The sequence below is a fragment of the Chanodichthys erythropterus genome, chromosome 18 (genome assembly GCF_024489055.1).
Source record: "Chanodichthys erythropterus isolate Z2021 chromosome 18, ASM2448905v1, whole genome shotgun sequence".
NCBI classification, from domain to species: domain Eukaryota; kingdom Metazoa; phylum Chordata; class Actinopteri; order Cypriniformes; family Xenocyprididae; genus Chanodichthys; species Chanodichthys erythropterus.
Window position 1 is genome coordinate 6,836,229 of NC_090238.1, and position 116,520 is coordinate 6,952,748.

Consider the following 116,520-nt stretch of genomic DNA (forward strand, 5'->3'; position numbering starts at 1 on the left):
TTTTGAGGGGAAAGCAAATTTACACTGTTATACAAGCTGTACATTCACTACTTTACATTGTAGCAAAGTGTCATTTCTTCAGTGTTGTCACATGAAAAGATATAATAAAATTTTTACAAAAATGTGACGGGTGTACTCACTTCTGTGAGATACTGTATCTATCTATCTACATATTTTTGCATATGATACATGTTTAAATGTTTTTATCAGCATGGAAATATTTGTTATATACAAATTTAATGTTTTTTGTAGTCTAGTAATCAGTTTTGTCTAGCTGAATGCTCTGGGCCCGGTTTTTCAAAAGTAATCCACTAGGATTTTGGATAACGGATTGGATCAAATCTTGAAAATGTGTTTTTCAAAAGAAAAAACGGATTACATAATCGGATTAGATCACGTAATCCAATCTTGGTTTTGATCCGGATCAAACCTTTAGTTTGGGTTTTTCAGAACTTTTTTGTAGGATTTGGATCACTTTGATCCAAAAAAACAGGATTATCCTGATCCCAACAGGGGGTAGGATTTCAAGGTGGATTCCAGGAGGAAAATGTAGTAAAACTTTAAAACTAGTCAAAAAATACAACATTTTTATCATGTAATATACATACACATTTTTATCTTGCTCTTGATTAGTTTAACTGTTAAAGTAATATATTAAATGCAGACATTAGTCTATATTTAGCCTTTCGGTAACCTACTCTAAAGTAAAAAGAAATTTTGGTGCCATAAAACAATCCCTAAACAGCGGTAAATATCCAACAAAAATATATTTAATTCAAAACCCATATTCTTTCTATCAACTTGTCCCTTTAGGGCCTCCGTAGAGCACTGGAAATCCAGATTTGGTGATCCTGAAAAGTTCCTATCCGGATCAGATTGATCCAATCCGATGTTGCTTTTAAAAAACTGGCTCCAAAAGTAAACTGGATTACGTGATTACGTGATCACGGATCGTAAAAAAAGGATTACTAAATCCGGATCAATTTTATCCGGATTAAACCTTTTGAAAAACCGGGCCCAGGTGTATCACAATAAGCTTTTTAGATACACATTTCAACAGCAGGTAAAAATTTACTAAGAAAAGTCAATACTGTTTATTACACAAAAGAAAATGAACATTTGTATTTATACAGCACATTTATTTTTGTAGAAATGTTAGTCAAAAATTCACAGTTGCTTGTTGATTAACACCACCACACATTGTAACAAATCTTCCTATAGCTCTTCCATGACAAGAAACTGTGAATTTTCAGTTTACATGTAATAAGTTTCTACAAAAATAAATGTACCGTAAAAATACATTTTTACTGCTGTAGCTGCTGCTGTTTAGGATTGTTCAAAAATGGTAATGACTGTGCTGTGGGCAAATTCCATATTGATTGATAAGATCAGTGTTGGGAGAAACACATTACTTGAAGTTACGAAATCAGATTACTTTTTTCAAACTAGTAAAGTAACACATTACTTTTAAATTTACAACAAAATATCTGAGTTACTTTTTCAATTAAGTAATGCAAGTTACTTTGTTTTCCCATTTATTGACTGACAGCTCTCTTGTCCCAATGTGGAGAGAAATCTGGAGTAAGTGCAAAGATGTTGTGTGCGCTGTGTAAGCATGATGATTACTCTAGACTAGTTCTAGACTCACGGTGCGATATATTGCCTTCCAAAGGGCATTTCGGAGTGAAAACAATAATGGCCGCCATATTGAAGGGTCGTTCCAAACCGAAGTGCTCAAAACTGGCCACTTCAAAGGGCCTTTCGGAATGAAGGATTTCTTGAAGGATGAAGGCCTCCATGATCCTTTGCACAGGGAAGTTGTTTGGCATCACAGAATGGGTACAGGTCTCGGAGTTTGATTTTATCTATAAATGTATGTAGAGTATTTTTCTATACTACTGTAATATGTATATGAGTTAGATTTGGTACATTACTATGATCAAAATGACACTGTACTTCAACAAAAAATACTTTACAGCTCCATTTATCAGTCCATTCAAATGTTTTAAATACATAGACACAATACACATTATATTTAACATTAAAGCCTGGCAGTAGCTTATAATGTTACTACAGTAAAAGAATGCATTTTAATACAAAGAGTACACCAGGGGAAAAAAGACGAAGGTGCCTCCTTGATTGTCTCATTAAGATGACGCAGAAGTGCATTCCAAAAAAAGTGTTTTTTGACCCCTATACCCTTCATCCCTTCAAAGCTCTCACTTTGGAGGGTAAACCCTTTGAAGGGATTAGGACATTTGATGAGCCCTTCCGAATGGAACGCAGGGTAATTCTTCAGTATTCCATAATGGCAGCACAGCTGAAAGGCCTGTTTGTTTGAGCTGCGCTCTCTACTGCACAGGTGTGAATTTGCATTTCCTTCAGCCTGAGGCTTATTCATTTCATTTTTGGTGTGAAAGGGCCTTAACATTTGCCAAAAATATAACTTTTTTTTTTTGTTATACAAACAAACAAACAGCCAAGCCCAGATGAGAAACAGTAACGCAAAAGTAACGTAACGCATTACTTTCCATAAAAAGTACACGCAATTAGTTACTTTTTTAGGGAGTAACATAATATTATAATGGATTACTTTTAAAAGTAACTTTCCCCAATACTGGATAAAATGGCAGGTCATTTGTCAATTTAGCAGACATTACAAACATTGCATGCCAGTCAGATATTTACGGAATATACATGTATGTCTGACAGATTGTGATAACTGAATGGATCATTTTGCTTGATGACTCTCATGTTCAAAGAATGTTTAGAAGTTTTGAAGAGTTTCACAATTGAGACCAGCTCATCAGTTTTGATAAAAAAGATTTTGAACAAAACTTTAGTAACTTGTGCAAATTGTAGACAATTGTACTTTTGCACATGTACCAAAACACATGCAATTTGCTTAGTTTTTCACAGTTGCTTTGGTATCTTTTTTGAATCATCATTAAAATTTGCAAACCTGTAAGTTAAAGTCAAAATAATTTGTGCAAACAGCACCACACAATGAATTACATGCAAAAGCCTGTAACTTGCTCAGAATCCTTAGTTCATCTCTCAAAAATATTTATATCAATGAACATATCAGTGTCATCTTGTTTGTGTCATTGTTCACAAACAAGATAGTCAAAATGTTTAACCACGCTGTCAATATAACAATGTACTCTGACAGTATTTTCAGATGTAAAATATGGCTACGATTTTGATGACTGAAAATGCACAAAACTGCACTTTATAAATTTTAACAGTACAATTTTATACTTGCAAGACACTGGACATCGTTCACAGTTAGGCTTTTACTGTTGGTCTGTCAACAAATTACAGTACAATGTCATTGCGACACCTTGAACATTTCATTCATTATTACAGTTTATTCACTATAAAAATGGTAATAAAATATGACAAGATCTCAGAGTTAAACTGTGTCAGAAAAAAATAATCTTAATAATTGATAACGCAGAGGTTGAAGGCAATTGATAATGTAGGAAACAGCAGTTACTGTACATATAATTAATTGAATGTACCAAAGCTTTTGCAGCTCTCATTAAAAGAATGAGAAATTGCTTTTATAATGTGAACAAACGACTAGATGATGTGGAGGTTGAACGAGTAGTTTTGAGAAATTTAGTTGTGATCTGAGAAATGTAACAAAGCGACTGAGAAAAACTGTAAATAAGTCAACGAATTCAAATCTCAGGTGAACAAGAAAGTAATTGTTCAGAGAACTAAAAAGATTTCTCATTCGAGAATTGAGCCAAAGTGATTGAGAAAAGCTGGAATGTATTTTCATTAAGCACTTTCAGTAATGTTTGTAGAGTAAAAAAGAAAATGTATTTCTTTGTATTACTTTTTTTTTGAGAATCACCCACAAGCATCTTTCCAAGTAGTTATTACTAACAATTTGATGTTGACAGTTCCATTAAACCAATTCATTTCCATTGCTTTTCCAAATGTTTCTGCTTATAAGGATTTTATGCAGATTGCACTCAGAGCTCAGAGCACAAATATTTACTGTAGAAATTTCCATTACTGGTAATCATCATTTTTCAGTGTTAGTATGAACCATGAATGTCCCACTAAACAAAAAATGTAGTTAGCAGCACATTCTGACAGAATGAATCCTAATGACCAGTAACCCGTCATGTCAATATTCTCTGTTTGTTGTCTATAGATCTTATGTGTATTCTTGTGGATTCAGCACAAAGGCCAAACAACAGGAGTGAAATGCAATCAGCTTCATTGACCGGCTCATTCGTCCCCAGCTAGACAGGAATGATGCTGGGCTGCAAACGCGGCAGAACCACATTTCATTATCCTGAGCCTCTCCCTGCAATGAAGGTTGTGAGAAACACATTTAAGGTTATTCCTTCTAGAGACTATCTACAGTATGTCATCATCTAATTTTGATTTTCTGTGGCATGCATCTTGTTGAGAATATCTGCAATGTCTGCTTTTATAAATGATGAAACTTTCAAATGAAAATTCACTGCTGTGCTTCAAAGGAAAGACCTGAGACATATTCAGACCAGAATATCAGACTTTTGAGGACTATTTTCTGGCCAGTAAGAAACCACCCAGCAGAACCAGAACCATGCTGGGTTAAAACAACCCAAGTTGGGTTGAAAATAGACAAACCCAGCGAATAGATTGTTTTAACCCAGCAATTGGGTTAAATGTTTGCTCAACCTGCTGGGTAGTTTTAATTAACTCAACTTTTGTTTAATATTTACTGTATTCCTTGCTTAAAATTAACTCAAATGTTGGAAATTAACATTTATTAATATGTTTATTAAATGAACATTTATTAATACGTTTAATGAATAATGATTAAACAATAAACAATTATTAAATTGCTTATTTATAAATGTTCACCTTTTGATTATTATTGTTGCCTCAAGGAATTATGTGTCTGATTTTTAATTTCCAACATATTTGGGGTTCATTTTAAGCCAGCCATTTAGTCATTTTTAAACAATAGTTGGGTTAAATAAAACTGCCCAACCACTGGGTTAAAGGGTTAGTTCACCCAAAAATGGAAATACTGTCATTAGCTACTCACCCTCATGTTGTTCCACACCCGTAAGATCTTTGCTCATCTTCAGAACACAAATTAAGATATTTTTGATAAAATCTGATGGCTCAGTGAGGCCTCCATTGCCAGTTAATTTACACTTTCAAATGCTCAGAAAGGTACTAAAGACATATTTAAAACAGTTAACCTTAATGTTAACCTAACTGCATCGAGAATACTTTTTGTGCGGCAAAAAAACAAAATAACGATTTTTTTCAACAATATCTAGAGATGGGCGATTTCAAAACACTGCTTCATGAAGCTTCAAAGCTCTTGTTTCGAATCAGTATTTTGGATCATGTATCAAACTGCCTAAGTCACGTAACGTAACAAAACCTCATTTACTCAAATCATGTGATTTTGGCACTCCGAACCACTGATTAGAAACAAAAGATTCGTAAAGCTTCATGAAGCAGTGTTTTGAAATCGTCCATAGATATTGTGGAATAAAGTCATTGTTTTGTTTTTTTGGCACTCAAAAAGTATTCTCGTCACTTTATAATATTAAGGTTGAACCACTGTAGTCACATACACTGTTTTAAATATGTCTTTAGTAGCTTTCTGGGCATCTGAAAGTGTTAATTATCTTGCTGGCAATGCAGGCCTCACTGAGCCATCGGATTTCATCAAAAATATCTTAATTTGTATTTGTAGATGAATGAAGGTCTTACGGGTGTGGAACGACATGAGGGTGAGTAATTAATGACAGAATTTTCCTTTTTGGGTGAACTAACCCTTTAAAATAACACAATCGCTGGGTTTGTCTATTTTCAAACCAACTTGGGCTGTTTTTAACCCAGCATTTTTTAGAGCGTAACATAGCAACACCCTGACAACCACACACAGCACATTTTCAAATGTGGAATGCAAAATTAATTTTTTTCTGTCATCTATTCATCACCTGTTTCTATTCGTCCACACTGCTCTTTAAAGCAGCTGCTGCATTCATCCATCATGTCTGTTATTGATTAAAAGTAAGTTGACCCCGGCTGAGTACCATCTTAAGTTATAATTAGACATTATGGCTTTATACTGAAAGCTTGATTCTCCCACTGGCTGCTGAAGGCAAGAATAGTGATGTCACCATGGCTATTTCCCACAAAGCACCATTCCTGTACATGACATCATTCAGCTCATTGCCATGGAAAGCAGCTACAGCAGAAATGGTCTTATTACTGGGAAATACAAGGGTCCATGGCTTTACCATTGGAAAAAGCGTAACGGCTTACTTGGATCACATATGCCTTTGATAACCAATCACATTACAGCCTTGGCATCCATGAATTTCATGCGACAGACAGTCAACCACTGTTTGCAGATACCATGAATGAGAAGTAAACTGAATGATACCACATCGAGCAATTGTCCATGACTTCTCTGATAAAACAGCAATTTTTTTGGTGTAAACTCTAAAAAAAATCAATTCAATTCAATTCAATTTAAAGGTGTCCTAGAATCAAAAATTGAATTTACCTCGGCATAGTTAAAGGTACAATATGTAAAATTTTTGCAGTAAAATATCCAAAAACCACTAAGCTAGTGTTATATATTTTGTCCAGCTGATTACTAACAATATCTTTAATGTTTTCAACTACTTGTAAATCATGAGAAAATCCCCATTCTAAACAGTGACACGGGGCAGTGCAGTCGCCTGTCAATGACGTCAGTTACCTTTGTTACCGCCTTTACTGACGTAGAAACCACATGACAACAGTGCCGTGGACAAATGCGGAAGTAGTGTCTAGCGTCCAGCAAACCACTAGCTTGCTTCAAGCAGTTCCTTATTTACTTCTTGCACGTTTTATGGTGGATTGTGTTACTTATTTATGGAACATAATTACTGTTTACCATCTGCCGCTGGTTCTGTCCACAAGGACAGCTCCCGTAAACTCATGACCGGAAAAGCGGAAGCGGAAGCGGCGCCGGCGACTGTGTCATAATAAAAGTCCCGCTGCTCGTGAGGCGTGTGTTGATCAATTGCTCCAGCTCCTTGTTCAGCTCCCGCAACACTCGGTCCTGCTCTGCTTCATACTACAGTAACGTTAATAATCGCATCCACGAACATTAGTTCTTCCAGACTCCAATCCCTATTCTTTTGCACCGTCCGTTGAGATGGAGACCACATGTCCCAAGTTTCCGCTCTAAAACTTGCCGTCATCAAACTACGCCTTTGTTTTGAATAGGCTTCTAGCGACCTGTAGTGGAAAAAAATATCACAAATTGTACCTTTAAATAATTAGAGTTCTGTACATGGAAATGACATACAGTGAGTCTTAAACTCCATTGTTTCCTCTTTCTTATGTAAATCTCATTTGTTTAAAAGACCTCCGAAGAACAGGCGAATCTCAACATAACACAGACTGTTACGTAACAGTCGGGATCATTAATATGTACGCCCCCAATATTTGCATATGCCAGCCCATGATCAAGCATTACACAAGGGCAGCCAGTATTAACGTCTGGATGTGCACAGCTGAATCATCAGACTAGGTAAGTGTAACGAAGGTTCTTTGTGTAATGGGAAGGAAGAGGACAGGAATCGGCTTTAGGGCTGCTGACAGTCTTTATTCTCACCAGAGAAAAATATCCAACACATAAACAAAAAGACGGTGCAACGCACACTCAATAATTCCACATCCAAGGACGGGCTTCACTCCACGACACGAGCACAGCTCACTTAGTCCGACTGTCAGCAGTCCCTCTCTCTCTCACACGCTCCTGCTTCTCCTGGCGTTTTATCCTGTCTCCACGCCAGTTACTGGAACGAGAAACAGGTGTTCGTGATTTACATTCAACCCGTTCAATCACCGCACATCCCCAGACACTCCCTCCTGCCGCAGACCCCGCTAAACCACGCCCCCCTCGCCACATACCCCCACCGCCCGACTCAGGCCGGGGAGCCGTCCGGCCTGCAGCCCCCCCCCCCCCCATTTCTGGAGAGGAAGTCGGCCACAGCCATCTGAACACCCGGCCTGTGGATCACTTTGAATTTAAAAGGCTGTAAAGCAAGATACCAACGAGTGATCCGCGCGTTGGTGTCCTTCATGCGGTGGAGCCACTGCAGAGGGGCATGGTCCGAACAGAGGGTGAATTCCCGCCCCAGGAGATAATAGCGGAGGGTGAGGACGGCCCACCTGATGGCTAAACACTCTTTCTCCACGGTGCTGTACTTAGCCTCTCTCTTAGAGAGCTTGCGGCTAATGTACAGCACCGGCCGCTCCTCACCCTCTATCTCCTGGGACAGGACCGCACCCAGCCCTCTGTCCGACGCGTCTGTCTGCAACAAAAAGGGGAGAGAGAAATCAGGGGAATGAAGTAACGGCCCGCCACATAAAGCAGCCTTCACCTGGGTGAAGGCCTGCTGGCACAGCTCCGTCCACTGGACCGTATCTGGTGCATCCTTTTTAGTCAGATCAGTCAACGGGCTGGTGAGGTCCGAATAATTAGGAACAAACCTTCTGTAATATCCCGCCAGCCCGAGGAACTGTCTTACCTCCTTTTTGGTCTTGGGACGCGGACAGGTTGCAACCGCTGCTGTCTTATCAATTTGGGGACGCACCTGTCCATATCCCAAGTGGAAGCCCAGATACCTTACTTCCACGCGCCCAATTGCGCACTTCTTCGGGTTGGCCGTGAGCCCAGCCCCTCTCAGCGATCTCAGGACAGCCCTCAAATGCTGCATATGCCGCTGCCAATCATTACTAAAAATAATAATGTCATCCAGATAGGCAGCCGCATGCGCAGCATGGGGCCGTAAGATCTTGTCCATGAGTCGCTGAAAGGTAGCCGGTGCCCCGAACAGCCCGAACGGAAGGGTCACGAATTGGTGTAATCCAAACGGCGTCGTGAAAGCGGTCTTTTCTTTGGATAATGGAGACAAGGGGATCTGCCAATACCCTTTTGTTAAGTCCAGTGTCGAATAAAAGCGAGCTGTACCGAGCCGGTCAAGCAATTCGTCCACACGCGGCATTGGATACGCGTCGAATTTCGACACTGCATTCACCTTGCGATAATCCACACAGAACCGTACTGAGCCGTCTGTTTTGGGGACCAAAACTATCGGGCTCGCCCAGTTACTGCTGGATTCCTCTATTACCCCCATTTCAAGCATTGCCTCTAATTCTGCCTGAACCACTTTTTTTTGTGTTCAGGTAACCTATACGGCCGGCTGCGAATCACCACGCCCGGCTCTGTCTCGATGTGGTGCTGAATGAGGTCAGTACGGCCCGGTAGGGGAGAGAACACGTCGGCAAATTCAGCCTGTAATTTGGAAACATCAGTGAGCTGTGAGGGCGAAAGGTGATCTCCCCGGGGCCAGAGCGAGGGATTGTTTTTTTACATTCGCCTCTGGCCCGAGATCATCCTCCCCGCTAATCACCGTCGCCAGCATCACTGATTCCGCCTCACTCCACTTTTTCAGGAGGTTGAGGTGATAAATTTGACGTGCCCCTCTCCTATCGGACCGTATTACTTCATAATCGAGATCACCAACTCGCCGTGTGACCTCAAATGGTCCTTGCCACTTCGCCAGTAATTTTGAGCTTGATGTGGGGAGTAATACGAGCACTTTCTCTCCCGGTGCAAATTTACGCAGATTAGTTCCCCTGTTATACAACCGGCACTGTCTGTCCTGGGCTTGTAACAAATTCTCCATAGATAGCCGCCCCAAAGTGTGGAGTTTTGTTCTCAAGTCCAGCACATACTGAATTTCATTTTTTGATTGAGACGGTCCGTCCTCCCAAGACTCTCTTAGGACATCCAACACCCCGCGGGGGTGGCGCCCAAAGAGAAGCTCGAAGGGGGAAAACCCCGTGGAGGCTTGCGGGACCTCTCGCACAGCGAACAACAGGGGTTCCAACCATTTATCCCAATTTTTGGCGTCTTCTTGAACGAACTTACGAATCATGGATTTAAGCGTGCGATTAAAACGTTCGACCAGCCCGTCCGTTTGTGGGTGAAAGACGCTGGTTCGAATCGATTTAATGGCCAACAATTCGTACAGTTCGCGTAGCGTACGTGACATAAACGCCGTGCCTTGATCAGTGAGGATTTCTTTCGGAATCCCCACTCGGGAGATTAAACTGAAGAGGGCGTCCGCAACACTCTTAGCGGAAATGTTGCGGAGAGCCACTGCTTCTGGATATCGTGTTGCATAATCCACAATGACCAATGCAAAACGATGCCCTCTCGCTGATCGCTCTAATGGCCCGATGAGGTCCATGCCAATTCGTTCGAAGGGGACCTGCATTAATGGAAGGGGGCGCAAAGGCGCTTTTGGAGTGGCCGGAGGATTTACCAGCTGACATTCACGACAAGACGCGCACCACCTGCGCACGTTCTCGTGAATGCCCGGCCAAAAGAATCGGGTCATGAGGCGATTTAGTGTCGCTGTTTGTCCTAAGTGTCCAGCCATTGGGTTGGAGTGAGCCGCATGGAAAAGCATTTCCCTGCGGCTCTTTGGTACTAACAACTGGGTTGTATCTTCCTTTGATTGAGTGTCTTGGGTCACTCGATACAACCTATCTTTAATAATCGCAAAATAGGGATAAGTTAGTGGTCGTCCAGGCTGGAGAGGCTGACCGTCAATCGTACTGACCCTCTCAAACGCATTTTTCAGCGTGTCATCGTGAGACTGCTCCAGGGGAAAATCATCACGGTCCGAGAGAATCAGTCTCCCGATCCCGCTCGGTTCCCCTGAGGCAGTCACCACTGGTCCCCGGTCAGTCTCCCCCGCCTGCACTCGCACTTCCCTTCCCCGCGTACACTTACTCCAAGAGGCACCCGAGCATAAATGCCCCAATAATTTATTAAATGCGGGCCAATTCGTCCCCAAAATTAACGGGTGCCGGAGGTGCGGATTAACTGCCACCTCCACACTATGCTTTTGACCCCTAAATAGAATCCCGACTGACACCAACGGATAACTCGCGATATCCCCGTGCACACACCGTACCTTAACCACGCGGCCTGTATCCAATGCCCCGGATGAAATCAGGCTTTGATGCACGGAGGTTTGGTTACAACCCGAGTCCACCAAAGCCTGATATGTACCCCCCTTGATACTCACTGGTATCTGGTACTGACCAGCCTGACCGGGGGCGACCTGCAGGTCGTCCGGGACCCGGATCAATGTCCCCACCCTCCATCACTGGACACCGGTCTATGAAGTGATCCGGGTCCCCGCAACGCCAACAGGCCGGCCCAGACCTGCCCGCCGCTCCAGTGGCGGAGAACGGGCCGAATGATTGGCGTGGAGAGAGGGGAGAAGCAGGCGCGGGGTCCAGCCCGGCGGTGGCCAGTCCCGCCCCCCTGGGCGGGGCTCTTGGCGCCACGAACTGCCGAGAATCCGTTCCACCCCGCCCTCGGGGGCGGAACGAGGCGGGCCGGGCGGACGGGACCTAGGTAGAGGGACGGGTTTAGAGAGAGAGGGGAAGAAGAGAGAGGAGAGAGAGAGACAGATGGCAGGGATTCGCCGACCCCTGGGCACGCCACCAAGTGGTCCTCCGCCAATTGGATGGCCGAATCCAGCGGCGTGGGCCGGTGGCACTGGACCCACTCGGCGGTCTTCTTTGGGAGCCGAGTGGTGAACTGTTCCAGCACCACGCGATCGATCATTTGCTCCGCGTCGCCTCCGTCGGCCATCAGCCATTTGCGGCACGAGTCCCGGAGCTGTTGGGCCAACACGAAGGGTCGGCCCGCCTCCCCCAGCTCCAGAGACCGGAAGCGCTGACGGTGCTGCTCGGGGGAGCGGCCGACCCGCTGCAGGATGGCCCTCTTGAGGTCGTTGAAGACCAGGAGGTTCTGGACGGGCAGCTGCTGTGCTGCCACCTGCGACTCGCCCGAGAGCAGCGGGACGAGCCGCATGGGCCACTGGTCCCGGGGCCAACCTGAGACCTCAGCAGCCTTTTCGAACAGGTCCAGGAAGGCCTCCGGGTCATCTTGCGGGCCCATCTTCTGCAGTGGCAGCTGGAAGGGGCCAGCAGCTGCCGCGCTGGTCGCCGTGGGAACCTCCCGGTCTATCCAGCTCCGGAACCTCTCGCGGTCCTCCTGCTGGCCCTGGATGATCGCCTCGAAGCGGCGTTCCTGGTCACTCCGAAGATCCATCAGGGCCCGATGTTGTTCTTGATGCAGGACCGCGAGGGATGCAATGATGTCCGCAAACGGCTTTCCAGCGGCGGGGGATGCCTGCATGGCGGCGGCTTCCGTCTTCCTTCCCGGGTTTCGGCACCAGTGTAACGAAGGTTCTTTGTGTAATGGGAAGGAAGAGGACAGGAATCGGCTTTAGGGCTGCTGACAGTCTTTATTCTCACCAGAGAAAAATATCCAACACATAAACAAAAAGACGGTGCAACGCACACTCAATAATTCCACATCCAAGGACGGGCTTCACTCCACGACACGAGCACAGCTCACTTAGTCCGACTGTCAGCAGTCCCTCTCTCTCTCACACGCTCCTGCTTCTCCTGGCGTTTTATCCTGTCTCCACGCCAGTTACTGGAACGAGAAACAGGTGTTCGTGATTTACATTCAACCCGTTCAATCACCGCACATCCCCAGACACTCCCTCCTGCCGCAGACCCCGCTAAACCACGCCCCCCTCGCCACAGTAAGCAAGCAAGAACAACAGCAAAAAATGGCAGATGGAGCAATAATAACTGACATGATCCATGATATTTTTAGTGATATTTATAAATTGTCTTTCTAAATGTTTCGTTAGCATGTTGCTAATGTACTGTTAAATGTGGTTAAAGTTACCATCGTTTCTTACTGTATTCACAGAGACAAGAGCCGTCGCTATTTTCATTTTTAAACACTTGCAGTCTATATAATTCATAAACACAACTTCATTCTTTAGAAATCTCCAACAGTGTGTAATGTTAGCTTTAGCCCATTAGCCATGGAGCATAGCCTCAAACTCATTCAGAATCAAATGTAAACATCCAAATAAATACTATACTTACATAATCGGTTATGCTGCATGATGAACATTTTGTAAAGATCTATTTTGAGGGTTATATTAAATGTGTGAACTTTGTTTATGCAATGTATCATAGAGTTGCAAGCTTGGGGGTGGGGAGCACAAGCATTTAAAGAGGAAGCACGCTGAATCTGCGCATTTATAACGATGCCCCAAAATAGGCAATTAAAAAACTGAATAAAAAAAAATCTATGGGGTATTTTAAGCTGAAACTTCACAGACACATTCAGGGGACACCTTAGACTTATATTACATCTTGTGAAAAAGCGTTCTATGGCACCTTTAAGCGCAAACATGTTGAATATTAGCCAGTGGGCTGTCGATTCATTAAATGATAAGTTGTTTTCTCGCGAAAGCAGTTTATTTAGCGTAGTTTAGCCTCTCCTCCATTGACATCCATTAAAAAAAAAGCCTTGGGTCTTGTTCCCTATGTACCGCAGCATTAGCAGGCGTTGTGCTTTTTTTTGCTAACCTTGCAGGCTTGCCTTCAAGTGGCTGTCTTTGCTCTACTACTGGTTGCATAATATAACATAGCCTTTTTGCCCAGGGTTCGAATCAAAAATCTTCCCATCAGGTACACTTTATTTCTCTCAAGTGTCAATGACACAATTAGTGAAGTGCTGCTTTCTCTCCTTAAAGTGATAGAATGAAATTGTTCCAGCATAAAACAAAAGAACATATTTTGAGAGAATATTGGGTCAAAACAACATTGGACCTCATTGACTTCCACTGTATGGCCAACAAACACTGAGGTGCTTATATTTACCTTTTGTGTTTCACAGAAGATAGAAAGTCATACAGGCATGAAACAACAATAGCATACATTAATGAGCGAATGTGTTCATTTGAATCTGGTACTTGACACACATGATACTTTATGGTGTTTCCAGTGTGATTCATCTGAAAAGCACTTTGGTTTCTCTTGACTTCACTGTTTTCTTCACCAAATTTGATTCCTCTTGACTTCACTAAATCCAGATGAGTCACTGGATCCCGGGGATTATTCAGCACAGCCGTCAGATTCAGTGAACCCCAGTGATTCACTCACGTCCTGTGGGTTTCACTCATGCAGACGCACCTGCAGCAGGCGCAGACCGGTCCCTTCAACCCACATCAGAGCAAGTAAGAAGAGAAGCCCTGCTTTATCTGTGATGAGAATAGAAGACGAAATGGACAGAATACAGGCCCTGAATGTTACATCAGAGGGGAAGCAGATTTTTCCTTTTTTTTTCTTCAAATTTTTACATCCTCAGAATGTCAGACCTCCACAGAGCAGGATCAGTCGACATGGTCAGTGGATGATGTTTTCTGGCTCATCAAGGATGATTTCACAAGCTGGGCTCAAATGAATGCGTTAGAAGCATGTAAGCTTTTAATGCATTAAAAAAAATTAACTTAATTAATGTAATGTTTGTCTCATGTGAATGATTCTGTTTTCTCATAGGAGTCTGATGCTTTGCATTTGAGGAGTGACTGAAACTGGGACCTGCCCTGCTGCCTCATTGAAAGATTAAAATAAACATTTTGTGTGTCATATTGCACATTTGTTTATTCAATCACTTCTATACAGGGTTCCTGAATGAATTATTCATTGCTGTTATACAATGTCATAAAAAAGGGTTAATGGTGATAGTAATAAGTGGTTTTAAACAAAAAGAAGCATTTATTCAGTGCTTAATTCACTTAATTCTTTTTATTTTAAAGCACATTTAAATACAGCACATGTTCCAAAGTAAATCAACAAATAAAACAAAGCATCAATCAAGATGCACAATGATTTTGTGTCTAATTAATCCACTAATGACCCAAAAATAGACATTTACACTCTCTGTGCAGGTGCCCAATGTGCAGTATATTAACATTAATAACATTAATTACCTTGATAATTGAAAACCGTCATAGATGCATTTGTAAACATTTGAGTCACCTAATATTACAGTTTTTCTCAATCGATTTGACATATTTCTCCAAAGAATTGTAGCTGTTCTCAAAACAGTTAACACAGCGATCTAAACACACTCTTAACTTTGCTAAACAGTTCAACTTTACTGCAAAATAAAGCACTGCATTTTTTTCTAGAAATGCATTTATTAAAAGTAAATACTAACATCAAAACTACCGGTGTATTGTCTATTGATTTTAGAACGCTTTCAGCTGTAGATGTATAAATACACTAACGAAAATACACATTTATTGTAATGTTCTTCCAACAGGTTTTGTTATATGGGTCATTGAGAAATAAAGCTTCAAAAAAGATATTTTTAAAAATTCTTTTCAAAACTGATGAAATGCATATTTTTGAGGCACAAATAATGTGTTTAAACAAGTTTCACCCAGACAGCAACATAGTGTGGCCCAGATCTGGTATACTGTATGTGGAATACACACAGACCAGATGCGGGCCGGCTCTGGGCCGACACTATATTGCTGTCAGGGTTGTCACATAACATTTCAAAGTGTTTGAATTAAATCTTTGACTTTTTTTTTTTTGCCAGATGGTACAACCAAATATGTGTAAATACATGGAAAATGTATCAACCTACCTATACTTGAAATTAGCAGTTTTTATCAGTATTTGAGAGATCTACTAACCTTTTCACTCTGCCACAATGATCTATTGATTTCCTCTGGATGTTGCATTAACAGGCTTAATGTTATTACCTTGTTAATTCACATACAACAGCCATATTTGCAGGTGTGCCACCCTGACAATTGAGAATATACAAATTGCTGTGCAAAAGTTTTCAATTATCTCAACTGCTTAAAAAAAATGATTCTCCTCTTCTCCTTTTTTACATCCTCCTCTCTCCCTCTCTCTGTTCCACTCTTCCTTTCCTTTTACTTTTGCTCTAAGTATACTGACCCTTTCATACTTTCCCTGTTACATTATGCAATTGTGATAAATGTGTAAACAGATTCATGTGTTGTGTGTATTATAAACCAAGCAGTTCTAACTTTGGGGCCAATTGAAAACATACCAAGTGCATCTGATAATATGACAAATTCCAGAGTAGAATTTGTGTTTAGACGAATGCTACATAAATGTTTGTGAATTGTATAAAGCCAATACAAAAAGCTGTGATTGTTTTTTCCTGATTTATTAAAGGTGCCCTAGATTCAAAAATTGAATTTACCTCGGCATAGTTGAATAACAAGAGTTCAGTACATGGAAAAGACATACAGTGAGTCTCAAACTCCATTGTTTTCTCCTTCTTATAAAAATCTCATTTGTTTAAAAGACCTCCGAAGAACAGGCGAATCTCAACATAACACCGACTGTTACGTAACAGTCGGGATCATTAATATGTACGCCCCAATATTTGCACATGTCAGCTCATGTTTCCAACATTATGAAAGGCATTAGACAAGGGCAGCCAGTATTAACGTCTGGATCTGTGCACAGCTGAATCAACAGACTAGGTAAGCAAGCAAGGACAATAGCGAAAAATGGCAGATGGAGCAATAATAACTGACATGATCCATGATTACAAGATATTTTTAGTGCTGTTTGTAAATTGTCTTTCTAAATGTTTCGTTAGCATGTTGCTAATGTACTGTTAAATGTGGTTAAAGTTACCATCGTTTCTTACTGTATTCACAGAGACAAGACTGTCGTTATTTTCAGTTTTTAAACTCTTGCAGTCTGTATAATTCATAAACACAACTTCATTCTTTATAAATCTCTCCAACAGTGTAGCATTAGCCGTTAGCCACGGAACATCACCAAACTCATTCAAAATCAAATGTAAACATCCAAATAAATACTATACTTATGCGATTAGACATGTTGCGTGATGAACACTTTGTAAAGATCCATTTTGAGGGTTATATTAGCTGTGTGAAATTTGTTTATGGTGTTTAAGGCAAGCACAAGCTCTTGGTGCGTGGAGCACGAGATTTAAAGGGGCCGCGTACCCTGAATCGGCCCATTTATAATGATACCCCAAAATAGGCAGTTAAAAAAATTAATAAAAAAAAACTATGGGGTATTTTGAGCTGAAACTTCACAGACACATTCAGGGGACACCTTAGACTTATATTACATCTTTTGAAAACATGTTCTTGGGCACCTTTAAAGTTTTGGTTGGATGTATTAACTATTATGAAAACATTTGAGAACTTTGTGCATAGTGTTTTAAGAAAATGATTCACATGATTTTCAATTTCTGTGAAACGAATGAAAACTGTTTAGGACAATAATAAAGTGTTCAGGTCACTGAGAACAGTTATCTGAGTTTGAAGAAGTGTTAAATTGATTGAGAAAACTGTATTACTTTGAAATGCATTAGTCATGTTTAAAGGATTAGTTCATTTCAGAATTGAATTTCCCTGATAATTTACTCACGCCCATGTCATCCAAGATGTTTATGTCTTTCTTCAGTCAAAAAGAAATTAAGGAAAACATTCCAGGATTTTTCTCCATATGGGGGTGGAAGAACCAAATTGCAGTTTCAGTGCAGCTTCAAAGGGTTTGTCCCAGATGAGGAATAAAGGTCTTGTCTAGTGAAACTGTTACGTCCCTCGTTAATTAGATGTAGTTTGTCTAGGAATATTATCAGACATAACAAAACAGTGGCAATGTGTGTATAATGGCAGTAACAGGATGGCAAAAAGAAAAGGGACAGACAAACCAGCAATTTCGTTGCTAAGGTTCAATTTCAGTAAATATAAGTGAAGTAATATAATAATAATAATAATAATAATAAAGTAGATATTTACAATATATACAACGTAACAAGAATAAACAAACAGCAAAAGATCTGGAGGAGAGGAAGGAGTGAGAGAGTGGAGCTTAAATCAAAGAACTAAGTATAACAAAACAAAACTAACTAAAGTTAAAGGGCTAAACTAACTAACAAAAGAAAATGCAGAAAGAAACATCTTCAACGTTCAAAACGCTATAACTAAACCACGCTGTCTAACCAAACAAAACATACAGAAATAGCACCACTCGTTAAGGCTAGTGTGTCTAATACATATTTCTTCTGCGTGTGTAAATGTAGGTCGCGACCTGCTTACCTGACTCGCAACCTCTCCAGCCAGGCTACATAGCTTTAAAACAGAATATGAGATGAAGGTTTCACGGGTCAGCTTTGAACCGGAACATGAGATGAAGGTTCCGCGAATACAGCGGTCATAAACAATCGGCATCCTAGATAAAGCATGTATCGAACACACGAGCACAAACGAACATAAGCACTCCCAACACAAGAGAAACTGACCCAACTGCAAGGTAATAACAGCAGTAAAGTCGCAAACACTGATCAGTCTCTCAAACTGGTCTCTCGAACGAGAAAACCATCCTCACAGAGAATGTCCTATCTCCCCAACCCAGAGTCTGTTTTCGAGCTGCCGCCATTGAAGTTTTAAGCTGCTCACAAGCCGCTCCGTAACCCACGATTGGTAGCGCGATCCCTGACGTCAGACCCTTACGCCAGCAGATTGACAGACGGATCGTCCAATCAGAAGTCACACCTGAAATGGAGTACAGACACGCACATATATGCAGCGACATGAAAAAAAACAATTACATAGCGCAGCGTACGTAACACTCTCCCCCTTAAAAACTTAACATAAAGCAGCTTCATACTCTAGATAAAGTATCAGCAATGATATTTTCTGAACCCTTTTATGCTTTATGATCAAGTTATAATTCTGCACAATCAACGACCAACGCATAAGACGTTGATTGTGATTGTACATTCTACACAAAAACACCAAGGGATTGTGATCCGTGTACACAATAACAGGCAGAACAGATGAACCAACGTAAACCTCAAAAAACTGTAAGGCCAGGATCAAACCTAAAGCTTCCTTCTCAATGGTAGAATAATTTCGCTGATGTCGGTTGAATTTTCGAGAGAAGTAACAAATTGGATGCTCAAAACCAACGTCATCTTCTTGGAGAAGAACAGCTCCCATGCCTACAGCACTAGCATCCACTTCCAATTTAAAAGTACGTGTAAAATCTGGGGCAGCGAGAACAGGTGCACTAGTCAGCAACAACTTTGCACTGTCAAAAGCATGCTGACACGCATCACTCCAAATAAAAGCATTTGATGGGCTTAGCAAACTGGTCAAAGGATGTACTACAGTTGAGAAATTTCGGCAGAAACTTCTGTAGTAACCAGCCATTCTAAAAACCGACGTAACTCTCGTCTTGTCGTTGGAACGGGAAAGTCAGCAATAGCAGATACTTTGGCACTAACAGGACGGACTTGACCTTGACCTACTTCTTTGCCCAAGTAAGTAATCGTTGCTTTACCAAATTCACACTTGGCCAAGTTAATTGTCAAGGAAGCGTCAGCTAACCTTTTAAAAACTGTCCGAAGAACAGTCAAATGCGCAGACCAATCAGACGAATAGATAACTAAATCATCTAAATATGCATTACAGTTCTGAATTCCTGACAGTACAATGTTTACGAGGCGCTGAAATGTGGCGGGAGCATTTCGCAGCCCGAACGCCATAACCCGGTACTGTAGGAAGTTATCCGGAGTAACGAAAGCTGAAATTTCCGCAGCTCGAGCGGTCAATGGCACTTGCCAATACCCTTTCAGCAAATCTAATTTCGTCACGAACTTAGCAGAACCCAAGTTATCTATACAGTCTTCCATCCTAGGAAGAGGATAGCTATCTGGTACAGTCACAGAATTTACTTTTCGATAATCTGTGCAAAACCGAAATGTGCCATCAGATTTCGGTACAAGAAGGCAAGGTGAACTCCACGGACTGTAGCTAGGTTCAGCCAAGTTGTTTTTTAACAAGTAATCCACCTCAGACTTCATCACAGAACGCTTGATATTGTTCACTCTATAAGCATGTTGTTTAATAGAAGAACTGCACGTCACTTGGATATCATGCTGTAACACATTAGTTCGAGTCGGAACATCACCAAACAGCATAGGAAAATCTCGAATTAGTCTCATAATATCCTGTTTCTGTGACCCAAGCAAATTATCAAGGTTTTCTGGCAAGCTTTTTAAAACTTCAGAATTTGAAAGTCTACCACACGTTGACAAATCATTACGAAGTGTAACACCATCGTCAGTATAACACTCACCAGGAGATGGCAGCAGAACCTCATCATTCACTGCAGTGGAGTCAGGCACAGCAATAGCAGCAACGGCTAAAACCTCCGTAGGAACAGCGACTGGCTTTTCTTGTTCCTCCAAAAATTTCTCAGGTACCTTACGAGAACAATATGATTTCAACATGTTAATATGACATGTTCGAAACTTTCGTTTGCGATCAGGCGTGTGTATCACAAAATCAGTCTCGCTCAATCTCTTAGATACCCTGTACGGACCAGAAAAACGGGCGGTCAAAACTGAACCAGGTACTGGTAACAGTACTAAAACTTCGTCACCGGGTTGAATCTCACGCACAACAGCTTTCTTATCGTACCGTTTCTTCATGCCCTCCTGAGCAATTGACAACGATTTTTGTGCAAATGAACACGCATTATGCAATCGTTCCCGAAATCGGCTGACATAATCCAGCACATTTTGTTCGGTTGGCTTTTTGTCATTTAACATCCTGTCCTTCACGACTTTTAGCGGACCTCGAACTGTGTGACCAAAAACTAAGTCTGCAGGACTAAATCCCAGAGATTCTTGAGTTGCCTCACGAACTGCAAATAGTACAAGTGGTACTCCCTCATCCCATTCTTTCCCAGAGCTTAGACAATACTTTCTCAACATCGACTTTAACGTCTGATGGAAACGTTCGATCGCACCCTGACTTTCAGGATGGTAGGCGCTCGAAGTCGGTGCGTGATGCCCAAGGTTTTCAACACTTGTCTAAAAACATTAGAAAGGAAATTCGTCCCCTGATCTGTCTGCACGACTTTTGGCAACCCAAAGGTGGAGAAGAATTTAAGCAAAGCTTTAATAACAACAGGTGCAGTTATTTTTCTCAATGGAACAGCTTCTGGAAAACGTGTCGCAGAACACATAATGGTTAACAAAAATTGATTTCCTGCCTTGGATTTCGGCAACGGACCAACACAATCCAAAATTATGTGTTCGAACGGTCCGCAAATGACAGGAATCGGAACTAACGGAGCTGGTGGAATCTTTTGATTCGGCTTACCCATCACCTGACATTCATGACAAGTACGGCAATGCTGAGATACATCTCTCTTCAAGCCAGGCCAAAAGAAATGTTGGAGGATGCGGTTATAGGTTTATTTCACGCCTAAATGACCTGCTAACTCGTGATCATGTGCCAAACTCAACACTTGTTTGCGGTAGGCAGTAGGCAAAACGATCTGGCACACAACCTCCCACTCATTCTCCCCATCTGAATTAGGACGCCATTTCCTTAACAGTAGCCCATTTTCAATCACGTATTTTACAAAACTGGTTTTATCAGAGTCTGTACTTTCAGCAGCAGAAAAACATTTAGTCAGTGACACGTCTTCTCGCTGTGCGATCTTAATCCGTTCATGAGAAAACGGTTCAACTAACAATTCAGACTCAGCGGAATATTTATCATGCTGAACATCATCCGCGCCCTTCTGATCTGACCCTGAACTTTCTTCAGTGAACACCGGTGACATAAAAGTGTCAGACAGAACAATGTCATCTCCAATTCTGCGTTTTTGCGCACGAGTAACCACGCTAGCAGCAAATACATCTGGAAAATGATCAGCGATGTCATCCGCATGGATAAAACAGTCAGGTTTATCAATAACTTCTGGCACAGGTGACACTTTACCTCCTGCCAAATCATTTCCAAGAATGAATGCCACACCTTTGACAGGAAAGGAAGAACGTATACCCACCCTAACGAAACCTGAAACCAAGTCACTCTGTAAGTGTATCTGATGCAATGGTACCCTAATTACGCCCATTTCAATCCCTTGCACTAGTACACTTGACCCACAAGATGTCTGTTCCGACAACGGAAGTACATCAGATATTACAAATGATTGAATTGCTCCCGTATCCCTCAAAATCTGTACCTCTTTCTGCTCCTCAGGTTTACCATTTACGGAGATTAACCCCTTCATCAAGAATGGCTTAAACCCTGCATCAATTTCATCCTTCTCTAGAACAGTTTCAGACCCAGCCTTCACAAAATTAACAGGTTTTACCTGTCCTTGCTGGTTTTTACGTTTAAGCATCAGGCAATCAGAAATAACATGCCCTACCTTGTGACAATAGAAACATTCTCGTGTTTCTTTATTCTGTGGGGAACTACTTTTACTACGGGTATTCGAATTTTTGAGTTGAAGCCGAATTCAGTGCTTTCTCTGGCCGACCTGAAACAAACACACTCTTATGCGTTAACACATACTCATCCGCAAGAATCGCGGCTTGTGACAATGACGTAACTTTTTGTTCATTCAGGTATGTGACTACTCGTTCCGACAAACAATTCTTAAAATCTTCTAAAAGCATTAGTTCTCTCAACGAACTTAAATCTTGCACATTGTTAGTAGACAACCATTTATCAAAAAGAACTCCCTTCTCCCGGGCGAATTCCACAAATGTTTGCTGAGCTACCTTCTTATGGTTCCTAAAGCGTTGCCGATACGCTTCAGGTACCAACTCATATGCACGAAGTACAGCATTTTTTTACGACATCATATCGCAAGCTTTCCTCTAAAGATAGCACAGAGCAAACTTCCTGTGCTTTTCCAACGAGTCGACACTGTAGTAACAGACACCAAACCTCTTTCGGCCAATGAAGTGCAGCAGCTACTCGCTCGAAAGCAGCAAAGTACGTGTCCACTTCGGATTCTCTAAAGTGAGGCACCAAAGCGATTTGCTTACTAATATCGAATGTAGTGGTCGAATCACTCACAGAATTTGCCGAATTTACTGACGCCCAACAACAGGGCTAACAGGATTAAGCCGCGCAGTTCGGTCAGAGACAGCCTTCGCTGATTCTAACTCGAGCTGTCGCAATTTCACCTGCGTCTCTGCCTCAATTTCCATTTTACGGATCTCTAAGCGTAACTTCATTTCAGCTTGGCGCGTCTCAGCTCGCTCCTGCACTTCCATCTGGAGTCGGGCTATGCGAACCTTAAGTCGCGCGTCACCCCCAGACTCTACGGAAGACGGAGACAGTGGGTAGAAGGGCGGTAAGACAGCCTTGGGCTCGGCCTCCGCCTCCACCTCAGCATTCTCACCTGTTGCCTCCTCCAAATTCCCCACGCTAGGCGTACGCTTTTCCACAGCCGAAGTGTCAGCTCGCTCACTTTCCGCATCTGGAAATAGAAACACTTTTAATTCGACCAAACGTTTCAAAATCTCATTCTTAATAATACGCTTTAGAGACTGCCTCACCACAGGAATGCGATAGTGGTCAGCTATCTGCAGCAACTCATCTTTTCTACATCGCTCAAACACTTGCAAAGTTGGATTAGCAACAAATGATTGCAAGTCAAAAGTACTCATTGTGTCCAATTATCACTATACCACTTCACAATGCACCAAACAATGCCCTTTTCATTGCCATTTCCTGCACCATACAAAAACACACACATACAACTATCCTCCGAGATATTGAAAACAATATAAAAACTTGAGATCCCTTCCCCAAAAAGAGAAAGGGATCCCGGACGAGCCCCAAATATGTTACGTCCCTCGTTAATTAGATGTAGTTTGTCTAGGAATATTATCAGACATAACAAAACAGTGGCAATGTGTGTATAATGGCAGTAACAGGATGGCAAAAAGAAAAGGGACAGACAAACCAGCAATTTCGTTGCTAAGGTTCAATTTCAGTAAATATAAGTGAAGTAATATAATAATAATAATAATAATAATAAAGTAGATATTTACAATATATACAACGTAACAAGAATAAACAAACAGCAAAAGATCTGGAGGAGAGGAAGGAGTGAGAGAGTGGAGCTTAAATCAAAGAACTAAGTATAACAAAACAAAACTAACTAAAGTTAAAGGGCTAAACTAACTAACAAAAGAAAATGCAGAAAGAAACATCTTCAACGTTCAAAACGCTATAACTAAACCACGCTGTCTAACCAAACAAAACATACAGAAATAGCACCACTCGTTAAGGCTAGTGTGTCTAATACATATTTCTTCTGCGTGTGTAAATGTAGGTCGCGACCTGCTTACCTGACTCGCAACCTCTCCAGCCAGGCTACATAGCTTTAAAACAGAATATGAGATGAAGGTTTCACGGGTCAGCTTTGAACCGGAACATGAGATGAAGGTTCCGCGAATACAGCGGTCATAAACAATCGGCATCCTAGATAAAGCATGTATCGAACACACGAGCACAAACGAACATAAGCACTCCCAACACAAGAGAAACTGACCCAACTGCAAGGTAATAACAGCAGTAAAGTCGCAAACACTGATCAGTCTCTCAAACTGGTCTCTCGAACGAGAAAACCATCCTCACAGAGAATGTCCTATCTCCCCAACCCAGAGTCTGTTTTCGAGCTGCCGCCATTGAAGTTTTAAGCTGCTCACAAGCCGCTCCGTAACCCACGATTGGTAGCGCGATCCCTGACGTCAGACCCTTACGCCAGCAGATTGACAGACGGATCGTCCAATCAGAAGTCACACCTGAAATGGAGTACAGACACGCACATATATGCAGCGACATGAAAAAAAACAATTACATAGCGCAGCGTACGTAACAGAAACGATCTGTCATTTTCTAAAAAGGGCAGAAGTACCGCAGTAGGAAGAAAAACTCATCTAATTTTCTCCTCCAACTTCAAAATCGTCCAACATCGTTGTTTTACCTTTTCTTTTGACTGTTATTGCATGTTTGTTTTGTAGACACTGGATCGTTACCGGTGCCTACATCACGTGACCATTCCAACATGATTGCGTCATGTGTGGTGGATCGCAGAGCAGTGCAAGACAAGCTTTTATGGTTAAAAAGTTTTGGACCTTCCACCCGTTGAACCCCAGTGAAGTTCACTATATATAGTGAAAAATCTTGGAATGTTTTCTTTTTGAAGAAAGAAAGAAAGAAAAAAAGACAAACATCTTGGATGACATTGGGATGAGTAAATAATCAGGAAATTTTAAAGGTACACTATGTAAATTTTTCTGTACTCCATCTCCGAAAAGCCAAAGCCAATCTAGATTCTCGTTTTATTTCAAGCTCTGTCATGTTCTGTTTTTGCAAGCAGAAACTCCCCTGTTCATCATTTTTTAACAGGTAATTCCCCGGAGGTTCCAGATTTAGCTGCTCCATGTCAATCTTTCTAACTCACTGTGACAACTAACCTATACCACTCCTACACCATACCTGAGCAGCTTTTCTCTATTTACAGATATGACGTCACGCACAGGCAAATAATGCATATCCCACGAAAACCATCACGACCGTCTAAAATCTAAAAACTTACACTGATGAGCCAAAACATTATGAACAGTCAGTGGTCAAGCAAATATCTTTGATCATCTCCTAACAAGGCCACATATTAAGGTCTGGGAAGATTTTAGATGGTCAATAAAGATCTGAGCGACTAGGCCAAACTGTTATAATTATCTTTAACGTGTTCGTTTGCCCATATAATCTTTAGGGTATTAGGTTAGCTAATTTGGCTTGCTGTCCACTGAGGAGGGGCTCGATGAAGCAGCTTCAACTCGAGCTCCGATATACCCCTCCAGTGAATAAATATAGGATATGATTACAAAGGGCAAGGTTCCTGAGATGAAAGTGGAGTTTGGGGAGGTGGAGGGATGCTGAAACAGCTGAGACTGAAGAGAGGTAAGCAGTTGCTTATATACTCTGGCTGTTGATTGGAAGATTAGATGGGCACGCTCCTCCCTAAATTACGTTGAGGAACTTCACATATTATTAAGTATCTGTTATAGAGTAAAACGTATGTGTTGCTCTCGGTCAGCAGTGGTGAAAATTTACTAACAGTGGTCTGAGGAGGGACAAACCACAAATCGGCATCAGGGTTTTGGGTGTCCAAGACTCATCGATGCACAAGGACAATGAAGGCTATCCTGTCTGGTCAGACCAACAGAAGGTCTACTGTGGCACAAGTCACACAAAATTTTAATAATGGTTATGGGAGGAATGTGTCACAACACACAGTGCATCGCAGTCTGCAGGGGCTGTGTAGCAGCAGACCAATCAGAGTGCTCCCTGTACACCGTCGAAAGCACCTAAAATGGACACGAAGGTATGATCACATTTAATAGGACAAGAGACTAATTGAACGGCGAGTTCATCCATTCAAAATGTATTAACCAACAGCAGCATGTAAACACGCGCCAGCCGGAGTCTTTAACCATTGCACAAGTGTGTCACGTCCTTTGCGAGATCTCGCGCATGACACGGCATTTGAATTTGGAAAAGAAACACAAAACTGACAGGAGCCGCTCCGGTGGAAAACAGTGACTGGATCTAAAACCTTCAGATGACACACAGCTCATATCTCTGTCGCTGTAAGTTACCGAAAGCGAAACCACAAACAAAACACCTTAGACTAATGTCAAACAGGTTTGGAATTACATGAAAGTGAGTAAATGATGACAGAATAAGTTGGATTATACACTGCCCTCCAAAAGTTTGGAAACACCCTTGGCAAAGTGTGGTTTTGGACGATATCAGCATAAATCCTTATAATTTTTTGGTGCAAATACATTAAAGTAACTTGACATTATAATTGAAGACCAGCAATAATAATTTTCATTTTGATTACATAATAATGGCAATATATACATGTCAAAGTCAGACATGCCCCTTTGCCAGCTGTGATGCCTGGTTACTGGTTTAAACTTGGCCCAGGTTTGTAAAAGATTTTTGGGTCAGCACACCTTAATAGCTTCAACAATTGTTTGCCAATTAAGTTTAGAATACAATGAACCAATCAGAACCCAGTTTAGGTCAGATAGCTGCTAATGGTGGATACTTTTTTATTAATTCAATAATTTAAGTGTTTTTCTATGTATAAACTGTTTATGTAATAAAATATGTTTTCGTAGTTTGTGTTGTCCCTTATCAGTGCAAAATTATCACAAATTAAAAAGGATTCATGCCAATATTGTCCAAAACCCCACTTTTCTAGGGTGTTTTGGAGGGTAGTGTACATCCTACTTTACCTGCATACATACAGTATACATATATAGTAATACATAGTACTATAAAGCAAATCTCAAATGCTTGATTGTTTATATCATCCTAAAATGTAACTATTATCACCCAGCTCTAATCTTCTAAATGCAACTATAATGAAGATATAAAACAGGGGTGCCTGTCCAATCCTGCTTATGGAGGGCCACTATCCTGCAGAGTTTAGCTCCAACACCAATTAAACAAACCTGAACCAGCTAATCAAGTTCTTACTAGGCATACAACCAACTTTGTGAACATTATCTCACCAAGTACAACATGTTCCTGGATCAACATCGTTGTTGATCCTGGAACAACATTCTAATCAACCAATCATATTTACAATGTAGTTTTATGTCAAGTTTAGGATTACAACCAGTTTGCTTCAACATCTGTGGCATTCACCTATAATTTCCCTCTGATTTTAGGAATAACTTATGGATGTGGTTAGGTTTGGGGGTAGGGATAGGGTTAGGACCAGGGGCGGACTGGCCATCTGTGTGATCTGGAGAATACCCGGTACTCCAGGACAGCCGGCGGGCCGGCCCACCACCCGCCACGCACGCAGTCATCACCTGTTTTTTCCCCCAATATTAGTCAACATCAGTGCTGTTGCTATAATTTGGATGGTATAGTATCATGAGCCACAATTACAGTCTTGTGACACTCATGCCAGGCGTTATTGTTGTTGTTGTCGAGTTTCCGCGTGCCGATTGCTTTGGGCCGGGCTTAGTCAAAGTCCAGGGCCGTTTTTTAGTCCCAGTCCATCCCTGGTTAGGACTATGGAATTTTGTTCCAGGATCAACAAAATATATGTTGATCTAGGAACGCCTAACTTGGCAAAATCACAGTGACTTAGAAACTTGTGTGTTGAGGCAAGTTGGAGCTAAAGTCTGCAGGACACTGGCTATCCAGAACAATGTTTGGACACCCCTGATATAAACAATATAAAACTTTAACATCATGAGCTTTGCACGTTTTTCAGTAAAGCTGCTTTGAAACAATGTGTAGTGAAAAGCGCTGCACTAATAAATTTGACTTTGTGAAAACAGAGGTATCACTTCCAAAGAAATGTACTTGAAATGTTGAGGCCAATTAAAATTTCAATTGGCCAAGACTAATGCCGCGTTCCAGGCAACCCGTAACCTGTGTTTTTCCAACCTTCTACCCGTGAAAGTGCACTGGAACTGCAGTCAAAGCCGTGACTTCCCACTCGTGAACTCGTACTAGATCGATGTACTCCCGGTTACGGGTTCTGACGTCACATAGCCCGCAAAACAACAATGGCAGCCCCTACGGATGCGGTGTTTATGCATAAATGCGGTAAAATAAAAGGTATAACAGCTTCTCCTGCCTTATGCGCCGTTTTCCTCCTGTTTCCTTCAAATAAGCAAGGAGTAAGCAGCTTTGGCGTTAGAAATAATTAATGAGCATAAGCCCCGTACGGTCCGCCATGTTGGTTTGTTTACACTTTTACGCAGTTTGGCGTGACTTTCCTGGAACGCTACAAAGTCGTGAGTCGTGATTTGAAATCGTGACTTACGGGCTCAAAAACCTGCCTGGAACGCAGCATAATGCAGGTTTTTGAGCCCGTACGTCACGACTTCAAATCACGACTCGCGACTTTGTAGCGTTCCAGGAAAGTCACGCGAAACTGCGTAAAAGTGTAAACAAACCAACATGGAGGACGGCACGGGGCTTATGCTCATTAACAAATATTCATATCGCCAAAGATGCTTACTCCTTGCTTATTTGTGGAAAACAATGGAGGAAAACGGCGCATAAGACAAGAGAAGCTGTTATACCTTTTATTTTACCGTGCGCTTGCATAAACACCGGGGCTGCCATTGTTGTTTCGCGGGCTATGTGACGTCAGAACCCATAACCGGGAGTACATCGATCTAGTACGAGTTCACGGGTGGGTAGTCACGGGTTTGACTGCTGTTCCAGTGCACTTTCACGGGTAGAGGTTGGAAAAACACAGGTTAGGGGTTGCCTGGAACGCGGCATTAAAAAGGTAACAGCCCATTTTTGCAAGTTATTATCTGACCTGATGTTTTTTCAAACCACACATGACATTTTAGGTTTACAGTTATGTTCTTTATTAGCCTACATAAAAACACTCTTTCTTATAGATTTATGTTTCAAACACCCTGTAAAATATTACATACTGTATATGTTTGATACTCCAGCTGTAAAACACACACACAAAAAAGCATTTACACATGCTGAGATTCTCTGATTGGACCTTAGGCACCTGCCAGCTGTTTCCTTTGACTTTTTTTTCACTGAATTTTCTACAGATTGAAACAATGCTATTGGATAAGTCACATTTCTGTAAGTGCACGCCTATGTAAAAAGAATCTACTATATCTCTTCTGGATTTTAACTAGGTCAGATGAGCATATTTAAAGAATATGGAAGTAAATGATAAGGTTGGTTTTAAAATAACTATTATTATTCCTCCAGACACTGCACTGGGGTCTCAGGGAGCCCAAACAAAAAGAATATACAGATCATGGAGGCTTTTGCAATAGCTAATAAAGACACTAGAGCAATAGATGCGCATGCATACAATGGTTAATAGAGTGTTTACTGACACGAGCCCCCTAAGAGCAGGGTTGCAAGCATACAATTTGCGCAAACGCACGCGAGGAGCAGCAGTAGAGTGGTGGTGATGCTCGCTGCATGCCGCATGTCTTGCGTCGCATAACGCACACACACAGACGGAAGCGGGCTCGTGTCAGCTGGAATCACCTTTACACATTATTTGGCGTCCAGTAAACGCGACGAATCTGAGGAATTTGGGTTCGACACACGCAAAAACCTGACGGGTTGCGAGCACCAGCACATTTCCATTAGCCTCTAACGCGTTACTTGAAGGTAAGAGGCGATACATGCGTGTATATGCAGCTGTGAGATATTTATGTGCGTCGCAGTCGTGTTTGGTTTATTTTCTGCTTTTGCCATTTAATGCTTCGAAACGATCTAACAGGCGCCAGGGGTGAATGAGTGAATGGATGAATGAATGACTGCATGTGTGACTGAATGAAAAGGTTTTCTCGCATGCATTACGTGGCCCGATTAGAACACTCTGCGCAGGTTAAGGGTGTATTATTAGGCTTTAATTCAAACTGTGGATTTGATGCATTTGGAGCCCTGACTGCCACTATCACAATTGCAACAAAAGCTTAGTGGTTACTTGTTACTCCCCATTTGTTCAGACACAAACCTCTGGTGTTGTGTAATGAATTTTAGAGAAGCACTGATGTTTCTCAGCCTCACTTGAGAGAATTTTGATGCGATTTGAGCGCAGTGCAAAAGGGACTGCGTCTTTTCTATGCGGGCTCTGTTCAAATTCACACTGGTGTTACATTAAAACGAATCTAAATGGTTCCAAATGGGATGCTATGTGTTAGTGGTTGGTTATATGTATATACAAATCATGTTCTACTCATATTCTGTCACATCAAAAGGCTCGGGCGGACGGGATGTATATAAATGGCTTCTAAACCAAACGCACAGATTGTGACACTGTGCTCTTCAACAGATCTTCATCATGAAGACCTTTAATTCCTCCGTTTAACATCGTGGATCATTATTCTGCATTGCTTCCCAGTGGTTTCCCTTCTCAAGGTCATTCGTTCAGCCATTGGTGCTTGAAAAAAACCCAGTACTATTACATAAGAATGACGATTGAGTCGTGGGTAATAATTCCTGACTCTCTTTAATTAAAACTGCATTCTTAGAAAATGTGTTCAAGGCTGCGCAGTTTTTCATGCTCAGTCGCTCGGCACATTTGATGCAGGAGAGGCTGCAAACACAGACGGACGATCCACATGGAAATAAAAAAGCTCCTCTCCAACCCCTCCCCGTTTGTAGCCTATTTTACCTGATGCCCATTTACACATAAACTCTTGTGACTTTGATCTATTTAGAGAAACACAACACAGACAGGCTGATTCTCATCACACCTGACATCATCGTGTTCATATTTTTATAACTTGTACATTGCGCACCATTATTTTGTGGAGCTAGTTGCAAGTTGCATTCATAATTTAAATCATTAACATTTAGGCCTACTATGGATGACATCATGTTGTTCCTTTCCTTCATGTAGGGCTATATTGAGGAATGGTCGACCAATATCTGTAACATTTTATAATGGTAATAACCATTTCTAGAGCAGGCCAATTTAATGCAGATGTGATCATAAAGTGAATAAATAAATAAACAGAAAATGTTTGCGTTTATTGTCATTTGGCCCAGTTATAGGCTGTTGCAATCATTTCAATTTCATATTTCAAAGTAACCAATTTTCGACCTGCAGCTGGTTGCAAGAAAACCAGTAATTATATATATATATATATTTACCAAGTAAAATATATTAAAAATGTCTGAATAATTTTTGGTTTGACTGTGTGTGTATATATATATATATATAAATAAAATGTCAAACCAAAAATTATTCAGACATTTTTTTGATATATTTTTACTAGTGTGTGCAGGACACAATAGTTAATAAGTGAGGATAGCAAAATAAAGTAGACTGTGACATATTGTACCCAAGAATTCTTCATACAGTGGACTACCAGTAAAACTGATAAAAATTTGGAACCAAAAATTATTCAGACACTTTGACCTGATCATGTTTTGCTTAAGTGTTATCTGACATAATTAAGATTCTTTTTTTTCTGACACAGTTTAACTCTTGAGATCTAAGATCTTGTCATATTTTATTACCATTTTTTTTTAAACTATAAAGAATAAACTGTTATAACGAATGAATTGTTCAAGGTGTCTGAATTAATTTTGTTTTTGGAATATATATATATATATATATATATATAATTTATTTTATTTTTTAGTATTTTTTGTTGTATTTGGGTCCTGGCCTTGGCTAATAAAAGTTTTCAAAATCTACACATTGTCGAGATTCAAGTGGTCATTTCCAAAACCTTTGGACAGCCTTGTCGATGCACACATTTTCTAATAATATAAATTATTTTTTAATAAAAATTGCATAAAATAAGTGCTAACTTTTTTTAAAAAAAATTGAATCTTTCTATTTCATGTTTAATCAAATGAAATGTGGAATAGAAAGACTTTTCTTCCAAAAAATCATTTTCTACAGTGTACATACATTACATTTAGAATGTATAAATAAATTTAGAAAGTATTATGGATATATGAATATGATTTTTTGGTGTTAGTGAGGCCAGCAGGGGGTGCTCACCCTGTGGTCTGTGTGGGTCCTAACACCCCAGTATAGTGATGGGAACACTATACTGTCAAAAAGCACCGTCCTTCGGATAAGACGTTAAACCCGAGGTCCTGACTCTTTGTGGTCATTCAAAAATCCCAGGATGTCCTTAGAAAAGATTAGGGGTGTAACCTTGACATCTTTGGCCAAAATTGCCCATTGGCCTCTGTCCATCATGGCCTCCTAATCATCCCCATAACACCAATTGGCTTCATCACTCTGTCTCCTCTCCACCAATGAGCTGGTGTGTGGTGGGCGTTCTGGCACAATATGGCTGCCGTCGGATCATCCAGGTGGATGCTGCACATTGGTGGTGGTTGAGGAAATTCCCCCTTCCATATGCAAAGTGCTTACCCAGAAAAGAGCTATATAAATGTAATGAATTAAAGGGTTTGTTCACCCAAAAATGAAAATTCTGTCATTTATTGCTCACCCTCATGCCGTTCCACACCCGTAAGACCTACGTTAATCTTCGGAACGCAAATTAAGATATTTTTGATTAAATCCGATGGCTCCGTGAGGCCTCCATAGGGAGCAATGACACTTCCTCTCTCAAGATCCAAGATCCATTAATGTACTAAAAACATATTTAAATCAGTTCATGTGAGTACAGTGGTTCAATATTAATATTATAAAGCGACGAGAATATTTTTGGTGCGCCAAAAAAAACAAAACAAAATAATGACTTATTTAGTTATGGCCGATTTCAAAACACTGCTTCAGGAAGTATCGGAGCACAAATTAATCAGTGTATCGAATCATGATTCAGATCATGTGTCAAACTGCCAAGGGCTGAAATCATGTGACTTTGGCGCTCGGAACAGCAGATTCGATACACTGATTCATTTATGCTCTGATGCTTCCTGAAGCAGTGTTTTGAAATCGGCCATCACTAAATAAGTCGTTATTTTGTTTTTTTTGGTGCTACAAAAATATTCTTGTCGCTTTATAATATTAATATTGAACCACTATACTCACATGAACTGATTTAAATATGTTTTTAGTACATTAATGGATCTTGAGAGAGGAAATGTCATTGCTCCCTATGCAGGCCTCACAGAGCCATCGGATTTCAACTAAAATATCTTCATTTGTGCTCCAAAGATTAACGAAGGTCTTACGGGTGTGGAATGGCATGAGGGTGAGTAATAAATGATTTTATTTTTGGGTCAACTAACCCTTTAATATCAACATCTATAGACAGCAATAGATTTACCAATACAGGTTTTTGATGGTCAAATGCTGATACCGATTATTGGCTCTGACCTTCAACATGTAAGTCTGACCGCAAAACAAAAAGGATTCTTTTGTTACAGTTTATGTTGTTGCTCCATTTTATGATCAGTGTCTATATAGATAGATTACAATTCAGACTCAGATTCACTATTGAGGAGCAGAGCAGCTGTCAGATGCTGTAATTGTATTACAATCTATGCCTGTATCTCTTATTAAAACACCAATATAGAACTTTGGAAAACTTTCTATCACCATATTATTTATTTCTCATGCAGTAATCATGGGAAAACAGAACAGCAAACTGACCCCTGAGGTGATGGAGGACCTTGTGAAGAACACCGAGTTTAATGAACATGAGCTCAAGCAATGGTACAAGGGCTTCCTGAAAGACTGTCCCAGTGGTCGACTAAATCTGGAGGAGTTTCAGCAGCTCTATGTTAAGGTGAGAGACTATTTGGCTTTTAGTCTAGCATTTTCCAAGTCAATCATCATGATTAGTTCTCATACATGGGACTTAAAAGGGTGACTGATTATGATTTCACTTTTTTAAACTTTAGTTAGTGTGTAATGTTGCTATTTGAGCATAAACAACATCAGCAAAGTTACGACGCTCAAAGTTCAGTGCAAAGGGAGATATTTTCTTTTACAGAAATCACTTTTTAAGGACTACAACACATGGCTGGTAGGGACTACAACAAGCTTTTTACCGAGTTGGTGACATCACTGACCCTAAAATTTACATAAACCCTGTCAATTCAATCAATTCAATTCAAGTCAATTCAATGCTGGATTTGCACAAAAGATGAACATGACGGCATATGCTAGTCGATGAGTTGAATCAACTCCACAGCAACTACATAAATTTATCCACTAACCATTCAGAAACGTCCAGATGCATCCTAAAAGTTGTAACTTCTTCCTGAGTCTCTCCATCAGTGTCCGACTCCGGTTTAAACAATGTAAGGCTGAACACCATTACTGACAATCCTCATTTTGGCTGCGTGAGATTCTCCAGCTTTGTTGTTTTTGAGCAACTAAAGCATGAGCTGTTAAAGCTCCGTCCTCTTCTGGAAAACGGCTGCATTTAAAGGGACACACTAAAATGGCGTGCTTTTACTCACACCCAAATAGGGCTAATTTGACAAGCTATAATAAATGATCTGTGGGGTATTTTGAGATGAAACTTCACAGACTCATTCTGGAGACACCAGAGACTTATCAAACCTTGTAAAAGGGGCTTTATAGGTCACCTTTAAAAAGGATAATTTACTCAAAAATTAAAATTGTTTCATTATTTACTCACCCTCATGTTGTTTTAAATGAATTTCTGTTCAACAACACAAAACAATGGCAATGGTAAATATAAAATAAAATAATTTATATATATAGTATATATATAGTTGGATTAAAAAAAAAAAGGTCAGGAAAAAGGAGAAAGCTTACAAAAAGTGACTGTCATTGTATGTTTAACTTAAAACAGTAGAGTTACACATTTTACTGGAGCGAAGCACAAACTACCATCAAAGCGGCAGTCTGTGAAATTTTATTCATAGAATGACTGTGACATTGTGAGATGTAAGGACCCACACTGTTCGATGTACTTCTACCCGTTGCGCGGTGGCCACTTATTTTTTAATGAATTGCTGTGGAATGGACCTGAAGCAAAGAACAGAACCTGCTCAGGCTGCTATAGAAAATTCAGGCATGAAAATCAATAATCATTCACAAATCCCTCTTAAAAGAACAGCTCACTCAAAAATGAAAACGCTGTCATTATTTATTCACGTTCATGTCAATCCAAAGCTGTATGTAGACAGACGTTAAGGAGAACGTTTCATACAATGACAAGTCATAGTGACCACGTCTACCGAGCTCCAAAAAGACAGAAAAGCACCTTAAAAGTAGTTCAGTGACGTGATATACAGTATTCCAGGCCATCTAAAGCCACATGAGAGATTTGTGACTGGAATGTAAGTCAGTATTCACTAATAGTTATCAAATTTGACTCTTACACAAACAAAGCTATTATATGACTCCAGAAGACTTGAAATATAGTGCTAAATTTTGTGCTTTTTGGAGCTTGACAGCAGAGTTCACTATGAAATATTGAGATTCTGTTATTATGTTCAGCAAAAAGCATTCATTTTGGGGTGAACTATTTTTTTTTTTAACAAATCACAGCAATTTTTAAGATACCCCAGTCTGTCCAGATTCACTAGGTTGGGCTTTAAACTTCAAAACCTAATGAAAGATTGACCATAATTATTAGTTAAAGCGAAACATTGCCAAACCAATCAACGGACTGAAGTCTTATTTTTTTCCCCTGCAGTTCTTTCCTTATGGTGATGCATCAAAGTTTGCGCAGCATGCATTCAGGACCTTTGATAAGAATAGTGACGGCACTATCGACTTCAGAGAGTTCATCTGCGCCCTGTCCATCACGTCACGGGGAAGCTTTGAGCAGAAGCTTAACTGGGCCTTCAACATGTATGACCTGGATGGAGACGGCAAGATCACTCGAGTGGAGATGCTGGAGATTATAGAGGTACCAGAAATTGGTTTATTTGCATGAAATGATTGCCCATGAATGAAATAACAACTGTTTTTTTTTTTAAATAAATGTCAATTAAAAAACACCACAAAATATTATATGATCTGATTTGTTTTCGATTTATTTTATAGGAGATGTTTAAGTTTTGCATCCAAAATTTAGGACATGGCTGAATAGAGGCCCTGTATTTTTGCAATATTTGTACAAGGCTGCAGATTCATTCTTAATTAGTGCCTTATTTCCAATAAATTGAAGAAAACTTTGTATGATCATATCTTATAGATCTCATAACAACATAAAATTCCTGTAATGTTTTAAAAGTGAAGCTGACTCATTTTCTAATAAATTTGAGGTTTGCAACCTTTGTCCAAACAGAGACCCTGTGATTTTGATAGTTGAGCTATAAATATGATAAACACAAATAAAACATATCAGAATGAGTAACAAGTTTGCAGATTTATCCTTAATTAGTGCTTCCAATAAATTAAAGAAAACTATTTTTTTTTATCATATCTGACAGTTCTCGCCACAAACAAGCAAACAAAAAATGCCAGTGAAGCTGATTAATTATCCATTTATTTTATATTTATTTTTAGGACAAGTCCAAACAGAGATGTAATTTTGATATTTGAGCAATAAAAATGGAATAATAAATAAAAAAAATAAATAAATAAAATAATTTTAGAATGAGCAACAAGGTTGCAGATTCACCCTTTATTCGTCCCCCATCCCGCGGTGCAAGTGCGTACCTAACCGTACGGTTAGATTTTTTACTGAGAACCGTTGCACCCCTAATACATATATCTCCGAGTCCTGATCGGGAGGTAACGTCCGATTCCAATCGAGTCTGAAACCATGTGATCAGGCCCAATTTCCGATCACGCGATCAGATCTGGACATCCCTATATATCATATCATAAGATCAACATCAAACAGAATTTCAATCCAGTGGTATTTTTTCCCTGAGACACTACAAATATTTTTATCAATATTTTTTATTTTTTTATATTTTCTGTTTTTATTTTAATTTTAGTTAAAGTTTTAGTTATTTTGTTGTTTGTTTTGTCATTTGTTTTAGTTTTTTAAAAATATGTCTACAGTTTTTTTTGTTTTTTTTTAAGTTTTAGTTAACCTTATAATAACCTTGTTGGAATCTGTATGTTTGAGTGACCCAGTTGGACTGGACTTTGGTGCATTCAAGTCATGTCAGAATGATCGTATTTATGAGTTCATTACATCACTAGCAGAGCACCTATGAGTATAAGAGGGCACCTGTAATACACGTCATCAACTCGTTTCTCTGAAGGAGATGCAAGACAGGCCCAAGGGATGGCAATGAGACGCAGTGTCTCATTCCCCTTCTCAGGGAACCATGGTTACAGTCGTAACCCTTAGAGAGTATCCACCAAAGGGAGAATATTTTCAACTACAACTTTGGATATTAACCCTAATTCCAGGGGGAATGTAACCCAAATGTTCAAAAACAATGCAAATATGAGAGTGGCAAAATATAATTGTCAAAGATTCTTGTCAAATCACAATAAATTATTTATATAGCGCTTTTTACAATGCAGATTGGGTCAAAGCAGCTTTACAGTGATAATTGGTATATAATTTTGGCTGCACAGCAGCTCTTAAAGAAAATGGTGTCAATGCTGGCAGATCAAAACACTGTCAAATGTCAAGTGTCCCCAACTAAGCAAGCCAAAGGCGACAGCAGCAAGAAAATAAACTCACCCCCTAGAGAAACCACAGGGAAGCTATACTTAGGTAGAGGGCTCACGCAGGGCTAGAGCTTCCCTGTGGTTTCTCTAGGGGTTGAGTTTTATGACAAGAATCTTTGGCAACTATATTTTGCCACTCTTGTATTTGCATCATTTTGGATGAAAATTTGGGTTGCATTCATTAGAAAGCAAAATAACCAGAAGTAATGCTCTTTACCAGGCAAACTACCTCTACTTGTCAGGTTCTTTGAACATGGATCATACTAGAGAGACTTCATGCAGAACCCAAATAAAGGGAAACCAAAAAACCCGACTTTAAGACCCAACAACAGTTGGGGAGGGAGGTAAACTAAACGTGGAATTCAACTTTCTCAACCCTAAGGGTTTAGTAATTAGCCCTTCAGGCTACAACCTTGATGTTGCCGCTCCTCCTAGGGGTAGCCTACATCAATACTCTTACTTTTGAAGGAAGGCAAACAAGAGAAGAATGTGATTTTGCAGTTGTCCAGTAACTCATCTCCGGGCTCTAAAAAGCCCAAGAAGCTGCTTAGGTCCTACTTCAAGACCCAAATGTAACTGGGGAAGGGCAGCTCAACCTTGCCTGAGTAAAAGGCACTCTACCTAAGTCCTGCCATAGCTAGCGCTTCATCTTTTTCTTTTAGCACCAGACCATAGGATGTGACAGATGACAAGGAGAGATGCCCACAGGCAAACTTCCTCTACTTGTTAGCATTGTCAAATCAGTAGTTGTGTAGGAAGGTAAACAAAGTAGAGGGAATCAATACTCACCCTACTCCATTCACCGTGCATCAACCCTAAGGGGATATCTACCAGGCACCCATCCATAGAGGATGGGTACAAATTTACTTTAGACCCTAACATAAGGGAGAATATAGCTCAAACCTGGAGGGGGACAGGATGTCCACAGACATGTGCTCATCCCACAACCTAATCTGAAGCAGCTTTGCAGAAAAATGCGCTGGCATACTTAAACAATCAAGCACTGCTCAGCACAAAATATAAAACAAGCAACAGTGGTCTCTTATCCAAAACCTGCTTCATTCCTGTTCCGATCGGGCAACGGTTGCTTTCATCTTCTCCCTCAAGAGGGGGCAATGAATGATAATGTAGAGTCTGCATAGCGTGGTCCTCTACACTCTATCAACCTGACTCTGGACCTAGGCTCCAGCAGTTCTCTAGACCAGAACTTTTTTGCAACTCAAGCTTTTAAGGTTAGTCCATACTCTATGGCTTAGGTCCATGAAGGCATATCCCAACTTTAGCGTTAGCTGGAGGGGTACACAACCTTCCAGCTGCACTGCTGAGCGAAATATGCTGAGGCCTGTCTTGCCTCTGCATATGCTTCGCCTTGAGCCACAAGTTGTTAAGCATAGGAGGCAGACTCATAGGATAATTTTGATTTCTACTCTGCCTACCTGTGTCCCCATGAAGACCCCACTAGATTCTTATCACTCTATCAAGAATCAAGCGGAAACAGAGCCTCTTGGCACAAATGCATCACTATGAGTGCATCCAACTCCCCCGAGAGCCAAAAGCACTCATGTGCTAGATTCTAGGGGTGTGTCGAGATCTTGTGTCACGAGATCTCGCAAGACTAATATGTGACGAGATTTCTCATCAAGGCGAAGTCTTGTGATGTTGCCATGACAGAGTGTTAGGATGATTAGGAAAGAATATGCCACCACTTCGTTTACATTATGTTGTTTTGCTTTGTATTTAAATAAAAAACATTTAATCCCGTTGGATAACGCTTTTTCTGCCGCTCCATATCTACAGAGTACGCGCAATCTCTGAAAGTGAAAGTAAACGTGAGCGCATTCAAACGCGATTTCAATACCCTGCATTTTGAAAGCGGCTCCCTGATGAATGGAAATATCTCTCAATATGAAAGCTATTTTAGAATGGGCAGTGTAGTTGTAACCATCTCTTAGCTCTGTATCAAAGAAAAAATAGGTCTTATTTGCACTTTGAATATTGAGAGAGTGCGATTATGGTTGCACTTAATGTAAAGTGTTACCATAAAAAATGAATAACCGTTTTCTCTTAATCTTATTAAGCACAAACAGTCAGGTTTCATTTATTAACATTAGTTAACATATTAACAATGACTTTTTATTAACTAACATAAACAAAGATTAATAAATACTGTAGCAAATATGTTGCTCATTGTTAGTTGATGTTGGTTAATACATTAATGTTAATAAATGAGACCTTATTGTAAAGTGTTACCATTTTTATTTATACTGTTTTTATTTCTATGATAAGTTTGTGGAAAGGATTTCAGTTAGGAGGTCAAAAGTTGTAGAAGCTCATAAATCATGTACAGTAAGGTCTGAAGAGACCGAAATCATACAGAAGAGAAGCCAGTCAGTTGAGTTAGTGGCAAAACCTTTTACAGTACTTGAGTATTGTTGTCTTTTACTGCATATGATAATTCATACTCAGAAAGTAGAACTGAAATAACATTCATTACAAGATGATTAGTTAAAACATTTTAAAGACACCTGCAGAATATTTTTTCTAGTCATGTATTTCGCCATTGAGGATTTCTTAAAAATAGTGTGTAAAAATCTTGTCTCGTCTCGTGAACTCAATCTCGAGTGAGATACCGTCTCGTCACACCCCTACTAGATTCCCATCCCCTAGGAGAGAATCAAACATGAACAGAGCTTTTTACCACGAATGCAGCATAATGAGCACATCCAGCTTCCTCAGGAGTTGGATGCAGTCCAACAGTGTGTTTATCTTACACACGCATACAAACACAGAAAAGCTAATGATGTGTACTGCAGGCACACTCTTATACTTATGGGTACACGTCATGGGCTGTCGTTTGCTAGTAAAATTGGTTTGTTGTTCACACATGCTTCAGACACCGGTCACGTTTATGACATTCCAGTGTCGAAGTACCACTTCGAAAGGGAACCTTGCTGTATTTTTGTGTAGTTAATTAAGAGAAGGTACACCGGCATCTTGCTCTGACAAAAGTGACTTGAACGCACCTGACGTCATAAACACAGCTTCTCAACTCGTAAATACTAGCTTCCCAGGAGGACTTGAATGCATTAATAGGCCTAATATGTTTGGAGAGGCCGGTTTATAGAAATCACACACTTTATTTCAGAGTAAAATGTATCATATTCATGGGAAGTGCCAATGGAAAAACGGACCAAAAAATAAGAATGATGCTCCAATGTGTAAATCAGAATCTTAAAGCCTCCTCATGTCATTAAACCTAAGTCTTTTCTCTCCTCTGTGTGAAGGCTATTTATAAAATGGTGGGAACCGTGATAATGATGAAGATGAACGAGGACGGTCTGACACCAGAGCAAAGAGTGGATCGGATCTTTAGCAAGATGGATAAAAACAACGACGACCAGATCACACTAGACGAGTTCAAAGAAGCTGCCAAGAGCGACCCATCCATCGTACTGCTCTTGCAGTGCGACATGCAGAAGTGAGGCTGCGCATGCTAGCATGCTCCGGACTGAACGAGTTATCTGTTTCCACTCTCATTTCCACAAGAGTAACATGTTTGGACTACTTTTAAATGAACTTTCTTCTTGTGATTGAACAACTAGTATGCATGAGAATGTTAAATGCTAAAGAGTTTAGAGTATATCCGTTTAATTTCCAACATGCAACAATGTGAGACGTGTAAATCAAACGAGTCCAGTTGTTTTCACGCATTCATTGTCAGTGAAGTGCTCCGCCGTATTTCATTTCTAGCTGCAATACTTCCTATCACACGCACTACGTTTACTGCTGTACTTCATGCAGTAGTTTGGGTACTGAAATCGAAACGTGTCACACTAAATGTTACGATGAAATCAGTCTGTTGAACTTCAATACTCTAAATTAAGGAGGGCAGAGAGGTTTATGCAGCCCTCCTTCCAAATGTGCTTGTACTTGAGAATATAAATGTAAAGTTATTTGCATGCATGTCCTAAGTGTAAAACCTACTCTCTTCATTTTGGCAACCTTGACAAATAATACAAGGGAGGCCTTATATAAATGATAGTATCAATAACAATACTAATGTGTGAGATTTACATTTGTTACTCATCTATCCATTAGATGTCCTCCCTTGGGTGCATGTTTCCTCTTAAAAGACTTACTATGTGTGTTGTAAAAGCTTTCAGTAAGACACACGTTCCAGCCCCGCCTCCATCTTTTTGAAATTTTGCATTATTTGCATCTGCCATTGGCTTCTGCTGGTTTCACCATATTTTGCACTGACACGAGGACCTAATAACCTGTACAACCAGTCTAAAATGAATGCTTCTTTTTAAAAAAAGAACATCGTTCTTACTCTGTTATGCTCTTTTTTTTCCCTTTTTTTTTTTTTTTTTTTACTTTTGCGCGGTTTCATTGTCACATGCATGAATGGTTGCCTGTGAATTTGTTTTCAGTAATAATACAGAATGGGCAATATAAAAGTTTAAGTGAATTTTCCCTGGAGGGCATTTAGTAATGGTAAGTTATCCACTTCCCCTGGTATTACAACAAAACCTTATCCTGAATGGGTTTGGTACACGTTTACTCTTAGTGTGCTGCATTTTTAATGAACCGTTTTTTGTAAAATAATATTTCTACTCCAGTTCTCAACATTTCAAATACCCATGATTTTTAGCTGGAATTATCTAATTTATTCTCAACATTTTGTATCCTCAATATTTTATGTTCTCCCAATAAGTAGATAAATATATGGCATCCCAAAAAACAAACAACAACAACAAAAAAAAAAACCCTTTCACCTCCTGTGACACTCAGGACGACATCAGACCCTTTGGCGGAGAATAGACAGATCTTTGTAAAATGCAATTGCCCAATAAATAGTGTATATCTTTGCCCTGTAAATATTTGTACCTAATACGGTAAAGCCAAATTTAAGCACTCATTTAATTGTGTAATATGAGGTTTGTGTTTTATTTGTGGCATGTCTTCAACTCGGTATGTAACAGTTGCACTGACAACATTGTGATTAAAATCAATAAACTATCTATGGGTTGTTTTCAGAAGGCAGGTGCTTAGTTGTGTGTGACCACAAATGAAATGATTAACAATTACTAAAAACAGCACTGTGGTTCATTACAGAGGATGCTGGTTTAAACTGACAAATACTTGCTCTAAACATATTCAAACCGTCACTAGCAGGTGCTAACGGTTAAACAACAGAACCTCCTTTTTTCTTTTCCAAAAGGACCAGATGAACAGGAAATGGTGTGAAGGAAGCAGGACAAATGAACTGTGTTCACAATCACACATATTAAGGGTAAACGTTTTGCAATTTTAAAAAGTTCTTTGCAAAGGAACTAGAACCATAAAATGATCTTAAAAAATAAATAAAAACAAACTGTACAGAAATATTAACTTTACACAGTTTAGGTACAGTCTCTCCAGGCAATGTCCATACCTATCACACATCTCACTCTTCCTCTGCTACTTTCTCTGGATCCTGAAGCTGGTGGATTGTAATATGGGCACTTTTGGGCAGATGGCTGAAAGATAATGCAAAAAACATTAATATTTATATATAAAAACATTACATTAACTTTATAATTCAGTGCTGCCTGGGGACAAAGTCCTTTGGATCTCTAAATGAATTCGAACGAAACACATTATGAGCATCTTAACAAATGAGACCCTGGGCAAAAATTGGCATTTCAAAGAAAATTATCTCATTACAGGAAAAATATGCTTTTGGCTTGTTATTTGCTCAGTTTACAATTACACATTTGATTAACTAATGTCTGTAAATGATTTAACTAAGCACTAGTTCAGGAAGTAGTCAAGAAACCTGCTTTGGGCAAAGATTGTGGTGTATAAACCGTTTGCATTTCCCCCTTGAATAAACATGTATATGGAGACGCTGATCATAAATGAACACTCTCTAAGGATACGTTCACACTTTGAGCCTTAGTGCACAATTCTGATTTATTGCTCAGGTTGCGAAAAGATCATGGTCCACATGTGCAAAAAAATGATAAAACTGGCTTATTTATAGTACAATCTACTGCGGATGCCAGCAAATTTATGCGCAGGCAATATATATAAAAAACGGAGATGCGAAAAAACAGAGTAGAGTTTTTAAACATTTAAAATATGAACGAGATCGTAATTGTTTCTACTGTATATAGAGATGTCACTGTAAGACTTGTGAGCTTTCACATCACTGTCCTTCACTGACTACCTTTTGCATTTTCATAACTTCGGGAAGGTAAAATCTTTGAGTGTATCTAAATGTAAATTCTCCCATGAGCACAGAATTGTGACGAATGTTGCCATAAAAGTGACATAAAAGTCACATGAATTCCGTTCAGACAGCAGTTGCATTGCAAAACATCTGATCTGTATCGGGTTTAGTACAACATATGGAAGTGGCACAAATCGGAATTGAAAAGATCAGATTCCATGTGGTTTGTGCCATTCACACTATCGTGAGAAAAACAGATCTGAGTCACATGTGAGCGAAAAATCAGATTTGGGCCACATTTGCCTGCAGTCTGAACATAGTCTAAGACATATTTAGCCTGGCTGAATCACACAAAAACTTTAGTCTAGTCATATTTATGAAAAAAACGTAAAAAGGCTTCATACATTCAATTCTATATTATGCCCTTTTACAAAATCTTTTGATTTGATTTTGTTTCATGCTTTAATGTAAGGTTGGGCGATTTTTCAGATTTTTTTGTTTAATTCTAATTCAATGTTTAGCCATGATTTTATTATTTTTAAATCAAGAAATCATGGTTTGGAATAAAAATGTTAGCAAACGTTATAATTAGACATGTTGACAATTCAGCAATGATAACAGTTAAGACAAGAAAATTATCTGACCACATGATGAATTTTTTTTTAACTTGAGCTCCACATTTTTAGAATGCCATTTCATGGGTGAGACACTGCAAAAGACGTGAGACACGAGTGCAACAGCCAAACATGTCCGCCACACATAATACAATAGGAAAAATTGCACAATGGAATTCAAAAACCTGTAAAGAACTACTACTGTATGTTTGAGATTTCACGTTTACATGATGGTAACAGGCTGAAAGGTGCTGATATTTTCTGTTTTTACGAAGCATTTGCTCTTAATAATAGATTATTACTGGTGTTATTTATTGCTATTACTTTTTAGTTACAGCGGACTTATTATGCAAAATTCACTTTTGCATGGTGTTTGGACATAAATGTGTGTTGGCAGTGTGTACACAACCACCCTATAGTGATACATATATAGTGAAATCCACCCATTCCTTTTTTTTAATCCCCATAAATCATAAGCAGTGTCTTGGAAAAAGCCGTTTCCAGATCCCTGGCAGTGTGACGTCACAAAAGCCACAAGCCCCACCCACGAACGTTGACAGACAATGCCGTTTTTAACATAGAACCGCCCTGACCGAGTTCACAGCGAGTCTGCCATTGCTGCACTGATGAGAATGTCTCTCAAGTGTTTTAGGTGTTCTGTAGCTGGATGGTTTAATCCACATAGCTCTCTTCATTTACTCCCTAAATCTGAGCTGCTGAAAACAAGATTAACTTGGTTTTCCAGGAAAATGCTCCCTCAGTTCTACCGAAATTCGTTTATGTCTGCGCGAATCATTTCACACCGGACTGCTTAGTGAACGAATATCAATACAAAGAGACAATACAAAACAGAGACTGTGCTAAAAATGTGTTACTCAAGGATATACAAGTTTATTAAGCACCACCTGAAAAGGCATTCATATATTTGTTTACTGTTAATTGTAGTTTCTGAGTAAATTGAGTTAATTGAGTGTTTCTGTGTAATTCGCTATGTATGTTGGTGATAATTCAAGGGAAAGATAGAGTTTATGGATAATATTTTAATGCACACTTGCACTGTTTTATTAAGGTCTTACAGTGATTTGAGAGTGAAAACGGACGCTTCATCTTTTGTATGAAGTACAATAAATGTTATAAATCTCATTGGTAAACAGGTCTGTACTAATATAGTGGATAAAAACAAGAAGGCAATATAAGTTATAACCATAATTAAACTAAACTATACCTGTTCTATCTCCATGTAGCATATATTCGCATTTTCTGACATTATAGTGCGTCCTGACTGAATCCGGACACCAGAGAACGAGCTCTTGAAGCTCCGCCCTCTTAGGCCGACCAAAGCAGCTCATTTGCATTTAAAGGGACCACGCTGAAATGGCGCGTTTTTGCTCAACCACTAAAATATTATCTGTGGGGTATTTTGAGCTAAAACTTCACATACACAAACATCAGAGACTTATTTTACATCTTGGAAAATGGGGCATAATAGGTCCCCTTTAAGAAATATTTTGCTTTTTTAAAATGATTTCTGAGTATATAGGATGTTTAAGATAAATTTGTACAATATTTGCCTTCATATTTCATGCATATTTTCTGGAAAAATATTTAACTAATAAGTCATTTGTTTTAGATTTACATCATGTTGATACCTCCGTGAAGTTGGCACCCCATAAAGCGAAATAATCCCCAAAAATATGTCATTCGTTTGTGCTACGTTTGTGCTGATTTGTGCCGCAAAAACGAACGTTTGTGCTGGTTTGGTGTTTGAGATATTAAGCATTATTTTTTTGGTCGTGTGACGTCATTCTCCACCCCATGTCGTTCAAATCGCTTCAAACCGGTGCCATTCGTTTGTTCTCGATTTGTGCTGGTTTGTGCCGCTAAAACAAACACTGTAACTGTTTTCCTTCCACAGATATAACAAATATAATTCGGGAGCTGTGACGTCATTCTCCACCCCACTTCGTCTAAATCGCACGAAACTGGTGTCGTTCGTTTGTGCTCGATTTGTGCTGGTTTGTGCCGTTAAAACAAACACTGTATCTGTTTTCCTTCCACAGATATAACAAATATAATTTGGGAGCTGTGACGTCCACCCCATGTCGGTCAAATCGCTTCAAACTGGTACCATTCGTTCGATTTGTGCTGGTTTGTGCCGTTAAAACAAACACCGTATCAAAGACCTCTTCTTAAATATAACGAAAAAATGTTTTATTAACAGTTATGTAGCCTAACTCTCCACACCCCATGCCATCCATATTGCTCCAACACGGTATTGTTCGTTTGTGCCGGTTTGTGCCGTTAAAAGAATCCCTGTAATTGATTACCCCTTTTTTTTTTTTTTTTTTTTTTTTTAATATATATATATTATATATATAGGCCTAATAATAAAAAAAAAATCTCCTCCCCGTCATCTTAAATCGTTCCAAAATGGTGCTGTTCGTTTGTCCAGGTTTGTGCCGTTGAAAAGTACGAAGACCCCTTCTTAAATGGACTAAATTTGTGCCAGATATTGTCACAACCACTTAGGCCTACATGTTACCTGACTACTTCTGGAACCAGGCGTGTTCTATGCTGTGCTATAGCACTGGGACAGATATTTGAATAAATAATTATAATAAAATACAATACCATTGCATGGTAAATTTTCAAATACATGTTTAACGTCTTTCTGCGCCCTTCAAAAACATTAAACAATGCATAAAGGTCTGCATACGGAAAAGATGTATGCACTGAGACTAAAAAAGTCATGTGTGCAGGGTAATTTACAGGTTAATTTAAAATTTGTTTGGCACGTCAGAGAAGGGAATTCTTTTATTAATTATTGTGCAATCAAGAAACCCAGAGGAACGCGTGTATAACATTTGAACACATCGATTCGCATCTTCCGCGGACAAAGATAAAACGCTGCAACTAACAGGCCTCTTGTGGAACTGCTTATGCTCAGATTATTTCATCATCTAACTGCAATTCACCTTTCAAACAAACACAGACTTTAATCACTGTCCATGTAAAGTAGCCTATAGGCGAAGGCAATTTTCTTTAAATAAAACAATAATAATGAAGAAAAAAAAAACAAATACACTGTATAAAGTGAATTGCAATTGTTACATTAAATAGAACGAGTTAACGGATAAAATTAGTGTTGTTTATAAATTAATTCATATGATTTTGAGTCCTTGTTTTTCCCTTCTTGGCTGGAACCAGTTAATTAGGCCAAGGTGTTTAGATTAGACTACTTTATGTTTAGATGTTTAGATTGACTGTTAGACTATATTTCGATAATAATCAGGCTGCAAATCAAATTGTATGTCATTTATAGCTCATTCACCAAACAGTCGCAATTGTTTGTGCCGATAAAAGTTTTATTTGCTGCTTCGGTTTATAAATATTAGACATTGATTGAATTGAATGACACTGAAATCACTTAGGAGCAATGTGATTTCAAATTAAGTCTCTGCTTTCCTCCTTTTCAGTGACAAGCGCGTGTCAGAAACGGAAAGTTGTGCAGCATCTGTACGTGTAATTCGTTCAATTAATTAGCCTACGTCGAAAAAAAAAATGCTTTATTTAAATTTGTTTCGAATGTGTGGGCGGCCCCTAAAATACTCATTTTGGCTATATGTGGTCTAAAACAACATTGAGGAAATTTTTATTTAAAATAATTGGTTTTAAAACCTCCATGATGCAACATGTTTCACTCACTATTACAAGAAGATTTTTTATTTTTTATAAATAACAATTTGTGTTTCATTGGAAAAACCCAAAATATCAGAAAACAATGGAAGGGATCGCGCCGGCGCCTCCGCGGACAGATAAGTGTGTTGTTGTGCTCTGCACGAGACAGCTACAGTAGCAAGAAATATATGAAACAACCAAATAGAAAAATTGTAACTAATATACAGAGCTGTAGCCTACATCAGATGAACTGCGTGATGGGACATGCAAGACATGCTGAGTTTGATTTGTGTATGATGATTTGTGTACCGGGAGTAGTATTTTCTATGATGATTCCATATTTCTTTGAAATATGAAACTGTTATTCTTGTTTTTGTTTGTTTCTTTGTTTGTTTTTACATATTATGAGAGAAAAGAGTCCGATGTTTTTTATTCAATCTTTTTTCGTTTTTGGCTAAATATTTTACAAGTGTAAAGTTAGGCTAAAAGTAAACATTTATTTAACCTTTTACTTGAAGACTTAAAATAGATTATTTAGGCTATTAAGCTTTTCTGATTCTTCATTCAGGCTAGTGAGTTAATGCCTGTAATTCAATGTCTTACATTTTAAAAACCGAAGCAGCACAAACGAAAATTTCGCCGGCACAAACCAGCACAAACAAATGAGACAGTTTTGGCCAAATTTGGAGCATGTGGGGGCTGAGTGACCTGAAAATGACCTATACATTTTTTTTTATATATATTTTAAAAACCAAAGCAGCACAAACGAAACCTGTTACCGACACAAACGATTTCGAGCAAATTTGGAGCATGTGGGGGGCACCGGTTTTAAGCAAACTGAATGTAAAAAACATTTTTCGTTAGGCCAACTTTATATTTAAGATTGTCATTGTTGCTTTTTTTTTTTTTTTAACGGCACAAACTGAGCACAAACGAACAGCACCATTTTGTAAAGATTTAAGAAGACATGGGGTGGAAATGATTTGGTTTTTATTTTATTTTTTATTTTTAAGTCAAAAAGTCATCATTTAGGGATTCTTTTAACGGCACAAATCGAGCACAAACGAACAATACCGGGTTGGAGCAATTTGGATGGCATGGGGTGTGGAGAGTTAGGCTACATAGCCTAACTGTTCATAAAACATTTTTTCGTTATATTTAAGAAGAGGTCTTAGATACGGTGTTTGTTTTAACGGCACAAACCAGCACAAATCGAGCACAAACGAACGACACCAGTTTCGTGCGATTTAGACGAAGTGGGGTGGAGAATGACGTCACAGCTCGCGAATTATATCCGTTATATCTGTGGAAGGAAAACAGTTACAGTGTTTGTTTTAACGGCACAAACCAGCACAAATCGAGAACAAACGAACGACACCAGTTTCGTGCGATTTAGACGAAGTGGGGTGGAGAATGACGTCACAGCTCCCGAATTAAATTAGTTATATCTGTGGAAGGAGAACAGATACAGTGTTTGTTTTAACGGCACAAACCAGCACAAATCGAGCACAAACGAACGACACCAGTTTCGTGCGATTTAGACGAAGTGGGGTGGAGAATGACGTCACAGCTCCCGAATTAAATTAGTTATATCTGTGGAAGGAGAACAGATACAGTGTTTGTTTTAGCGGCACAAACCAGCACAAATCGAGCACAAACGAATGGCACCGGTTTGAAGCGATTTGAACGACATGGGGTGGAGAATGACGTCACACGACCAAAAAAATAATGCTTAATATCTCAAACACCAAACCAGCACAAACGTTCGTTTTTGCGGCACAAATCAGCACAAACGTAGCACAAACGAATGACATATTTTTGGGGATTATTTCGCTTTATGGGGTGCCAACTTCACGGAGTTCATGTTGATCACTTCAGGTGTGGAGCACTTGGAACAGAACATTTTTAAACAGATGGTTAATAAAGTGAATGTTACTTGTAGTTAAAAAAAAAATTGAAATCGAAATTGTGAATTGGTCAATCGTTCTGAAAAAAAAAAAAAAAAAAGAAACAAAAAAACAGATTTTATTTTTTTTTGCCAAATCGCCAGCCCCCTCCCCCCTAGTCTGTCAGTAAAGGCTGATTTATACTTAAAGGGTTAGTTCACCCAAAAATTTAAATTTTGTAATTTATTACTCACCCTCATGCCGTTCCACACCCGTAAGATCCATAAAGGTACTAAAAACATATTTAAATCAGTCCATGTGAGTACAGTGGTTCAATATTAATATTATAAAGCGCCTAAAATATTTTTGGTGCACCAAAAAAAATGAAATAACGACTTATTTAGTGATGGCCGATTTCAAAACACAGCTTCAGGAAGCATCGGAGCACAGTGAATCTGTGTATCGAATCTGCTGTTCGGAGCGCCAAAGTCACGTGATTTCAGCCGTTTGGCGGGTTTGAACCGCGATCCGATTCATGATTCGATACACTGATTCATAATGCTCCGAAGCTTCCTGAAGCAGTGTTTTGAAATCGGCCATCACTATATAAGTCATTATTTTGTTTTTTTGCCGCACCAAAAATATTCTCGTCGCTTTATAATATTCATATTGAACCACTGTACTCACATGAACCGATATAAATATGTTTTTAGTACATTAATTGATATTGAGAGAGGAAGTGACATTACTCCCTATGAAGGCCTCACGGAGCCATCGGATTTGAACTAAAATATCTTAATTTGTGTTCCGAAGATTAATGAAGGTCTTACGGGTGTGGAACGGCATGAGGGTGAGTAATAAATGACAGAATTTTCATTTTTGGGTAAACTAACCCTTTAAGGCTACGCCGTAGGCTACGTGCGCTACACACATCCTATGCCGTGGCTACGGCGTACACTTGACGCCAATGTTCCCTCTAAGCTGCGCGCGTGCGCGGCCGCACACTTCTGAAGCCGCGGCTGCGCAGAAAAAATAATTGCTGCGCAGAGAACAGACATGAAAATGATTGTAGTATTTTAAATGAGAAATAATTGCAGTGCTCTGGACAACCGCTATAGAGTTATTGTCGCTATAGAGTTGGAACCGGTGAATGCGGTTTACAGGTTTCATAGAAAGAGAACAATTGAGCGCGTGTGAGCTGGCTGGCCCTGAGCCAAAACAGTCACGGTAAGAATACTGTCATGTTTGCAGACTAAATACCTCAACACGAGAGGCAACGCGAAACGAAAAGAAATGTGAAATAAAGCGTCATGTTTTAATGAAAAGTGGTGGAAATAATGGATGATGGGCACAGAATGTTAAACAAACAATGAGACATTTACAATTACACACCCACCACAAGTGTAGCCTGCAAACTCAAAATACATCAGTGATATACCTCAGTTTAAATAGATTATTGTGTGTGGTGGTGCTGTGGGTTTCAGGGATGTTTAGATAACTATAAAAGAGTTAACGTTCACTTTTCTTAAAAATATTTAGCTATCAGATCTGTTTAAATGCTTCAGTTTGTTTTCACTATATAATATATTAAAACAAATGGAAGCATTTAAACTGATATAATACTGTATATCAGTTTAAATACTTAAATATTATATTTTATTATATTATAATGTAAGCCTAATAAAAAATTGATCTCACAAGGGGATTGTTTAGGGCTCCTTGCCACGAAAAATCTTAACCTCCCTAAAATCTGGGAAATTCATAAGCAATAAACATGTAATTTTGATGGTTTAACACTGTCTGTTGCTAATAATTGACTGTACAAAAACACATTATGGATGTCCCAAACCATCATTGTAGCTGCTCAATAATTATATTATTATAAAGAATTGAACTGTCCTGCAGGAGGACAGAAATTATTTTTAATAGAATTTCTTGGTAAAGACTGGTACAGTTAATACAGCAATGTGAAAAATCTCAAGTAACCTAAAATGTGCTTAATTTAGTGTCTGAACTGCTTGTTTTCAAACATATTATTTAATAAATCACTAAATTACATCAAGGGTCGAATAAAATAGAAACGGCACATTAAAGTTAAATGTTACAGTTGCATGATAAAACCTTTTTTTTGTGTGTGTGTTTACGTTCATTGTACAGGCCTGATATAAAATATGTTTTTGCTCAGGTGGCCAAAATGTGCGCTCAACAGAGAAAAGTTTTGCTCAGCGAGAAAAAAAATTAGAGGGAACATTGCTTGACGCAGAAGCATAAATCAACCTTAACACTCAGTGCTGCCTTTCCCAAAAGCATCATAAATTTTAGTAGATCGTAGAACCATTGCCACCAGCTGCCACCGCTCACAATGCTTTGAGAAATGCAGCCCTGTTTAGTTCCAGTATCTATGAAGCCCCTCCTTCTGAAAAGCACAATGTGCTCTGATTGGTCAGCTGGATCAGTGTGTTGTGATCGGTCAATCGGTTTGAGTGTGTTTTGGAAATATCACACTACTTACTATAACCGTGGGTTTCAACACACTACTAACTCAATTCAACCAGGCCTCGCCCCCTTTTTTGGTGTATGCCTTGGGCAAGAATTATTTAAATGGTGGATTTTTTTTTTTTTTTTTTTAAAAAGGCAGAAAACACTTTTACTTTTAAAAAATGCAGCAGAGAAGATTTTCATTAGATAAATATATTAATATACATATCTCAGCTTCTGAATCTTTATCCTGATTTTGGGGCGAAATATCAATCAGAGATGTTTCAGTGATTAACCTAATAACAGTCTATAACAGGAGGACTTTTATTTTTCTACCTGGTGGACTGAGGGGTGATGAAGATGAACTGTCGCAGATGCTGACGTTCTGAAAGCGCCACAAGCATGTTCATTGAAATACTGCGATTGTGCATGTCCTTAAAAACACAAAAGAACTTTATTTAATAGTAATGTTCAACACATGACACATGTCTTCAAAACTCATTATATAGTCACATACCATGTAGACATCGAACTCGTCCAGGCACCGGAAGGGCGACTCAGTAATTTCCCAGAGTGCCAGAATGAAACAGACAGTGGAAAAGGAGCGCTCTCCTCCTGAGAGGGAACGCATGTCACTGACGTTGTTTTTCTCCTGACCTGGGGGTTTCACCTGAGCAAAACCAATTTAACATACATGACAAAAGAACCCAGATATATCTATACACACACACATTACCATTCAAAAGAGGTCAGTGAGATGTTTTACAGAGCTAGGATGCATTAAAATGACCAAAGACAGTGACAGTAAAGACATTGATATTGTTACAAAAGATTTCTTTTTCCAATAAATGCTGACCTAAACAGCATGACCAATTTTCACAAGATTCATCCTATTAGATGGGAAAGATGTATTTGAAACAGTCAAACATTTGAGTAAAATGGCAAAATGTAACTTACTGAAATGGAAAGTGTTTCATTGACGTGGTCAAACATCATAGAGCCACAGCAGTGCAGCTGCATCATGAAGTTGTTGAAGTACAGCTTGCACCTCACAGAAAGTGACCTGACAAAACAACACACAATTTAAAACACATACAAAAACTATTGTGTTCAAACCTGCAGACATACAGGACAGAAGTCCAAACATAACACTGTTAAGTCACAGTTGGAGCCTAAGTAAGTTACCGTCGCAGTGATTTGTATCGGTCCTGACGGTCAATCATGATGTTGTCGAGGCGATCGATAAACTTCCTGAGATCCCTCAGCTGGCTGGATTTGCTTTTGTAATTACTGTGAGCTTCTGCATACTCTCTGAAAAAAAATGTGTCAATTTATTACAGATCTGATAAATGTTTTTTTTTTAATCCAATTAAAAAAAAAACATGCTGACATGATTTATTTCCATTATATGTTACCATAACTACAGTTTTAAAATAAAATACTAATAAAAAAGATTAAAAAACTAAAGTATGAATAAAAATTATTTTCCGTGGAAATGGGACAAAAATGTCTTAAAGAGGACCTATTATGCTTTTTTCCATGTTCAACTTTCTTTAGTGTGTAATGTTGCTGTTGGAGCATAAAAAAGTTCTGTGAAGTTACACAAGGCCCCTCCAGCGGGAGTTATTCTCTATATCAGTGTCACCTCCTTTGTAGTCTTGAGGTTTCTTCCAGGATTGAACACAACACAATATTCCTCATTTAAAGGTGCCCTAGATTCAAAAATTGAATTTACCTTGGCATAGTTAAATAACAAGAGTTCAGTACATGGAAAAGACATACAGTGAGTCTCAAACTCCATTGTTTTCTCCTTCTTATATAAATCTCATTTGTTTAAAAGACCTCCGAAGAACAGGCAAATCTCAACATAACACCGACTGTTACGTAACAGTCGGGGTGTACGCCCCCAATATTTGCAAATGTCAGCCCATGTTCAAGGCATTACACAAGGGCAGTCAGTATTAATGTCTGGATGTGCAGAGCTGAATCATCAGACTAGGTAAGCAAGCAAGGAAAACAGCGAAAAATGGCAGATGGAGCAATAATAACTGACATGATTCATGATTACATGATATTTTCAGATTTGTAAACTGTCTTTCTAAATGTTTCGTTAGCATGTTGCTAATGTACTGTTAAATGTGGTTAAAGTTACCATCGTTTCTTACTGTATTCACGGAGACAAGACTGTCGTTATTTTCATTTTTTAAACACTTGCAGTCTGTATAATTCATAAACACAACTTCATTCTTTATAAATCGCTCCAATAGTGTGTAGCATTAGCCGTTAGCCACAGAGCATAGCCTCAAACTCATACAGAATAAATGTAAACATCAAAATAAACACTGTACTTACACGATTAGTCATGCTGCATGACGAACACTTTGCAAAGATCCATTTTGAGGGTTATATTATCTGTTTGAACTTTTTTATGTTGTTTAAGGCAAGCGCGAGCACTTGGGGCGTGGAGCACCAGATTTAAAGGGCCACACACCCTGAATCGGCTCATTTCTAATCATGCCCCAAAATAGGCAGTTAAAAAATGAATAAAAAAAAATCTATGGGGTATTTTGAGCTAAAACTTCACAGACATATTCAGGGGACACCTTAGACTTATTACATCTTTTAAAAAAAAGTTCTAGGGCTCCTTTAAATAATTCCCATCAAGGCATACACAAAACAAAGAGGCGTTAGTTAGTAGTGCGTTGAAACTCGCAGTTATGGTAAGGGGCGACATTTCCCAAACATGATCAAAGAGGTTGACCAATCACAACACACTGACCAATCAGAGCTCATTGTGTTTTCAGAAGGAGGGGCTTCATAGAGAGCGGAACTAAACTGGGTAGCGTTTCCCAATAGCGTTGTAAGTCTAAGTTGATCGTAGCTCCATTGGTGGCAAATAGTTCTACGATCAACTTAGGCTTAGGATGCTTTTGGGAAACACAGCCCAGAGCGTTTCTGACAGATTGGGAAGAGAGGTGCTGCAACAATATAAAAAATGTGAAAATTAATGTTTTAACATTCAAGCATGAAAAACAATTCTAGTAGAGCCTAAAAACAAAATCAAAACTTTGAAAAAGGGCATAATAGGTCTCCTATAATTTATATGGAACCCAGAACATCCTTTAACCGTTGCCTTGCATACCGGATAACTTGTTCCTTGTCACCGTGGCTGCTCTCTTGCGTAGAGATTTTTTGTCGCAGGCGTGTGATCTCAACATCAATACTTCTGGCACTCTGATCAGCCTGCTGTCGCACAGGACAGATCTCTTTGGCTTTGGCTTCACAATCCTACACAACAAACAATTTCCAGACAATTAACTAGTCCAATATGCCACTGTACTGCTCACTGGATGAACAATATGCATATTTTCTAATGGCACAGATTTTAAATATTATATTATATTATATGACAGAAAATAGGAGTGAATACCTGCATTTCGTCCTCTCTGAGTGACAGCTCATCTCTCATGGCCTGAATATTGGACTGATGATCCTCGAGTTTCTTCTCAAAGACCTTCAAGGCTTGATCGAGTTTACTGCACGCTGTCTCTGCCTTCACTTGCTCCTCCTATTCAAGACAAGTACATCTTTCATTAACCACTTTATTTTTTACTTTTAGCACAAAAAACTTTAATGCAAGGGGTTTTAATGCTTTAGCGATACCACCAATAGTAAAATATAAAATCAATTCTTCAATCAAGTCTTTAGTGTTGCAATGTCTCAAACCTTCAGTTGTTCTGTCTCATCTGAGAGCTGCTCCATTTTATTTTTCACATCTTTATATTTCTGATTAATATTCATGAGCACTCTTTCATGATTCTTTAATTCATCGTGAGCCTCTTTTACATTTCTCCTCTCTGATTCGATCTTCTGCTCATTCTCTTGTGCATCTTCTTCCTGTACATTTGACAAATCACATATTATTCTGTGTCATAAAATGATAAACATCTTTTTGTCAGCCTGGTAAAATTCATAGACATCTCACCAAGGAGCTGATGTCCTCAGCCTGTGCCTCTTCAATGTTCTCAAGTTCTATTATAGAAGCTTTAACCTTATTTATACTTTCCTAAAAAAGGAAAAATTAAAGCCAGCATTAATTATGCAGATCGTTTGGACACGGAATAACAACAGGAGTGAACATGGATTACACAATGTTGTAGCCCTGTGCAGTTCTGTACCTGATTTTTTTTGCAGGCCATGACGACACTACGTAACTTCTCCTCCATGAACTGAATGTCCTCTTTCACAGAGCTCAAGTGAAGCTGGAACCGTGAAAGCTGAGCCTGAGTGTTTTCCAGCTCTGACTCCACTAGACTGTGAATCAAGGGAGAAGAACAAATATATTCCAGCATCATTTGTTTCAGATAATGGCTTACAGATTTGAGATGGTAAATGAAAAATTGCAGCTTCAAACACCATAAGGGTTTGCATGAACTATCACATTTGTACCATGAGCAAAAAATAAATAAATAAAAAAACTCCAGGGAAACAGTCCCAGTCCTTGTATTGTTATTTCGCATAAAATTGTCAGCAAACAGGTAGAATTAGAGACAAATGACTTGGTCAAAGATTATTATATTTGTGAAGAATACACTTGCCGTATTTCTGCTTCTGGGTCACCACCAAGATATTTGACCAGTACTTCCTTGTCAGGGGTATAAGACCGATTGGTGTACACTTGATCACCATCTGCAGTGAAGACTTCACGGCAATTCCTTGGTGGTCTCGAACCCTGCATGACTTTCCTTGCACAAGCATGGTCCTGTTTGGAAAAAACAACAAGTAAAAAATAATAATAATAATGATAACATTTTATGTTTAATATCTGGCGTGCCGTACGTGCCCCGTCCTGTTGTAGCCTAACCACCATTATCCACCAATAAGCTCCCCGTTTTGTTACTTTTGATAAGAAACGTGTCATCTTTCAAATTCTGTCCATTTTATCATGAAATTCAAACAAAAAAATGCAGTTTTTGATACTTTTTAATTTGAGATCATCTCTTCCTCTTTAATAATACTTACAGAATAAACATGAATGAACATCTGAAGGTATGTTGAAAGATACAGTACATCTTACGGAAACGTATCATATCTTGTGTAATTGCTGAATCAGTCTTTCAACAGCAGAAAGAGGTCAATAAAACAGCTTGTAAACACTGTCCACAGCTTGTTAGTTCACCAGATAAATGAACTCTTTCGCTAAATATATGCACTATATTAGTCTATATATTCATTATATTTTACTTAACTTGTTAGTGATGTCTTGATTAATTAATGTTTAAATAAATCTGCCATGAAAATAACAGCCATTTTGTAAATGATTATATTTCAACAACGATTTGGAGTAAAAACATAATTTTATAATTAGATTTAGAAGTTAATGCAAAAAACTGGCTTATGTGCAATGTACAAGTTTGCATACAATTTGTTATTTGAGTGCTGATTATTATATCTAAAAATAAATAGCGACTGAATTTAGGCTAATATTTGAGCTCTGTTGTTAACCTTTATTATAATAGTAATGTATAAGTAAGGGCTCCCTATATAGTTTACAGCATTAGCAAAGACAATTTTATTTATCCTTAAGAAACATTTAATTATAATTGAATTCATTTAACATAGACACAATTTGTTCAGTAAACTATATAATTTTTAAAAAAAATTATACCATATTTATTTATTTATTTACTACCAGTCAAAAGTTAGGAAACATTACTATTTTTAATGTTTTTGAACAAAGTCTCTTATGCTCATTAAGGCTGCATTTATTTCATAATAAATACAGAAAAAACAATAATATTGTGAAATATTATTACAATTTAAAATTATGGTTTTCTATTTTAATATACTTTAAAATATAATTTATTTCTGTGTAAAGCTGAATTGTCAGCATCAATGTTTTCAACATTGATAATAACTGATTATATAAAAACATTGATAATATATATTATATTAATTATAATATATTTTAAGCCTAAATTCAATCTGTTCATCATATAAAGCGATCGTGTCTGTTGGACTAATCCGCTAAATTCATATGGATTAGTTTCATGATCTCTTTACTAACTTTTTGAAGTATTAAAGTTTCAATTGTGTAGCTTTCAATGAAGGGACAGAAAGCTCTTAGATTTTATCAAAATATCTTAATTTGCGTTCGAAAGATGAACGAAAGTCTTATGGGTTTGAAACAACATGAGGGCGAGTAATTATGACACAATTTTCATTTTTGAGTGAACCAACACTTCAAACTGTAATAATATTTCGTAATATTACTGTTTTTACTGTATTTTTGTTTAAATAAATGCAGCCATGGTTAGCATAAGAGACGTATATAATTATATATATATATATATATATATATATATATATATATAATTATTATTATAAAACTGCAATGAAAAAATGCTTGATATTGCTAATAAACATTTGTAGTCAACTTACTTTGATAATCAGAATGTTCTCAATGCCCCTCATGTCAATGAGACAGTTTGTTATCACTGGGTTCTCGATATTGAGGCAGTCCAGCACTGATGGAAACTCAGGATGATGGACTCCACTGACAAGAAAACATAGAAACAAGATCTCGGTTATGACTACCACACCTACACAAGCTTCTATTTCTGGATACAAATATTTCTTACCGGCCATGAAGGTTATAAACACGGTCTGTGAATGGGCACACCATTATCTGAGGCCTACTGCCTTTTGGGAAATATACTGACATCAGTTCTTGCAGGACTTTTTCGTCCCTGTAATTGTCACAGCAAAAGGTTTTGATGAAACTTCGTAAGCAACTCTCCACAGCCACTGCTAAACTGGGATCCTTTAGGCTGATACAGGCACCTAGAGAAGAAAATTACCATTTCATTACTGGTAAATTCAACAACAAAGGTGAATGATGACTTGTTTTGTGTTTGTAAAGATTTAAGTGAATTATCTGAATATACAGAGTGCCTGTCACCTATTGGTCCAACAGGTTTCTTGATGAATCGCCCCTGAGTGAAGGCTTTGTCGATGGACTCCAACAATTCTGGCATGTTATCACCAAACCGTCTCAGTCTGTTGGATCTGCTGGCCATCAGCTGCTTTTTTCTCTTCAGTTTGAATTCCAGAGAAACCTGGATATTTTTTTCCTCCATGCTAAAAAAATAAAGAAAAACTCTAATACTGTAATACATCAAAATACTGCAAGAAACAAAGATTAAGGTAAAAGTAGTTATGTCTTAAAATGGTCAACACATATTTTTGCACAACAAATGCAAAAATTTCATAATTTGACACACTTTCTTCTGGAAGTTGTTTTTGCAACTTAGAATGTCTTCATAATACAAAATATTGTTTAAATCACTAAAGATGGTGCCTTTTTTGACATTTTAGATACATTTCAAGACTTTGTCGAAGCCGTGCTGTAGCTGTGCATGTGACGCTTTAAAGCCATAGTGTTTATGGCAAAGCAGGTTTGAATATGCCGTGTTCGTGTCTTCCTCTTCACTGTCCAGTCAATTAAAGGCACAAGTCCCATAAATAATAAAGTTGCCAGACTTTACCTCAGTTTATCATATTCCTCTCTTCCTTTATGCAGAGCTTGTTGTTTGTCCTTAATCTCTTGATTCAGAGCGTTGGACTCTGTCTCAAGCTTTTCCAGCTGCTTTTTGAAGGCAGATATTTTTTTTAGATGCTGTGCATGCTCAGTTTCATGACGACTTCTGCCACTGCTAAAAACGTGACATTTACAGCATTGTCAAATTAGTTCATTACTTTAACTACATGTTTATTTTAATCCTCTAAATACTGTAGAACAAAAGTCAACTAAGGGCGTTTTCAGACCTGTAGATCGTTTGCTTTATTCCAAAACAGGGATTCATTTGTTACAATGTAGCTTTTTTATTATGGTTCGGTCCACTTTCAAAAGGCAACATTTCAAAGTGTACCAAAATGTGTTTTATGCAAGTCACATGTGAGTATAACTGTCCTCTTATTGGTCAGTTTCCTCTGCAGAATCCATCAAGATGGATTGACAAGTTCACTCTGCAAGCTTATTGTGGCTCTATTTTTAGCTGTCGTGACACACGCAAACACAAATATAGCCGACGATCCTGCTTAAACTGATACATATACATATATATATATATATATATATATATATATATATATATATATATATATATATATATATAAAAAATTATATATAAAATTATGATTTTGATTTTGATTATGATTCCGCTTAGTCTGTTGGTCCATTGGGTCAGATTGCTTTCTCACCTCAACCTTCAATCAGGCAAAGACCACCTCGTTCAGTTGACCTCAGAGCAATTGTTTTGGTGCGGATCTGAGCGCAATTGCCGTGTGCATATATATGCCAAAACAAATCAAACTAAGGGAGAAAACTAAGGTTCAGAAACAAATGCTCCAAACGAGCCAGGTGTGAAAACGCCCTAAGAAATGGTGGCAGTTTGCAAAAATTATTCTAAAAAAATTTAATTAGAACATACAGCATGACTGTAAACAATTTATTGACATTAACAGCCTAAAATTAGAGGTGTTCCCTCAACAAATGGACTCACCCATGACTTATTTTGTGAATTCTCTCCTGAAGAAGGCATTGCTCCTTTTCTAATTGTTTCAATTTATTCTCAGCGCGGAAGCAAACCACCTGAAAAACTGGCAATCTAAAAACCTATACAAACTCTTTAGAAATCAACAAGACCCTGTATAAAAGAAGCAGCTAACTTAAAGTAATATTTCACCCATGTAATGTAGCATGTAATCATCTACTATACATCAGGTCTTTTCAAGACTTTCTTCCTTGAGATGGTTCACATTGCTCTTTTCCATTCAGAAAGAAAACTAATGACTGAAGCTGACAAACTACCTGCATAAAAGTAGCCCATATATGTTTTGAACTATATTTTATGTCTTTTGCCATTATTTAAAGGAGTCATGACATGGATTTTCTTATTATTATAATTTCCTAAGGTATAATGTTCCTAAGGTTTCTTAAAGGGATAGTTCTCCCAAAAATGAAAATTCTGTCATCACTGACTCACCCTCAAGTTGTTCCAAACCTAAATATAAATTTCTGCTGTACAAAAGAATATTTGGAAGAATGTTTGTAACCAAGCAGATCTCGCCCTCCATTGACTACCAAAAAAAAAAAAAAAAAAAAAATACTATGGCAGTCAAAGGGGGGCATAATCTGCAACAAACATTCTTTCAGATATCTTCCTTTGTGTACAGCAGAACAACGAAATTTACACAGGTTTGGAACAACTTGAGGGTGAGTAAATGATGACAGAATTTTCATTTTTGTGTGAACTATCCCTTTAAAAAGAAAATGCTCCGAACAAACATATAATCCTCCAATGCGAACCATGACGGCATTAAAATAAACCATCCACTTATTTACGATGCTGGGATACTTCTGAAGTCTGTACAGAGATGCAAAGGAACAGTTTAATCTGGACGTGTCCATGAGTCGACAGATGTGTGGAATATGACAGAAACTGAACGTATCCAGTGTAGAAAGCGTCACTGATTATAATGGGTTCTATTTGCTTTTGACACGACAAAACTGTCAGACACAAGGCGAATGTCAACAGTTATGCGACTGAATTCCAGTAGGCGGGGCCTATGGTGCGATGATGTATAACGATTCATCGATGTCTTGCTCTGGAGGCAGTCGTATGCAAACTATTTGCTTGTGTGATGTCACAAATTCCACAAAATCCAAAAGGAGTTGTTTTTGGAGCTTACAGTAATTAAATAAATGTTTTGTTTATAATGAGGAGGATATTTTAAGCAATGAAACTTGCAGGGTGTTTTAACAGACCACTTAAATGTCAAAATACCTCTTTGTCAAAGAGCTCTTAAAGGGATAGTTCACCCAAAAATGAAAATGTGATGTTTATCTGCTTACCCCCAGGGCATCCAAGATATAGGTGACTTTGTTTCTTCAGTAGAACACAAATGATGATTTTTAACTCCAACCGTTAGGGTCTGGCAGTTGTATAATGCATGTCAATGGTAAAAAAATCTATGAGAGTAAAAAAAACATGCACAGACAAATCCAAATTAAACCCTGAGGCTCGTGACAACAGATTGATGTCCTAAGACACGAAACGTTTGGTTTGTGCAAGAAACCGAACAGTATTTATATAATTTTTTACCTCTAATACACCACTATGTCCAACTGCCTTGAGCGCGCACACGGCATCCATTGCGCGAGGTGTGTACGCGCTCTGGCCTAGTTTACGCAAGCACCGGAAGTGATCTCTCATGCGTATACGTCACTCATTGTTTACAGTGCACAAACATTGTAGGTACGATGGCTAATCAAAATGGTACTTACTTACACTTATCCAGATTGTTCAAACCGACTTAAAACTAAAAGATTACGTTCTCTCACGATAACTCATTCAGGAGTGGTGACTTTCCACATACAGGGTTCCTACACATTTTCCATTTCAAAATTCCATACTTTTCCAGACTCAAATTTCCAGACCTCCTTCCAAACGTTTTTCTGCCATTGGTAAGCCTCTGTCTAAAAAGTATGTTTTCTCTGCTTCATGTTTGTAGTAGGGTTCTTACAGTCTTTTAGTGATTTTTAAATCAGTGTTTGATTGTTGAAATAAAGTTTTGTATTTAGTATTCACGTCTAGGCCCTTCTCTTCTTAAAACTACGTTCCCGTGTGACTTCTGTTGTGGATTAATTTACAAGTACTAATATATTCCCTGTTTAAAAGGGTAGTGACTTTGTTTCCCTTTCTGACCATACCACTCGCTACATAGGCGTAAATATTTAATTTGTTTAACATTCTAATAATTCGACACATTTACTTCATAGACATCCTTCTCTGATTTATCCATTCTGTTCTGTTGTCAGTATTTGTTGGTATCAAAACATTTCTATAGAGTAGCCTACAAGTAGCCTACAAAAGCGCAGTATCAGTTTTAGAAATGTTAGAAATATTTTAGAAATTCACAAGTTTATAAACATCTGCAAAGTAAAAAGAGGTGTAAAAGGTGATGTGTAGGGTGGTCTGGGGGCATCCTCCCCCAGGAGAAGATTTTTGTGATTTTAACATGTAAATGAAGCATTCTGGTGCACTCTGACAACAACATAAATGGGAAAACCAACATTTCCTTCAAGTAAAAAAAATAAAAATAAATAAAAATAATAATAAATTATTGACAGTATGGCTGAGAATTGACAAATTTCACAATTGAATGCGATTTTGATTCAGAAGCTTGCTTGATTGTGATTTTGAAAATTTTGATTTTGAAAATTTTGATTTTGAAAATTTGATTTTGATTTGATTACCTTCGATTCAATACTGATTAATTTGGGGCCTATCAGGTCAAATACGTGGCTAATTTCCGCAAAGAAAAAAAAAATTCAACTAATGCTGTAAATTATACAAGGAACCACAGCTGGTACATCATTATAATAATTGGTTAAAACTGATTTGCAAGCTACTTTCATATAGGCTAAATTACACATATGGAAGTTTATATAAATTTTTAATGACAATTATTTTTCTCTCTTTTTTTATTATTTAGGCCTAAACATTTAAATGGTGGCTGTCATGAAACAGATTTATACATTTAATATCGAAGCACATGTTAAGTACAAATACAATGAATATGCGATAGCCTATAGTGCACATATTTAGCAAAATGCTCCTCTTGAAGTTCATTTTTGTAGCTGAATAATGAGATTTTGGCCATTGAATGGCTTTTCTGAGGTAGGCTAAATGTGATTTTTTACATGCTGTTTTATTGATGCCTTTCTGCAGTTGAAACAATGATTGATCGATTGCATGTGATACAGAATCTTATGATGTGATACAGACTTAAACCATCAGCTGTGCGTATGGTTTTTCCACATCCAAGGGATGTGAACAAGATCTTTGTATGTGTCCTTTTTATGTGTAAAGCTGCCATTACAAAAAGTAACAAAATAAAATGTTTTGATGTAATAAAACCATGTTTTTTAGTGTTTTACTTCCATTTGTATAACAACTGTGTACTACAGGCACCATGTTTAAACTACGCCAGAGCGCGTACACACCTCACGCACCGGATGCCGTGTGCGCGCTCAAGGCAGTTGGTAGTATGTGTATTAGAGGTAAAAAATACTGAAACAGTATAAATGAACAGTATAAATACGGTTCGGTTTCTCGCACAAACTGATCGTTTCGTGTCTTAGGACATCAATGTGTCGTCAAGAGCCGCATGGTTTAATTTAGATTTGTCTGTGCATGTTTTTTTAATCTTATAGACGAAGTTCCCATTGACTCGCATTATTTGACTGACAGACGGCAACGGTTGGAGTTAAAAATCATCATTTGTGTTCTACTGAAGAAACAAAGTCACCTACATCTTGGATACCCTGGGAGTAAGCAGATAAACATCAAATTTTCAGTTTTGGGTGAACTATCCCAAACTATCCCCAAACTATATTTAAATGTCAAAAGATTAAGGCAAATTTGATTTCTCATGTCATGACCCCTAATGAAGTTATTATTCACTGAAAAGTAATATGAACCTCAGTTTTTTTGTCCTTTATGTAGCTTGACAGCCCCTTGTCACTTTATGCTTTTTCTGCATGGGAAAGAAAAGCACAGGTGCTCTTCAAAACATCTCATTTTATGTTCCAAAAGGGATCATTTTAATTTTGGGGTGAAATATTCCTTTAAGAATAACAAAATACTACTAAAAGGCTTTTCTTTTCAAAAACAGTAGTCAGTATTTCTAACTACTGGAAGCAGCAATAACTAACAGAAATAGAAAATTAAGACATCTCACCTCCTGATTTTTCTGTGCTTTTGTTTTGTCTTTAATTTCCTCCTTCATTTTACGGCTCTCCTCTGCCAAACGTTCCTGCTCTTCTCTAAGCATGCAAAGCTTCATCTGGATGTCCTGCGCTCTCTTCTCAGCAGCGGAAACTTTGTTCTTAAAAGCAATAAGATTTTTACAATTTTTTTTTTTTTTTTCAAATGACTACAAATGTTTGGGGTTGGTAAGATTTGTTAATATTTATGAAGGAAGTCTTTTATGATCACCAAGATGGCATTTGTGTGTGTACAGAAAAAACTGATGATTTATTACAATTTAAAAACTGTGATGCTTGAATTTTCAGGATCATTACTCCAGTCTTCAGTGTCACATGATCCTTCAGAAATCATTCTGATATGTTGATTTGCTGCACAACAAACATTTCTTAATAATATTATCAACGGTGAAATCAGTTGTGCTGGTTCATACTGTATCTTTGAGGAAACCATAACAGATTTTTTTTCCTGATCAATAGAAATGTATTTGAAATAAAAATCTTTTGTAACATTATAAATGTTTTTACTGTCACTTTTGATGAATTTAATGCATCCTTAATGAATAAAAATACTAAAAAACTACTGACCCCAAACTTTTGAAGGGAAGTGTGTCACTGTTTGTGTGTTATTGTACAAGTTGTAACAACCATAAATTAGCAAACCTTTTATTAGACAGTTCATTAGTTCTGTTATTAAAAATCCAAATCAGTACAACTGATCACACAAACCTGACAGAGCTGCAGTTTTTCTTCATTTTTACAATCAGACTCTTCTTTTTCAATTTGTTCCTTCAGTTGTTCAACTTGCCTCTCCTTCTCTCTCACCTATAACCAACAGAGACACTGTTTAACAGAGACTCTCTAACACAAGCGACTTTTCACACTTTTGTAAGACACACTAAAATAACGCACCAAACACCACGCCATCTTCTTTTTCAGGTCTTCCAGAGTCTGTCTCATATCATCGAGCGACGACAGGCGTTCATATCTTTCTTTCTTTTGCAAGAACAACTGCCTGAGATCTTTGAGACACTAAAAATAAAGAGATGACCAATGTGTGATGTTACCACAGTACTGACTGTCAGTGCAAAACATGCATTGTGAGAGGATAAGTGTGAGAAACACTAATAGTGATACTTGACTAATGAATAAAAAAGTATGTGTAAAGCCTCACCTCCTCTTGTCTTTCTACCTGGTCACGTGTCAAGGCTTTAGTCTGCTTGATGTGAATGTAGTCTCTTTTCATTTGCTCCAGAAGAGTTGCTTTCATGAAAAACTTAAGGGAAAAAAGATGTTAAATAGATGTTAAAAGAGTGAACGTAGTTAGCTGTATATCACTGCTTTAACTACTGGTGAAATATATGAAAAATAAATCACCTTGTACTTGTCTGCTTCACTTTTTGAATGCAGGAACTGTTTGCTCATTTCTTGATTAAGGACTGACACAGGATTGTCAACCTGTAATATGAAATTAATCCAGAAACAGAAATAAATCAATTACAGATTTGTGTGCTCTCTGTAAAGGGGTCCTGTAAAGGGACATATCTCTTTTTTTTAAACTTTAGTTAATGTGTAATGTTGCTGCTTCAGCATAAACAACATCTGCAAAGTTACAACGCTCAAAGTTCAATGTAAAGGGAGATATTTTTGAGGACTACAACAAACGGCTGGTAGGGACTTCTTCACAAACCACAAAATTTACATAAACCCTGCCCCTGGGAACACACAACAAAGGGAGTGAGGCCATGTTGAGATTCTTTAGAGAAGAGGAAGAGTTGTTGTAGTAGAATGTTGTTATCATGCCGTCATTTTACGCCGGACTGCTTCACAAACGAGGGTCAATTCAATGCTGTATTTGCACAAAAGTTTAACATGACGGCACACGCTAGTTGATGAGTTGAATCAACTCCACGGCAACTACACAAATTTATCCACTAACCATTCAGAAACATTCAGATTCATTCTAAAAGTTGTAACTTCTTCCTGGGTCTCTCCATCAGTGTCTGACTCCGGTTTGAACAATGTAAGGCTTTTTTGGCTGCGTGAGATTCTCCAGCTTTGTTGGTGTTGAGCAACTGAAGCGCGAGCTGTTAAAAACTCTGCCCTCTTTTTGGAAAGGGGGCCGGGAGCAGCAGCTCATTTGCATTTAAAGGGACACACACAAACGGTGTGTTTTTGCTCACTCCCAAATAGGGGCAAATTTGACAAGCTATAATAAATAATCTGTGAGGTATTTTGAGCTAAAACACAGACACATTCTGGGGACACCAGAGACTTATATTACATTTTTTGAAAAGGGGCATTATAGGTCCCCTTTAAAGGTGGGGTAAGAGATATTTCAAAAACACCGACACACCAACAAACAACAACAAACATGCAGCATTTGAAGAAAGAATGCAGAAACAGAAATGAGACACAATATAGAAGAGAAAAGCTCAGAAGAATATCACTGGAATGAAGGGATATGACTGGGCAAGAGCTTTAGGATCCACGTTAATATTAGAAAAACATTTCAGCACTGGAGAGAGCTAAGCGGGAAGGCCTGAAAACAGACGTGGAGGCTGCTTTGATTCCGCTTCACTTGTGAGTAACACTGGGTTTGAGTGTCATTGATTGTCTGGAGCTGCTGTGCTGTTGGCGACTAACAACAAACTCTTGTTTGTATTTACTCATGTACTGTACGTTCATTTTTTGTGCTTCCTTGTCATTTGTTCATCATCTGCGCTTTATTTTTCATGAAGCATTATTTTGTTGCACATCAGCTGTGATAAACAGACATCCTTTCTCGCACTGCGTATGTAACAGAGGCCGGCTAGTAAGAGTTGTGCAGGTAAACCTATCTCAAGAGGCGCACTGATGACTGTTAAGGTGATGATACACGGGGCAACTTTTTGAGCAATGTTGCCGAGCAACATTGCTTGATCACTTTCCCACTGAGAATGAGCAACAAATATATATCTGGATACGTTAGATTGGTTGTGGGCAATTTTTTGAGATCCTCCAATCAGAATGTTAGCAGCCGATCACGTGACCGGTTCGGAGATTTCAGAAAAAATTCAAACAAGATGGCGGCCTCTCAGCGGCAGTGGAGCGGAGAAAAAGAGTGTTAACTTTTATCTTTTTACGCTAGTAAGTTGTCATGCGTCAACCCAAAACAGGGAATTTACCTCATATATTGCTTAAAATACCAACAACTGTCCAAAGTAATGCATGTAAGCTGTAATCAAGCCTCTGAATGTTTTCAGTTAAATACTAAAAAGACGGAGTTAATTTACATCTGTAGTAGCGTAGGTTGTAGGGCGTATGGCACATGAATGTAGCTTTTGATGCGATCGACGCGGGTTCGAATCCGCCTTTTGCTGAACTCGCTCTTCTCCCTTTTTCTATCACAAATCAGATCGGAAAGGCATTTATTTTTAATAAAAATGAAGAAAACATTTGAAAAGTTGAAATAAAGTGCCTATAATAAGGTATTTATTGGGTTGGCAATAGATTTGCTCCTTTCTGATTAGTTGCTGCCAACTGTCTGTTGCCCTAATTAGTTGCCCTGTGTCTCATCAGGTTGCCCGTTGACGGCAACATTGCCCAGCAACATTGCTCAAAAAGTTGCCCCGTGTATCATCACCTTTAGAGAATGCAGTGTTTAGTGTCATTGTTAGTGCACTCGCCTGGCAAGCCGGCGAGCAGGGTTCGACACAGACTCAGAGCAGGGTGGTTAGAGAAATGGGTATGTTTGTTTTTTTGGGTTTATTTCAAATATAAACCATGTCCAACAACGTTTTTGAAATATCGCTTACCCCACCTTTAAACAACAAAATGATTAATATAACTAGTTTTTAACTACATTGACTGGTGCTGACCCATGCCAAAATGTCACCAAAAAATAATTACTTAAAAATAAGTGAACATGAAATCTTTAAAAAAAAAAAAACTTGCACTATATGTGAGCTAATTTTTGCACAAAACGTACCTGGATGCCAAAATGGTCCAGTATAGCAGTTAACTCCTCCTTCTTTGTGGAAATTACATGCCCTAAAAATAAAGCAAATCTCAATGTAAGTGTGAACATACAGGAAGTCCTGTTTCTGATATTATCTGTAGACAGAAGACATGCTATTACCTATTTTATTCTTGATTTTACAAGTCCTGCAACCATCACTTGAGATCCGATGCTCAATGCAGATACTGTCTCCATAAATGTCACCTTTATAAGGGTCATTTCCTCTGTTTTTTAATTTCACTTTAATGTCTGCAGAACTGTAAACAAAAGGATCAATGCTTACAAAAAACAATATATTATGAAGATATATTATTGCATCTTTCCTTCTAAAATATACTAACCTCTCTCCATATTTCACAAAGCCCTTCAAAGATGTCCCTCTATTGGTTGTGGTTGCTTTTCCACCAAGACCCACTATAAGTGCTGTCAGAATGGCACTTTTCCCAGCTTAGAATGCCATCACAAAATACATACATTGAGGAAAGAGTGTTTTTTGAGTAACAACACTATTAATACTTTCATGTTTTTGAAACATTTATACCAGTGGTTCTCAACTAGGAGTGGGGGGACAGCGTTCACTCTTAAAAAATAGTCTTAAGTAAGACCTTTGTTAATCTTTTAATTTTTGATGAAAAATTAATATTAAAAAAGCGACGAGAATACTTTTTGTGCACCAAAAAAAAAAAAAAAAAAAAAAAAATAGCGATTTTATTTAACAATATCTAGTGATGGACGATTTCAAAACACTGCTTCATGAAGCGTCGAAGCTTTACGAATCTTTTGTTTCGAATCAGTGATTTGGAGCGCCAAAATCACATGATTTCAGCAAACAAGGCTTCGTTATGTCATATGCGTTTCGAAATTTCAATAGTTTACATGACTTTGTCAGTTTGATACGCGCTCCGAACCACTGATTTGAAACAAAAGATTCGTAAAGCTTCAAAGCTTCATGAAGTAGTGTTTTAAAATCGCCCATCACTAGATATTGTTGAATAAAGTCGCTATTTCATTTTTTTTTGGGCGCACAAAAATATTCTCATCTATTTATAATATTAATGTTGAACCACTGTAGTCACATGAACTGTTTTAAATATGTCTTTAGTAGCTTTCTGGGCACTGAAAAAGGAATTGATCTTGCTGGCAATGGAGGCTTCACTGAGCCATCGGATTTTATCAAAAATATCTTAATTTGTGTTCTGAAGATGAATGAAGGTCTTGCAGGTGTACAACGACATGAGAGTGAGTAATTAATGACATAATTTTCATTTTTGGGTGAACTAACCCTTTAAATTATTTTAATTTAGTTATATAACAATCTTAATTAAAATGCTAAAAAAACTAAACAAAATAAATATGCAAAACATTAAACTGAGGTACATATCAACTTACATAGGAGGGGTTTTGAATATTTTCTTGGACAAAGTGGGGACTTGGGAGTCAAAAAGTTTGAGAACCACTTATTTGTACACTGTCAGTCAAAAGTCTGGACACATCTACCCATCATTTATTGTAAGTACATTTTAAAATAACAGTTAGGTCAAGTCATCATAAATATGAAATAAAGCAAATGTAAGCTTTTCCTTCACTATCTGCTACAATAACAGCCATTAAAAAAGTCACAATTTATTTCAAATGCTTTCAGGTTTCTCCAAATCTCTGACTGGTAGTGCACATTCAAATCATGAATATTTTATAAATTTGAATTAAAAAAAAATCTGATGGATCTTACTCCCATTGTTCCCAACAATGAAGTTGACATTTGGTCCAAATTTGAAAGGCCCAAGCAAATGGTGGCTCATAAAGTTCCTTAAAGTGATACTTTCTATCACACCAATATCTCCAGCACCCTGAAACAGCAAAAGAAAAATGCAGTGGTGTAAAGTATTTGAGTAAATGTAATCAGTTACTGTATTTAACTATGGCTATTTAGTAGTTTTACTGAGTATCAAAGATATTAGCAACTTTCAGTCTTTACTTGACTACATTTTTGAGTAAGTACTCTTTACTCTAATACATTTGTGATGTGTAATGCAATCGATCATTATATATTGCACTGCACTGCACATAATTTTTTCTGCAGCATTTTATTGCTGGTACAAAAGAAGAGATATCACCATCTACAGGGCATTGAACGCTTCTGCGTTTTTGCCCTTACCCAAATTTGTCAACAAGACTGTAAGTACATTAGCAGGTAGTTGTAAATCACTGGTGTTTCATATATTAGATGAGGACATGACTACATCTGGTAATGAAGCTGAAACCAGTTCCAGTGAAAGCAGGCTTTTGTGTTATATATCTAATATATTAAAAAGAGACCTTACTAAAGGATATTGGTTTACTTAAGCCCTTTTTAAGTACTTGAGCTCAACTGAGACGTTTGAGAGTCTGTTCTGTCAAACTTGATTTATTGCAGTTTTGAGGTGTTCGGATTTATTTTGATCTTAGAACAACATGTGATTGCTCTACTCACAAATAATCTTGTTTGAGCCTATATAATACTTAAGTACTCTTAAAATCAGATACTCTGACTTTTACTCAAGTCATATTAGAACGGTTGTCTTGCAGTGGAGTCATTTTTACTGTAAGGTATATGTACTTTTACTCAAGTATGGTTTTCAGGTCTTTACACATCTATGTTATTTGTATTCATTATGAATGCACCAATGTCACTATCAGGTTCTGCTCAGAAAATCATTAAACTGACCGAAGCAGAGAGTGAGTGATCTTGCTGGACATCTTCCTCATCAACCTCCTCCTCATCCTGTACATGTGTTTTACCATCTGTCCTAGGAGTCTTGGAGGGTTTTACAACATTGTAGGCACAAGACTTCCTCTTATTCATGGCAGAAAGATGCCCAACCTAGAAGAAAGGACATACTAGTATGTGCCATTTTACAGAAACACATTACAGATGTCAGCATGCATCTGGAAGCATTTCTAATGTGCTGTCAAATATAGTTTCTCCACTTCTTAAACTATTCATTATCTGCACAGCTTTCTGCAACATATTAAAAGCAAGGAAGTTCATATTTTGATGTCAGAAACGATTTTAAAATGACTGAAATGCATTAATAACAACAGATGCTGCAACACAAAGAGGAACAACAGATGCACTTGCGAACATGTCAACAACTACCGCGACATAACTCAACTGACATAGATGAACAGGTGAAACGCCAGTGGAAAAGTACATCAGAATCGCATTCGGAAAGAATACGCAAATGTAATAGCGCATAAACAGCATTACATTAATGATGAATATGTTTGTACTTACTCCATTCCTCTGCATCTGGAAAGTGAATATGACTTATTGAGGACTTCCTGGTTGATAGACAGCGCGCGGCTACAACAAACTCCACCCTCAGAAAATATAACGGCAAAAACTTCATCCCACGATTGCTTATTAAGGCAAAATAAATATGTCTATTAACTTATTTTGTAGAATGTCATTGATAGCAAATTACCACATTATTTTCTTTACTAAAATATAATTTTACTACTATTAATTCATGGATTTCCTACAGTGTTAAGTCTTTTTTATGATGACAATTATTAACGGTGGCTATTGTATTGTAGTTTTTTTTTTTTTTTTTTTTTTACTGTAATTGGTATTATTGCAGAAAAGACAGTCACAATGCTAATTTAGTATTTGTATATTTTAATTAGTACTTATTGAGGCCGATTAAATAGTATTTAAACCAGATCATATTAAAAGTTATCGTTTAGAACATAATTTATGACAGAAAACTGACAGTTATTTTCAAATCACGCGTTTTTCACGTGACACGCACTCTTATATGACGTAGACATGATTGATTGGTTAAAACATCCAGTGGCGTTTTTTTAGTCGCGTTTGTTCTCAGTGCAGTAAAATCAGTCAGTCGTGGCATCCATGTATATGATGGGGAGAAATTCACGTTTGGTAAGTTTTTATAGACAAGTTCATCGTTTGTAACAAGTACGCAGTAAACGCAACCAATTAAAACGGGTTTTATGTTCAAAATAATCGGCTTGAAAGAATGATTGCAGGCAGCATTTGCGCATTAACTATCTTACGAAACTGATTTCGGACTTAGGCCGTGGAACAGATCTAGCAAAAATAACGAGAGCTTTGATAACTGAGCGAATATTTAATTAGTACTACTAATTTCCCGATGGAAATAATATTAAAAGTGGAAAACGTTGGTAAAAAAAATGTACATTTGCACACAACTACCACCAACCTCGTTATGACACCATCTCAAAGACGGCCTTCAAAAATAAGCTTTTTAGTAATATTTTAATATTTAAGTAATATTCTGGCTCTTCCCACCTTTATAATGCCATTGAATAGTGCCCGCATTTTGAAGCTGGGACGGTTAATTGTGATGGGCAGATCGACGCTTCGCGAAACACTGAAGCAGTTGAATCTAATGTGTCGAGGCTTCGGCACGGTGACCCCTAGTGGCCAGAACAGTGTAAATGCAACAAAACTCAGTCCAAAAAAGCATAAAAACACCTTTTACAAATGTATTGCAAAAGTTTTATTAAAAGTAAAATCTATCAAATGCAATTAGCTAATCATCGAATAAGATTAAATATAGAATGTCTGTATGTGTTGTTTTATCAACTTTCAGGGCTTAATTGTTTCTCTGTTCAATGGCTCAAGCTAAACGGGTAAATAAAAGATAAATAACTACCATTATTAATTTTAATTATTCTAATGTCAAATTAAAACATCTACAAATGTATAAAGCTGATCAGAGATCAGGTAAAACCATAGTGTAAAGCTCTTGTTCAACTTCTCAGTGAATCTGCATGATTCATGGGTTCACTTTATCATCGCCCTCTACCGGTGAACCATTGAAACTTCGAACTGTTTTTTTTTTTTTGTTGTTGTTGTTTTTTCCTTTCTTTTTTATTGCACAGTCCTTATGTCCTAACAGTCCTTATGGCTTTCTTGTTAGTAGATACTGAGATTACATTTAAATAATTTTCCATTTCTTTTAGGAAAACAGCAAAGACAGGTTTACAATTGGAGAATTTGCATTTATGAATGTGAAATTTGCTTAGGAAAAAAATTAAATTTATAACAAAACCGATATGTTCATTTATGGGGTCTGAGTCATAATACCCAAATATAATATTTTTCATATGTACTGAAAAGCCTGGCAAAATCTTACACTTGACAAACACACCAATGTCATTCCAAAACTTCTGAGTGTAGTGACATGACCAAAATAAATGTACCACAGTTTCATCATAATTTGAACAAAAAGAGCATGTTATCTCAAGATCAGCTTTAAATCTTTGTATAAACTTCTTTACAGGGTAAAACCTGTGTATGAGTTTAAAGGAAATTTCTTTCACTTTGTTTGTGAGAGAATTTTTGCTGTAGAGACCAGATTTTTTTCCAATTAAGGTTAAAAAACAAATTATTCCAAAAGGAGATTACAGGAGGAACAGAAATCAAATTCTTCAAAAATAAAGATCTTATTTTATAATTTTTAGCTTTCCGCTCAGAGAAACAAATTTGACCAATAGGAGTATCACAAGATTTAGGAAAGAATGCAGTAGATATTGAGGAGTTATTAGTTTTTAAAAAGCATACATAAACCAGAAGGGATAGCTCCCATAACTGTAGCAAATTCTTTTGGGGTTATTGGTATTTGGTATTTAAAAAGAAATTCTGAGTACCTGAACACAAGACCTTGCTCATTAAACAACTGTTCCACCAAAAATAAACCATTGTTAAACCAGTTATCATAAAACAAAGACTTATTCTTGAATAAAATGTTCTTATTGTTCCAAATAAAACCTATGTGGCGCAAAGTTATGCTTATAAATTATAGTCCAAGCTAAGAGAACCTGTCGATGAAAGTTGGAAAGTTTAATAGGGAGTTTAGATGTATCATAATTACACATTAAGAGAAAGTGAATGCCACCAAGTTGAGGAAAAAAAATTCCAAATAGAAGATGGTTTGACTAGATACTGATTCAGCCAATTAATTTTAAATGTATTGTTGAGGGAATCAAAATCAATGAAATTCAGCCCACCATTATTATTTGAATTTAGTATGACAGATTTTCTCAAATAATGAGATTTATTTTTCCAAAGGAATTTTATTAAAATCTCATTAATTTAGACGTGGGCTTATCCACAGAAAGAGACTGAGCTGCATAGGCCAAAAGAGACAGACCCTCTGCCTTAGTGAGCAGTGTTCTGCCTTTTAGTGACAGATCTCTTTGTAACCAGCAGTTGCGTTTCTTTTGTGTTTTGGCAATAACAGGTTTAAAGTTTGCAGAACACCTATCATCTTTAGTAATTATTATACCAAGATATGTTACCCTATTTTTGACAGCAATATCCTCAATTGAAGTAAGAGAGCAATCTTTAATTGGAAGCAATTCACATTTATTAAAATTTAAATTTAATCCTGAAGCTTCAGAAAAAGACTGAAGAACACCTAAAGCCAATGGAATTTGTGACGAATCATTCAAGAATAAGGCTGTATCGTCCGCTAATTGAGTAATTATTATTTTAGTGTTGCCAATTGTGATGCCCTTTAACTGACTATTATTGATGTGTGCTAAGGAATTGTTGCAATTAAAAATAAGGGGAAATTGACGAACTCCTCGTTTTAGAAAGAATCTAGGTGAAGTACCATTACTTAATTTGATAGAGCTGTTTCCGTTTGCCCGTGGGGACCCGGGGTAGAATAGGTCCCTAGCACCCCCTTGCTGATCGTAAGAGGCGACAAATGGGGCGACTTTTTTGCCGTAAGTTGCAACCCGTGTCTGGGGAGGACAAGAACCTGGTATTTGAGGAATGTGTATGCTGCGGCTACTTCAGGTCCAACACAATACTTTGGCTTTGAATTCACATAGACGGGAGGTTGGAAGGACCCGGTCCAACCAATCGGCTAGTCAAGATGTACCCGAAAGGGCTTTGGCTTAGGGTCAATTGGGTAAAATGAAATCTATGTTCCTTTTGCTCAAGTATATCACCCCTGTATCCTTGGTGCATATCTGGAGGATTACCGCGGCTCTGTGCATCCCCTTGTTGGGCTCCGAGGTGGGTGGGGAGCAGGAGTGATGAAATTCAAAAATACAAACATGGCTAATAAAAAAACCCCAAAACGACGTATGATAGAACAAACATTGGATGATGACTCAGATATTGGATGTATGTATTCTCAAAAGAGTGAAAATTGGCAAAGATTTATACTGCTAGAATCACAAATAACAGACATGCCTCTTACAAAATTGTCTCCATTTGCAATACAGAAAGGCATTTCAGGCATAGCAGGAACTGTTAAAGATGTTAAAAAGCTAAGATCTGGACAAATATTAGTAGAATGCACTAAGAAAAGCCATGCTGAAAACTTCTTGCATGCAAGTATGCTGGCAGATGTACCAATAAAGGCGTTTTATCATCCGTCATTAAACAGTAGCAAAGGAGTTATGCGTACCAGAGAGCTACATGACATGGATGAGTCTGAAATAGCATCAGAATTGACTCAACAAGGGGTAATGAATGTCAAGAGGATCATAATCAAAAAAGAAGAAAAGATAATTAAGACAGGCACTTATATTTTGACTTTTAATAAACCTCAACCTCCAGAGAAGATTCAGATTGGCTATGTGAGTGTACCGGTCAATATTTTCATTCCAAACCCATTGAGATGCTACAATTGTCAGAAATTTGGCCACGGCTCTGCTTTCTGTAAAAGAAAAACGGTTTGCTGTAACTGTGGAGAAGAAGGACATGAATCAGGATGTTCAAAACCATCAAAATGCAGCAACTGTTCAGCTAATCATCCAGCTTCAACAAAAGAATGTCCAATTTGGATAAAGGAAAAAGAAATCCAAAGAATAAAATGTGTTGAAAGGATTAGCTATGTTGAAGCACGCAAGAAGGTTGAGGAGTCTCCATCCTTTAATATGAGGAAAACATATGCTTCTGTGCTGAAACCAACCATGAGCTCCATTGAATGTCAGACTGATTTGACCTGGGTGAATGGTGAGAAACCACAAAATGTTAGCAACAGAAGTTCTGTTCTAATTAAAAAGAAGAATCAAGGAACACAATGTCAAACAATGATAAATCAAACCCAAGCTAAAGAAGATGGAAAATCATCAAATGAGCATAATCAGCCCTTGAGAGGGAAAAGGTTACAACAAAGTACAAAAACTCAATCAACAAAATCAAATCAAGAAGGGAAAACTCAAAAGATAGAGTACCCAAAGAATTATGATGTTGAAATGACAGAGTCTATAAAATCTCGAAGTCGAAGCTTGTCTCCTAAATGCAAAGGTAAAGGGCAGGTACTTGTCTTACCTACTTGAAAATGATGAATCATATAATTCAGTGGAATTGTCGAGGACTTAATGCAAACTTTTCAGAGCTGCAACAATTGGCAGCCATTTTCAATCCCATTGCATTCTGCCTCCAGGAAACCCATCTAACAACAAATAGTAAATTGACGTTGAAAAAGTATAATATTTATAACACTTTTGGTCCAAATATACAACGTCCGTCTGGTGGATCGGCCATATTAGTAAGACATGACATAATTCATAGTCACATGTCAATAAATACAAACCTGCAAGTGGTGGCTGTGCGCTTAACTCTACATAAAACTATAACTATGTGCTCTATTTATATACCCCCTGATACCTCAGTGACAATACAAGAACTGAACAAAATGGTTGAACAATTTCCATCACCATATATATTAATGGGTGATTTTAATAGTCACAGCACATTATGGGGAGGAAAACATACAAACACCAAAGGCAGAAGAATAGAAGAGTTCATATATAATAATGATTTGTGCATATTAAATGATGGCTCAAATACATATCTGCATCCAGGATATGGAACTTATTCTGCTATTGACTTAACTATGTGTGAACCTGAAGTACTAATTGATTTTTCATGGCAAGTATGGAAGGATCTATGTGGGAGTGATCATTATCCACTGATTTTAACATCCATTGAAGAAGACATTCAGCAAGACACTCTAAGATGGAAAATAGAAAAAGCTAATTGGTATATTTTTCAAAAATTGTGCTATGAGAAGTTTAACATAGATTGGAAAGAACATCAAGACCCAATAAAGAAATTCACTGACATACTAATTGAAATAGCAGAAAAATCTGTTCCAAAAACATCAACAAAGTCATGCCGTCGGAGAAACCCATGGTTTAATGAAGACTGCAAAAAGGCTATTGCTGATCGGAAGAGGGCAGAAAGAAATTTTAATAAACATCCAACAACAGAAAACCTCATCAGACTAAAAACCTGTAGAGCAAAAGCACGAAGAATTATTAATGAAACAAAGAGACAAAGTTGGAAAAAATATGTGTCAAGTTTAACATCACAGACACCAACAAAGAAAGTATGGGATATGATACGAAAGATGAAAAATAAGGAAGGAGGATTACAAATACAACATATTAAAAATCAGGATACTTTGCTAACAACGAAACAGGATATTGCTAATAAATTGGCAGAGACATTTGAGAGAAATTCATCATTAGAAAACGGTCTTCCCAGATTTAAAGAAATGCAAATAAAGCAGGAACAGAAACTTAATTTCTCCTCTGATAATGCTGAATTGTATAACCAGCCTTTTACCATGGAAGAACTTTTGAAAGCCATAAAAAACTCCAATGACACAGCCATTGGACCTGACAAAATTCACTATCAGTTTTTGAAACATCTACCCTATAGTGTATTATCGATTCTACTGGAAAATTTCAATAACATCTGGAAATCAGGAGAATTACCATATTACTGGAAAGAGGCAATAATTATACCAATACCTAAACCTGGAAAGGACCATACTGACTCAAATAATTATCGTCCAATAGCCCTAACTAGTTGTTTATGTAAAACCATGGAACGTATGATTAATGACCGGCTGGTGTGGACCTTGGAAAAAGATCAAAAGATCAGTAAATATCAATGTGGATTTAGACGGGGAAAAAGTACTCTTGATCATCTTATAAGAGTAGAATCTTTTGTACGAGATGGTTTTATTAAAAAAGAGCATGTAGTAGCGGTTTTTTTTGATTTGGAAAAAGCTTATGATACTACGTGGAGGTATGGTATTTTAAAAGATTTGTATGATATGGGTTTTAGGGGGCATTTACCCATTTTTATTTCAAATTTTTTATCCAATAGAGTTTTTCGTGTTCGAGTAAGAAATGTATTATCTGACTTGTATGTACAAGAATCAGGAGTGCCTCAAGGAAGTATACTTTCAGTAACTCTTTTTAGTATTAAAATTAATGGTATTGTAAGTGTTATGGGGTCTAATATATTTCGTAGTTTATATGTAGATGATGTGTGTATTTGTTATAAAGGAAAAAATATGAACGTAATTGAAAGACAAATACAAATATGTATAAATAAAATGTATGACTGGTCAGTTAAAAATGGCTTTAAATTTTCTAAATCAAAAACTGTATGTATGCATTTCTGTTTTCTGCGATCTATGCACTTAGATCCAGAGCTTTTTTTAGAAAGAGAACTTATAAAAGTCGTAAAAGAGACAAAATTCCTAGGACTTAATTTTGATAACAAACTATCTTTTATTCCTCATATTAAAATGCTGCGAAACAGATGTTTTAAAGCAATGGATATTATAAAAGTGCTAGCAAGGATTAAATGGGGTGCAGATTGTGAAGTACTCTTGAGACTTTATAGGACACTTGTTAGATCAAAAATGGACTATGGGAGTATTGTTTATGGATCTGCTAGGAAGTCATACATCAAAATGCTGGACACAGTACATCATACAGGATTGAGACTTGCCTTAGGAGCATTTAGGACTTCCCCAATTGAGAGCTTGTATACAGAAGCAAGAGAACCATCATTATATAACAGAAGGCTGAAATTGGCTCTCAACTATGTAGTTAAGCTAAAAGCTAATGAAAGTAATCCAGCATATTCTTCAGTTTTTCATCCTCCATATTCACATTTGTATGAAGCTAGACCCAGATACATCAGTCCTTTTGGAATTCGCATAAAATCACACTTGGAAAATATGGATATTAATCTGGATATCTTAACATCGACGCATTTGTGTCCTATACCGCCCTGGGATATTAAAAAACCAATCATCATCATGAACCTGGCTCAGTATAAAAAAAAGGAAAATCATCCAAATGTTTATCGGGAGGAATTTTTGGATATAAGACGAAGTTTACCAACTCACGTACCTGTGTACACAGATGGATCAAAGTCAGACAGTCGGGTATCTGCTGCAGTAGTGATTGGGTCAAAACGCTATGGCAAGTGTATTTCTGGACAAAGTTCAATTTTCACAGCTGAAGCTTGTGCATTACTTCTAGCTCTTGAACAAATAGAGAAGGAACAACAACGTAATTTTTTTAATTTGCACAGATTCTAAATCCTGTCTACAAGCACTTGATTTATTGAAAACTGAACATCCTATAATTATCAGCATAATAGGAAAAGTGGACTCTTTAAAGAAACAAGATTTTAATATTGTTTTTTGTTGGATACCAGGCCATATGGGTTTGACTGGTAATGAACAAGCAGATAGAGCAGCAAAGGAAGCACTTCATTTGGAAATGACAGAATGTAAAATACCAGCATCTGACGTTAAACCCATATTGAACCTTTACATTCACAGTAAATGGCAAATGGAATGGAACGAATGTGTAAATAACAAATTATACGAGGTGAATCCAGTTTTAAATCAAGGAGTTATTAGTTATTATTTTGAAAACCGATATGACCAGGTTGTATATACAAGATGCCGAATTGGACATTCAAGACTTACTCATTCATATTTATTGAAGGGGGAAGATAAACCGATCTGTGATTTGTGTAAGAATTTCATGAGTATAAAACATATTTTAATAGAATGTCCTTTCTTAAATAATATTAGACAACAGTTTTATACAGAGAATACATTAATGGACATTTTCAAAAAGGTTTCTCCTGGAGTAATTTTAGAATTTCTGTCGAATATTCAGTTGAAAGATTCTATGTAATTGTTGTTATTAATGTTGTTGTTTTTGGTGTATATGCCTGATTTTGTATAGTGATTGTTTTTAAGACATACTTGTTAAAGTATTATAAATAATGTATTGAACTGATATTGCTGATTGCCATGAATATAGCCATTGCTGCTGATATGGCATTAAACCATAAATAAATAAATGTTTCCGTTTGTGTATAGCATTTGAACCATTCTGTAAAAGGAATTGCCAAAGCCAATATTTTGCAGAGCCTGAAATAAAAATTTGTGTTCCAATGTGTCAAAAGCTTTGTAATAATCTAAAAAGAAAATGAAGCCATCACTATCTATTAAATCTGAATAATCTAACATATCTAGTACTAAACGTATATTATTGGAAATGTGTCTTTTCTGCATAAATCCTGTGTTTTGTCAATGATGGAGTTCAAAATATATTTCAATCTTTTTGCTAGAACTAAAGCTATTATCTTAATCATTATAATCATTATTTAATGTAATTGGACGCCAATTATTTATTAAAGATGCCCTAGATTGTTTTTTTACAAGATGTAATATAAGTCTTAGGTGTCCCCTGAATGTGTCTGTGAAGTTTCAGCTCAAAATACCCCAGATAGATTTTTATTTTTATTTTATTTTTTTAATTCAATTTAACTATTAATGATTCCGACTGTTGCATCACAGTTGAGATGTTGAGATTTGCCTGTTCTTCAGAGTAGGGGTGTGCACCCCTTTGTGTGTCGATCTGTAATTAATATTTGAGGGAGAAAAAAAATACTATTCGAATTTTACTATGTTGCTTTCCTGGCTGTAAATGCAGTGAATCCATGATAAATCCTGAGCACTAAAACTTGCAGTTTGCACTGGGTGGCGCTGTGGAGCGTGTTTAACAAGTTCATTTTATTTGATCGTGCCAATGTTGTCATCTGCCTCAGTTTGGAATTACTTGGATGAAAATGATCTTACACAGTGGAATTACTTTTGAGCAAATGACTTAATGAGAAAGCACATAAAATCAATACCCGGGTCATTCTACAGAAACGTCCACTTTTCTGTCCCTAGACTTTACAGCAATATTACACTTGAAAAACACTTTAGGATTACAATTTTTTTATATTTTAATATGAAACAATATGTTATTTGAACAATTAAACCTTCTTGAGCCATCAATGTGCCAATATTTGTTTTTTAATTAATTCTAAAAATTCCAAGCACCACAGAAGTGCTTGTCCCCACAGTCATGTACAGAGGGAAAGTGCTTTATTTTGAGCTCAGAAACAGGTTTTTCTACCATTTTAATTTCAATAATGTATCCATAACTATCAAAAATATAATGTAAATAACATAAAAAAACCAAATGCCAAATAAATATTATAAAATATATAATGAATGTAGTTGTCCCCTGGTGTTGTGTCACTGGTGTTACCTTTAACAAAAATCTCTTATTTTGAAAGAAAAAGTCACACTGATGGCATCACTCGACTTCCTTCTTCCTGTTTCCTGAAGATCAATGAAGAAAGGCAAATGAAAAGTCCACTATCTCTTTTCAATTATCAGAAATTTTAATTAGAAAATCATAATTTCATACGAAGCTTTTAGTTGAAGTCACTGGTGTGACCTACTTTATTGCTAGGGAATTATAAAAAACTAGAATACAAATGGATTAAACTACTTGATTTAGTGAATATATCATGATTGACAACTTGTGGGTTGACACCTTGCAGCAGCCATTTTGTAAAATGCATTTTTCATGAAAATTGTCACTGGTGTTACCTTTTTATGAAAATGTCACTGGTGTTACCGTCACTGGTGTTACCCATTTATAGATAAACTTTATTTAAAGCTATTCATTTAGTTCTTTTGCATAAAATAGCACTAAGATTACATGATTATAACTCTTCTTTCTCATTGTTAATCCTCCTCTGGTCAGATATGGCTAAATTAAGGGTATTTGGCTAAATTCAGTGCAGCGACTTTACAGACAGTGTATTTTACAGACAGTTTTAAAATGTTGTTTATGATCTTTTTCTGACTGTTTTCACTAAGTGTCAAAGATAAGTCTTTTATTGTACACCAAATGTAAAAATTTAGTCCAATCTACTTAATTATAGTTGAAAAATTAAGGATCTTTGGTCCTACGTATACGTCACTGGAGATTCATTTTGTCACTGGTGTTACTGTTTTTTGTCTGTCACATTAAATAAAATGTGTCATATGTGACATGATAATAATTTTACATCCATTGAATTCTGCTACACTCAAGAATTAAGATTTAAAGGATTGCATCATTACTTTTCATAACTGTTTTTCCAAAATTTTCATTGTTATAGCAAATACATGGTTGCGAAATTGAATTATCATTCAATCACACTTTTAACTAACCTGATTAAAATAAAAAACACATAATCTCCTTATTTTTTGCATTATCATTATTATTCTGTAACTCTGACTGCATGTGCTGAAAAAAAATGAGAAATAATATTTCATAAAATTGTTTAAAAATGCCAGAGAAGTAAGGTAACACCAGTGACAAAAAAGGGGACATGCAGTCTTTAAATAAATGTACAAAAAAATTAAAAAATCATTAAGCTGTCATTTATGTGTATTCATAAAGTCAAAGTGTAATATAATAATGTGGTCTAAGTTTAAATGTTAGAAAAATAAATACATTTTAAGACATTTTGTCATACCAAAAGTGGACGTTTCTGTAGAATGACCCACCCGTCGAATGGAGAAATGAGGAAAGACAGCTGTCCATTAACTTGGCGCATTCACAACAGGTAAGCGCAGCAGTAACCCAAGTGAGCAGAGAAGATAACTTATCTGATAGCAAAATGATTTTGAGACATATGCTTACTTTAAGTTTCGTCAAGGGAGATATATTTACGAACAGAAAACAAAGTGCTGCTGTTAGAAACTTAGCATACCGTTATGTATTATTATTTGTGTCTCTGCAAGGTCTGCAGCTTGTTTTCTCACCCGAGCATGTGGATAGTATTGTTTTTCTCAACATGAAACAGTATGGACATGATAACCATATGCTGACTCCAGTGTGTTATGTACGTTTTTTACGAAAACTGGCGCTGTCTGCTTTATTAGTGTTTTCCCCGTTCGTGCTGCTTGAGCTTAAATGCTTTTATTTATATTTTTTATGTTTAATGCTTTGAACTAAAATAAAACCTTAAGATATAATTTAAGCTTATTGGTTGCAAAATTTTGATTAATATAAATGTCTTTCTCATTTAACGTAATTTAAATAAACGAATATTCGAATATTCTTTTTTTTTTTTTTTACGAGCCCAAATATTCGAATACAATATTTTTGAAAAATGCCCATCCCTACTTCAGAGGTCTTTTGCAAAAATCAAATTTAGATAAGTAGGAGGAAACAATGGTGTTTGAGGCTCACTGTATGTCATTTCCATGGACAGAACTCATTTAACGGTGCTGAGGTAAATTCAATTTTCAATTCTAGGGCACCTTTAAAACTGTAATTTTAAAATAGTTTAATTATAAAAAGCATTGCTTCCTGCGATTTCAATTCCTGTGTAAATGCATTTAAGCATTAAACAGTCTGTGTAAATGCACATTTTCATGGTTTTATGCCGCCTCAGATTTTATTTCTGGAATAACATTCTTTTTCAATAAAATACACAAAATAAGGCATTTTAAATAATCATTGCAGCCCTGCATTGTATGTAGTTCTAATTTATTTATTTTTTTATTTTTTCTTCAGATTCCCTCCATTTCTGATCTTTAACCATTTGGAAAGGCAAGATTCTCAACCAAGATGTGTTCAATTCCTGGTTTGCCAGAAGTTGGATCCAATTTGACTGTTCATATTGCAAGAGTCTCTTTAAACCCACACACCATCTTTGTGGAATTTGGAGGGAATTTAAATCCTGGACAAGAAGCTATTGAATTATATCAACAACTAAAAGACCTAGAAGTCCTTAGGAAACAGCAGCAAACTTTTGAAGGCAAACCTGGAGAAGTATGCTTAATATATGAAGATAGATCTTGGTACAGAGCAAGGATACTTTCAAAATCTGAACATGAATACAAGGTGTTCCTAATTGATGACGGTAAATTACTTTGGGCCTCAAGCAAAGTTTTGACAAAATGTCCACACAACCTTTGCAGTCTGCCTCCCAAAGTAGAGCTTTGTATACTGGCCAGTGTGTCACCTCTATGTCTTGAGAGTGCATGGTCTCAGGCTGCTTCAAATTTCATCAGATCTTTGTGTGGGAAAAACATCTCTGGGTGTGTTCAAGATGTGATGATGCCTTCAAGAATCATTCTCCTTGACATTCCAAGCATATCCAAAGAAATGTATGAACTTGGATTTGCTAGAAAGATGCCTCATAAAGACTTTGAAAGCCTTGTAATGCATTCACTGCATTTGCCAAGAAATCCTTCCATACAGACAGATGTTGCAACTACAAATGGTCAGCAGGAGCAAGCCAGCGACCCTGACAAGTTGCATCAATACTTGTATCCGGAGTTGTTGCCTGGAACAATTGAGATTATAAGTGTAACACAAGTTGTTCATCCATTGAAAGTCTTTTGCAAACTGCATGTCTTTTCACAAGAGCTCAAGAAATTAAGTGATCAACTCCATGAGTACTATGAAGATACATTCTCTGCTCAGATGCCAGTGCCGCTGTCTGATGGGTCTCCATGTGCTACCAAAGGAAGTGATGGCAACTGGTATCGATCTGTACTTCAGCAGAACAACATCTCTGATGTTGTCAAGGTCTTTCATGTTGATTATGGAATTGGAGATTTCGTTAAACTCTGCAATATCAGACCCTTATCTGCAAGGTTCTTCCAATTGCCAGTTGTCACCTATGCATGCTCTCTACATGGTGTCATTGACAAAGGGATTGGATGGAGGACTGATCAGATAGATTATCTTAAGTCCGTTGTACTCAATCAAATCCTTGTTGGAAAATTTGAGCATTACAGTGTGAATGAGGGTGTCTATTATGTAACGCTTTATGGAAACGACAATGTGAATGTGAACAACACATTTGGCCACAGAGAGCAGTGTTTGTCTGTGACTAAGATGATTTGTGGTGACCCAACTCTTGAGACTCTAAACAAAGTGACATGCAAGTATTTGTATGACAGAAATGTGTCTGTACATTCTCTCAATTCACCCGATTTAACCAGGTGCTCCAATTCTCTTGAAGATGTCTCTGTAGTCAGACCTTCCAAAACTAAAGAAAACCTACAACCCACTGAGTTAGGGCACTCACCGAATATCGCTGCTGCTCCAACCCTTCAGAGTGGTGCATATGTTGATTCACCACCCAAAATTGAAGTGGGTGCAAAGGAGAAGGTACGAATAACCTGTGTCCAAAGTGTCAACCAGTTCTATGGCCATTTTGCACAAAATACTGATACGGTTAGGAAAATGACCAAAGATATTCAACAACTGTGCCACAAGCGACTACAAACAAAGTTTTCAATTTCTCCTAAGATGATGTGTCTTGCTAAATATGCAGATGGGCAGTGGCACAGAGGACAAATTGAATCAACGCATCCAAAAATACTTGTCCAATTTGTAGACTATGGTGACTTGGTGGTTTTGGATAAATCTGATATTCTGCCACTTCCTCCAAAGTCTAGTGCAATTGCATCCACTCCCATTCAGGCTGTTCAGTTTGAACTTTTCAATGTAAGATTGCCTGAGCCATGTGAGATTAATGACTGGTTCAAAAACTATGCTACAGACTGCATGTTCACTGTCATCGTGAAACAAAATACCTCGGGCAAACTATCAGTGGAGATGTATGATGAGAAAACAAACCTCAACTTAAAAATTAAAGAGCAGTGGAACAAGACCAAAAGAAACATTGGCAAAGGAACCGATAAGAATCGTACCTTTAAGGAGTCTTCAGAAGCAGTGGAGTCCAGAGGGTTAAGGCATAATTTAGGCTCTGCATCACATGCACATGAGAAAACTTCTAAGAATGTCATGAAACCAGTTGTTCTAGGTACATTGGAACAAAACTTCCAGTCTGTTACTAGTCACACAACTGGACACAGTAGAGCTAGACCTAATGTTTTAAAGCAACAAGTGACTTGTCGTTATCCAAAGCTCACCGATCTTCCCTCAAGAGTCTTGGATACAGGATATGTTTCAGACATCTATGTTTCTCACTGCAATAGTCCATCAAGTTTCTTTGTACAATTGACAAGTGATGAAGATGAAATATTTTCCCTTCTCGACAAACTTAATTCTGCTCAGTTAAGTGATGAACAAGTTGAACTAAACTTGTTGCAGTCAGGTGACCTGGTGAAAGCTGAATATCCTGCTGATGGGGCCTGGTATCGTGCTGTTGTTCAAAACAAGAGAGATGGCGTGGTTCAAGTGCAGTTTGTTGATTTTGGGAATGAAGTGACACTTCTGCCCCTTAAAGTGCGGCAACTTGGCAAGCAGTTCCTTAGCACCCCCAGGCTCAGTATTCATTGCAAGCTTGAGGATGGTTGGAGAAGCGGAAAAAGAGATTGGACCCAGAAAGAGATAATGACATTCAAAAAGGCAGCAGGTGAAAATGGTGAGAAGAAAATTCAATGCACGTTTATCCGAGAGAACGTATCTACTTGGCTTGTCAGTTTAGAACACCAAGGTGTTGTATTGGAAGGGCCTTTGTTTAATGATGCCCTCAAATCAGGTGCTCAGACGGAATCACAAATGTGCTGCAATGAAGATACCCAGCCGCTAACATTCAAGGAACCAGCTTTAACTCAAGGACAAGTTGTAGAAGCATATGCTTCATCTATTGATGGACCCAATTACTTCTGGTGCCAGTTCAAAAACTCAGAGGAACTTGACAAAGTCTCCCTGCTTGCACAAGAAATTGGAAACTGTAGTCAAACAAAACCAATTCAGCCAGATCAGTTACGACAAGAAGGACTGTGCATAGCATGCTTTTCTGACCAGCTATGGTACCGTGCACAGGTTATCAATGTACATGATAAAACAGTCTCAGTTCTTTTTATAGATTATGGAAATGAGTCTGAAATTGATCTGAACTTCGTTAAGTCACTGCCGACCAAGCTCCTGGAAAGCCCGCCACAAGCATTTCTTTGTCAGTTAGAAGCTTTGGGGTCCGTTGATGGCACTTGGAGTGACACTGCAGCTGATAAATTTTTTGAGCTTCTGGTGGATGAACCTTTAAAAGTGACTATTCAGAAAATGGTAATGTCCTCTGACCTTCCAAAGTGTCCTCAGTACGGTGTCCTTGTTGAATGTAAGGGGCTAATTGTTAATGATCTTATGAAAGATTACTGGTGTGACCCCAAACCTCAAGTCTGTAGCAAAGTAAGTGTAGCCGCTAAAATGAAACCCTCTGCAGGTATGGACAATTTTGGAGTAACAAGCTCCGAAAATGTTCAGAAAGATAAAGCTGAATCAAATCAAGGAAGAGTTCCACGCCATGAAGGATGTCAGTTAGAATGTGTTGCAGCCATGACCCAAGACCAAAGTATTAAAAACCTAACGTCTACTGAAGAAGATGGAAACACAATGGTTTCTGATCTATCAGCGCAGTGTTTACCTCAAATTGGAGATCTACCTCCTCGTGTGATAGAACCTGGTACAGTGTCTGAAGTGTATATTTCACACATCAACAGCCTGACAAATTTTTTTGTGCAACTGGCAGAGGATGAGAATACATTATTCTCCCTCAGTGAGCTATTGAATTCCCCTCAGCCATCTGAGAAAGATGAAATTAATACGTTCAGTGTTCAGCAGGGAAGTTTGGTGAAGGCCATGTTTCCTGAAGATGATTCCTGGTATCGTGCTGTTGTGAAGGACACAGCTGAAAATGGCAATATTCAGGTTGAGTTCATAGATTTTGGAAATGAGGCAACTGTATCTCCCTTTGAAATTTGCCTACTTGATGAGCGGCTACTGTCATACCCAAGGTTCAGCATTCAATGCAGCTGTAGTGTAGATGATCGATTCAAGAATCAGGGAATGAAGGAGCAGATATGTCTCTTCAAAAAAATATTTGGTGATGCTGGTGAGAACACTCTCTCTTGCAAATTTATCAAAGAAGATGTCATCACTTGGGAAGTTAAAATGACTCCCAGTGGCAGCTCATCAGATTCGCTGAGTGAGAAATGGGATAATTTAGACTTGAATGCATTATTAGCGGTTTCCAAACCTGTCAAGGAGACATTCCAACTGCTCTTCAAGAAACCAGTTGTGTCTTTGGGACAGATTGTAGAAGCTTTTGCATCATGCATTGTTGGACCAAATTATTTCTGGTGCCAGTTTTCAAACTCTGAAATACTTGACCAAATCACCCATGTTGCCCAAGAATATGGCAACTCTAGTGAGACCGAGCCAATTCTGCTGGATAATTTGGATCCTGGAAGCCCGTGCTTGGCTCGTTTCTCCGATCAGATGTGGTATCGTGCACAGGTTATTAATAAATGCGCAAACACTGCTTCTGTCCTATTTGTTGACTTTGGAAATGAGTCTGAAACCAGTGAAGGCTCTGTTAAGGCACTGCCTGGTGACTTGCTGGAAAATCCACCTCAAGCTTTTCTGTGTCAGTTAGAAGGATTTGATCTGTCATCCGGATTGTGGGACAGTGTAGCTACTGATAAGTTCTATGAGCTCATAGTGGATAAACCTCTGAAAGTAACTGTGCAGTGCATTGCCAACACCCTGGACCCTAACAGCCCTCCATATTATGTTACAGTTGAGTCTCCGCAATGTCTTGTAAATGAGCTCATGGCAAAGTTTTTCATTAATTCTGTACAACATAAGCAGAACTCTGTGGAGGTGATGGAATCCCTTGAACAATTCACTGCATCAACATCTGTAGATCAGCCTGTTTCAGAGGATAAAACAAGTGTGAACCTTGCAGCCTCAACAGAGGAAAATCACACAAGTGAACCTTCTTGTGCTGAACAACATGGAGGTAATAAAATCAAACTGTTGGAAGTAAATGGCAAATTGGATGATGTACCTGAAAACAAAGTGGATGATCAGTTTGGAGATGTTATTGCTGCTACAACAAATTCTGATGACATTGCTAATGGTCCTACAAATTCAGTTTTAGAAATTCAAGAAGTATGTCAGGAATCTGACAATGGAGTTCCTGTTGGATCAGCTGAGCCAATGCTGCTGCATACTGAGGAAAATGGAAAAGATATGGAAGATTCTGAAAAAGGTTTGTAAATGTGTGATTATATATTTCTATATGGGATTATTTTTTTCAAATGGGATAGAATGTATTTTAAGGGCAACATTTTTAGGCTTTGGTTACTTGTAAGCTTACAGGTTTTGTTTTCTAGCACTGGTTTGTTACAGTATTTGTGTACAGAATCCTCTCTGATGCTCCCTCCCCACCCACCTAATTTCTCTGGATGAGTACTTAAATTTTAGGCTGGAATTAATTACACTACTTTTGCCCATATCTTTGCCACAATTTACAGTCTGAAGGAATTGCTGAAAGTCTGCAGTTTTTGGGCAGTCTGATTTGACAGATTTTGCATAAAGTAGTGTATGACTGGCACAATCTCAGAAGATTATTTCTTTCTTTATTATTTTTTTATAGGTCTAGACCAGGGGTGTCCAATCCTGCTCCTGGTGGGCCACTGTCATGCAGAGTTTAGCTCCAACCCCAATTAAACACACCTGAACCAGCTAATCAAGGTATTTAGGCATACAGGAGCTTTTCAGGTAGGTGTGTTGAGTCAAGTTGGAGTTAAACTCTGCAGGACCGTGGCCCTCCAGGACTGATTTTGGACACCCCTGGTTTAGACTGATTCTTTCCAGTTGGAGGATATCATACATGTTTGATTATTGACCTAATTTTAGAACAGTTTTTTTTTTTTTTTTTTTTACCTCCATTTATGTCTTCAATATGATATGCATGCTTGTGTTCAGAACTATGTGAATGGCTGGTAGTGTGCAAATCTCTGTTTAGTTTATGATCAATGCCCTGTTTTTATTATCTGTAACCATTTACAAAGTCAGAAAGTGAATGATGCCTAGTGTTAAAATCTGTTCAGATTTTAAAAGTCTTGTAGTGTATTCCAGCCTTTAGTTGTCAATGGTTGATGATTAGTCACAGACTTATTTTGAATATTTTACTTATGCTTATTTATTGCTTATTTTTCAACAGACATCCCGATGAAACCAATCAGAAGTTCAGACTGGGTAGCTGGCTTAGAAAATCAAAAGTTACCCATGGTATTCCTTTTTTGTTTTTGCTTTGTGTGTTTGTTTTTGTATTTTATTTATTTTATTTTTTTTAATCATTAACCTTTTTTAAATGACTTCTTTTTGTTACCTTATAGGTTTGCACTGAAGATTCATGTGACTCTGTAAAGTGCATCTCCAAATAAGTACAATTTTTATACTATTTATTGTGGATGGATATAATCCATGTTTTCATGGGGAAAATTAATGCAAAACTTTGGATTGGATTAATTCAAATGGACAGCTCAGCCTGTGAAAGATTACAGATTTTATTTGCCATGCTGATTGTCATGTGTCTTGAAATTTTAAAACGCAGCATGAAGCTTGTCTGATTGCATTGTGCTAGGTTATAATCATACATTTTTTTTTGTTTTTGTTTTAGTTTTTACACAAGTGTTTGTGAATTTATTGATAGTTGTACCGAAAGTACAAGTATTTTGGACCTCAATCCTGCCCTCCCTTCACCCGGTTGTCTGTTGTTTATATAGGGTACATGATTGTGTGATGGGAGTTCTTTTCCCATCCTTTTTGTGAAATAGTTTGTATTCATTTTTCTCTTTATCTTGAGGTGTTTGAATGATTTGGAATAAAACCTGTTTATAAAGTTGGGTTTGTGTTACTGTCATTGTCTTGAACACTTTGAGTGCACTTCAGTAAGAAGGCTAAAAACTATGACACTTGAAAATAAATGCATAGAAAAAAATATATCTCAGAAGTAAGATTAAAGTAGTCTATATAGCTCTAAAAAAAAAATTTTTTTTAATTAGTATAATACCTGCGAGAGGCAAATTATGCTTGCCGTTTGGCAGGAGACAAACAAGGGGGCGCAATGCGGCTCAAAAGCCTACGAGCAGCATTCAGATTCCATGAGGTGTTTTTTGTTTAAACTAAAACATTTGTACACTACAATTCATAATCGTTTAAATATCAATTTATTTGAGTGGTACCTGACACAAATGTAAATTCACCCAAACAGTTGTCACAAATGGCTCTGATTTGTCCATAATCTGCGCTGAGAAAAGTAACGGGTATCACATGACAATGACGTCTATGCGCTACTTATTCTGGACGATAATTTAAAAAGAAATTTTATTAAAGTTATACAGAGAATAGTTTTAAAATAGAATAATAAACTATTTATTTAAACGATTCTTAAAAGAGAGAGAGAAAAAAAAAAACACCTGCTGTCGCGTTGCTGTGGTAACAAGTTGCAGGTCTTGGATGACGTTCTAGCGCAAACAGCAACAAGAGACGGAGTAACCGAAATATAGTTTTTAGTAATTTACCTGATAAAAAATGACAGAGCTGCATCAGGCAGCAGCTGCTGGAGATTATGATCTAGTGGAAGATATTGTGAAAAAAAATTCATGTGACCTTAATCAGAAAGACTTGGACTGGAACAAAAAGACACCGCTGCACTGGGCAGCATCCAGAGGCAGGTTATGCATTCAGGATCAAAATGTGCCATTTTAGATGCTTTTTTTTTATCCTAAATATAATATATAATAATTCTAGTGTAGACTAGTAGTGTGAAGGTCATGAAACTTGAAAATAAAGTGACCTCTGGACTTGATGTCATGTTCTTCTTGCATGTGTGATGTTAAGCCTAAGCTCTGATCTTGTCTAAGGTCAAACAGAAATGGTTCGGATACTGATTGAAAATGGAGCAAGGGCTTGTTTGAGGACGGACAATGGATGGACGCCTGCACACTTTGCAGCGGAGTCTGGGAGACTAACAGTACTACGACTCCTTCATTCCCTCCATGCACCTGTTGACAAGGAGGACACTTCTGGGGATAAACCTGTCAGGATTGCTGAAATCTATGGACATGAAGATTGTGTTCATTTTCTTGAAAAGTAGGATGATTTTTGTACTTAGAAACTTTTTTTTTTTCTCAAATTGCCCATTTCAACCTCTTGACATCCAGTTAGGCCTATGTGTTTGACTTTTTATAGTAGCATTTAATTAATAGAATGATATTTAATAGAGTTTTGATCAGAGGGACTTAAAAGCAAGTAAAGTAGATATCCATGAGCAGAAGTCTCTTTTGTTTTCTGAATTAGCCTATATTTGTCACATAATCAGTTCTTATTGGACTGACTCCTATTAGAGGTCAAGTATGGTTTATACACACTTTATATTATTATTATTTTGTATTTTCTGTTCTACGTTCTTTTGATGTGTGGACTAGATTTGTGGCTACGTAATGTGATACTAGGCATTTAATAATGTGGTGTTCTCTGTACTTTCAGGGCAGAGATTGAGAGCAGAAACTATCGGCAAATGGCAAAGTTCAATGGACTGCCCTTAGATGATACTGATGAAGAATGGGAACAAGAGAGAAACGAAGCCAGACTGCAAGGAAAATCAAGTAATTAAAAAGTAGGTTTTATTATACCATGAGAGCAAAAATACAAATTAATGTGTGTTTTTTAAATGTAAAAAAAATTAAATGTAAAATATAAGAGAAAGCATTGTCAGAGGAAGTAAAATTGCATGCCAAAATTCTACAACTGTCACCAGTTTTGAGTAATAACCAAGTAAGCTATACAGGCATAAAAGCATAAATATACTTACATGAATTTACTTAAAATTAAATATACCATTTTTAGAAAGAAAAATTAATCATTCACAGACAGAAATCTAAATACATTCATAATACAGTAAACTAACATGACAAAGTATACATACTTGAGTACACTGATATACATTATCCTCTGGAGTACAATATCACAAATAATAGTACAGTGTTTAAGAAAACAATTAACAATTTAAACAATTAATAAACAATTATCTGTTTTTATAGCCATTTTAATCTGCATAGAATGTGACAGAATTTAATCCATGGAAAATATGTGTCTTTTGTTGCTTCTAGAATGCACCGACTAAACCATTCACATGCTGATTTGGGATACAAAACAACATTAGAACATCATATTAAATAAAATAAAAATAAATTAAAAATTTCTTAAGCACACCAATGTAACTTACCTTAAATCTGTCCAATCTTTATTTCCTTATAATAGAAGATGTCGCTTTGGATGAGCTTTCACTTTTAGAATGCGCTGATTGCTAATGAAAGAAAATGTAAGAAGATTAGCTCTGTGTTGTTTTATGTATTTGTGTTCGCAATAAATTTTGCATTTGTAGAAGTGTATATTTCCCTTGTACGAACTAACCTTGGAACCTTTGAAACGCTTCACAAGTGCATCACGAACCTTTGGAGAAAATTAAATATGCACATTTTATTGAGCATCGCTGTAAAGGTTTTATAGACTGAAATCTTGTGATAGCAAATTTGTTCAGTAATAGTGGTAATAGTCCAGTCAGAAAAAGAACAGTGATTAAAATATTTTATATTCTAAGGGTTAGTTTACCCCAAAATTTCTGTCATTTATTAACACAAATTAAGATTTTTGATGAAATACGAGTTTTTTTGGGTTTTTTTCTCCCAAAGAAAGCAACATAATTACCACATTCAAGGTTCAGAAAGGTAGTAAAGACATTGTTAAAATAGTCAACATGACTGCAGTGGTTCAACTTTAATGTTATGAAGCAACAAGAATACTTTTTGTGAGTCAAAACAAAAATAACGACTTTATTCAACAATTTCCTCTCTACCCTGTCAGTCTCCTATGAAGTTTAATTTGAAGACACATTGCAGCGCTTCTGTGTTCTTTGTCAGAATACTGGCTCAGTGTTGGCTGGCTCCTGCGTCAGCATCACATGCATACATCGTGCTGCTCATGTGACCAGCGTCGACAAATACAGAGCCAGCGTTCGGATGTAAACAAAGAAGCGCTGCAATGCGTCAACTGCTTAAGAGACTGACAGGGTAGAGAAATTGTTGAGTAAAGTCATCTTTTTGTTTTTGTTTTTGCATAGAAAAAAAGCATTCACATCGCTTCATAACATTAAGGTTTAACCACTGTAGTCACGTTGACTATTTTAACCATCTCTTTACTACTTCTCTGGGCCTTCTGCTTTCTATGGGAGATAAAAAAAACCTTTTGGATTTCATCAAAACATATCTTAATTTGTGTTTCGAAGATTCTTGTGGGTTTGGAACAGGATGAGTAACTTAGACCGTGTGTCCACCTAAAAAGCAACATTTTTACAAAGTCGACATTTTTAGTCTGAAACAAATTATCTGCAAAATTAGTTACAAGTAACAAGTGCCACGTATATTCCATATCATAGCAACAAAACTGGAAAAAAAATGCTGTGCTGTCGAAGCGCTCTCAAGCGCTCACAAACGCTTTGGTAGAAACATGGCCTTCCAGAAATTTCATTTTTGGGGGAACTAAATCTTTAAAAACAATCATATTGAAGACACATAATGGGCATATTTACCTTTTTCTCTCCAACGCAATTTGTCAGTAATATGAAAAAGCCCTGCAATAAAATACATGAAGGTATTTTATAGTACATGCATGATTGCACTCAGTATGAGTAAAATAGATAGAAGCGTTTGATGCTTGACTCTCACCTGTAGTGAATTGAGTACTGTAAATGTGTAGTTCACGACTTGGGCCCAAGGTTTTTGTGTAAGGTCAAGATTCATTATAAAAAATCCGAAGATCCAAGTTATTCCAAGGACAGGGCTTAGGAAGACTATCGTCTTAATCATACTCTTGGCAACTTCCTTTTCGTCCCGCGCCTTTGCCTCCGACACAGTAGGGGTTGCTATCTTCATGATCACCACAGCCAGGGTGAACAAGTTTATAAACACAATAGTTCCGACAGGAAGAATAAAGGCATAGATGGAGCCCTTCAACGTACCCTTGTATACGAGCCAGCAAGTTGTTTCGGAATAGTAATGACCAGCTTCTCCGTTACTGAATGTAATGAAGGTTATTGCCACACATAATATTGGGCATACGTAACCAAGAGTGATAGACAATCCCCAAAAAACCCTTTTCCGCAGATGGTCAAAGACAAATATTATTTGGTGCAGAATTACAAAACTCAAGCACAGCATCCAGAAGAAGACGGCTAAGAAAAAAAAGTGCTTGACTACTGTGAGGATGGAGCACCATTGTGCGGGGGTTTTCTCAGGCTCAGCTGATGCTAAAAATCCACAGTGTGCAAACAGCAAGCATAAAGCGATGTTGAATACGGCCACATGCCGAAAATTGGATATGTCTGACTTTACAACTGCATCCCATACCAAAATCTCAATGATTAAACACAGAACAAGTGAAAGAATTGATATTCCTAAGCCAACGTAGGTCAGTTCCTCCATGTAGGGTAGGGTCACTTTATCTTTAGACATCAGTATGGTGAATGCAGAGTTGTGGTCACATGTGCATAACTCTTCATTGGTCGCACCACCCCATGTACACCCTTCTCTAGACCACTTATTCGCACTTACATTCCAGAAAACACAATACATTTCGTGATTTGGGAGTCTTGTTTTGGAGTAATCAAATGCCATCTCAACTCTTTTAGTCCCATTGGTATTATTTACAGTAGTAATTGACAAGATGGTGGTCTCTGGTATAGCATTAATATCATTCAGCTCGGGTTTTGGTAAAATTTCATGAAGGTTCTGGAATCCAACGACAATAACCCCATTGCCTGTGATGACACTGGTATTGAAGCTACCACAGTTGTCATTACAGAGCTTCAGTTCAACATTTTTATAATTGTGAGAGGCATTCGAGGACAGATTTGAGTTGTTCACCATTTTCTCAACAGTATTTAGATATTTTACAGATAAATCTGTGTCAAGATTTGCAGGGTTTTTCCAGGCATTTGTGTCATTCAAAACATTGCTTATAGAATTGACAAAGTCCTGCAATATAAAAACAAAAAGACAGTGAAATGCAATTAGACTTTGAACAAACACAGGAAGAATACACTCAAATAAATAGGTCTTTGGCTGAACATGATCCACATCATTGAAACAAGTAACACCCAATAGAATCAACCATGTAAAACTAACTAGAATCAGTGTTGTTTGTTTACTTTGAATGAATGGCTTTAGTTTAACTTGAATTATTGGTTTTCATATACCTTGAATTATTCAAGTTATCCTACAGTTAAGGCTTCTTCTTTAGTCCATATGTTTATATACTAGCAAACTAAACATAACTTTTCTGTATACATATGATGTTAAGTGTTGGTGGCTCATATCAGATTTTAATTTGTTATTAATTTAACCCTCTACCGCATAGTGTTGCCATATGGCAACATACTCTTTATGTTCATTTCCTTGCCACCGTCTCTTTAAGAGAACATTCTAGTTTTTTTTTTTTATTGGTAAGAGAAGACCTTAATTTAGCCAATGATGTGCTTTGGTTAAGTCACATGACATGCATTTTTTTTCTGTGACGCGATATCTGACAGACTGCAATCTCTTGTCGGTAGTTGCTGAAAGCAAACTAAAACGTCAGTAACAAACAAGGACCTGCCCATGTCACATTAACAAAAAAAATGTTAACATCATCTAAGGTAAGGTATGATGACATATTCACCACTCAAAAATGTTTTTATGAAATTAGTTTTTGGTAAATCGAGAAAATGTCTGTGTTGCCATATGGCAACACTGCGCAATAATGGAATGGCATTATTATAATAGGTTAGATAGCTAGCAAAGATCAGCTGCAGTCTGTTAAGCTATAACAATAAAAACATTAATGCTAGTGATATAATGTTGATTAGTCGTATGTTAAGGACTGCCATGGCTTTTGTATTATGGATTAAATCAACATCAGAGATCTGCCATCACAGCCATGTATACTGGCCCAGACCAACCACTGTCCTATCATGGTGTCTCAAAAAGGCAGGTGCAAGTGGCTGTAAGTGTATTGTAAGTGTGAAGAGCACCAAATGTGATGTCTACATGTGTCTCACCTTTGGAAAAAAAAATGCTTTTTGAAGTTTCATACAGAAAAATGGTGAAATTTAAAGAATATAAAACATTATTCAGCAAAAGAGAATGGAAAAACAAGATGTTGGAAAATAAGTATGGTATTGTTTATAATTACTGCTAAAACTTATAATAGCACTAATTGATTCAATACAAACAACATTTCTGAGGAAAAATATGAACTATATACACTTAAACTTATTTTAAGTTTTTCCACTATTGTACGTTGTGGCCATATGGCAACATATCATAAAGCACCTTAAAATAATATTTTTTTCCAAAATTGTTTTTTTTACAGCACTTTAAGTTAAGCCATTCTAAGAAAAGAAAAAGAGTCAAATTTTTTTTTTTATAGATTTATCATAATGTGTGCGGTAGAGGGTTAAGCAAATTGCACTTGCTGAACCAAACCGATGAGTTGATTGCCAAACTCTTCACAACTTTAAACTTTCTGTGTGTAAACAATCACATCACTCAATGAAATTCATTCAGTGATCAAAATCTGTCAGATATACATATATTCCATAAATATCTGCCATGAAATGCTTTGTTTACATGCTACAAAATTAAATGTATTGTGTACATAAAATATTCCTTTATTCTTTTTCTGTGTATTACTTTTCTCAGCAAACTTTAACTGCTGTTGATCAGTTTCTAAAAAAGCTAAATCTAAAGAGATACATAATAGCATTCAGTTAGAAAAAAATGACTGTGTAAACAAAAAATAGAACAAACATTAAGTTTAAACAACATTTAAATAGTCTGACCAGTATGACTCCCATAATGACAAAAAAAAAGCCATTGACCAATTTACTGAAAAATAACTAAGTTTTAAAACATGAAGTAAATGTTTTATGTGAGTTACATTTTGCAGACACACAATACATTCCCATAAAATAGTTGTGACAATTACACTTACAAATGTAGATAATGTTAAGATCAAAGAGATTGAGGAAAAACAGAAATACTTGAGATATATGCTAAAAGTAAAAAGTTCTATGGCATTTCTTTTCACATGGGTTGTGTTACTCCATCAATTGTAATAGATCAGATCTCTAAATATATAGATGTGGGTCAAATATTACTGAAGTTTTAAAGAAGAATTACATGTTAATAAGAGGGTTAATGCATAATGTTTTAGAGAAACTAGAGAGAAAACATACTTACAGGGATGACAGTATCATTCCATTTATTTTTCTGTTCTTGAGATACATAATTCATGACATCTAAAATACTTATAGATGCATTAATATTTGCAAATGAGTTGAATGTCTTGATTGTGGTAGAATCCTTTATGCGTTCGAAAATGTCTTTTGCACTGTCCTTAATGAAGCCAATACCTTTATTTAATTCCTGTTATTATGAAGGTAAAGAAAAATCAAGCGTTTAGTACTAAGAGTAAATATGGCCAACAATGAGGAATGCATAAATAAATACCAAATAGTGATACCTGTACATCCTTTTCAATGACATGCAGGTCCTTATTCACACAAGAAGAGATTTCATTTTGCCACGTTCCGTTTTTGCATTCTCTCGTTCTCAAACCAACAGCAGAATTAATACAATTCTTGCTGGCATTGTAATTGCTTTTTGTGATGGGCCAGCCTTCATTTGGTTCACAGGTTTGTGACAACTCTAGTGAAAAATAAATATACTAAAATGTATTTGAAATATATTTATTTTATGCTAACTGTACTACAAATGTATTTACATATTTATGTACTTAATATAAATACCCTGCAATTGTACCTTTAGTATACTAAATTGGTATAGTCAAGTCAAGTCACCTTTATTTATATAGCGCTTTTTACAATGTAGATTGTGTCAAAGCAGCTTTACAGTGATAACTGGTACATTACTTAAAGAATAGTGTCAATGCAGGCAGATCAAAGCACTGTTGAATATCAAATGTCAAGTCAAATGTCAAGTGTCTAATAAGCAACTAAGCAAGCCAAAGGCAACAGCAGCAAGGAACCCAAACTCCAACAGGTGACATCAGGTGGCAAACAAGTGGCAAAGGTGTTAAAATGGAGAAAAAAAACAATTGGGAGAAACCAGGCTTAGTCAGGAAAATATGAGAAATATGCATTGTGCAATATAAAGAAGAACTCCAAATAAAGTTTTATTAGAATATGTATGTCAGTAAATATATATTAATGGGTTTGTAGTATGAAATGAATGTAGGCCTATTTTAAATACATTTTGGTAGTTTTTTGACTTGGGCAGATTCTCCATCCATTGGCTCTGACATGTTTTCTCACTGTCATGCACCTAACTCAGAAACTCTTAAGAAAAATTCATAGTTACTAAAACTCATAATTATGAGTTTTATCATAAATATATTCTTTCTGACATGACTTGAAAACACTGTAACTGCTGAAGCTAAACCTTGATCACCATTGGCCTGCCTCAACGTCCTATTATTGGTTGAACCTCAATGATTGATATGTTTTGAACAAGCCATAAAGCCAGTGCCATCACAATCACCAACAATTGGTTTTGCTGTACTTTTGCTTAACAACAGAACTTGTTTCTGCTAACTGGTGCTGTGAAGACTTTTGCCTACAGCTCAAATTTAACAATGAGCAATTTGCAAATAATCATTATAGTTAGCTATTTGATTTGTTAAATATTTAAGTACTACTTCTGTAATTTATTTTTGAATCCTATGTTGACCTGTGATGATTAAATTTACAATTAAATTAACTGTATTTGAGTTCTACTTGTTGAGTGTAAAAATAGTATTGGTCCAGATAAAAGTTTACAGGAAATGTGTTTTGAGTTGCAGAAAATAATCATGAAGTAAGTTTTATAATTATGACCTACTTTTCAATAATTTGCCCACACTTTGAAAATCAGCTATAGGCTATTGTTTAATTAAATTCAAATTTATTTCTTTAGCACTTTTCACAATTTTGCATGCCGCAAAGCAAATATACATACATATAGAAAGGAGTTACAAAAGTAAATATTTGTAATTATGACAAATAAAGAAAACAACATAGTTTGAAATGGTGAAAGAAATTCACGTATCTGATCAGAAGTTTCATTACTTTAGAGTATTAGATCTGTTGTATAGGACTTGATGTTGATATCCCTTAATGCATACTTGAGGCACCGATGAGACTCCATGGGATGGTCCATTGAGTGATGGCACTGTCGTCTGGTATGTCATCAGGAGGGTACTTGAGGCTCCGATGAGACTCCGTGGGATGGTCAGTTGAGTGATGGCACCCTTTGGGTTGTCAAGTGGGCGCCCTCCTTCCTTGGTGTTTCGCTGATAGGCCCACGACACCTCTAGAGGGTTCAGCAGTGAATCCCAGCGTCCCAGGTTCACTCCCTAGGTTCCATCAACTCATTTGAAGACCCAAGCGGAGTCTTTTCTCTTCACCCATAGCCACTGGCTTCCCTTCTCCGCAGCCACAGAGAGGTCTTTGACTGCCTGCCGATGGGCCTTTCCTCGCACTCCCATCTCCCTAAGTAGCCTGGATGTTGAGGTGGCTACAAACCCTCTGCAGCCTACTTCCACTGGACGTACCTTCACGTTCCAGCCTTGTTGCTGCACATCGGTTGCAAGTTCAGCGTACCTCAACCTTTTCCGTTCATAGGCCTCCTCCACTGCACCCTCCCAGGGCACAGTGAGCTCGATGATGTAGACAAGCTTGAGGGAGGCTGACCACAGAACAAGGTCTGGTCGCAGGTTGGTGGCTGCGATTTCAGCTGGGAAGCAGAGTTTCCTGTTCAAGTCTGCCAGCAGCTCCCAGTCCCGTGCTCTGCCCAGCTGACCAGAGTCTGATCTTATGGTGGTGAGGTTGGCTTGGCCCTCACCCTCCCGAACAAATAGTGTTGGCTGCCACTGGGGTGACGGGGGAGGCAGGGCATTCACGCTTCTCCGTCGACTTTCCAACACTGCTGTAAGACACTTTAACACCTGGTTGTGCCGCCAGGTGTAACGGCCTTGGGTGAGGCTGGTCTTGCATCCCACTAAGATGTGCTTCAGTGTTGCTGGACTTGAGCATAGAGGACACGTGGGGTCTTCGGCATACCATTGGCTTAGGTTTGCAGGAGAAGGTAGGACATCGTAGGCAGCCCTGATGGTAAAGCTTGCCCTAAATGCCTCCATCTCCCACAGCTCTTTCCAGGAGATCTTCCTCTTCCTCAGCTTGGGCGCACCTTCTTGCTTCCTCCTCCCGACGTACCTCCTGGACCACCATCTTACGTCTCTGAGGTGGAGAGGCCTTGCTCCACACTGGTGTACTGGCCCCAAGTCCAAGACCAGTCCTCCCCTCCTGCACTCGGCCCACGATGTCCTTATGTCTGAGTGCTGCCTTTGCCTGCTCAGTTGCAGCCAACGGGGTCCACTTCCTCCCAGCGGCCAAGATGGGGGTAGCTTGGGCTACAAATGGATCGTTCGAATCCAGTAGCATCATCTCCAGTCTGACTTTGGCACACTTGTACTCCTCTACCAGACTGGAAATGGGCAGATGTAGCATCCCTTTGCCGTAAAGTCCAATACTGCTGAGGCACCTGGGAAGGCCAAGCCACTTCCTTACGTATGTGCTGACCAGTCTCTCCAGCTTTTCCACCTTCGAGAGCGGGACTTCATAGAGGGTTAGTGGCCACAGGAGACGTGGAAGTAGTCCATACTGCATGCACCAGAGCTTCAGCTTGCCAGGGAGCAGGGTTCTGTCGATCTTTTCCAAGCCACTGGCTACCTCCTTCCTAAGCTGTTCTACTTGCTCTTTGTCTTTAAGGGAGGCATCATACCACCGACCTAAGCTCTTCACTGGCTTCTCTGAGACAGTTGGGATGGGTTCCTCGCCGATGTGGAAGCGGTGGTCCGACAACTTCCCCTTGATAATAGAGATGCTTCTGGACTTGCTTGGCTTGATCTTCATGCGAGCCCGTTCAATGTTTTCCTGAAGCTTTCTTAATAATCGTGCAGTGCAAACCTTGGTCGTGGTGAGAGTTGTGAGGTCATCCATGTATGCTCTGACCGGCGGCAGCCTCAGCCCAGATCTTATTCGCTGTCCGCCAACTGTCCATCTAGAGGCCCGAATGATGACCTCCATGGCCAGGGTGAAGGCCAGTGGGGAGATGGTGCAGCCCGCCATGATTCCCACTTCCAGGTGTTGCCAAGCTGTTGTGTACTCTGCTGTTGTCACACAGAGTTGGACGTCCTGAAAGTAGGCCTTGACAAGGGTTGTGAGAGCTGCTGGGACTCTAAAGTAGTCAAAGGCTGTCCACAGGAGGTTGTGAGGGACTGAGCCAAAGGCATTCGCGAGATCCAGGAACACCACGTGAAGATCTGTTCCCTCCTTTTTGGCGACTTGGATCTGATGCCATATGACACTAGCATGTTCTACACAACCAGAAAAGCCTGAGATGCCTGCTTTCTGGATTGACATGTCAATGAAGTTATTTCTTTGCAGGTATCCTGCCAGCCTGTGAGCGACCACGCAGAAGAAGATTTTTCCCTCTACGTTTAGAAGGCTGATCTGTCGGAACTGCCCAATCACTGATGAGTCCTTTTCCTTGGGGATAAGGATCCCTCCGGCTCTCCGCCAGGATGTTGGTATCTTCTTCTTTTGCCACACAACTCTCATCAGTTTCCAAAGGAATCGCAGGACATCTGGAGCGTTTTTGTAGAGCCTGTATGGAACTCCATTGGGACCTGGAGATGATGCGGCCCTTGCTCTACGCACGGTTTGTTCTACCTCACTCCACCTAAGTGGATTGATATCCAACTCGTGCTCTGGTGGGTTGACTGGTGGCATGTCAGGTGGGAGTGTAACTTTTTCCTGGTGTCTGTCATCTGTGCAGGAGTTTTTCAGATGAAAAACTCACGTATCTGATCAGAAGTTTCATTACTTTAGAGTATTTATAATGCATTCCAATGCACCTACTGTAATACACTTTTTCCATTAATGCTACTTTTATGGCCCGTTGCACTTTGTAATATGGACTCCAGCCCTTTGGGCTGTCCAAATATTATGAATTATTAAATAAATTATTAAACTGATGCTGACCAGTCCTCAAAAATTACACAAAAAGTTAAAATGACAAATAAATTAAGAAACGTTTGCATGAAAAGTAAATCATTTTAATTCATGCATCACATTTAAATCCGCAGCGTAATGCGAGATCGCCAATTCATTTCATTGCGTTTTACGTCAGGAGCAGTTGTGGCGCATTGAGAGTTGAAGCGCGCAGAGACAATCGGCAGAGGAATGTTACAGATGGGGTTATTCCATCTGCGCACACTGAAACACAAGCAGTTCAGTATGTTCACATTCTTCCACCAATGAACGGAACTGTCCAACGCTATCTCACAACTAATTTGTACGTATTTTACCAGGTGGCTAATTCGTATGAATTCATACGACCTCACTTGTACGAACTGTCTGTGTTTTAGTGCGCGCACAAGAATAAAACTAATGTTATGCCGGTTTATGCAATCGCTTCATGTTGCGTTAATGACAGATCGTGTCAAGTAAAAGGGAAGCAAAACATTCTTGATAATGAATGTTGCGTCTGCTGGTTTCATTTCTTACTGTACCTATATTGAAACTTTTCTCGGCAATTCACAGTCTTTTAATCCATATAATTTGTGCTGTCATTAATAATGTCTGCGCGCTTATAGCTGTACTTGTAACAGTATAGAGAGAACACAAAGTAACCCCAGTTTTGCATTGAGTATATCTGTGTGGTGGCGCAACAGGTAAAGTGAGTGCTCTTATGCGACAGCAACCTGAGTTCGAATCCAGCCTGTACTGGTTCCTACAATCAATATACAAATATATATCTGTTCCAATTGTCTCACTGATGTTCACTGGATAAGTAAATTACTGGTATACTGGGGCTGTCTGTAAAAGGCATATTCTAAAGCTTTAACTTTATAAAGATTACTTTATTGTAGCCTATTTGAAGCACACTATAATGATGCCATTAGCATACTACAAGTAACCTTGGAATGCCATTGCAATGTGTTTCAAAATCACTAAAAGTTTGTTATCAGTATGTTCAACACTCTTACTGTGTAATTGAATTGCAATTCTAATGTCACCAAAATACATTTAAAGTTTATGCTGAGTGAATTCTGCATTTCAAAACTTAAATACAAGACTATATTTAAAGTGTACTAAAGTATACTTGGAATAGTTCCACTTTAGCACAAACAAGTATATTTAATACAACTTTAGTTGAACTTAAGCACTGCTTTTGGACAACTAAAATGCATTTAGTACAAAATTAGTTGTTTCAATTTAGCAGAATTTAAGTATACCAATTTATAGCGTGCCACAAGTACATTTAGTTATACTAAAGTACATACAAATAAATTGTACTTAAGTACACTATTTTTTCACTAGGGGAGGCTGTATTAAGGAATGAAAAACTAGTTTAAAAATTTCTTGTCATTTTTGTTTTCATAATTTCAAATCAGAAAACATTCACTAGTTTTTAGTAAGTATAATATGCATCAGTTCGGAAGAAACAAAGTAATTCTTTCAAAAATGAAATTTGTGTCCCCATTCACTCACCATCATGCCATTCCAAATCTGTATAACTTTCTTTTGAGGAGTTCTTTGAATAATATCCTAGCTGCTCTTTTCCTTTTAAAACTCAACAGATCACTTTCACTTAAAAAAGCACCACAACAGTAATTAAGTCATACAATAAGCTTTATGTGAACAGTCTAAAACAATCTACTGCTCTCAGAAGTCATTGTTGTAGTCAATGCTTTTGCATTCAGTTCAGAGTTTTGACAGAGGGAAATATTATCAGTGAATAATGATTTTTTGTTTTATGGATTTGGAAAGTCATTTGAGCCACCTTTGTTGTCATTTCGATACCTGAAAAACCCATTATATGGAAAAGAATGCCCGAAGACAAAGTCATAAAGGTTTGTATGAAAGCACATTTCCGCCACATAAGAAAAATATGTTTTGGTAACTGATAATTAGGACATAAAAATTCACAAATTTCAAAAAAAAAATAAAAAAATTTAAATGTGACTCTCATAATTTCCACTTTTTATTTCATAATGATGATTTACTGTGCCAAAGCATTTTTTTTTCCCATTATGGTGGAAATGGGCTTCCATAGGTTTGGACATGATGCTGTGTATAAGATAAAGGCTGAAAGTTATAAAAGCTAAAGCACTTAATGCTCATATAAGCTGATTTCAGTCATGTAATTTAAGACAAAAAAAGATTGTAATTCATGTAAATATATAATTATATGCATTTATAAGGTGAAGTGGGTAATTTCTGAACCATTAGCAGCGTCCCCCCAAAGAGTTGTTCCAAACATGTCCATTACCACCCACCACTGGTCAGACTAACATACTGGACCCATCCCCTAACTCACTAAATAATCACACACCTATAGAATATACTGAAACTTTAAAAGAGATATAGAATTAAGTTAAAAACACAAAACTTACGTTTAATGATGGGGAGCTGCACAGTCGCCTTTCTGCTTATTTTGAATTTGGATCTATTGTTTGTGAAGTTACAACTGACATCCATGGTTTCGTTATTATTTTCTTTACAATATATGTTCTTTACTGCTGTGTATGATATAACTTCCCCTTGGATTACTAGAGAATTCAGGAATATGAAAATTGTTTATCATCAAGTGTGTAAATACCATAAATAGATATTTATTTTTCCATTATTTACACTGCTTGTGTTTGCATTGAGAGAGCAAAAATAGTAATGTACTTACCTGTTACTTTAAAATCACTTAGACCAGGATCCCATGTAACAGTGTAATTTTCTTTGCTGAATGGAATGTTACACTCAATTTTACATGGAATTACCGGCGTTGAAGTAGTTTTACAATCTGGAAATTGGGGAGTACTCCTGGCCTGTATTTCTGGCAAAAGTGCTATGTCCAACTCTCTGCTTGCTTTGTGTTCAATGGTCCCTTGTGTATACACGCATGTAAATTTTCCTTCAGACAGCAAATAGATAAAAATGATTTTTCAAAGTTGTAAATACGATAAAGATTATTAAAAGATTATTAAAGTATGTTTCACAAGAAAATACTATTTTAGCTTTTCCACTTCAAATAATTTATTTTTCAGATAATCCAATGTGTTACTTGCCATTTCTTTGTAATTGTTTGGGAAATCTACTAGCAGTTTCTTAGGGAAAGTTGTATCTAAACCATTTTTTTTTTCTGTGCATTTTTTTAGACAAATTATTCTGTATTTTACAACACTGAAAAATGACAAACACCAGCTTTAAACTGAAATTGAAGCCAACTTGGATTTAATTATTATATTTAAAAACGAGTGAAAATATTACTCTCAATGTCATGTGATTATCTTAATTATGTGTTTGGAAACATACCTTTCCAGCTTTCTGAAATTCCACTGAGTGCAACAATGTCTTTTGTACCAGTACCATCCTTTGCAAATTTGGCCTCTTGTCCTTTTGTGATCTGTGTTGTTTTATTCTTGTCATCAGTTAAAAACCACTTTACGTCTCCCAAGGCCTCTGGTGGAGCACAAGTTATATTTGCCGCAGAACCTATATCAATCGGTTGATCCTCAGGTACTTCAATACTAATGAGGCCTTTGGAGAAAATAAGACGTGGGTGTGCAATAAACTCTTCTTTATCACATAAATTTGTTTGTGTAGTATTATAAATATAAAACAGTGCCGTAAAAACAGTTTAATAAATAGTTTACCCAGTGGATAAATAAATAAGTTACCTGTTGTAACCAGCCGAGTTCCATTCAGTGTAATAGATGTCCTATTAAGCTCATTAATTGAAACTGGACCAAGTATCTGCACTGTATAATCTACAACCACACTGCCATAACTTTAAATAAAATGGGAGATGTTAATACATTTGTCATTTATTTATTTTTAAATAAACAGAAAGAACAGTAAACAGTATTGCTAGAAGTGTTTGTCATCATGATTACCTGTAACCGTTGATAATCAGAGAATCAAAATATTTAAATGTGCTGTAATGTTTCACAAGCTAAAAGAAATTAAAACATGCAGGTGATGTATATATACAAACAGTGTATTATATATTTCTTGAATTGATCAAGTTGTGCAATCAAATCAAAACTATACAGCGACAGTATTTTAGGCATTGTGCTGCCTGTATATTTCTGTGGAATACTTAAAAACTGCTTTGAACCTTAAAATGCAGTCCTACCACCATAATAATACAAAATGTAATGACTTAAAGTTAATGAAATTTGTCGTTTCCATGAACATTAGCTAGTAGGGAAAGACTAAATGCAAAATGTAAAACACATTAGAATGAATAAAAGCTGGTTAAAAAAGAATGTAAAAGGCACAATCTTTAATACAATGCGATATCTCAAGTAGGGACTAAACCTTATACTATATGTGACTTGACAGTTAGCTGTTAAAATTATTATTATTATAGTGTTGGTGGTTGATTTTCAGCAGTACATACCTTATCCCTTATTATCTGATTCAAGGTCTCGTATTCATTGGAGCCTTTTTTCTCTTTAACACATAGTATTGAGCAATCATACTCTGACATTGTAGTATTTCCATTGATGCTTACTGAAAAAAAAAAGAAAGAAAGAAATCGCAGCGTTTGATGGTTGTTTCTTTCATCAAGAAATCTTGTGCCCAGATCAACACAGCTCTACCTCTTTTGTCAGACAGGCACACAGCGGTTTCTTCAGGTCTAAAAGAGCAGGGCCCGTCTTTGCAGCAGGCATGATTTTTGCATATGTCGTCACTCCATGTGTTTCCTGGCATGCATGAACAGTTCTTATGCGTCTCATTCAACTTGCAATCTGCAAACAAGCACATTAGAGAGGTTTTTTTTTTTTTGTATGTCAACAATTATTAATCAGAAATGTAGCTATTGCCCATAAAGTTTACCCATTTTAGGTCATTCCCCTTATGAAGTGCATTTTATTAAAATTATTAAACCTTAATTTATCATGTAAATAAATCATAATAGTTTTCTTTTAGCACAGTATCAAGTTAAGTGAAAAATCAATTTATAGGTTTTTCCTAACTGCTGTAAAATCATTTTCCATCATTGTAGACTTTCGTAAAATCCCTTTAACCAACGAAGCCATCATTCTCCAGGAATTGACTTTTTTTTTTTTAAACTTTTTTTTGTAAAATTTTTTCCATCTTGTTTGATCAAATGACATAATATTTCATAATGTCAACATTTCAAAAGATGCTTAAAAATATAAGTTTTAATATCCTCATGTTAGCAATAAGCTGTCATTAATAATGTTGATGTTTCTGAATTTGATCAGAGCATATTGCTGAAAGACTTATTAATTTTTACAGAAATACATCCTAAAATTTACAGGAGGCATATTTATTTTTAACCCTTAAAAGCTACCACAAAACAGGACCCTCTTTTATGTTTTTTTTATTGGCATTCTGTAAATGAATATATATATATATATATTATATATATATATATATATATATATATATATGAAAATATGAGTTTTTATGTACTGATTTTTGATTTATTACACATCGCTTGTGTTTTAGGCAAATGTCTGTAAAATTATAATGTACCAGTACCTTTTCAGTGTTTTTCTTTTTCTTGTTTAAGGATGTTTTTTTTTTTTTTTTTTTTCATTGTGTAATTTCAAGCATTATATGTTTGTTTACCTGTTGTGCTGGTGATTTCGGTTACAGTTGCATTTTTCACATTTATTTGTGCGTTTTTTCCCAGAATGTCCGCTACATTGGAATACACCGATTTCTCAATTTCAAGCTCAATAAAATACACCATTGTGGAACTCCCTGGAATGTAGCATTGTGACAGACATTCAGATTAATGGAAAAATGTATTTTATTTATTCAACAGATTATTATTCATAATAGGCAGAAATGTATATATATTACCTGCCACAGCAACCTATCAAACAAGAGTGTGAAAGAGTTAATTCTTTAAATTAATAAATTGTTTGTATAACCGAAGAACTTTCAAAAATAATTAACCCACCTTAAAAATAATGGACAGAAAAAGGAGAATAACCCCTTTAGACAATTTCATTTTTGTGCCATCAATTTCTGGTGAATGGAACAGAGCGCAGTCATGAACATATGAACATGTGCATATGCCTTCCATCAGTGACGTCAATCAGGCAATACATTTATTCATTTAGCACACACATTTAACCAAAGCGACTTACATCGTCCAGAATATACAAACTGGATAAGGGAAGTTTATGAGGAATGAAAGCAAAGTAGTTTAAATTGACCACAGCAATATGCATTCAGATACACTACAATCAGAAGTTTGGGATTTGTTTTTCAAAGAAATCTCTTCTGCTCACCAAGGCTTTATTTATTTGCTCAAGAATAAAGTAAAAACAGTAATATTGTGAAATATTATTTCAATTTAAAATAACCGTTTTCTATTTTGGATTATATTTTAAAATGTAATTTATTCCTGTGATGCAAAGCTGAATTTTTAGCATCATTACTCCAGTCTTCAGTGTCACATGATCCTTCAGAAATCATTCTAATATGCTGATTTGCTGCTCAAGAAACATTTCTGATTATTAACAATGTTGAAAACAGCTGCTTCATAGTTTTGTGAAACCTGTGATACGCTACAAAAATTTGGGGTAAATATGATAAAATAGATTTTATTCAGCAAGGATGCAAAAGATTTCTAGGTAACACTTTACAATAAGGCCTCATTCATTAACATTAGTTAATGTATTAACTAACAATGAGCAATACATTTGTCAGTGTTTATTAATCTTTGCATTAATGCATTAATCTTAAAAATTTTGATTGTAATAATTTATTACAAAACAAACATTTTGTAAATATAGAAATTAACATCAACTAAGATGAAAAAATGCTTAAGGTTTGTTCTTTCTTAGTTCATGTTAACTAATGAAACATTATTGTAAAGTGTTACAGATTTTTATTTCAAATAAATACTGTTCATTTAACTTTGTCAAACTGAAAAACTTTCTATCAGCTTTCCTTAACTTTTCCACAAAATTTTCAACATTGATAATAAAAAGCATTATTAATAATGGAGCTGCAAATTTCTGAAGGATCATGTGACTGTGAAGACTGGAGTAATGATGCTGAAAATTCAGCTTTGCATCACAGGAAAAAATTACATTTTAAAATACATTCAAATAGAAATATTTATATAGAATAAAGAGCATTTTAAATAGAAACAGTTATTTTAAATTGCAATATTTCACAATATTACGGTTTTACTGTATTTTAAATGTGAGCATAAGAGACTTCTTTCAAAAACATTTAAAAATCTTAATTCTTCCACTCTTTTTAACAAGTTACATCCTGATACATGGAGCTGAAGTGAAGAACATGAGTTAGAAACCTTTAATCGTGTTGACGTACCTCTTTGGCTTGTAAGTCCTGACAGCATTATTGATCCCTGGATTCAGCCTGTAATTTAACTGCAGTGATAACTTTCTTTAAAAACTTACAAGAGTCCATACAGACAGAGTAAGAGGATGGAATGATATCCCAGTCAACGGATTTTTCCAGTTACCCTTCTGATTTGCATTATTCAGGTCACATGACTCCAAAGCATAAAATACTTTTATTCAAATTATTCTCCACCACAATAAAAAATGGCTCCTCTTGAATAAAAATATACTGTAAGTGTATTTGTAAATAATACACTGTAAAAACATTATTGTTGGTTTAACTTAAGTAATCAGATTGCCTTAAAATGTTGTTCATACAAAGAAAGAGATCTCATGATCGTCAATTTATCTCATATAAATATGACACTGCACTACTTTTCCATTATTTTTCAAAGTAAACATGCTCTAACATATAAGCTGAGCTCCTCTAACACTGACCAATAGGAATGCAATGATATTACAGCTGACTCTCTCACATACAATTATTTGAATTTATTAACACACACACACACACACACACACACACACACACACACACACACACACACACACACACACACACACACATATATATATATATATGTATGTATGTATATGTATGTATGTATATCCTCCTGAGACCCCCAAATGTTTTTTTTTAATTTAGTATTTTTTCACGTCATTATATTGTTTAGAGCATAAAAAACAAATGAAAAAATACCATTTTAAAAAAAAAATATTTTATTCATATGTTATGCTATGTCCTCTGTAGTGGACACCAGGACTAAGTTGTTTAAAAAATAAAATGACATGAAATGACATGTATAGGCAAAAACAATGGGATTTTTTTTTAATCACCAATCAATTTTTAGGCTTCAGGATTGTTTTTAACCAAACTTTGTATAAAGATGATTCTCAACTATGTTATGAAACATATAATCGAATTAATTGATATACCATTTTACTTTATGCAATTTGTGGGTAAAATAGCAATACATGGGTTTTCCCATTCAATACAATGTATCTATACACTGTATCTAATTTGCATATTAATGTGTTCTTGGAGCAACATGCAATGAAAAAAGAAGTGTAATAATGGGAGCAATAATTGGCAACATTTTCATAATAATATGTAATAATTAATAGGAATATTGATATATAATTTATTTCCCTATTCACTCACTCTAAAAACTCCTGGGTTATTTCTTTAACCCATTTTCTGGGTTATTTGTGTTGGGTTAAAATTATGGGTTATTTTTTCAGAGAGTAACCATTTTCTGGGTTATAGGGCTAATATTTTGACCCAATTCCTGGGTTGTTTAGGTTTCTGGGTTATTTTTCAAAGAGTAACCCATGTTCTGGGTTAACGCCCCTTCCCCCCGCCCTCGCTGTTGTTCTGGAATTTTCTCACAACAGTCGTTTGAAACAACCGTCACTTGAACTTGAACGCACTCGATCCGTTTTGGCCTGGGCTTCTTCGGTGCAACTTCATCGCGTGTTCAAGGTAAGCAAGTATTTTCAGTGTCAATGTAACGTAAACTTTTCTGTGTCCATGTCCCCGTTGCTAGTTTAGCACCATCTGTTGAAAAAATGACCATGGCTTACCGTGGTAATTCTGTGGTTAGCACGTAGCCGCCCACGGATATCGCGACAACATCTAACTAGTTTAAAGTCCGTGTAAAGTCAAAATAAATATGTGTTTTGAGTTTGTCAGACTAAATAAGAAAGTGTTATTAACCACCCAGCCAAATTTGAATGATTAAAAATAACGATAAGTTCATGAAATTAGGTGTCAAAATGGTTGTGCTTTTTACACATCGAGAAACGTATGATCTATTTAATGTGTTTAGAAGAAAATGACTGAATTCACTTTACACGGTCTTTAAATTCTATTTTTCATAAACTGTGCTGTACTTATCTCATTGTTATAATACTGGTAATAATACGATAAGCACAGTGCAGCTAGTGGCGACTTCATGCCGCGTTAAGGGGGTCGAACACCGGACGAGAAGCGCCGCGCTGCGCGCGTCTAGGACAACTCAAGGTATCGCGTACTTTCTCAGTTTATGGCCAGCAATATTGTTATGTTTTAGGACATTATGAAATTAAGATAATGTCAGTAGTATGTTATGATTGTACTGTATAATTAAATACAACCGTTGCTGAGTCTGCAGTCTGAACACTTTACCTCAGAGCGTCCGTTAACTGAATGAATTGAGAATATCACCTGAAAATCCAATAACATCAGCAATTTTCATTCAAGCAGCTGATTTCTGTAAATTAATGTAAAACTAAATTTATATTGCAGCACATGGTGAAGTCAGTATATACATTAACGACGATTTGAGACAAATAAGTGTAAATTTAATATAAATCGATGTACATGGCGCTCTGTGGCGCTGCAGGATTTTGAACAAGGTCCCGAACCGTTGCTGGGCGCCGCGGACAGACGCCGAATGGCGCCGCCGGTGTGTGTACACTCATAGAGAATAATGTGTTTGAATTTTAAATACGCTTCTCTTCCGGTGTGCGACCCCCTTTAGCCGCGGCTAGAGCGACGAGGCTACACAATAGTTATGTTAACCAGCTGCGCTGTGCTTATCATATTATACAGTGCCCTACTGTCTTAAGTAGTGAGAGTTAAAGAAGCGTTTCAAGTCTTCAAATTGTTGCTAACCTCTATTGCTATGTTTTCTTCAGGTCATTATAAATGGACAGCTTTGTCGCTGATAAGCTAACTGAGTGGCGGATGTCTGGGCTGATAGAGAATTTTAGAGGTGAGCGTTTTACTCTTTTAAGGGATAATTCACCCAAAAATGAAAATATGATGTTTATCTGCTTACCCCCAGGGCATCCAAGATGTAGGTGACTTTGTTTCTTCAGTCGAACACAAATGATGATTTTCAACTCCAACCGTTGCAGTCTGTCAGTCTTATAATGCGAGTGAATGGTAACACAATTTATAAGAGTCAAAAAATATGCTTAGACAAATTCAAACTGAACCCTGCGGCGCGTGACGACACATTGATGTCCTAAGACAAGAAACGATCGGTTTGTGTGAGAAACCTAAGCGATTGCTGAACGCAGTTGGACATAGTGGTGTTTTAGAGGTAAAAAATTATATAAATACTGTTCGGTTTCTCGCACAAACCGATCGTTTCGTGTCATAGGACATCAATGTGTCGTCACAAGCCGCAGGGTTTAATTTGGATTTGTCTAAGCATATTTTTTGACTCTTATAAATTGTGTTACCATTCATTCGCATTATAAGACTGACAGACTGCAACGGTTGGAGTTAAAAATCATCATTTGTGTTCTACTGAAGAAACAAAGTCACCTACATCTTGGATGCCCTGGGGGTAAGCAGATAAACATCAAATTTTCATTTTTGGGTGAACTATCCCTTTAACTGCCCTCATATCATCTCTCTATACCTAAATATTTTTCTTGAATATGGCTTAAATGTGTCAGTGTAAGATTTTGTGACAGTCACAACTTCTTTGACAGTGGGGAATGCATCTCTATAATAACCCTTATAGTTAAAAGATACTTGTGCCTTGTCTTTAAGCTGTTATGCATAATAATGGGCCAGATATTCACCTTTGCATTAATGTCATTATTACACTTGTTAATGAAAGAAAAGATGGACAGTATAGACTGTCATTCACACAAAATGGGTAATGCTGCAAAAGAACCACATTAGTTAACTAGCAAATTGGGCCACGTTTTTTTTTTTTTTTTTAAACAAAACAAAAAAAAAAAACCAACAGCATTCCCTTAAGAGTGATTATTTATTAGCTTGATAATCAAAGAGTGTCTGGTGAGTGGTTCACAATTGTCTCGACTTATTAACAATACTCATGTTGTCTTGTTTTCTGTCTTTCAGGTGAAGACATAGATGAGGAGGCATTTCTTCTCTTAGATGAGGACACTATCAAAAATCTTGTCCCTCAAGTTCAATCCAGTTATTGAATGTTGTCAAATGTTTGAGAGAAAATGAGTTGTTTATTTTTCTATTTTTTCTAATGTCTAATGTTATTACAGTGTGACCTAAGATAAATAGGTCCAAGTGTGTAGAGTTTAATTTAATTTAATGCAATAAAAATGTAAAAGTGCTTGAAGTGTGTAAGTTTCTGAAGTTTTATTTTCTGAAATAAGGCATACTGGCATAGTAACCCAAGTTAGGTTATTTTTGACCTTTGACCTTTGGTTAAAAAGGGACCTACTAATTTCTGGGATATTTCAACCCAGATATTGGGGTTGTTCTTTTGACCCAAAAGTTGGGTTATATTAACTACAATTTTGGGTTATTTTAACCCAAAATTTGGGTCAGGTATTTAACCCAGAAGTTGGGTCAAAAAGAATAACCCATTTTTCTGGGTTGAAATAACCCAGAAATTAGTTGGTCCCTTTTTAACCCAGGATTTGGGTCA

The 116,520-nt window shown here is 37.4% G+C and overlaps 6 protein-coding genes and 1 long non-coding RNA gene across 8 annotated transcripts; 4 read left to right on the plus strand and 3 right to left on the minus strand.

The window, feature by feature from the left end:
* Window positions 1-14,740: 14,740 nt before the first annotated feature.
* LOC137006423 (uncharacterized) lies at window positions 14,741-22,859 on the minus strand. Its single transcript, XM_067367182.1, has 2 exons — window positions 20,113-22,859; window positions 14,741-18,524 (listed from the first exon to the last, which is right to left on the minus strand). Exon 1 carries the CDS (start codon window positions 22,177-22,179, stop codon window positions 21,238-21,240), a length of 942 nt encoding a protein of 313 aa, XP_067223283.1. The 5' UTR covers window positions 22,180-22,859; the 3' UTR covers window positions 14,741-18,524; window positions 20,113-21,237.
* A 6,211-nt stretch (window positions 22,860-29,070) lies between these two features.
* vsnl1b (visinin-like 1b) lies at window positions 29,071-42,588 on the plus strand. The gene is made up of 4 exons (XM_067368491.1): window positions 29,071-30,002; window positions 33,894-34,060; window positions 35,948-36,163; window positions 41,178-42,588. The coding sequence occupies exons 2-4, from the start codon at window positions 33,899-33,901 to the stop codon at window positions 41,373-41,375; spliced, it is 576 nt and encodes a 191-aa protein (XP_067224592.1). The 5' UTR covers window positions 29,071-30,002; window positions 33,894-33,898; the 3' UTR covers window positions 41,376-42,588.
* Window positions 34,174-72,945, minus strand: smc6 (structural maintenance of chromosomes 6). Of its 2 annotated transcripts, XM_067368490.1 has the most exons (28): window positions 72,873-72,945; window positions 72,303-72,458; window positions 71,328-71,445; window positions 69,940-70,045; window positions 69,719-69,855; window positions 69,569-69,630; window positions 66,976-67,056; window positions 66,773-66,874; window positions 66,511-66,630; window positions 66,328-66,423; window positions 65,574-65,720; window positions 61,331-61,419; window positions 60,314-60,481; window positions 59,728-59,906; window positions 59,408-59,609; window positions 59,208-59,322; window positions 57,365-57,528; window positions 56,945-57,080; window positions 56,752-56,832; window positions 56,493-56,663; window positions 56,197-56,334; window positions 55,909-56,054; window positions 53,952-54,077; window positions 53,724-53,829; window positions 53,284-53,436; window positions 53,103-53,200; window positions 43,331-43,415; window positions 34,174-36,148 (listed from the first exon to the last, which is right to left on the minus strand). In XM_067368490.1, the coding sequence occupies exons 1-27, from the start codon at window positions 72,885-72,887 to the stop codon at window positions 43,343-43,345; spliced, it is 3,285 nt and encodes a 1,094-aa protein (XP_067224591.1). In that variant the 5' UTR covers window positions 72,888-72,945; the 3' UTR covers window positions 34,174-36,148; window positions 43,331-43,342. The 2 variants fall into 2 exon arrangements, with proteins under 2 accessions (XP_067224591.1, XP_067224590.1); XM_067368489.1 differs by lacking the exon at window positions 34,174-36,148 and having other exon boundaries at window positions 42,740-43,415.
* Window positions 72,946-85,384: 12,439 nt separating this feature from the next.
* On the plus strand, window positions 85,385-92,026 carry LOC137006833 (tudor domain-containing 6-like). The gene is made up of 3 exons (XM_067367930.1): window positions 85,385-90,791; window positions 91,749-91,816; window positions 91,924-92,026. The coding sequence occupies exons 1-3, from the start codon at window positions 85,385-85,387 to the stop codon at window positions 91,969-91,971; spliced, it is 5,523 nt and encodes a 1,840-aa protein (XP_067224031.1). The 3' UTR covers window positions 91,972-92,026.
* A 1,095-nt stretch (window positions 92,027-93,121) lies between these two features.
* LOC137007147 (ankyrin repeat domain-containing protein 66) lies at window positions 93,122-94,715 on the plus strand. Its single transcript, XM_067368464.1, has 4 exons — window positions 93,122-93,260; window positions 93,454-93,682; window positions 94,079-94,197; window positions 94,702-94,715. Exons 1-4 carry the CDS (start codon window positions 93,122-93,124, stop codon window positions 94,713-94,715), a joined length of 501 nt encoding a protein of 166 aa, XP_067224565.1.
* adgrf3a (adhesion G protein-coupled receptor F3a) lies at window positions 94,217-112,189 on the minus strand. The gene is made up of 18 exons (XM_067367931.1): window positions 112,077-112,189; window positions 110,689-110,756; window positions 110,589-110,601; window positions 110,352-110,486; window positions 109,352-109,501; window positions 109,150-109,262; window positions 108,641-108,699; window positions 108,425-108,534; window positions 108,060-108,284; window positions 107,431-107,658; window positions 107,147-107,302; window positions 100,151-100,335; window positions 99,868-100,053; window positions 96,316-97,623; window positions 96,180-96,221; window positions 95,006-95,044; window positions 94,818-94,898; window positions 94,217-94,727 (listed from the first exon to the last, which is right to left on the minus strand). The coding sequence occupies exons 1-17, from the start codon at window positions 112,102-112,104 to the stop codon at window positions 94,836-94,838; spliced, it is 3,108 nt and encodes a 1,035-aa protein (XP_067224032.1). The 5' UTR covers window positions 112,105-112,189; the 3' UTR covers window positions 94,217-94,727; window positions 94,818-94,835.
* Window positions 112,190-113,298: 1,109 nt separating this feature from the next.
* On the plus strand, window positions 113,299-116,307 carry LOC137006941 (uncharacterized). The gene is made up of 3 exons (XR_010892544.1): window positions 113,299-113,591; window positions 114,788-114,864; window positions 115,974-116,307. It is a non-coding gene; the product is annotated as an uncharacterized lncRNA (long non-coding RNA).
* Window positions 116,308-116,520: the final 213 nt, after the last annotated feature.

Bases quoted from the DNA above. Each gene is read 5' to 3' on its own strand.
- LOC137006423 (XM_067367182.1), bottom strand. From the start codon at position 22,179: ATGCTTAAACGTAAAAACCAGCAAGGACAGGTAAAACCTGTTAATTTT.
- vsnl1b (XM_067368491.1), top strand. From the start codon at position 33,899: ATGGGAAAACAGAACAGCAAACTGACCCCTGAGGTGATGGAGGACCTT. The intron at 34,061-35,947 runs GTGAGAGACTAT...TTTCCCCTGCAG, and splicing joins TTCAGCAGCTCTATGTTAAG to TTCTTTCCTTATGGTGATGC. The intron at 36,164-41,177 runs GTACCAGAAATT...CTCTGTGTGAAG, and splicing joins AGATGCTGGAGATTATAGAG to GCTATTTATAAAATGGTGGG.
- smc6 (XM_067368490.1), bottom strand. The intron at 59,323-59,407 runs GTAAGAAATATT...TTTTCTTGTCAG, and splicing joins GTTTATAACCTTCATGGCCG to TGGAGTCCATCATCCTGAGT. The intron at 56,335-56,492 runs GTTTGAGACATT...TGTCTTGAATAG, and splicing joins ATGAGACAGAACAACTGAAG to GAGGAGCAAGTGAAGGCAGA.
- LOC137006833 (XM_067367930.1), top strand. From the start codon at position 85,385: ATGTGTTCAATTCCTGGTTTGCCAGAAGTTGGATCCAATTTGACTGTT. The intron at 90,792-91,748 runs GTTTGTAAATGT...ATTTTTCAACAG, and splicing joins TATGGAAGATTCTGAAAAAG to ACATCCCGATGAAACCAATC. The intron at 91,817-91,923 runs GTATTCCTTTTT...GTTACCTTATAG, and splicing joins AAAATCAAAAGTTACCCATG to GTTTGCACTGAAGATTCATG.
- LOC137007147 (XM_067368464.1), top strand. From the start codon at position 93,122: ATGACAGAGCTGCATCAGGCAGCAGCTGCTGGAGATTATGATCTAGTG. The intron at 93,261-93,453 runs GCAGGTTATGCA...ATCTTGTCTAAG, and splicing joins GCACTGGGCAGCATCCAGAG to GTCAAACAGAAATGGTTCGG. The intron at 93,683-94,078 runs GTAGGATGATTT...CTGTACTTTCAG, and splicing joins TGTGTTCATTTTCTTGAAAA to GGCAGAGATTGAGAGCAGAA.
- adgrf3a (XM_067367931.1), bottom strand. From the start codon at position 112,104: ATGCTGTCAGGACTTACAAGCCAAAGAG. The intron at 100,054-100,150 runs GTATCACTATTT...TCATAATAACAG, and splicing joins TCATTGAAAAGGATGTACAG to GAATTAAATAAAGGTATTGG. The intron at 97,624-99,867 runs GTAAGTATGTTT...TTTATATTGCAG, and splicing joins GGAATGATACTGTCATCCCT to GACTTTGTCAATTCTATAAG.